The sequence below is a fragment of the Mangifera indica genome, chromosome 17, assembly GCF_011075055.1.
Source record: "Mangifera indica cultivar Alphonso chromosome 17, CATAS_Mindica_2.1, whole genome shotgun sequence".
Lineage (NCBI taxonomy): Eukaryota > Viridiplantae > Streptophyta > Magnoliopsida > Sapindales > Anacardiaceae > Mangifera > Mangifera indica.
Genome location: NC_058153.1, coordinates 3,180,078 through 3,321,376, shown reverse-complemented (window position 1 = coordinate 3,321,376; position 141,299 = coordinate 3,180,078). Strand labels below are relative to the sequence as shown.

General features: G+C 33.5%; 17 protein-coding genes and 2 pseudogenes across 23 annotated transcripts in view; 7 read left to right on the top strand and 12 right to left on the bottom strand.

Moving 5' to 3' along the window:
- LOC123200417 (serine/threonine-protein kinase VPS15-like) overlaps positions 1–990 on the top strand; it is a 10,315-nt gene extending 9,325 nt beyond the window's left edge. The window contains exon 11 of the mRNA XM_044615582.1: positions 569–990. Within this exon, the coding sequence (XP_044471517.1) occupies positions 569–745 (177 nt within the window). The 3' untranslated portion in view covers positions 746–990. The remainder of the gene's footprint in view (positions 1–568) is intronic.
- Positions 991–3,533: 2,543 nt separating this feature from the next.
- LOC123200983 (probable pectinesterase 53) lies at positions 3,534–7,086 on the top strand. The gene is made up of 5 exons (XM_044616414.1): positions 3,534–4,114; positions 4,397–4,586; positions 4,671–4,877; positions 5,981–6,216; positions 6,750–7,086. Exons 1-5 carry the CDS (start codon positions 3,756–3,758, stop codon positions 6,895–6,897), a joined length of 1,140 nt encoding a protein of 379 aa, XP_044472349.1. The 5' UTR covers positions 3,534–3,755; the 3' UTR covers positions 6,898–7,086.
- A 1,667-nt stretch (positions 7,087–8,753) lies between these two features.
- LOC123200867 (protein IQ-domain 26-like) lies at positions 8,754–10,853 on the bottom strand. Its single transcript, XM_044616253.1, has 4 exons — positions 10,449–10,853; positions 9,738–9,821; positions 9,472–9,599; positions 8,754–9,240 (listed from the first exon to the last, which is right to left on the bottom strand). Exons 1-4 carry the CDS (start codon positions 10,512–10,514, stop codon positions 8,940–8,942), a joined length of 579 nt encoding a protein of 192 aa, XP_044472188.1. The 5' UTR covers positions 10,515–10,853; the 3' UTR covers positions 8,754–8,939.
- Positions 10,854–16,286: 5,433 nt separating this feature from the next.
- Positions 16,287–18,043, bottom strand: LOC123201032 (protein DETOXIFICATION 51-like). Its single transcript, XM_044616478.1, has one exon. The coding sequence runs from the start codon at positions 17,900–17,902 to the stop codon at positions 16,418–16,420; it is 1,485 nt and encodes a 494-aa protein (XP_044472413.1). The 5' UTR covers positions 17,903–18,043; the 3' UTR covers positions 16,287–16,417.
- An 11,765-nt stretch (positions 18,044–29,808) lies between these two features.
- On the bottom strand, positions 29,809–31,700 carry LOC123201030 (annotated as a pseudogene).
- Positions 31,701–36,707: 5,007 nt separating this feature from the next.
- Positions 36,708–49,265, top strand: LOC123200119 (hexokinase-1-like). Of its 2 annotated transcripts, XM_044615250.1 has the most exons (9): positions 36,708–37,191; positions 38,981–39,131; positions 39,216–39,398; positions 40,754–40,828; positions 40,953–41,108; positions 41,214–41,312; positions 41,406–41,536; positions 47,810–47,891; positions 48,553–49,265. In XM_044615250.1, the coding sequence occupies exons 1-9, from the start codon at positions 36,920–36,922 to the stop codon at positions 48,910–48,912; spliced, it is 1,509 nt and encodes a 502-aa protein (XP_044471185.1). In that variant the 5' UTR covers positions 36,708–36,919; the 3' UTR covers positions 48,913–49,265. The 2 variants fall into 2 exon arrangements, with proteins under 2 accessions (XP_044471185.1, XP_044471186.1); XM_044615251.1 differs by lacking the exons at positions 47,810–47,891; positions 48,553–49,265 and adding an exon at positions 44,237–44,541.
- Positions 49,266–50,757: 1,492 nt separating this feature from the next.
- Positions 50,758–52,055, bottom strand: LOC123200978 (annotated as a pseudogene).
- A 1,309-nt stretch (positions 52,056–53,364) lies between these two features.
- LOC123200048 (mitochondrial import inner membrane translocase subunit TIM17-2-like) lies at positions 53,365–54,444 on the bottom strand. Its single transcript, XM_044615134.1, has one exon. The coding sequence runs from the start codon at positions 54,254–54,256 to the stop codon at positions 53,591–53,593; it is 666 nt and encodes a 221-aa protein (XP_044471069.1). The 5' UTR covers positions 54,257–54,444; the 3' UTR covers positions 53,365–53,590.
- An 808-nt stretch (positions 54,445–55,252) lies between these two features.
- Positions 55,253–62,502, bottom strand: LOC123199886. Of its 2 annotated transcripts, none has more exons than XM_044614910.1 (14): positions 61,927–62,493; positions 60,386–60,441; positions 60,074–60,248; positions 59,473–59,574; positions 59,149–59,220; positions 58,696–58,812; positions 58,411–58,488; positions 57,793–57,855; positions 57,617–57,713; positions 57,406–57,484; positions 57,121–57,332; positions 56,552–56,697; positions 55,981–56,103; positions 55,253–55,712 (listed from the first exon to the last, which is right to left on the bottom strand). In XM_044614910.1, the coding sequence occupies exons 1-14, from the start codon at positions 62,011–62,013 to the stop codon at positions 55,560–55,562; spliced, it is 1,560 nt and encodes a 519-aa protein (XP_044470845.1). In that variant the 5' UTR covers positions 62,014–62,493; the 3' UTR covers positions 55,253–55,559. The 2 variants fall into 2 exon arrangements, 1 of the variants encoding a protein (XP_044470845.1); XR_006498457.1 differs by having other exon boundaries at positions 56,548–56,697; positions 61,927–62,502.
- A 4,543-nt stretch (positions 62,503–67,045) lies between these two features.
- LOC123200182 (senescence/dehydration-associated protein At4g35985, chloroplastic-like) lies at positions 67,046–72,016 on the top strand. The gene is made up of 5 exons (XM_044615329.1): positions 67,046–67,717; positions 70,595–70,728; positions 70,831–70,997; positions 71,485–71,569; positions 71,678–72,016. Exons 1-5 carry the CDS (start codon positions 67,145–67,147, stop codon positions 71,847–71,849), a joined length of 1,131 nt encoding a protein of 376 aa, XP_044471264.1. The 5' UTR covers positions 67,046–67,144; the 3' UTR covers positions 71,850–72,016.
- Positions 72,017–73,172: 1,156 nt separating this feature from the next.
- LOC123200700 (probable protein phosphatase 2C 6) lies at positions 73,173–77,029 on the bottom strand. The gene is made up of 4 exons (XM_044616039.1): positions 76,495–77,029; positions 74,937–75,224; positions 74,582–74,687; positions 73,173–73,840 (listed from the first exon to the last, which is right to left on the bottom strand). Exons 1-4 carry the CDS (start codon positions 76,963–76,965, stop codon positions 73,533–73,535), a joined length of 1,173 nt encoding a protein of 390 aa, XP_044471974.1. The 5' UTR covers positions 76,966–77,029; the 3' UTR covers positions 73,173–73,532.
- Positions 77,030–79,313: 2,284 nt separating this feature from the next.
- LOC123200771 (NADP-dependent malic enzyme-like) lies at positions 79,314–83,877 on the bottom strand. Its single transcript, XM_044616141.1, has 19 exons — positions 83,569–83,877; positions 83,150–83,270; positions 82,979–83,053; positions 82,730–82,881; positions 82,549–82,654; positions 82,359–82,424; positions 82,077–82,172; positions 81,903–81,974; positions 81,736–81,819; positions 81,568–81,666; positions 81,293–81,340; positions 81,114–81,167; positions 80,932–81,030; positions 80,761–80,850; positions 80,563–80,640; positions 80,352–80,426; positions 80,150–80,240; positions 79,703–79,831; positions 79,314–79,613 (listed from the first exon to the last, which is right to left on the bottom strand). The coding sequence occupies exons 1-19, from the start codon at positions 83,718–83,720 to the stop codon at positions 79,525–79,527; spliced, it is 1,776 nt and encodes a 591-aa protein (XP_044472076.1). The 5' UTR covers positions 83,721–83,877; the 3' UTR covers positions 79,314–79,524.
- A 3,280-nt stretch (positions 83,878–87,157) lies between these two features.
- On the bottom strand, positions 87,158–88,085 carry LOC123200354. The gene has a single exon (XM_044615523.1). It carries the CDS (start codon positions 87,968–87,970, stop codon positions 87,389–87,391), a length of 582 nt encoding a protein of 193 aa, XP_044471458.1. The 5' UTR covers positions 87,971–88,085; the 3' UTR covers positions 87,158–87,388.
- An 8,151-nt stretch (positions 88,086–96,236) lies between these two features.
- LOC123200356 (lachrymatory-factor synthase-like) lies at positions 96,237–97,015 on the top strand. Its single transcript, XM_044615526.1, has one exon. It carries the CDS (start codon positions 96,328–96,330, stop codon positions 96,874–96,876), a length of 549 nt encoding a protein of 182 aa, XP_044471461.1. The 5' UTR covers positions 96,237–96,327; the 3' UTR covers positions 96,877–97,015.
- A 1,641-nt stretch (positions 97,016–98,656) lies between these two features.
- On the bottom strand, positions 98,657–108,168 carry LOC123201101 (cell division cycle protein 27 homolog B-like). Of its 3 annotated transcripts, XM_044616560.1 has the most exons (16): positions 107,975–108,168; positions 107,330–107,402; positions 107,080–107,189; positions 106,799–106,845; positions 106,243–106,340; positions 104,803–105,116; positions 104,225–104,380; positions 103,436–103,652; positions 102,553–102,779; positions 102,401–102,466; positions 101,092–101,211; positions 100,584–100,660; positions 99,883–100,002; positions 99,549–99,768; positions 99,172–99,453; positions 98,657–99,079 (listed from the first exon to the last, which is right to left on the bottom strand). In XM_044616560.1, the coding sequence occupies exons 1-16, from the start codon at positions 108,077–108,079 to the stop codon at positions 99,029–99,031; spliced, it is 2,283 nt and encodes a 760-aa protein (XP_044472495.1). In that variant the 5' UTR covers positions 108,080–108,168; the 3' UTR covers positions 98,657–99,028. The 3 variants fall into 3 exon arrangements, with proteins under 3 accessions (XP_044472495.1, XP_044472496.1, XP_044472497.1); XM_044616561.1 differs by lacking the exon at positions 107,330–107,402 and having other exon boundaries at positions 107,080–107,139; XM_044616562.1 differs by lacking the exon at positions 107,975–108,168 and having other exon boundaries at positions 107,080–107,139; positions 107,330–107,386.
- A 1,956-nt stretch (positions 108,169–110,124) lies between these two features.
- Positions 110,125–113,422, top strand: LOC123200931 (protein phosphatase 1 regulatory inhibitor subunit PPP1R7 homolog). 2 transcript variants are annotated; one of them, XR_006498678.1, is made up of 7 exons: positions 110,125–110,527; positions 110,639–110,869; positions 110,970–111,116; positions 111,421–111,563; positions 111,650–111,764; positions 112,927–113,085; positions 113,175–113,422. XR_006498678.1 is itself a non-coding variant. In XM_044616318.1 (6 exons), exons 1-6 carry the CDS (start codon positions 110,240–110,242, stop codon positions 113,005–113,007), a joined length of 1,005 nt encoding a protein of 334 aa, XP_044472253.1. In that variant the 5' UTR covers positions 110,126–110,239; the 3' UTR covers positions 113,008–113,422. The 2 variants fall into 2 exon arrangements, 1 of the variants encoding a protein (XP_044472253.1); XM_044616318.1 differs by having other exon boundaries at positions 110,126–110,527; positions 112,927–113,422.
- Positions 113,423–114,307: 885 nt separating this feature from the next.
- On the bottom strand, positions 114,308–116,873 carry LOC123200741 (SNW/SKI-interacting protein-like). Of its 2 annotated transcripts, none has more exons than XM_044616103.1 (2): positions 116,736–116,873; positions 114,308–116,348 (listed from the first exon to the last, which is right to left on the bottom strand). In XM_044616103.1, exon 2 carries the CDS (start codon positions 116,282–116,284, stop codon positions 114,476–114,478), a length of 1,809 nt encoding a protein of 602 aa, XP_044472038.1. In that variant the 5' UTR covers positions 116,285–116,348; positions 116,736–116,873; the 3' UTR covers positions 114,308–114,475. The 2 variants fall into 2 exon arrangements, with proteins under 2 accessions (XP_044472038.1, XP_044472037.1); XM_044616102.1 differs by lacking the exon at positions 116,736–116,873 and adding an exon at positions 116,693–116,728.
- Positions 116,874–119,426: 2,553 nt separating this feature from the next.
- On the top strand, positions 119,427–127,948 carry LOC123200955 (dolichyl-diphosphooligosaccharide--protein glycosyltransferase subunit STT3A-like). Its single transcript, XM_044616378.1, has 23 exons — positions 119,427–119,651; positions 120,007–120,069; positions 120,168–120,223; positions 120,337–120,408; positions 120,581–120,686; positions 120,776–120,826; positions 121,577–121,672; positions 121,863–121,922; positions 122,010–122,123; positions 122,968–123,054; positions 123,366–123,469; positions 123,603–123,698; positions 123,978–124,098; positions 124,188–124,268; positions 124,354–124,485; positions 124,597–124,842; positions 125,352–125,495; positions 126,278–126,464; positions 126,538–126,635; positions 126,806–126,885; positions 126,969–127,056; positions 127,366–127,455; positions 127,552–127,948. The coding sequence occupies exons 1-23, from the start codon at positions 119,523–119,525 to the stop codon at positions 127,612–127,614; spliced, it is 2,364 nt and encodes a 787-aa protein (XP_044472313.1). The 5' UTR covers positions 119,427–119,522; the 3' UTR covers positions 127,615–127,948.
- A 1,327-nt stretch (positions 127,949–129,275) lies between these two features.
- LOC123200638 (protein unc-13 homolog) lies at positions 129,276–133,681 on the bottom strand. The gene is made up of 5 exons (XM_044615934.1): positions 133,048–133,681; positions 131,825–132,679; positions 131,276–131,731; positions 130,790–130,979; positions 129,276–130,715 (listed from the first exon to the last, which is right to left on the bottom strand). The coding sequence occupies exons 1-5, from the start codon at positions 133,450–133,452 to the stop codon at positions 129,784–129,786; spliced, it is 2,838 nt and encodes a 945-aa protein (XP_044471869.1). The 5' UTR covers positions 133,453–133,681; the 3' UTR covers positions 129,276–129,783.
- Positions 133,682–141,299: the final 7,618 nt, after the last annotated feature.

The following is a 141,299-nucleotide window of genomic DNA, read 5'->3' as shown; positions in this document are numbered from 1 at the left end:
GTCCGTTTGTCAATGGGAAAGAAAACTAAGCTTTCATAATAATTAGCTCAATTAAATGGGACTGCAAGGAATCACGTTATGCCCGTTTCAATATTATACTTCCCTCATAACTATATCTTGTGTCCTTTACATAAATTTCTCAATCTCTGTTTTTTCTCACTCGGTAGAATGAGCACAATAAAAGGGAAAGTGGGGTATCCTGGAGTATGACTGGAGAAGACGGGATTTCAAATTAGTTTTACCTTGTAAATTATAAGTGATTCCTCTGACAGATTCTTTAAAGTCTGTTTTTCTTTCCAAATTTTTGCAGCTTTTCCTGATGTTTATAATTTGATGGCTTAAAAATTTTAATAGACAACCATTTATAATCAAGTTCATGCAAGCGAGAAATCCCTATTTACTCTGATGGTTGAAAGGTTTAAACAGACAACCGTTAAAAATGAAGATAATGCAAAAGTTTAAATCGACAACCATCAACCATTAAGTTAAAACAGAAGTTTATATTGACAACCATTAGCAGTCACTACAATCTGTAATGTTAACATTTGATCACTTCTCTTGCAAACAGGAGAGGAGGAGGCAGCCGTCAACAACCAAGTTGACAGCAAAGGCAGTTCTTGCGGCTGCTGCCGCCGACTCTGCCGGTTGTCACCACGACTCCATTCTTTCTTTGGCTTCTGTCAAGTTGAACCAGAGACTCCTCATATCAAGTAGTAGAGATGGGGCTATCAAGGTTTGGAAGTAAATTTTCTAAGCATACTATTCCCTTATTGTAGATGTTTGATAGTGTATATAATATATCAAGATTAAAAGGTTGAATATTTATTGTCCATATCCAGAACCCTAACCACTTATAGTTTTCCTATTGTATTTCAGCTTAATTTGTACAGCATGCAAGCACTTAGGAACAGCTTGACTTTGTTTTAATAATATATGTATTAAAAATGTTTTGATACTTGAAATTTAGTAGCATAAATGATTTCTCATGAACCATGGTGTATAAGTACTCATTCATGCAGAATTTTGGAACTGTTTTTGTAGTAATTCAGAGCTGCTTACTTTTTCCCTGTAATTCTTAGCAAGAATGGTACTTGGAGGCAGTGTATTTTAGCTTTTGCCTAACCCTTGGAATTCATATCTACCTTCTAACGTGTTAGCTGAGTCTGATCTGAAGACTGCATGACTTACTGAGCTTATTTCTAGAATGCAGCTTTTATATGTGGGTTAGGTTAAAGAGACCCATTTTTGTGCACAAGTTGTGACAGAATTTTTTTGAGTCATTGGATTAAAGTAGGGTTGGATTCGAATTGAACTTATTCGAGTTTGAGTTCGAGCTCGATTCAAATAAGCTCGAAACGAGTTAACCTCCAACAAACTTGAGCTTGCAATTTTAACATTTTCGAGCTCGAGCTTTGGAGCTTTTAGTTTATTAAGCTCGCGCGTTAAAAATTTTGATACAAAAAATGTCGTTTTAATAGATATGTATTAAAACAATCTCATTTTACTAACGAGATAGTTAAAAGTTCGAGTTTGAGCTTATTTAAAGTGAGTTTGATGAATCCAAACTCGAGTTTAAGCTTAATTACATGTAAATCAAATCTAGTTTGAGTTTGGTTCGATTCGAAACTAACTTTGGATCTTGGTTTGATTCGAATCTAACCTTGGATTAAAGTATTTGAACTATTGGGAATCCGTCCCAAAGAAAAAAGGAGCAAACCTCTTGATTAAAGAGTAAACGAAGTTTACATATTAAGAAATTGAAGTTATTTAAGACCCAGCAAAATTTAAAATTTAACACTTAGTACAGATGTGATTTTAGACTCAATCAACTTTCAAGCTCAATATGGGTATGGTTGCGGGTTTAGTTATTGTATTCTGAATTATGAAATTTGGATTTACTTTATATAGTGGTTGTAAATTTGATAATTATCATTTAAGTTTATCCATCTCTCTAAAACCCGCGGTCCTGATTATCAAAAAAAAAAAGTTAAGCTCAGAAAAGTTGGAAACAAAATGTTGGCTACAAGGGCCAACCAGTAGTTTTACAAGTTGATTATATGCATTTTCAAGAGGCTTCCTGTATTTGCTTAAAGGGTTCTTAATCAGCACCCAAAAGTTGAGGGGCTACAAAAATTGGCATTTTTCAAAAAACTATTCAATCCATCCAGATAATAGCCAATATACCCTTGCCCCTCACCCTTGACTATACCAATTTCTCTATATTCAGTCCAAAAAAAAAACCTCAAAATTGGATAAATTTGTCCCATTTGAAACATGTGAACACTATGCTCAAGTAAGATCGTCAAATTAAATAATTTCTTTTATGTCAAAATGGTTGTTACTGAGTACAATTTTAGCTTAAATCTTTTAAGTTATAATAATATCAATTAATGAGAATTTATGGTAAGCTAATCATCTTCTCTTATGCGGTTTTGAGAGATGTACTCTATGGATGATAATTGGACCCAACTCCTCCCCATGGATTCTAAGAAATAAGTGGAGATCGATAATGAAATAAGGACAAAGATGAAATAGATGACATGACAAAAACAATCTCTACAAATAGAGATGGGGTAGGGATAGAGATATATATATCTCTGCCTCGTATAGTCTTTATTTTGTATTCATATTTAAAATATAATTTATAAAAAATTTATTGCATTCTCAATTATTTATCATAATGACAATACTATAATAATACTTAAGTAGAAGCCTAAAAAGAATAAAATAAAGATAAAAAAAAAGAAAAGACATATATTTCTTGTAATTCTTATATTAAGAATAGAGAGATGATACAAATATGTTGCACCCTATAGAGACAAGGACGAGGATACCCATCCTCACATTGTCTTGCCCTGCCCCTTTGCCAGCCCTAATGTAGTGGAATGGTAATGGCAGTCCTTTTTTTCCCAAGAAAAAGCTGCACCTTATATGTATTGTGGCTAGGGAAGAAGAGCAGAGTAATTCTTATTTGCTCTAACAAAAGCCAAAAGGAGATGCCATGCCATGGAAACTTTGGTAATTACAAAATACTAATAATGGAATTCCTTGTAACTTCATCTGATTCACTCCACTCAAGAAATTAAATGTTAAATTAACTTAGCTTTTAGTCTCGTGTTGTGTTCTGTCCATTCCAGGCCAGCTACTCAAGTGGGCCTCCCATTCGCATTAATTTCTCTATGATTTGCATACCCAGATCATCTCCACCCTTCAATTTGCTCAAACAAAGACAAGAATCTAACCTAATCTTTACTCACAAATAAGGTACGATTCCAACTGAATTTTTTCTAATTAAAAAACGAGTTAAGTTACTATGAACAGGACAGAAAGGTAGTTTTAAGTTATTGGATGGCCAAGATTAAGAAATTGGGTGATCTATGAACAGGACGGAAAGGTAGTTTTAAGTTATGGTTGTTGAATAATGTACAGCCCATTATCCCATTAAGAATAATATTCACATTCATACAAACACAAACTCACGGGCGCTACCGAACATCAGCATAAACCTCTAACAAATTTCACAAACAGACGTTTTTATAAGCAAATAGTGAAACCTGTCTTGTGGCCAGGATCTCTTTTAGTTCCATGGATGTCAGCAAGAGCACCCGTGACCTCCCAATGTCTGTCAGCGATTCCTCTATTTCACTTTCTGACTAAACACCTGCTAACTTTCTTGTATATAAACCTTAACACCAGCTGGGTTTCTTTGTATAGAGCTTCTTCTTCATTAATTCTTCCTCTCATTCTACCAGCCAATGACAAAGTTTCAACAGACTTTGCTCATTTTTCTTCTTCTTCTTCTACTCAGTGTAAGCCAAACACTGTGCCATACCAAAGGACTCAGACCGGGAAAATCTGGCTGGAACCATCCGACGACAAATGTGACTAGAGCCCAATTCTCCGAAATGCAATTCATGAAGTGGGTAAAATTTGTTGGCAATCTAAAGCACTCGGTTTTCAAGACAGCAAACAACAAGCTTTTCACTTCGTATACTATAACCGTGGCAAAGAACCCGGCGGCCGGAGACTTCACCAAAGTTCAAGATGCTATTGATTCCCTTCCTTTCATCAATCTTGTCAGAGTGGTTATCAAAGTCCATGCAGGTGTTTACACGTGAGTACTCTACAGTGGTTTCACTAGACTTCTGCCTTTTTGTTATTGTCCTCATTGTTTCTCTGTATTGCTTTTTGGCTGTGTCAAATTTGTCTATATTAACTTATATGTTTTCTGTATGAATGCTGAGTAGGAATGTGGTTCTAGTTTTGTTTCTCATTGTGTCTTTTTCTTTATAATCAACATTATCAGTCAATTGGTCTTTTGACTAAGTTTAATTTGTTTTTGGATCAATGGATAAACTTTGAGTTGAATTTATTGAAAATGCACAATAATTTTCAGGGAGAAGGTCAATATACCTCCATTGAAATCTTTTATAACCATAGAAGGGGCAGGAGCTGATAAAACAATAGTTCAATGGGGAGACACAGCTCAAACTCCATGCCCAAATGGGAAACCTATGGGGACATACAGCTCTGCAACTTTTGCCGTAAATTCTCCATATTTCATTGCTAAGAACATCACATTCAAGGTAATTAACCAACATACATGGCTAGCAAGCTGTGCCTGTCTTTGTTTCACTCTTTCTGATTGTACAAAATCAAACATTGTGCAGAATACAACGCCAGTTCCAGCCCCAGGAGCAGTGGGAAAACAAGCAGTAGCATTCAGAATATCAGCAGATACAGCAAGTTTTTGGGGTTGTAAATTCTTAGGGGCTCAAGATACACTGTATGATCAACTGGGTAGGCACTATTATAAGGACTGTTACATTGAAGGATCGGTTGATTTCATCTTTGGCAATGGGCTTTCCCTGTTTGAGGTTAGTTTCTTCCTCACATTTCAATAAAATTATTCTGTGTCATCATCAGTAGAAATATTAATTTCTTTCTCTAACTGGAAGCGTCAGTCCTGAACTTTGTTATATCTAGACACTGCTGACTGACACTTTTCCACCCACCCCCACTTCCGGAGGTCTGGTCTTATTCCATTTAGTCCTTGTCAGCAATGCTGACTAGATAATTAGCTGCGGCATCAGCTGATCTATTTTTTTTATAAGAATATGGTAAGATCTTATTGAAACTGAGACTTCCCGTAGAAACAATAAACTGACATCATACCATAAGATTTGGTTGGCTTTGTTAGAAATTATTTGGCCCAATAACTATGTCCCATCCAAGGTTTGATGAAACAACAAGTCCTATATGTTAAGTTTGAAAAATCTAATTTTTCACCCATCAGAGTTAAAGGGTATTTTATATAATGTTTTCAAATATTGTAATAGAGATGTATTGTGGGATGTGGATATTATTTTTTAAAAATTTACTAAGCATAAATAAATATTTTTTTTTATCTTATTTAAAAATTTATTATATTCACCTCATATATTTTGAAAATGTAATATAGTGTTATTAGTTTGTGATATGACATTTATATCATTTATTTATTTTATATTTTGAGGATATAATTGTCAATTTTAAAACTATTAATAGACATATTAAAATTTTAAAACTTTTAGAAACACCCTTGAAATTTTTTAAAATTTCAAATAAAGTTTTCATTTACACCCATAGTATTTTTAAAATTTTAATTTTCCTTTCAAATATATGATTATACTTTATTAATACTTTTATCTCTATTTGTATTAATAATTTTTTTATTTTTTTAATTGAAATTAATTAAGGTATAAAATTATATAATAAAATTTCTGGAGTAAAATGTTATTTAACTTAGGGATTTTTTGTTTTTTAATAATTTTATAAAAAAGTTAACATAATTTGTTAAAAATTTTAACAAATAGAAGGAAAATTGATTTTTTTTCAAACTAAGAGACCAACATGTCATTGCATCAAACCTTGGGTGTAATTAGTTATACGGCCAATATTTTAAATATGTTGTATAACCGAGAAATGACTTCACTCGCAGGGATGTCACGTGCATGCAATAGCACAGCTCACAGGGGCCCTAACGGCACAAGGAAGAAGCAGTCTATTAGAAGACACAGGCTTCTCTTTTGTTAACTGTAAAGTCACGGGCTCTGGAGCTCTGTATTTGGGGAGAGCTTGGGGCCCCTTCTCTCGAGTAGTCTTTGCTTACACTTACATGGACAACATCATTATTCCCCAAGGCTGGTACAACTGGGGAGACCCCAATCGCGAAATGTATGTTTTTGTTCTTTCAAAATTTATTCTTAAAATGTCATCGGTAGGATTTGAATACTTATCCTCATACTTGAATCTATTTTTTATGTTACTCAAACTATCCATTCCGGAGGGGAAAGTGTCGTTACCGCTTTGTCAAAAAAGTCTGTGTGCGAATGGCTACATGGGTTTAGGAAGATTCGTCGGCTTACCATTGTCAGCAGAAGCCCTAAATAATTTTTTCTTGCTTTCAAAATAGGGCGGTTGTATTTGGGAAACCTTGCCCACGTAAATATGTGCCTTGTTAGGTTTAGGCCCTGTCTTTCTACTGCAAAATCTACGTGTAATGCACCTCTCTCTGTCTTTCAACTTGTTCATAAAAAACCTTAGCCACCTACTAACATGTGTTGGGCTACCACATTATCTATATATATATATATATATATATATATATATATATATAAAAGAAGGCTACTCAGCAATATCGTGCATGATTGTGGTAGTTCAGATGTTTTGTATTGATAGGGTTGATTGTTTCTGGTTTTGGGTGGCAGGACTGTATTTTATGGGCAGTACAAATGCACAGGGCCAGGAGCTAATTTTGCCGGGAGGGTGTCATGGTCAAGGGAGCTCACTGATGAGGAGGCCAAGCCTTTTATTTCTCTTAGTTACATTGATGGATCTGAATGGATTAACTTATAATTATATATCCAATTTTTGTTCAATGAAGCTGCACAGATTCAATACAGTACGCAGTACATCTCTGCAAACAGCATATGCGCATGACATATGCCAAGGTTTGATGGCCATATTGAAATTTTTGTAACGTACGATAAATGAATAAATTCTTTTCAAAAAGGGGCCCGTGCAGATTAAATTTAAGATTGCTAATCTCATAGAGTTGATGTTGATCCCTCTGTTTGAAAATGTATTGGCTCAGAAATCATCTTTGGAGAAGACAAGTCCCTATTGTTTCTAAAGACAGACATCTTCTATACCCTTTTTGACTGAAAATTCATCAGGCATTGGCCTATTTTTGACCTGAACTCAAATGCAAAACTTTATGGTAGGACCAAATGGGTAGAAAATTTTCTCATCGATTTTTCATTAGGATAAGATGATTTTCAAAACCCACTATTATATTGTTTCTAAGAGATAGTTTGAATAATAAAGAAAGGAATTCATAAACACAAAAATATAGATTTATGATCCATTGACGACATATTAAAATCAAACTTTTCACTTTTTTACAGCTGAACCAGTTATATCGGATAAATAAAACTTCAAGTCTAATGACTTATTTTCACTGATGGATAATTGAAAGGTCTGATCTAACTATACCAATCAAACTTCAGGTCCAATGACCTATCATTATTGTACTAATAGTTCAAGGATCTGATCCCGGTAACACTATTTACTCTGGAACACAAACTCTCACCCTTGGGATTCCATGTCTTTTGCCATTCAACTTATCCCTTGAGTTCAGTCCCTAATGTTCTATATTATACTATTTGAAAGATTATATGATTCTTTTCAGATTATTGGGTGAGAAAAAAAGATGCTGACGGAGTTATAAATATTCGTCCCTAACTTGCCTGAAACAATTCGTGAAAGCCTCCTTATCAACACGTTTCACGAAGAGTAAATTAAACAAGTGCTTGGCAGCATACGTTGCCCCCATTTAAAGTTCAAAATGTTGCATTTGATGATAGCAGAGATGATGCAGAGGCGGCATGAGGAACTGGAGTCTTTGCAAATCACAACATTAAAAATTTAGTCCATTTGCCATCAATGAAATCAATAGGCTTTTAGTTGTGATAAGTTTTTTGTTTTATTGGGAAAGTGAATTTCTCTTAACACTACCATGTAGTCATGTTAATTAACCCCACATATAGAGTAACAAAAACGAGCATCCCAACAAGTTTATCGTGTACGAAAAGTATTAACCTATCAAAACTGGTCAAACTTAGAGATAGATAAACTGAAAAAATATTTAACGATTAATGATGAAATGTTAAATCACTTAAAGGTCAAATTACAAATAAAAAACGATAATTTATATGTTAAAATTAGTGTTTTAGATATAATTTTTTTGATAATATACACGTACGTTAAATCATATTTAGATAACTATTAATGTCACCCTTTGTCTATAAGTGCATTTTTGTTCTATACCTTTTTCTCTTTACTTCTTTGAAGTCAAGAAATATATGATACCACTGGCAATAACGCTAGGCAAAAGAATAAGCCCCACAGTTCAATGCTCATCAAGTTCGGAAAATGTCAACGAATTTGGAAAACTTGATAGCAGTAGATAATTTTAATCCACCAAACTTACCATAAAGCAGCTTAAATATACACTTCCATCATGTCTTCACATCACTTCACAGTGACAAAACAAATCTAATTCCACTATTTACACTTTATCATTTCATTAATAGAAAGTTTCATTTTTTGTTTATAACGGGAAAATTTTATTTGAATTATATTGTTTTTTCAGAATTAAATTAATCATATTAAATATGTGAAACTTTAGGTTTAGTAACCGACCTTCACAATCACCGGCAAGTTTGATTCTCTTGATTAACATTAACATATGAAACAAATGCAACAGAATTTTAATGATAATCACAAGTAATCCTACATACATTCTAATTTTGTTCTATCACCTACCTTATTTTTATTTAAGCACAAAATAGCATTAGTAAGCAACACATTAGAGAGGAAAACTTCTTTCTCACCAACTATTGCAGTCTGTGAATAAAATTTCTCTCTGGTTCTCTTGAGAACCCTGCAGACCTATCAAGCTTACCAATTATAGTACTCATAAAATTGAAAGCCTCTTGAAGCTGTGAGCATGATCTTTGCATCTTAACACCACGAAGACTACTCCTTGACTCCATCATTTCATCAACTGAAAGCCTTCTTTTTGGACCCCGTTCTGGCCTTTGTTTTGGTGCACTATGTGACCTCAATTTAGCCTTGAAAGTCTCTGTATTGACCATATAATATGGAATGTTTGAACATTGCCTCTTTGCGGCGAGGCTGGAACTTTAGACCCATCAAGATTGAGAAGCCTTGGTGTGCTTTGAGCCATAGAGACTCTGCATTCATCACCAGTTAGTCCCTAATCAGATTCTTGAAATTTCCTGGTGTCTGGTTTTGATAAAAGGGCTGGGAACTCTTGATGGTAGTGGAGGAGAGAGTTTTTGATAATGTGGGTCGTCACTGAAATCTGAAACGGAATTATTTGTTCTTCGAGATCTTGATTTAGGCCTCCCTGTATCAACCTCCACAATTTTAGGACTCCAATCAATGGTGTTAAACATGGTGTCTAGAGAAGCAGACTGTCTTCTGCTATGGAAAGATACTGCCCGTTCACTTCTTGTTTCATCAAACCTCTCCTACAGAGAAACACAATTTGTGGCAACTGTAAATGCTATTCAAATGACATTAATCTTCTTGCCTAGTAATTTTGGAATTTGGGTTCTCACCATAGATTTTTGTGCTCTTATATGTGCTTGCATACTTTGAAGTCATGCAGTGGCTTGTTTCCGCACTAAATAACATCTAACATGTGCCTGCGACTTCACCAAACTTTTAAGAGCTCGTAGGGCTTTTCTGGCCTGTTTCCATTCAAAATTTTACAAAAATTTATCAGATTATTCATATCCACATAGATTGAAAAAACTCCCATTCTTGCCTTCACGAAGCTAAGCAATTATAATAGAATAACATGTTAGAAATTTTTCTAGACGTGGGCAAATATTGATGTTCTTTTAATTCAATAAAACTTGGGTAAATGTATACTTCAGCAAATTGTGTTTTATGAGTATATTGTAATCAATTTTGTTGAATGTCCGTATATCTCATAAATAAAATTTGAGTTATAACAATGAAAGTGTGGATTATTAAGTTTATTGAAGCTTTGATGATAGGGTTTAATAAATTAATATAAAAAGAGGTTAGATCCATTGAAATATGGTTATTTTGAGAGCATACAGGAAAAAAAGACCAGTTTCACCAAATCAATCGATAATCGATATGATTTAGATAAATTCTGCATAAATTGTAATATATCAAATTTATCTAATTCTAAGTCATTATGAATCAATATTATTATTGAATTTAGAATTGATTGAATACATGTACAAATTTGTGATAACCTGTGTAGTTAATCTTACGAAGGACACTGCACAATTTACAGGGTTCTTTACTAACATGAAAAGAGTAGTAGTTGCCGTTTTAGTTACCAGATAGCCTCTAAAAATGGTCTGAATCTTGACAGCAGCCCACCTCCGTTGGCCCCCTTCAAACATGGTACCCCTATCATGACTAGTCAGCCTCACCACCGCCACCGCAGCCTGGGCTGCAGCCACTGCAATTGCGTGCTTGTTCTGTTCTTTCTCTGTCTCAGAATAATATGATCTTACTACAGATATGTTTGGCGGTATTGTAGTTGGATTAAGACACAGGCCATCAATGTCTCTTCCTGATTGGCCAAATCAACTTGCTTTCTTGTCTCTCCCGTCACCGGAATTTGAATTGGCCTTGTTGCTTCGTATCCCAAATAAGCCCTTTAACCAACTTGTTGCTCTGCCCATTATTCACTATAGAAAGATGCTGTCGTGGCCGCGTGAAAAACTTCATTACCTGGCAAAAAGATGCCGCTAAGAGATTCAGAGGATTTTGCAAATAAAAATTATTATAAAATACTAGTGAACTAATAAAGAAGGATTAAAAAAGAATAAAAAGAAGGCCACCGTAAAAAATCAAGCCGTTGGTAGAAAGTAATTTCCAAAGAGAAAAAGTAACATAAAGAAGTTTTACTGGTCCTCAAATAGGATAACATTAGATGGGTTGGAAAGTTTAGGTAACAAAAGACGTAGAATTTTCAATTAAAGAGGTTTGGATCTGAGACTCATTAGCGTAATATCAAAATCAAATCTTTGATTTATTTAACATAATAATTATATGATTCATTTACCTTTAAAAATGATCCGATTTAAGTAAGGTCAAATTAATAAAAACATCCATCAATTACCAAAAAGGGTATTGCAATGCCAATGCATTGCTAGAATTGGATGTCCTGAGCCAATCACTGTCTTACTTACCAGTAAAAAACGCCCTTGTACCTCTTAAGCTACTACTCTTCCAGGAACCTACCATCATATTTATACCCTTCAATTTTATGGACATTCAGCTGGCAGACACCATACCATACCATACCATACCATATCCTTGTTTGGTTTTATTTTGCACCTTTAGGAAAATGTCACATCTTCATATATTTTTAGCGCATCCTATAATTTACTCATGTCTATACTGAGACTAAAGCTATTCTACTATAAGTTCTATCGCTAACTTAACTGGTGTACCATTTGCCTGTCTATGTTAGCAACGTGGGCTTTTAAGGATCCAAATATTCATTGGGCCTTGAATTTGGACCGATCATAACCAGTAACCATGAACCATAGAACAAGCTAAACATATATAAATATTGAAGAATATTATATTTATATATATTTTTTATATTATATGTATATTTATTTATATATTTAAAATTATATATGCATAATTTGAGTTCATAGTTGTTCAAGCCTAGTGAGCAATAGTGTGATAATAAGATATTACTATTGATAATAAGTTTTAAAAAGCAACAATTTTCCTTAGAGTTTATTTTTCATTCCCTGAACGTTCTTTCTAGTGGTCTCTCTTTCTTGACGGTTTCTCTCCCTCTGGCCAACCGTCCAGACTTCTGAGACGAAATCAAGATCTCGTCTTCTATTTCCTAAGCAATTCGATAATGTGTACATAAAAAATCCATGATAATATAATAGACCAATAGATATAAGGTAATCAACAATACGATTAGTCTTATCAGGAAGTTGAGTCTGTCTACCATACACTTTTGTTTTTATGTTATTTAGGAAATTTTCAAAGTCGATCCATGTGTGCTTCTCTCTACGCTAGCTCCATTAGGCTTTTCTTCCAGAGCCGGCTCTTTCAATTACCTTATATATAATATCAGCCTTGGAATATAAAAGCAGAGAGATTCGAAACACAGGAGGATATCTTATATTTAATGTTATAGTCGTGGGGCCAATTGTCAAGGTGAGAGGGGGTAGAGAATGATGGGTGAGCTAATAAAGAGCAGCATGCTATTGCAGTCTAGAAATGAAGATGCTAAACGCAGAGTCATGTGTTAAGGAAATCAGCAGCTCCTCACAAGGGAGACATACCATGTCAACTTGAGAAATAAAGAAAACAATTAACCCTACTCATGCAACAAGATATATTGAAAATGCTATTTATTTTGTGTGCCAGTTGTTGCTTATAAGGAAGACACAAAAAGCCAGCTAGCTAGCTAACCCCTTCTGCCCTATAACATTGCCTACAAGGGTTTTTTTTTTTTTTCCCTCTCTCTCTCTCTCTTTTTTCATAGAGGAATCTGGTGTAGGGGTTTTATTCCATAGGGGCAGCAGGCAAAGGCATGATGGAGTGGTTTGGGTGATGATGTTGTTGTTGGGGAGGACTTTGAAGGAATGGTAAGAAGGGTTGAAAAGTGGAGATGTAGATAAGGAGACAAGAGAGATGCGTTAATAGAAGGAATGGGGGTGGTTGCTTAAAGGGTAGCCATGTGAGAAGCATGATGCTCTAGAATGATGTTGTCTTCCTCCTTTCTATTAAATCTTCTGTTTGATCTTATATTTTACTATAAAAGGAATGGTAGCCATTACCCTTTCTGCTTTTCGTTGAGGCATCTGTGGGGACTTCATGGCTGGATCCAATCTTGGCTCTCGCTTAGTTTGAGTTTGCTGACTATAATATTGACAACGGACTCCAAAAAATCTATGGGTATAACAATTGTTAATAACATAGGACAAGCTAGAGCTGTATATATATTTGGAACTTGTAAATAATGATTGGATGGAGGAGCTTTGAGTTGAAAACAATTATCCTTCTTAAAATTCTGATCAACCCTTTTGCATCTTTTCATGTATTGTACCCTAGCTAGGAGCTAGATTGTTAATATTTTCCAACCAACTACGATAATTTGAGGTATTCTTTGGTGCCTGTCCTGAGAGAAGGCCATGAAAAGAAGAGACACTTGAATATGCATGTATTATATATATATTTCCACCCATTCTGCAACAAATGGTACTCAAACTGTCCTCTACAAATCATGAAGAGAAGAGGGCTATGCCATAGAGCTTTAGCTCTAACATGGAAAGTGGAAACCATAACGAACGGTATTCATATATATATATATATATATATGAATCATGATAAGCCTTTACTTACTAATTCACAATTACTATATTGGACTATATTGGGTAAGTCAAGATTTTACAAACATTATAGAGATTTGAATTCAAATTTCTCTTTGAAACTTTTTATGTTTTATCAACTTTATTAACCTCTAAAGTCTTATTTATATATTTTTAACGCTAGCACTTTCAAATAATTTTCAAAATCTAGAAGAAATATTCGAATTTAATTAGTTGTATGTGAAATTAAAGAGTGATACCTATGAATCATGAAGAGAGGAGGGTTAAGATTATTCAGCTGGATTTGCAGATGCTTTTATGACAAATTTCAAAAACTAATAGATTGTTCTGGGGCTTCAACATATGTGAATTACAGACATCTAATTTTGTGATGGAATCAACTAAAGTACCCCATTCTATCATATACTATTTAAAATCAAAGTTCATCAAATCAAAGATATACAGAACTTGAAGACGACATAGTCCATAGCCACTGTTGACAACACCACCTTCACCCCTTAGCATCATCGACAACTGTAGCACAACCTCTTGCCCACCATCACAACCCCTTGCTATTATCGACAATACCACTTTCAAATTGATAGATAAAGATTTTTCGTTTTTCAACTTTAAGAGTGATAACTTGTCATTTTAACGTAATTCTGATGAGAAATGGTTGTTTTCCCCTTTGTAAAAGGTGAAATCCAAGAATGACATGCTATAAACAATAATGTTACAATTGAGCGAGGATCAATAAAGATAGGTTTTAAGAGTTAACTAATTTGTGAGGCTTAGTGGAGATTCATCTAATTTTTTTTCTTCACAGTTATATGATGCCATTGGCAAAGTGAATGTAACTCCAACACTGGAGTGAACCATTATAAATATTTTAATTGTGTGTGTGATTATTTTCGAGGAAGTAAAACTAATAGTTTCAGTAGTTCAAATCACATTTAAAAAAAAAAAAAAATCACCAGGAAGTAAACATTTTAGAGTGGATGTCTTCACCCTTGGGTTGGATTCGAGTTAGACTTATTCAAGCTCAAGCTTGAGTTTTAGATGTGTTCATTTCGTCAAGCTCCCTAGCCTTGAAAATTCAATACAAAACGACGAGATTTTGATTAATATATATTAAAACGATATAGTTTTAGTAACAAATTGAATATAAAACTTAAATTCGAGTATAACTTGTTTGAAATGAATCAAGTTTTAACTCATTTAAAACAAGTTTAACAAGCTTAAATCCAAGTTTGTTTTCATATAAATTAAGTTAAATTCAAATTTAGATAAATTTGATTTGAATTGGGTTTGAATTGTACTCTTTTTTATACCTATTGCAGCTATATTAATAACAGTGCATGCATACAGTTTGGTAACGTCCAAAAATATGTAGCAGTTGGCTGAAAACTTGACGGATGTGATCTTATAGACAGTACACGGTGGGACAGGAGAGAGGTTTTGCTATAATAAAGATGAAAGGCAGAGAAAAGGGGAAGTGAATTTTGTGTTCCACGTGAGAAAACAACAAATAAAATTATAGAAGTGGTACCCCTTCGTGCGCTCAATGCACAAAGATAAATGTGCCAGTGCCAACAGACCACACCCTTCTTTATAACCTTTTAGAACTGCCAATAGCCATGGTACTGTGTTCTCTCTTCTCTTTTGTTGCCTTGCTTCTTTTATCCATATCATGAGGTCGGATGCCCTTGAGATAATGTTAACTTGTTAAGAGAGCCAGTGATCATTTAAGTCTAAAGACGATACCTCTCAATGGACAACGACCATTCATAGATGATAGATGCTTAGATTGGGACCAGACCCATAAGTTGTAAAGAGATAAGATTGAAATTAACTAGCTTAAGTCCAATCAGAGAGCACAGTTTAGCCACTACCTTTCCTCCAAACCACTAACTTTGCCCCGTGTAGGGAAGGCTGGCGTTCATAATTCGCTAGGGATATATTAAGATAATTCTTAACATATTAAATTAAATTTAAAATTTTATATATGTGATAGGATCATAATTATTAATATTTTATAATATATAATATAAATTTTATAATATAATACGATATAATAGATTTATCATACTATACAATACTTATCATATAATATAATATATATTATTAATATAAATTAATATATTTTTAAAAAATGATGATATAATACAAATATATATGAAAATTTTTAATTTTTAATAATATGCATAATATTTTTTAAATAAATATATGTTAATTATATTTTTTATTATTTTATTATTTATATATATATATATATAAATATGTAAAAAATTAAATTTTTGATATATAATATAATAAATAATTTGGTTTCTACGCGTATAATTAATTTGACCCTGAAAAGAGATCTCGACATGGGTTGGGCTCTGTTAAAAAAAAGAACAACAATTGAATTTCATTTCCAAAAACATTCAACGTGTCAGTTGATGATTCGAAGTTACTTCAGTTCTTAAAAAAGATCAAACATGTCCGAATATCTGAAACACTTACTGTCCCGACACATATTGCTTTGATTGCTAAAGGGGTAACGTTACATCACTTACTTCAACGCTTCTCTTTCATGCTCTACCGTATCAAACCCATAAGAAGGCTGCCACTGAAAATTTAATGAAAAAACAAGAAATTTATCCGTATAATTTATACTTAAATTATAATATATTATTTTATTTTTAATTTTTAATTATTCAATTATATAATAATATATTATTTTTTTATATAATACTATTCATAAAAAATAAAAATTAACAAATATGACATAGACAAAAGAATATATAGAATCCATAACAGCAGAAAAAATATTCTTCTTTATCCTCGTTATGCAACACCCCCAACTGTTCTAACCAAAAACATAATAATTCACAGCCATAAAAAAAACTAAGGCGACGTCACTGTAATAGACATCAACGGCTGCTGTTCTTCGCCTTTAGGGTCACAAACTAATACAGTACTACACATTCTGCGCATGTTAGCATCTGAGCTCTATCGGCTTGAAAATCCCAGTCGGTAGTACCTACAACGTACAACATGAGTCCAGCGCAACAAACCTGGGCCGACAATAGACCAAGCCAGAGACCACAAAACCCGACCTGAAGATAAAACCCGAGTCCAATAGCCACTGGCATTCCTACAAAATAGAATGCACCGAGGTTCACGTTAGCTGCTGTGGATGGGCGTGCACTGCCTCTCAGGACCCCACATCCTACTGTTTGTGGACAGTTACCGAGCTCGCACAGCCCTAGGATCGGCAAAGCGGATGATGTCAACCGTAGGATCTCAACATCGTTAGTGAACATCCTGCCCCACCTATTTCTCATCCCGGATGCAAAAACCGTAGCTGATAGGCCCATCATTGCAGCTAAAAACACCGCCACTGCAGCGGATAATTTCGCGGTTTTAGGACGGTTAGCACCAAGTTCGTTACCCACACGTGTGGATACCGCAAAGCCGAGGGAGGACGGGATCACGTAGAGCAACGACGTCGTTTGGATGAGAATACCCATGGAAGCCACCGTGGCTTGGGGGTCCACTAAAATTCCACACAGAACGATCATGATCTCGTACCACCACCACTCTAAACAAACTGAAACACAGCTTGGAGCTGCCAGCCTAAGCAGCGGCTTCCAGCCTCTCAAGCAGTCGAGAGTCGGCTTTGTCCACGTAAGCTCGTGCAAACGAGAAATCCAAATGCAGAGAACTAAAGATAAAAGCACAAAGAAGTTGGAGATGGCAGCTGCGGCTGCGACTCCAGCAACGCCGAGACGTAAATGACCGACGAGAAAAAGGTTAATCGGCAAGTGAAAAACAGTGCCGGCTAAGGATGCTAAAGTTACTGGTTGGGTGATGCCTTGAGCGCGAAGGTAAATGCGGATTGGGTGAATGAAGGAATTGGTTAAAAGATCAGGGAGGGAGAAGATGAGATAAGAGTGAGCCATACGGGTTATATTAGGATCTTGTTGAAGATATAAGAGGATCTTGGACATGTTGAGCCAGAGAAGAGAAATGGGTATTGAAGAGACTAGAAGGAAAATTACTGAGCGCTGAAGGGTTAAAGATAGAAGCTTTAGACGTTGACCACCGAAGGCTTGTGAACACAGAGGCTCCATGCCTAGAGCCAGCCCTGAAAGGACTGAATATCCAGTTATATTAGCGAAGGCAATAGCCAGAGAGCCAGCGGCAAGCTCAAGGTCACCAAGATGACCAAGAAACAGCATGGAGAGGATAGACCGAGAGTATAAAATAAGAGCCGTTAGAGCAGTAGGAAAAGCCAGATTGAAGAGAGATTTCATCTCTGGGATGATCTCGGTAATGGAGGGTGCTGATTCTGGTTCTGTTTTGGGCTTTTCTGGGTCTTTTATGCCGTTTAAAAGATCAACATCAAGCTGGCTTTGCTGCGTTTGTGTGGAAGCATTTGGATTACACATGATGGATAATTGATGATGATCAACTGCAGCTTCTATTGTTCTCTCTCTCAGTGATGTATGGATGGTAAGTTTCTCTTGAAGGCTAGATGGACGGATTGTTTGCCGCTGTAGATGAGGAGGACTGTATTAATAGAGAAGCTATGGTGGGGTTTCTCCTTTTGAATCCAATTATTTTATTTATTTTACAGTTAATTTTACATTAACATGGGCAGATATTATATATTTGTGTGTGTATTTTCTTTTTCGTGCGTGTAATAATTTTGTTACTTTATGTGGTTTAAGAAAGAGACTGTCAGGTTGTCAGATTCTCAGCGAAGGCTTCAATTTCCGATGAGTTAAAATTCCATATATGTATATATTTATATATTTTCCTTTTTGGTGTATTCTTCCACTCCGGCAGCCGAGCTCTGCTCTGCAACACATTTCTGCCACACTTGGCATACGTAAATAGCTTCTAGCACTATCACCGGTACTACTGTGTCTGAGAAATGAACGGAGATAGATGTTTCGATTAGAGCACCCTCTGTTAAACTATTAATCACGCCATTAAGGGACTCCGTTTAAGTGAATCCGTTGTTAATAATTGATTGAATAGTAAAAAATATCAATTTTTTTTAGGTTTATTGGTGTTATATCAAAATTAAGATTTTTTTTAATAGTATTTTCAATTTGAATGGTATTTTTTTAACAAATAAAAATAATTATGAAGATTAAAAATAAGATTATATTTATTTTAAAAAATTAATAAATAAAATTATAATTATAATAAAATTAATTTTATTTTAATAATTTTTTAATATTTAAAATAAAATTGATAATAAAATTATCAATTATATTATTTATTATATCATCATTGACAATAAAAAATTACTAGAATATTTTATTATTTATCAATTGAATAAAGTTATATAAATAATAAATTATATATTAATAAAACCTCCCCTTGTATTATTAAAAATGATAAAATTGTGATTTTACAAATTAAATAAATTTATTGGTAACATTAATCACCACCCCTTGTCATGATCGACGACATACCTTTATAACAATGTTCTCTTATCAGTTGATTATTATTAATTCAAATTGCTACAATCAGTCTCTCTTTGTTACAAGGTTCCCAAGTACCTTTTTTCATTGCACCTTCCCTTTTTATAGTAAAGTAAGGTGTTTGGTTGAGCAACGCCGCCCTTGATTTTGTAAATGAGGCTTGGAGAAGGAGAAGGAGAAGAAGATAGGGTTAGGGTGTGTTGAGAAGTGGGGTAAGATGAAGAAGGAAGAAGAAAACAAAAAGAAACAGATGAAGAAAGAAGAGTTGCAGTGGTATCATGGAAAAATAGTGGTAGACAAAAAAGAATGAATGAATGAATTAAAAAAGTTTTTACTCTTATTTTTTATTATAATTAAAATTTAAATTTAATGAAAACATTTTGTTTGAATAGAAAACATTAGACCAATGTAATTTGTCGTTTTTCAATTTTAAAAGTAGGGATATCTCATTCAAATAAAAAGTATTGTTCTTCCCTTCACAAATTAATTAAAAATTCTTTATATATATAGAATATATGTTAATAAAGCAGTAAAAATAGTATTTTACCAAATTAAGAAGAGCAAAATTACATTTGAACTCGTTTAAAAGGTGTTTGAATTTAGTTAATTTAAAAATAGTTAAGCTCGTGTTTAGTTTAAATTCAAATTCAATTAAGCTTGAAGTTTGACTCAATATTAAAACGATATCATTTTTATATTAATTAAAATAATATCGTTTTAGTCGATTTGTATTAAAATTTTCAAACCTATAAGTTTTATGAGTCAAATATTTGTAAGCTTTAAACTTGAGTTTGAATTTAAAAATATTAAACACTTAAATTGGAGCTCACTTTAATTAAATTTAATTCAAATTAATTTAAATAGAATTTATGTTTAAACTTAAATAAGCTTGAGTTAAATTTAACCTTCAAGGGAAGTACAGAGTAAAATCTTAATTTTAATTTAATTTTGTGATCTTTTTTGTAATCAAAATGCATCGCATGGCCAGAGAAAAAGAGTGGATGATGTCTTTGTGGTATCAAAATGTCTACACATTAGACCCCACCACCACCTCAGCAAACGTAACCCTAAATTACAACTTGAAAATATTAATTTACTGCCCATTTGGCTTTTGCCCTTTAAAGTCTTTACCCACAAAAGTATCACACAAGTATAATAATTTAAATTATAACATTATATGATTTAGACTGTGATATTCCATACAAGTACATGTAGCAATAGGAAAAGAGTACGTAAAAGGGAGCTTGAAGAAAGGAGACACAGTGTTTAGCTTCATATGGCACCAAGTTTACTCCAGAATGCAGGCATCAATCTCATTCAAGTTGAGTTGGGCTGAATTGACTGGTGTTGTCGTTTCTTATAAATATAATTTGTTTGAGAGAGGACGGTTTGGTTTATGCAGACATAGAGAAGAGAGCGAGAGAGAGGGTTGCAGTGAAAGTGACCCACACATGCATTTTCCAATTGTGTTTCTATTACGGGAGCGTCTTTCATTTTCTCTGTTAATTCCAATTCCAATTCTGCTTCACTACACTTGTGATAGAATTTTGTCATCTTTCCTTCCTTCATTTTTGACCATTTGATTCAGATTTCAACTCCAACTTGCTTTCCTTGTATTTTTGTGAGACTTTATATAAATCTCACATCAATGAAGAAGATATTGAATATAAATGTGTACCTTACATTGTTTAGAGAATTTAAAATGATACTTATCAAAATGCACTTTAAGTTATAAAGTTCTAAAACAAAATTAGGATGAATTTATAAATATACTATTCATTGTTTTCCTCAAATTATCTCCATCACTAATTCACATCAGTTACCACTTGGATGGATGATGGGCAACTAGCTAGCTAATAGACTTAGTACCTAGCCTTTGATGGATGCACATGATCATCAGTTTCCAATTTCCAATATCCTGCTTGCATGAGTTGGTCAGTGCCTTTTGTGTAAGATTTATTTTACAAACACTAGATAAAACAAATCAATCCTAGGATATAAAAGTATATGTAATATCATGTAGTATAAAATCATAAAACTCTCAAAATTATCTGTATCAGAGTGATTAGTCTTTCGGTCCTGAAACCTTTCTAAATGAAAATTTTTAACCAATAAAACTATATTGTATTTGTTTTGGAATGAAGATTTAATCAGTATATAGTATGTTATTAGTTTTTGTTTAATAAATCTTAAGACTCATACTAATATTGTCTATTTAGATTATAACTTTTAAGTATATTAAACTTACTTTTTGTAAACATTATTAAACTATTCAATTATCTGATTTTATTAAACTAAAATCATAATTAAAGTTAACCACATCAGATAATTTTCTAACATGTTGATGTCCTTGCTTCCATTAATTAATGCAGCAATTTCATTTTATAGCTAAAGTTTATGTTAGTGATGAACATCTGAATTGAACCACAATCAATCCACTTAAATAAAACTAAAGCTAGCTACTTGCTGCTATTTAGTGCATTGTTGACCTATGTAAAGTCGCCTTCTTCTAAATTGTTGCAAAGTATGAGAAATTATTGAATTCGTATGTACATATACAAAATATTAAAATTTCTTCTCCCAACTGGTGTGCCTGGCTGGGCTCCATTATGCATTATTTGCGACATGATTTTGTAGATAACTTAAAAAATTTCTTGGAAAAAACTTCTACTTGACTTTCTATTCTCATGGGTTCGATCGAGTGAAATGTAGTATAACTTAAGTCGTCAAGATTTAAGATTATCAAATAATAATAATAACTATTGAAATTTCATGCATGGCTCGAAATTTATTCTTCATTTGTAATATATATGAACCCTCGAAGGGGACACGCGGCAGAACCCCAGATGTATTTAGAAAGGAGGATCCCTCACCTTTTCTGAAAAAAGCCTTTCCTGGGAGAGCTAAAAGGTATGAGCATAAAGCATAAATCTCACCAATACAAACTCTAATAACTTGTTTTTATTAATACCTTCTTTCTCTTTCTGTATCATGTCTTGATCTTGTTGCCTTCTACAAGATCTTCAGTCGAGAATACATATAGCATTTCCCCCACCTGAGGGCGGCTTAATGGAATCCGATAGTGCAACCTTCGTCAGTCTTTTAATTAAGTACTGTAGTTCCTTATTTGTTTTGAATACTTATATTTTAGTTTCAGCCTTTTGAACATCAAAGTCAGTGACTTTCTGAGTTCTATTTGCATGAAAAAGTAAGGAAAAAATATTAGCATGTGAGATATGAGAAGAATATTGCAGGATGGTGGATCTCTAGTGACTCTTTTACTCTTTACAAGGCCAGCTACTTGCCTCACTCGCACAGCTCATCTCCACCTTCACATTCGTGGCTCCCAATCAGCAACAAATTAATCAATGAAAAAATTCTAGTTATGTTTAAAGTAATATATATATAAATATATATATAGAAGTAAAATAACTAATGTCTTGTAATAATATGGTTTGTGTATTGGACTCTTCCATGTATTAGAGGGTTTGCGATAGAAGAATGGAGCTGTACCTTTCCGAAACCAGTAAAAATAAAGGGAAGAAAAACAGAAAGGGATATTGATAGAGTTGGAAGAAGAGACCCACACGCATGCCATATCCCTCGTGGGCCGCATTTCTGCACATGGTGTTGTGTAAACCATTCTTGTCCAATCCACGCCATAGCTGATTAGATCACCCATGCGTCCTTAGCTCATCAACCTTCACTTATTGTTATTTATAAACCAACTTAATGTCTTAGGAAATTTGCTAACTACGTTAACATTAATTATAATTTTGGTTTAATAAAATCAATTAATTGAATAGTCGATTCTAATGATAGTTTATAGATAGACTTAAGTAATTAATAAAGATAAATTTCACACACTTAAATGTTAAAATTTAGATAGACAATATTAATGTGTGTCTTAAAGGTTTATTAGCATTTGATGAAATTCATTAATCTACTATAAATTGGTTAAGTTTCTCTCCGAAACTCATAAAATATAGTTTTACCGATTAAAAATTGTCATTCTCGAAAGGTTTCAAGAGTGAAAGACTAATCCTCTAATGTAGGTAATCTTAACAACATTACAAATTCAGACTATATAACATTTTAGATTTTCATATAATTCTAAAGAATTTTAATTAAGTGTTTTATAACCTATATGTAGATCCTAAAATTAAGATTGATCGATTAATTTTATTTAATTTATACATAATAAAACTTACGTAATGAATCGAGACCTGCCTCACTCATAGCCAATTAAAATTATCATAATTGATATATTTATCAATTGTCAACAATGACCAGTAGGGATGGCAACGGAGAGGGGCGGGGAGGGGATCTCAATCCCCGTCCTCGTCCCCGTAGGGGATATCAATCCTCGTCTCTGACCCGTCCCCGCTATGGGGATGAAAATGATTCCCCGTCCTCTCTCCACAAAAAAAAATCCTCTTCTCATCCCCTCCCCGTCCCCGGGGGGAAAAATCTCCTCTCCGTACCCGCAAAAAAAATATATTCTTTTTACCTTGTAAATACAATATAAATATATTAAATAACAAAATTAAGCAAAATTAATTAATCTAATATTTCAAATATCATAAATATAATATATTAACTCCTTTAATATGCATAACAAAAACCTAAATAAATTTTAAAAACATAAATAATTTAAAACTATAAAAATATATTAGTATTTTAAATAAATATATTAATATAAAGGGACGGGGATAGGGGCGGGGAGGGGATACATGTATCCTCATCACCGGCCTGTCCCCGATTGCGGGGATTGTTTTCATCCCCTTCCCCATTTCTATCGGGAAATCCTCTCCCCGTTAAGGTCAGGGCCCCTAAAGTCGGGTCCAAATTGTCATCCCTAATGACCAGCAATAAAGTGGTTTCAAGCAAATTAGAATGTCTTTGGTTAATTATGTATATTAATTAATTGTGATTAGTTTCTTATATTATGTATAATACAAAGTGCATGGACTTACCCCACAGAAGATTTGCAGTCCTAAATGGGTGATCGAAATTGTTGTGGAGAAGTGGTCCAATATTAACGAGTAAAACATAACAGATTTTTCATCATTCCAAGTTTAGATTATCCATTTATATTTTAATGTAGGATTAAAGTTAAACTTCCCTTACCAAATTATAAGTCATCAATCATCAATATTGATGCCACCATTGAACGAAGAAAGAAATTAAAGAGTTGATTGCGTTGACATTTGTGATTGATAGAAGAAATCACGGAATCTGTGGAAGATTTTCAAAGGTTGTTCTTCTCATTAATCCTGAAAAGAATTTATGGAATGATGAGTGTTAGATATGATAGGATTTGAGGGGTCAACTTGGATTGCACCAGCAACATTGGAAACAAACTAATTGCTTGGTTAATGGGAAAAGAGATTATAGCTTATATACGAAAGAAAAAGAGCACATCATATCTTTTCATTTACAGATTTAATCTAAAGCGAGATTAAAGTGCTTATCACATCATTCTAATTGAATATAAAGATACAATCTTCAACTGTAATAAAATTTTCAAAGATAAATTAATTGTGATTTTGGTTTAATAATAAAGAACAATATTATATTTACACATTTTTTGTATACAAATATTACACACATAAATGTATCATTATGTAATTGGGTATTACTTTTCATTAATTCAAAATCACCTAATCACATATGACACATCAATATGTATATACATTTGTATATCAAAAGTAGGTACACATAGTTTTATTAAATAATAAAATCGTGTATTTGAATAATCGAATAACAGTTTGTAGAATGACTTAAATAAGCAATATAGATAAACCGATATACTTAATAGTTGTAATTTAGATAAACAATACTAATATGGGTTTTAAAGTTGTTAAATATTTGACGGAGGTCTAATAATCTACTATATATTAGTTAGGTGTTCTCTCTCCAAAACTCATATAATATAATTTTACTTATTAAAAGTCGTCATTCAGAGAAATGTTATAGCAGAACAGCAATTACTTTAACACAAGTAATTTCAAAAGCTTTATAGATGCAAATTGCATGGTGACATTTCAAGTATTCTGATAATCATAAAGTTTTAATTCAATATTATATACTTTATGCATAAATCCTATGAAATTGTAATTGCTTGATTTTATTTAGTTTAATCAAAATAAATCTTAGGTCAACTTCACTAGCTACTACATTTCGACCAAAACAACCTAATCAGTCAAGCAAATATTATGCCAACTCAAAGACATGCTGCTTCACTTTATGATCAACTCAAAACATTATTAAAAAAAAAAAGAGGAATTAGGTAAATATTGAAGGTGGGTGTGTGTTGAAAATAATAGCAAAGATCCTCAAAAGTTAGATTAGTTTAGAGCATCTCAATCGTATGGTTTAAGAATGATTTACTTCAAAATTTTCAAAGAAAAAGAAATGGTTGGTGGGGTTTAATTTGGAATGAAAGATTTTATGGAGAATCTCATGATGTTAAATCTAAGCTGAGGGTGTTCTTTTCTTAAAATGAGTATTAAAACAAAATCTTAAGTGGGGTAATAGGGAATCTTGAGGTGTTAAATCCTGATTTAGTGAAGAGAAAACACAATTATAGCTATGCGTCTCTAAGTCAAGGGGAAGCTTCTTTTCTTTCACTTTCTCAAACTCTTCTCTGTCGGACACTATACTTATGTTTAGGGTTAACTACATATAAAACAATTTGTACAAACATATTTCTATAAGTTGAGCGGATAATATTTGATTGAATGATTTTAAAATGAGAAAAAAATTAAATAATCACATTGTTTAATCACAAACTTTATTTATTTTACATTCTCAAACTCTTCTTTATCATACACTGTGTTTATAATCATACTAATATTACATATATAAATAAATTATAGAAATTTATCTGTACAAATTGGGATAATAGTTTTTAATTAAATGATTTTGAAATGAAAAAAAAAGTAAACAATCATTTTAGCTAATCATAAACTAACATTTTAATTTTTATATATAAATTTGTATAAATTATTTATACAAATTTATATATACGTATAATTTTATTTTTCTTTATAATTTTTATAGGAAATTAATTAATCAACTCTCATTTTATTTCCCATGTGATCAAACAAGACCAGGCCCTTTTTATTACATGATATGGGCAGAAGCTCTAAATGAACCTTTCTATGATAAAGAGACCCACGATCTGACTGATCCACCCATATATATAAACAACTAAGCAGATAAATTTGGGCTTTGTTGGATGGGAATGTAGAAAATGGCGCCTGAACTAAAGAGGAGATAGATAAAGCAGCCACCCTCTTGCATGTAATCTCCTACGCCTTGGATTTCTCATGCAAATTGTTTAATTAAGCAAAGCATATAAGGACTAAAGTCGCTCAGCAATTTAGGATAAGGGGTTATGTTAGAGAAGTGAGTGAGGTGGGCGTGTATAGTTAAGAAAAATTTAGCGCTCCAAGTCAGAATCTCGTTGCTTTTAAACTTCACATTATATTCAGTTTATTGCATTAGCCATGTTCAAAATTGCTCAAAATTCTGGTTTTTTTTTTTTCCTGGGTGACGAATAATGAAATAATGAAATTTCGATATAGGTCGCTTGCATCAATCCCTCAAACTAGTTAAGTTCATCTTAATCCCCAAATTAATTTTGTTGTACCTTCAAAGTTTCTGTTGGCCGACGTAATCACATAACTATTCAGAGATATTACGTCAGAGGTATAATATGAGTGCTATGGAAAGTGTTACGGAAAGTATCCAGTAATTAGCCCAAATAATAAAGCAGTAAAGGCAAAAGAAAGAGAGTTTTTTCGTTGGTTCGATTGTTTGAGCAAAGCCAATGTTCATTGTAATGTTATATATTCTTTTTTACAATGTCTCAACAGGGAACAACCATAAAGAATGATCGAATTTCCTTTGAAGAGAAATTGGAAAATGTAATTTAGACTATGAACGACATCGATAACACTTGTGTTCTATGGACAATGAAAAATGACATTACATTATTTTCAATGTGATGTCACAATTACAAGCTCGTCATAGTGATGATTGTAATCTGACGTTCATTCCAATGGTAGCGAATATGTTCCCCCTTAACAAGATACATGTGGCTTATCCGGGGGATGGTTGAACAATCTTTACACATGAGACGATCTTACTCCACCCAGCAATACAAGGATGGGATCATGAAAATGTGGTATAGCGAGCCTGGTACATTATGCAGACAATGAAACTCTTGATACTGCTTTCTTCTTACTGCAGGCCTAGTTCTTCACCTACTGCAGAAATATCCAAAGATGCAAACTTAAGAATTTTTAATCCACCATTCGGGAATTTTCTTGTGCCTGTCATTCAAACCTGTAAAGAACTGGCTGGTTGATTTGTTCTTGCCTAATAGTTTGTAAGTAATCAGACCATGCTCTTGAATCTTTATTCATAGTAGTAGAAGATTGGATATTTCCTTCTGTTCATGCTTCCAAGTGTCTGCATTCAAGTAATTATGCATTTTGAGGCAGTCTTTTGTGTTATCATTGCTTGATAAGGACTCCAAAATCATGCTCAATATTAATAAAAATTCCACGCTATCTGAAATAGTTCTTTAAGATAGAGATGAGGTGTATGCCTTAACCTTTTTGTGAGGCATATATGGAGAGTCAGATTTGCAATAAAATGACTGGAAAAGTTGGTGCGATTCCAAAGTAAAGAAGCATAAACATGGAGATGAGATTATAGTAGTCAAAGAGCCGGGTGACACATAAATAAGTTAAATATGAATGAAAATTTTATAATTTAATAGGTTGGATCGCAAAAATACGTGGATGAGTCTACTAAGGGTCTATGAGAACACGACCTCGGTTCATGGGTCATGTTCTGGCTCTGAATTTTTGTTAAACCAAACCGGTATAAAGATTTAACAAATGATGGATTCTAATCAAATATGATTCATAATCATATCTAGATAAGATGCGTGTGTGTATAATAAAAGTTGTGTTATTCACAAAGGATTTGAAGAAAGAAGCATGGTGGGTGCGCGGACCAGGGTGGATGGACATGACAGTTAAGTTAAAAAATGTAAGAACAAGGGCAACGTGTTCATGTCAAACAGTTTGATGTTGATTTGGCTTGTGATCTAATGTACTTTTATATAGTAGAGAACAAATGGGTTATGATATTTTTGATTCCTTCGTTCATGGAACAGAAACCGAACCGTCCAAGGAACGACAAGTAGCTATTTGTATTAGAGGTGGTGGACCATTTTGCCGACTTGATGCAGACCACTCTCTTTAGCTAACCTTCCCACTTCAGACCAGAACATCCTTCTTTATTGGAAGCTTTATCTGTTTTGTTTTTTAACATGAATTGAGAGTATTAACATTTTAAATTAAATTATTCGTATAAACCGATTTAATAATATATAATTAAATAGTTTTAAAATGACAGAAAAAACAATAATAATAATAATAGTGAAGACCATTGTTTTCCCTTCAAAATTTGTCTTATCAAAACTTTTTTTTTTTTTTGAATAACTAAATTAAATAAGTTAATATTTCATAAATATGATAGAGATTCGAATTCAGACTTTTTTCATAAAAATTCTAATGTTTCATAAATTTTGGTAACCTTGTGTCCTTATCAACACTTTTCCTTTAAGTTTAAAGTACATTTTCCATCCATCCACAAACTTTTATGTATAAATACTAAAAGATAAAAAGAGTCTTAACTCAAAAAAAATCCCCAAAACTTTATATTAATTTGAAGATTGATAATTATAGAAAATAAAATTATAAATTATAAACAACGCCAAGGGCAAATCTATTAACAAATTGAGTAGCTTTAATTATAACTAAATTATATTCAAGATAGTATGATTTGATCGAAATCACACTCAAGATGATACAATTCAATTGAAATATGATAAAATTGGCTAAATCTATTCAAGATAATATGATTTGATCAGAATTACACTTGAAATGATACAATTCAATTGAAATATGATACAATTCTAATTGTAATTATATCACGTGGGTTGCAATTTTGGCCAGAATTAAACCTTTCCATGCCATTCCAACTCAAAGCCCCCACCCCTCTCATTCCACTCAATTAGACTGCAATTCCAACAACATAAATCTCGAACTAGAACTCTAGATTAGCTCTTTATCACTTTAACCATATCTTAAGAAAATGAAAAACGCCCTCATTTCTTCTCAATCAAATCAAATAATCAAAATTCAAACGTAAAAACTAAGGCAATTTAGTTAACAAAACTCAACCATCATAATATCAGAAGAGAGTAAAGAGATGAGAATAGAAGAAAAGAGACAATGACTATAGGGAGTGAGAGAGGGAGAGACGTATGTTAATGGAATAATTTTTTTGTGATGGGTTATTTTCCTGGAAGAGATAGACGTGAATATAGGTTTGGATGTTTTAGAAAGAAGAAAGAAAGTGAGGGGAATGGGTGGTAACTACAACTCTACAAGGGAAGAGGGTGATAAAAAAGAAGAATAATTAAAGTAAAAAAAGGAAAAGAAATTTAAAAAAAGGAATGCAGAAAACAAAAACAAAAACCGAATGTACACATTTGTGGAACCATTGATGAGTCACAGGTTAATGGACTTGAAAGTCCTATACGACCAAAAGCAACACATTTCATCGGCTATTTGGAAGGGTCAAGACCATGGTACACAACATTGTCACGAACACATATTGAAAATCAATGACATGAAAGTTAGTGACTAAAGTAGGATTCAAACATTTCACATTGATCGGACAAATTAGTTCGAACAATTTATTAATATCTATTCTAGATGACGATGTTGTAGAAAAACCATCTCTTTTTATCTTAAATATTTTTGGAATTGTTGTTTTTTTATAACCTATACAAAATGGTTTTCATAAAATGAAAATAGTAGGCAGACAAATGATCGTCAGAAAGGAGGAAAGCAGAACTCTAGAATACAAAGAAGCAAACCTAATTATATGTCTAGTACTTTAACAATTCCAAAATTAACAATACCCAGACAAGTTAGAACCCAAAGTCTCTACTGCACATGTCCAGATTAACCCCAACCAAGCCAGACACCAAAAACACATAAACAGCAAAAGGAAGCAACTAAAATACGAAGCAAAAAGGCCCCAAGGGAGACCAGCAACCAAAGCACGAACCCAGAAGAAATTACGCCATGTATTACACTGGAGCACTGAGCAGCACACCAGGACAACCAGAAGCAGAAAAACCCACGCCGAAGCAAGACTTAAGGCCTTAAGGCGTGCCATTTGTTTGCATGTTAAAAATTCACAGCCAAAAATTAAACTAAGGCGACGTCACTGAAATAGAAATCAATGGCTGCTGTTCTTCGTCGTTAAGATCACAAACTAACCCAGTATCTACACACCCTGCACATGTTAGCATCTGAGCTCTCCAAGCCAGAGCCCACAAAACCCGACCCGAAGATAAAACCTGAGTCTAACAGCCACAGGCATTACGAGAAAGAATGCGCCAAGGTTCACATTAACTGCCGGGGACGGGCGTGCAATGCCTTTCAGGACCCAACAACCTACAGTTTGTGTACACTTACCGAGCTCACACAGCCCTAGGATCGGCAAGGCAGCTGATGTCAACCGTAGGATCTCCACGTCGTTGGTGAACATTCGACCCCAAGTATTTCTCATCCCGGATGCAAAAACCGTTGCTGATAGGCCCATCATGGCAGCTAAATACACCGCGACTACAAAGGATAATTTCGCGGTTTTAGGATGATTAGCACCGAGTTCGTTACCCACACGTGTGGAAACCGCAAAGCCGAGGGAGGACGGGAACACGCAGAGCAACGACTTCGTTTGGATGAGAATACCCATAGAGGCCACTGTTGCTTTGGGGTCCACTAAAATTCCACACAAGACGATCATAATCCCGTACCACCACCACTCTACACAAACTGATACACAGCTTGGCGCAGCCAGCTTAAGCAGCGGCTTCCAGCCTCTCAAGCAGTCGAGAGTGGGCTTTGTCCACGTAGGCTCGTGCAAACGAAAAATCCAAACGTAGAAAACCAAAGATAAAAGCACAAAGAAGTTGGAGATGGCAGCTACGGCCGCAACTCCAGCAACGCCGAGACGTATATGACTGACGAGAAAAAGGTTAATCGGCAAGTGAAGAATGGTGCCGGCTAAGGATGCTAAAGTTACTGGTTGGGTGACGCCTTGAGCGCGAAGGTAAATGCGGATTGGTTGAATGAAGGAATTGGTTAAAAGATCAGGAAGAGAGAAGAGGAAATAAAAGTGAGCCATACGGGTTATATTGGGATCTTGATGAAGATATAAGTGGATCTTGGACATGTTAAGCCAGAGAAGAGAAATGGGTATTGAAGAGACTAAAAGGAAAATTATTGAGCGGTGAAGGGTTAAAGATAAAAGCTTTCGATGTTGACCACCGAAGGCTTGTGAACACAGAGGCTCCATGCCTAGAGCCAGCCCTGAAAGTACTGAATATCCAGTGATATTAGCGAAGGCAATAGCCAGAGAGCCAGCGCCAAGCTGAAGGTCGCCAAGATGACCAAGAAACAGCATGGAGAGGATAGACCGACGGTACAAAATAAGAGCCGCTACAGCAATAGTAAAAGCCAGGTTGAAGAGTGATTTCACCTCAGCGATGATCTCAGAGATGGAGGGTGCTGATTCTGGTCCTGTTTTTGGCTTGTCTGGGTCTTTTTATGCCATTCAAAGGATCAAAATAAAGCTGGCTTTGCTGCGTTTGTTGGTAGTATTTGGATTACACATGATGGATGATTGATGATGATCAACTGCAGCTTCTATTGTTCTCTCTCTCAGTGATGTATGGATGCTAAGTTTCTCTTGAAGGATAGATGGATGGATTGCCTGTCGCCGTAGATGAGGAGGAGTGCATTAATAGAGAAGCTGTGGTGGGGTTTCTCATTCAATTATTATTTTATTTATTGTACAGTTATTTTTACATTAAGCTGATATTATATATTTATGTGTGTATTTTCTTTTTCGTGCGTGTAATGATTTTGTTACTTTATCTTCAATTTCCGATGAGTTAAAATTCTATATATGTATATATGTATATATTTATATATTTTCCTGTGGTGAATTCTTGTTCTCCGGCAGTCGAGCTCTGCTCTAGTAAATAACTTCTAGGATTGTCACCGGTACCACTGTGTCTGAGAAATGAACGGAGATAGATGTTTCGATTAGAGCACTCTCTGTTAAACTATTAATCACGCCATTAAAGGACAGCTTGGCCCTAACTGAATTTAGGTCTAATGGGCGAAGAGGATGGTTTGAACGGTAAACAGTGCGAAATCTTCAAAACAGCGGGTTGGGTCCCAAATTTGTTAGTGTTATATTAATATCAAAATTTTTAAATTATCCCTTGCAATAGATGTGAGATCAATAATTAAAAGTGAAATTTTTACTGTTTAGTATAATTGGTTTAATTATGACTGATCAATTTGATTTGAATAAATTAAAAAAAAATTAAGTCTAGTGATAATATGTAATTAAAGATTTACATGCTTATGGTCCACTACAAAACACAAATTATTGAACATCTAAAATGCTACATCAATGAGCCCCAGGATTGACTTAAGGGGGCGTTTGGTTTGAGTAATGTTTGATTACTAAAATAGAAAGATTACCTTGAAGATAGATTACTTAGAAGATTACTGGGTATAAATGATTACTATGTTTAATAAAATTTTATAGGTATAAATAATTATTGTGTTTGGTTAAAGGTAATAAAAGATTACTAGTAAATTATTTTACTTAAATGCCCTTGAATATAATTATTTTTAAATATTTTTTATATTATTTGTCATATTAATTAAAAATAAATTTATTTTTATCTCAAAAAATTAATAAATAATAATTTTTCTATAATAAACTAAAGATTACCTCAGTAATCTTTAAATACCTAAGGTGAAGGTGGTAATCAAATTACCACCTATATTACCTGCCACATCAGCATTGATAATAGAAGATTACTGTAATATTTTATTACTAACAAACCAAACAAAGGAATAAAAGATAGATTACCAAGGTAATCTTACATACCCGTAACCAAACGCACCCTAAATGGTGAAAAGAAAGACTTTCTATGTAAAAGACTAAGATTCAAATAGTATGACCTTTCACATGTGAAAGGCTAGGGGATGAATAGTTTGGGGCTTTCACAAGGATTCGAATAACATAACCTCCCACATGTGAAAGGTCATGTATAAATAGTTTGAGATTAACTAATGATATAAAGATTCGAATAACATGACTTCTCACATGTAAGAGGTCAGAACACGAATAACTTGGAGCTGACAATGATGTATTATAATAAATCACCTCTGACTTACTTAGTGTAGTAAACGGTATATCAATAAATACAAATCAAAATAGAAATTGCAGTATGTATAGTTAATCTTAAAATAATGTATAGTTGCAATATAAATATCTTTATATATATGAAATTAAAATGAATTGTATATTCTTAATTGTATGAAAAGTAACAATTTTCAAATTAAAAAAGGTTTTTATTAATAAATATTATACTTCCTCTCGTGATCAATGACTCAAAAGCAGAAGAGAAAGTGATTACGCCAACAAAAGTTATAAAGATTAGTGTTTCTTGAAAAATTTACATGTTTTTGTATCAAAAGTGAAAAACAAAATTTAATTAAAGTAATTGAAAGATAAAGAGATTACTCCTATAATATATTTTTTATTATTAGTATTATTTTATTGAATTTGTCAAATAATAAAACATTTTAATAATATTTTATTAACTATAGTATGTAATATTTTAGAAAATGAAATAATCATATACAAACTACAATGATAATCTTTGCAATGGCTTTTAACATATGTGATATTCCACCTTCTGGGCTATTTGTTAAGTGCATCCAAACTTCCTTTCGCAGTTGAATATCATCCTAAAGTTTCTATGTACTCGAGCTTGTACATTGTATTGGAAAATTGCGTTTGCCACCTGTGCATTATGCAGACAACGGAAACTCTTGGCACTGCTTTCTTCTTACCGCAGGCCTTGTTCTTCACCCGCTGTAGAAATGTCCAAAGATGCAAACTTTAGAATTTTTAATCCACTATTTGGGAATTTTCTTGTGCCCCTAATTCAGACCCGTGAAGAACTGACTGGTGGTTGATTTGTTCTTACCTAATAGTTTGTAAGTAAGCAGACCATGCTCTTGAAGCTTTCTTTATTCATAGTAGTAGAAGATTGGACATTTCCTTCTGTTCATGCTTCCAAGTGTCTGCATTAAAGTAATTACGCATTTTGAGGCAGTCATTTGTGTTATACTTGCTTGATAAGGACTCCAAAACCATGGTCAGTATTAAGCTTAGTGCACCCACAAGTCTCATAGTGTTTCAAAGAATAGAGTCACATATGTCGTTGTATTTATCTGTGCTATGGAAGTTGACTGGAAGGGAATCATCAGAATGAACTAATAATCTGTCCTCCTGTCAGTCATGCTCTTCTACCTTCTCAGACTGATTACTAAATGCATCTAGATTTAGTCTTTTAATGCATGCCTGCTTGAGCTTTGTGACTTGGTTTATAGTTCAATAATGCAGAAAGCAATTGAATGATGACACATGTATCATGTATCAAACTCAAGACATTGAGAAAAATTCCGCGCTATCTGAAATGGGTCTTCAAGATATGGAGATGATGTTAAGTGCCAGATTTTACGAGCCTTAGCTCGGCCTCAACCCTGTCGCGGAATTCTTGCAGACAAGTGAAGCTCACAACGCTTCCAGCAAACTTATAGGCACGTAATAGATGAGGTGTATGCCTTAAACTTTTACTGAGGCATACATGTAGAGTGAGCTTCGCAATGAAAGTGACTAGGAAAGTTGGTCTGATTCCAAAGTAAAAAAGCACAAACATGGAGATGAGATGAAGATGTACATATATATATATATATATTGAAGAAAGAAGCATGGTGGGTCTACGAACCAAACTGGATTGACATAACAGTTAAGTTAAAAAAATGTAAGAATGAGGACAGCGTGTTCATGTCAAACAGTTTGATGTTGATTTGGCTTGAGAACAAAGGTAAGTTTGTTTAATGGAGAACAAATGGGTAATGGTATTTTTTGATTCCTTCGTTCATGGAAAACGACAAGTAGCAATTAGTGTCAACGGTGGTGGGCCATTTGGCCGACTTACTTGACCCAGACGACTCTTCTTGGCTAGCCTTTCAATTGAAGAGCAAAACATCACTTTGTTCGGAACCCATTTTTTTGCCATCGTGTATTATATTTTATATTAAAATTTTAATTTTTTATTATATCTCAAATATTACACCATATTATATTATATGATATAATTTGTAAAAAATAAAATAATATTAATAAAATAATAAAAAACCTAATTAATATATCATCAATTTAAAAAATATTACAAACACTTTTAAAATTTTTTATATACACTTTTATTATATTATTATTTTCTTTAAAAAGTATATCGATCTATATTAATAATATATATCATACAGTATAATATATTTACTATATTGTATTAATTCAATACAGTTTATAATACATATCGTTTTACGATTATATTATATCGTATTATAAAATATATATAATTCATCATAAAATACTAATAACTATATTGAAACTTTAAAAGCATTATTTTTTAATTGTCTAATGTCAACTTAAAATAATAATAATGATTAGAACAATCATACCTTACTAAATTATTCATTTAAATTGATATTATAGTATGCGATTTCGAAATATCAAGAAAAGTAAATTATCATATTATTTAATCATATGTTATCAATTTAGTTTGTATGAGTAAATTAATAAGATATATTTGTATATATAATTTTATCCCTTACAAGTAATAAACACAACGAAAACTTCTTTTCACTATACCTTTGGTGAGTTCTTCATAGATAATCATTTTTGTAAATTTGATTTTCAATTATCCTATAATTATTATAAAATATAGATCTCGTGGAACCATTGATAAATCACATGTTAAATAGACTTGAAAGTCCAAGACGACCAAAAGCAATATGTTTCATCAACTATTTGGGAGGGCCAACACCTTGGCATGCAATATTGTCACATCGAAAATCAATGACATAAAAGGTTATGAAAAAACATATCAAGTTAAGTAATATAAATAAGATTCAAACATCTTATATTAATTCTATTTTTTTACGTAACCATTTTAATTAATAGAAATAATACGTAAAAAATAAAATTTTCAAATTTAAAATACCAAAAATTCTTGTTTTATCAAATTTTAGATGAGAAATAATTACGCGATCTTATATAATTAAACATCTTCATAAACTTGGCCAAACCCAAAATAATTAGAGGTTCAAAGTTTTAGATTTGATTTGACTTTTACAATTCAAAATCAAAGTCAAATAATGTGCATTTGCTTAATTTGTTATCAATTTGACAATTTGGACAATTATGTCATGAAATTTCAAGCATCTTCCCACTTCCATTCAATTCAAAGCCCATCGAAGAATCTTCAGTTCCAGCAACACACGTGCTATGCCAATAAAAAATTCTTGCACGTGCCCTGCAACAAATAAAAAAACAAAAGCACAAAATTTCATGTCCGTAGATAAATAATAATTTAATTAGATAATTAGATAATAATAATAATATCCGACACTTGACAGGTCATTATCGTAATTTCATCTAAAGTACAGACCCTATTATGAATGTTAGAAGGTTTATTTGATCTCTTGCAGCTAATAAATGTCTTTCTCTCTTGCATAAAATTGGACAAAAGACCAAACAGAAATTTTGTATTAGGAGTATTTTTTAAAACACTCTTCTTTATTTTAGCTCCAATTTTGAGCTCGATCTAGGGTTTTCTCTCAGTTTGAGCCTTTAAAGTTTATCACTTTGAGTTAGGTGTGTGCAAAGAAGTTAGAACTTCCTTCGTTTTTCGTGTTTGTGTGACTAGTGATGGGGAAAGTGGCGGTTGGGGCGGCGGTGATATGTGCGGCTGCTGTGTGTGCGGCGGCGGCGCTGGTGGTGCGGCATAGGATGAAGTGTTCGGGGAGGTGGGCCAGGGCCATGGCTATATTGAAAGATATGGAGGAGAAATGTGGGACCCCAACTGGGAAGCTGAGACAGGTGGTTGATGCGATGACCGTTGAGATGCACGCTGGCCTTGCATCAGAGGGTGGTAGTAAGCTCAAGATGCTTATCAGCTATGTTGACAATCTTCCCACTGGGTGGGTACCGCAAACAAACACAATCAATTTTTAGTTTTCTTTTCAATGATAGTTCCAATTTTTCTGAGTTTTAAATGTTTCGGACCTTTCGGTAGTTTAGTTACTGGAAATCGTTTATTTAGTTATAATATAATCTTACCACTAAACCAATTACGCCAACAATTAAAAAAAAAAAAAGGTAAAACAAGATTTTTCAATACTGTTGGATTCCTCAAAAAAATTGGGTATTTTAGTTCGTTGTTAACTTTATTGGTATTTATAAGAGATTTTTAAGATGGATAATTAAACATTTATGGACTTATTTTGTATGGTTTTAATTAGTCATGTTATTTTTATGTTTTGGCTTCATGTTTTGATTATCTCTCTTTCTTCTAAATTTCTTGATGTTACCCTCTGTTGGCAGTGTTTGCTTCTTATTATTATTGTTGGTATTATTATTTCTTTTACCTCTACAAAATTTTTTGGAATTTGCTACTTGTACCCTTATATTAATTAAAGATTCTAATAATTGTCATGTTGTTTCACAATTCTATCATGAAAAGCATCTGAAATGAAATCTTTTTTATGTGGTGGTTTCTCCAAAAATTCAATGTAAACAGCTTGAGTTACATGGTTCAAATGAAAATTTTCATTGGAAAAACATATTCCTTGTCAATTTCAAGCTCTACTCTCTATATGATTGGAATTTGGTGAATTTTATTTCAGATGTGTAGACGTATTATATTAAATCTAGCATTTGCATTTTGTATTACCCAACTTTCTCACTTATGTAATTACCTTAGTGTTTATTTATTATTCTTTGCTGCTTTATCCATTATTTATCCTATACCCAGTTGTTCTTTTAAATTTCTTTATTGTTTTTAGGCTACAATTTTTTTCTTAGATATTTACAATGTAAATATACATTAATTTTTTCCATTTAAGCTTATGCCTAGTCCTTCATACATAGGTTTTCTTATAATATTATTATTTTCTATATAGCTCTAGCGCAAAAAAAATTACTTGCTATGATTCTTTTTTATGCCACTTTTGTAATACTTATTGCATGTTTTAACAAAGTTACACATTTTTTAGGGAAAACTTAAGTGAAATGTTAATTCAAACTTTGGAAAATGAGTAGACTGGATTTGTTTTGGTTATCAGTTGGACAGAGCTTGTGAAATTCCATTTCTGACTCTCATGTTTGACATTATTCTCTTGTAATTTAGCCTTTTTTATAACAATTGGCTGTTATATATCCTGATAAAGACTATTTTATCATTTATCTTTATGGAATCGGCACTCATTTCCAAGTTTACTAATATTGAAGTTGTCATTCTGTTATAGCTTTCTATTATAATTTTAATTTCCCAAACCTGATTTCCTCTGATGGCAATCATTTGTCTGATTGAGAGGGATGAATGGATTCCCTTGCATTTGCAACATTTTCTCTTGCTGGTTTTGAATATAAATTCAGCGAATTAATCATGGATAATAAAGAACCTGTTTTGAGCAAGTGGTTGATGAACTGCTCTCTCCAACAGAATTCAGTTGTCAAGGGAATAGGGTGTTTCCCTCCTTAACCATCACTGTTTTTGTGGAAAAAAATTTTCAAGTAATAGAAGAGGTGAAATAAAAATGGAAATTTTTGAAAAAGAGAAGTGATAGTTATTTCTTGAGTGTCAGAATAAAATTGTTTATGTGTGCATCAATTTTTCCTGCTGTAGTGGTACTTTTAACTTTTCTGCATCTTTTGTGCTGATGAAGATTTAGTTTAACATGCATGCCACTTACTACCTTAATCTTAAAGGGATGAGAAAGGGTTATTCTATGCATTGGACCTTGGTGGCACTAACTTCCGTGTCATACGTGTGCTGTTGGGTGGGAAAGAAGGCCGTGTTGTTAAGCAAGAATTTGAGGAAGTTTCAATTCCTCCACATTTGATGACTGGGAGTTCAGATGTGAGTGTTTTGGAGCACTCCAATTAATAAAAATTGACCTAGCTTGGTTCTTTCTCTGAAATCTGTTAATAATGGTAATTTCAGGATTTGTTTGACTATATTGCTGCAGCCCTTGCAAAATTTGTAGCTACAGAGGGTGAAGGACTTCATGTTTCACCTGGTAGACAAAGAGAGTTGGGATTTACTTTCTCATTTCCAGTTAGACAAACATCAATTTCATCAGGGAATCTTATTAAATGGACGAAGGGCTTCTCTATAGAAGATTCGGTAAATCCCAATTGTCTTTGACTCCTGCATTCTATTTCTTTTGTATTGATCCTTCATGGCATCTCTAGTTACAAGTAGTGTTCCTCAACTCGTCTTGCCTCATTACCCTAATTAAGTATCAAATTTTAGAGAATTATTTTATAATAAAAAAAGTTTAATAACTGTTCTTGTTTTGTGAAATTTGGCTGTACTATGGATATGCTTTAGTCTTATTATCTCTATTGTGTGTTTATCTGGTTAACTCTTATTAGCTCAACTCATGCTTTGCTTTTATTAACAATGATCTTGTGATTGATGCCTGTAGTTATTTTTATTAATTTTGTCCTTTGTTAATTTTGCAGATTAATTAATGTCAGAACTAAAGGATATTCTTGTAGAAATTGTTTAACTGATAGTTTATTTTACAGAACTGTTTGATACTGTATATATGGTATGTCCTTTATTTGTTTATGTTACCGACTACCTGTTGATTATCAGGTATAAGAGTTACTTAAGTAGAGATTTTGTGCAGTAGTGCTGGCTTTTTAAAGAATTTTATGCAGTCTAGGTAAACGTTATGATCTTGAAACATAATACTAAGGGCAATGTGGAGTACTTTGAAACTCCCATTGCTACAACTGGCGTCTTCCTTTGATGTTCCAAATTGTTGCAGAGTGTTTATTTCTTCTTATGTGCCCTATAAACCATGTTGTTGCCATGGTAGTTGTTTTCTAATGTCCTCTCAATCCCTTCTCACGGTCAACTTATTCAGTGATTTCTGATTGATAATGGCCTATTCATCTTTGTAGTGAAAGGAGTTGTGTGCATGATGGTGATAATTCTTTTGGAGCAGACTCCTATATGATTTTAGCAGGATGTTATTATACAGTGCTACTGGAACTGCTCTTACATGTGTCATCTTGTGGATATGATGTGTTAGTCACTGGGAACTCATTCCACTACAATTGCTATTAAATATTTTTGTTCATTCAAATCTTCTATTTGTGAGGGTCAAGTTTTGGACCCTTATGCAAGTAGTAGATAGTGGGCCTCACATGGACGTGTTTGTTAGTGGCCATGCTATTAATGCGTTAATTTCAGCAAGAGATTTTGGGTATGGTGGTAATCATGACTGCATGGCTGATTGCTTTATTTCTAATACATATTCTCTGAATGTTTGTAATAAGTTCAGGTTTTGTAGGCAGGCAATTTCTTCACAATATCTGTGCAATGATAATCCTGATATTGTTGGTTTGAAATGCATCAGTCAAATTTCAACATAATATAATATGCTATTGCTGTATTAAATAATTTAGCTAATTTTCAAATTTGTCCAATATTTGAACTTATTTTGTGGTCCATCTTGGCTATCGTAGGTCGGACAAGATGTAGTTGCGGAATTGACTAAAGCCATGGAAAGAGCTGGTCTTGATATGCGTGTTGCGGCTTTGGTAAGTTCGGTTTCAGTCTTTGTTTCTTCTCTGAGTAATGTTCTTCAGACTATTGCTTGTAGATATTTCTTATTTCAAATGTCTTCTTGGTCTTGTGGGTTTCTTTACATGCTGCGAGATGCAGGTGAATGATACTATTGGAACATTAGCTGGAGGTAGATACTCAAATCAGGATGTGATTGCTGCTGTAATATTGGGTACTGGAACTAATGCAGCATATGTAGAACGAGCATATGCTATTCCCAAGTGGCACGGTCTCCTACCTAAATCAGGGGAAATGGTTGGTAGTTCTTAAATGTTGGTTGTACATTTTAATGTGTTTTGAACTAATATCATCATTACCTGGTGAACTATTTTCTTTCTTAAAGAATGTTGATTATTATAGGTTATCAACATGGAGTGGGGTAACTTCCGGTCATCACACCTGCCACTAACAGAATATGATCAAGCATTGGATGCTGAAAGTTTGAACCCTGGAGAACAGGTAGCTATATTTTCTTCCCTTCTCTCTTTATGGTTATCATGCTTATATAGTGGTTTAATGGACACTCATAACATCAGTGACTATAACTTGCAGATTTTTGAAAAAGTAATCTCAGGTATGTATTTAGGAGAAATTGTGCGCCGAGTTTTATGCCATATGGCTGAAGAAGCTGCTTTTTTTGGTGATACTGTTCCACCGAAACTGAAAATTCCATTCATATTGAGGTGTGCCATTTGTTTGTGGGCTATCTGCTATCATATCTCTATCTTTTTAAGTTTAAATACCCTTTTTTGGGTCGTGTATTTCCTCTTTAGATTTACTTGAGTTTTTGTGTGCTAGGATCTACATGATGAGTCCATTTTTCAAATTAAGTTCTGCACATGGAATAACTTGATCAGGCTTAGATACAACTGTTGGCATTTCTTATAAGCTTAATACTTTAGAATTAAAGGTACTTAACAGTCAAACAAGTCATTTCATCTTCATAATTGGTTGTTAATTATGAAGAGAAAGTCCACTGCAATATGTTAGGTACCCATCAACGATCCCATTCTCAACCATAGTAAACCAAGTAATTGACAGAGAAATGAAGACAATAGTTGCAGTGTGTATTGAATGTTGGCTGTGTTTACAAGAATAACACAACTCTTACATAGAATTTCCCTCGTAAACAGAAAAAGAAAACTATGACACTCCCACTTTCGGCAAATCGAGAAGCCGAAGTCTCTCCCTAGAATTGACTAGCTTTTGAGAGGCTAGACACTCCTTAAATCAGCCGGAGCTGCACATAATTTTAGAAAATGTTCCTCCCCTCTTTATCTCCTGAACTCTCTCTTATCTATTCTCTTTTTCTTCTAACTGTTTGCCATGGTTTCCCAATACTCAGAAGCCACATGGCCACCCTAGGTGCTTATTAGAATCTTCCTGAATCATCTCTTGTCTATCACACTTTGTTGGCTGGATGCCTCTGCTCTCAATCCTAATTATCAGGGGTCTATCACAATATATGTAAGAAACAGATTACTACATTGATATGTAACCTCTGGCTGCAAACTTACTGGTTCTATGGCCTCTTGGCATCTGGAATTTTCTAGATTAAACATATTATTCTTACGATTAAATAGCTTACAATGTGTTGAGTTGTAAATGAGCTGTAAATAGATTAGGAAGTAATAAGCTGTAAATAGATTAGGAAGTTTAATTTGAAATCCTTTAAATGGAGGGATTAAGTTAGATTAGGAAGTTTAATTTAAAATCCCTTGAATGGAGGGATTAGACAATTTTCTAGATTTATGAGTGATTTAGTTTCCTATTTTTCTGTTATAATCTACTATATAATATTGTGTAATATCAATTCAAAAATCAGAAAAAAAAATTCAGAATTCTTTTTATCTCATATTTTATTACATGGTATCAGAGCTCTAGGGTTTTTTGGAGATTTTCTCTTTTTCTTCTTCAAGCAGCCTTCATTGTTGTTATTCCTCATGATTTTTCTTCTCTAATTCCTGTTTGGGGAGCCTTAATTGCTGTGAATTTTTTTTTCACCATGTCAGCCTCCGAAATCACTGTCTCTAGCAAGTCTAACCCATCCGAAGAATCTAAGTATGTTTAGAAAATTGGAGATTTACAGAATATTCGGGCCTCCTATAGGCTTAATGGAAGAACTACCTTAAATGGTCTCAATTTGTCCGCACATATCTAAAGGGCAAAGGAAGACTTAACCGTCTTCTTGGAACAGGAGCAACAAAGGATGACCCATGTTTGAAGCATGGGATGAGGAGGATTCCATGATTATGTCCTGGCTATGGGATTCCATGGATCCCATGATTAGTGTCACATGTATGTTTTTTGCTACAACAAAGGAGATTTGGGACTTCATTCATTTCACATATTCGAAGGCTCGTGATGCTGCTCAAGTGTACGATATCAAGGTCAAAACTACAGCTACTAAGTAAGGAGACAAATCTGTTCCAGAGTATGCAAGCCTATTACAAAATCTGTGGCAAGTACTCGACCATTACCGAGTTTTCGAAATGAAATGCCCTGAGGATGTTGCCATCTTGAAGAGCTTCATTGAAAAAGACCGTGTCTATGATTCTTTGGCTGGATTGAATCTTGAATTTGATCAAGTCAGGTTACAAATCCTTGGCAAGGAGGACACACCATCTCTAGAAGAGACAATTTCATTGATTCGAGCAGAAGAAAGCCGAAGGAGTGTTATGCTTGAACCACAAACTGTGGAAGGGTCAGCCCTAGTAGCAAAAACAGATCATCAGGAGAAAGGAAAGAGTGATCTGCCTAAATACCCGAGGAGAGAAAACCAGTGGAAGGAGAACAAGGACAATCTCTGGTGCACCCATTACAAGAAACCAAGGCACACAAAAGAGAAATGTTGGAAGTTGAATGGTAAGCCACCAAGCCGACAGTGGGGAAATCGTGTGGGGCAGCAGAGACCTTAAGCACACATGGCAGAGTAGCCAAAAACTGAAGAAAATTCTACAACAGGGGGGTTCAACAGTGAAGAAATTGAGAAGCTAAGAAGTTTGTTAGGGTCTTTTGAGAAGCCTTCTGGAGCTTGTTCTTTGGCTCTTTCAAGTAAACCTTTGTTTCCTCTTTGCATGAATGCCTCAGATAAATTTTATACCAACTCTTGGATAATAGACTCTAGTGCCATAGACCATATGACCCCCACATCTCAACTCTACGACACCTATACCCCATGCCCAAGTAATAGAAAAATTGTAATGGCCAATGGTTTTTTAACTACTGTTGCAAGGTTCGGAGATATACATATCACACCTACCCCTATCCTTAAAGATGTCCTTCATGTACCAAAATTGTCGATTAGCCTTGTTTCTGTTCAAAAGCTTACTCATGATTTTAAATGTTATGCTATTTTTTTCCCTTCTTATTGTGTTTTTCAGGATCAGGGCTTAGGGAGGAGGATTGGACTTGCTAAGGAAAGAAGTGGCCTTTACTACCTTGAATCATCTCAAATGGATAGGAGTAATTTGTCTGTCTTTTCTCAATTCCTCAAATAAAAATACCGTTTGGCTGTATCACCTACGCCTAGGTCATCCATCTTTTAGGGTTTTAAAAGTTATGTTTCCTCATTTGTTCCAAGGATTAGATATTTTTGAGTTTCATTGTAACATTTGTGAATTGGCAAAACACACCCGTGTATCTTTTCCTATTAGCAATAAAAGAAGTTCTCATCCTTTCCATTTAATTCATAGTGACATATGGGGCCTTTCTACTATACCTAATATTTCTGGAGCTCGTTGGTTTGTATCCTTAATTGATGATTGCACTCGGGTTACATGACTTTTTCTTCTTAAACAAAAATCTGATGTTAGCATTGTTATACCTAATTTTCACTCAATGGTTCAAAACCAATTTGGGGTTAAAATAAAAGGCTTTAGAACAAACAATGCTAAAGACTACTTCAACCAGATTTTGTCACCCTACTTTCGTTCACAGGGCATTATCCATGATTCATCATGTGTTAACACACCTCAACAAAATGAGGTAGCTAAAAGGAAAAATGGGCATTTACTTAATACGACTCGAGCTTTACTCTTTCAAAGAAATGTTCCTAAGTCCTATTGGGGAGAGGTCATTTTTACTGCCACATACATGATAAATAGACTTCCCTCACGTGTGTTAGACAACAAAAGTCCTATAGAGATCCTTAATAGTTTCTATCCTCACTTTAGAACCTCTAATGGCCTCACACTTAGGGTATTTGGGTGCATTGCCTTTGTTCATGTCCATGACCAACATAGAGGCAAACTAGACCCTCGAGCCATCAAATGTGTCTTCCTTGGTTACTCATCCACTAAAAAGGGATACAAGTGTTACAATCCTTCATCCAAAAAATTTTACATCTCTGTAGATGTCACTTTCACAAAAAATACACTTTTTTTCTCTAAGTCCTCTCTTCAGGGGGAGATTTCAATGATAGATGACGATACTTGTGAGTCATTTGAACCTCTTAAAACCCTTGACCTTCCTCATGTTCCAACCAGTGTTGTTGAACTCGAGTCCTCTAGGCCAATCACATTTGAGTCACCTAATTCTGCCTCTGAGTCAATCACATCTAAGTTACCCAATTTTGTCACTGAACCCAAGTCATCTCTTGTCCCAAGCAGTGTTCCTCACAATTTTCCAAGGTTTTCTCAGGTTTATTCAAGGAGAAAGGTCATTCCAGAATTGACACAGGTCCAAGAATCCAACTCAGACTCTGGGAATGAAATCATGGTAAGATCTGACCCACCTTTACACACACAATCTGTTGAAAATATCTACTGACCCAACAGACGACCTAGACCTTCCCATTGCTATTAGAAAAGGTACCAAAGAGTGCACTAAACGACCACTTTATCCACTATCTCATTATGTCTCTCTTAAGCGTCTGACACAAGCCCACAAAAAGTTCATTATAAGCTTAAATACCATATCTATCCCTAACACTGTTTGTGAGGCATTGTCAAAAAGGGAATGGAGGGATGCTATGAGAGAGGAGATGAGTGCATTAGAAAATAATAAAACATGGAAGATTGTTGATAAACCGAAAGGGAAAAACATTGTTGATTGTAAGTGGATTTTCACACTAAAATAAAAGGTGATGGATCACTTGAGAGATATAAAGCACGATTGGTGGTCAAAGGGTACACTCAGACTTATGGTGTTAATTATCAGGAGACCTTTGCTCCAGTTGCAAAAATGAATACTGTGAGAATTCTGTTATCATTGGTTGTCCATTTCAATAGGCAACTCTTACAGTATGACATTAAGAATGCATTTCTCCATGGTAACTTAGATGAAGAAATCTACATGAACATCCCACCAGGATTTGAGGGGGACACAGGTAACAAGGTGTGCAAGCTAAGAAAGGCCCTTTATGGATTAAAACAATCTCCTAAAGCATGGTTTGGGAGATTTGCAAAAGTCATGAAGGATTCTGGGTATAAACAAAGCCAAGGTGACCACACTCTCTTTATTAAGCATTCAACTGTAGGGGGAGTGACTGTTCTTCTAGTGTATGTGGATGACATCATAATAACTGGGAATAATGAAAAAGAGAAGCATGAATTGAAACAAAGACTAGTAAGAGAGTTTGAGATAAAAGAATTGGGGAAACTAAAATACTTCCTTGGTATTGAGGTGGCATGTTCCACACAAGGGATCTTCATATCTCAGCAAAAGTACGTGACTGATTTATTAACAGAAACAAGGAAGATTGGGTGTAAGCGAGTCTCTACCCCAATGGATCCCAACCATAACTTGGGAGAAGCTAAAGGAGAACCAACTGTTGATAAAAGAATGTACCAGAGGTTGGTCAGTAAACTCATATACCTTTCTCACACTCAGCCAGACCTAAGATACTCGGTGAGTGTGATTAGTCAATGCATGATCCAAGAGAACATCATCTTCAAGCTGCTTACAGGGTGTTGCATTACTTGAAAGGCAATCCAGGGAAAGGAATCTTGTTCAAGAAGAATGATACACTTGCTTTAGAAGCTTACATTGATGCTGACTATACAGGTTCTCTAGTGGATAGAAAATCAACTACAGGGTATTGTACTTTCCTTGGAGGTAATCTGGTAACTTGGAGGAGTAAGAAGCAAAATGTGGTGGCAAGATCATCTGTAGAATCAGAATTCAGGGCTATTGCTCAAGGATTATGTGAATTGCTCTGGCTGAAGATTATCTTAGATGATTGAGAGTCAAATGGGAAGGTCCTATGAAACTCTATTGTGACAAGAAGTCAGCTATCAATATTGCTCATAATCCTATACAACATGATAGGACAAAGCAAATTGAAATTGATAGACATTTCATTAAAGAGAAATTGGAGGAAGGATTAGTGTGTATGTCCTATGTTCCATCAGAATATCAATTAGTTGATGTTCTAACAAAGGGGTTGAACAGTTCGAGATTCTATGATCTTGTATTCAAGCTGGAAATGGAAGACATTTATTCCTCAGCTTGAGGGGGAGTGTTGAGTTGTAAATAGATTAAGAAGTAATGAGCTGTAAATAGATTAGGAAGTTTAATTTGAAATCCCTTAAATGGAGGGATTAAGTTAGATTAGGAAGTTTAATTTAAAATTCCTTGAATGGAGGGATTAGACAATTTTCCAGATTTAGGAGTGATTTAGTTTCCTATTTTTCTGTTGTAATCTACTATATAATACTGTGTAATATCAATTCAAAAATCAGGAGAAAAAATTCAAAATTCTTTTTATCTCATATTCATTACACAATGTATTATAATGATGCATTTATACTCAAAATTTGTGGCTGTTAATGAATGTATTTATAGCTATATGTTTATTCATGTTGGTTGTGGATGTGTGCTCATTAACATATCTTTTCTTCAGTTAATTGTATAATAGAATTAAGGTGTTCCAGTTAGAAATAGCATTGACTCATTGATTTGTCAATGATATGTGTGCCTCTGGAGCTGTTACATTGTAATTGTGCAACATGCAGGACACCAGACATGTCTGCAATGCATCATGATACATCTTCAGATTTGAGAGTGGTTGGGAACAAATTAAAGGATATATTAGAGGTATTATACCTAGTCAATAATGTTGGATAAAAGCACAGAAAAATTATTTTCTAGCCTATTTGTTATTTTTATATTCAATAAAGAGCAATGTTATGTGTACCCACTTTTGGTACACAATTCGTGTACACAAATGATGTGTTATCATGTGATTGAGTGTTATTTTATCGTAAATTTAAAATGACCCAATTACATGATGACATATTATTTGTATACACGAATTGTGTACCAAAAGTGGGTACACATAGTTTTATTGTTCAATGAAACCATGTATACACAAAATGGGTACACAGATGGTGTGTAATTATGTGATTAGGTGATTTTGAATTAAAGGTAAAATAATACTCAATCACATAATTATACATCATTTGTATACTCATTTTGTATACTCAAAGTGTATACATATCTGTAGCATTGGTCTTTTATATTTCTCTTCTCTGGAATAGCTAATTATTTGGATCTGAATAGATAATTAAGCCAAGAACTGAAAAACTCTCAGTTTCAAGTGAAAGCTTCCCACTGTTTTTATTGTTATATTTTTATGTAAGAAACTTATTGCTTCAATCAAGATTCACCCAAGAGCCTGTGATCAGCATTTAGAATTTAACTATAAGGAAATTATGGTTTTCTTATTTGTTACTTTCTGTTTTCTTCTGTATGTCAGATACCCAATACCTCCCTGAAAATGAGAGAAGTTATTGTGGAGCTTTGTGACATTGTTGCAACTCGGGGCGCCCGCTTATCTGCTGCAGGGATTGTGGGCATCCTGAAGAAATTAGGCAGAGACACTGTAAAAGACGTGGAAAAGCAGAAGTCAGTAATAGCTTTAGATGGCGGGCTGTATGAGCACTACACAAAATTCAGTACTTGCATGGAGAACACGGTCAAGGAGATTCTGGGAGAGGAGGTATCTGAGAACATCGTAATTGAGCACTCGAATGATGGTTCTGGCATTGGAGCTGCACTCCTTGCAGCCTCTCACTCCCAATACCTTGGGATAGACGAGTCATTTTCAACATTTTGACTCTGTACATTTGACGTTTATTTCATCTCCCCTTGGCTGTATTTTTGAGCTTTTTCACATTCCATCACGCTAGACATCCTAATTTATGGTCATATGGCGTGTATAATGAGTAACGGATCAAATGTGCAATCAGGGTACCCAGTGGTTGGCTGCTAACTTGAGGGTGTGGCCTGTCATTTTGCTTTGATGGCCATCATTTTTGGTCCAAATGCTGGGAACTATGGTGGTACAAAAATGTATAAGATGATAAGCTCCTCTAAAAAAGGAATAAAATGGGAGATGTAAACTCGTTTTTGAGTTGCTGCTTTCGGCGAAACATTCTCTCTTGACAATAAAACGGGATTCTTTGGGCAGGTGCAACGTGTTTTGTACAGTCTTTGAATTAATTTTTATTCTCTTTTCATTTGGGGCATGGCCTTTTTCGGTAGAATTAAAGCTATTTGGAGATTGCGGCACTTTCTGATTTTGAGTTACCCACCCCACCTGGGTTGTGGCTAGAGTCGTAATTACAACTTTGGAGGTGCTAATTCTAGGATGGTTGAAGTCTGAATATATCTATCTACGAAGAATCCAACCACCTAAGATTAGTGACATGACGTTGAGCATGGTTGTCAATAAGTTATGCCTTTATTCTTCATTTAGAAAAAGAGTTTACCATCAAAAAAGGGTAGTTCGAATGGTAAAAATAAGATATCAGACGAGAGTATAGTCTTAATTCTACTGATGGTTGATGGAAAAATCTTGATCCAATAGAGCCTAGCCCGGGAGAGAGGTTCTCCACTTCTTGTGCGGAGGATTCCTGTTTCTAGTCCATTCTGTTAAAATCTCAAGTGCAAGGTATGAGACTTAGATCCCTCGTTGGAAAGTATGAGCAACTAGTGTGGGATTTATATGACCTTAGACTTTCTCATCTTAATAGCTAACTTTTGAGGTGTGGTTCTTCTAAGGTTCGTATCATGTTAGGATTTCAAGTACAAGGTATGAGATTTGGATCTCATATTGGAAAGTATGAACAACTAGTATGGGGTTTATATAGTATTGGGCTCTCCCATCTCAATAGTTAGCTTTTGAGGTGTGGTTCTCCTAAAATTCGTATCGTTTGGTATCAGAGTCATCACCATGTCTCCTAGTTGCAATCGTGTGACACGGGTGGTGATGTCGACATTGTAGTGTTCGCCTGGGGTTAATAGGGAGCTAGTGCACAACCAGTCCATGTAGACGTTGGGGCTGCGGAACATGATGGTATGTTAGGATCCCAAGTATAAGGTATGAGAGTTGGATCCTATCTTAGAAAGTATGAGCAACTAGTGTGAGGTTTATATGGTTTTGGGTTCTCCTATCTCAATAGCTAATTTTAGAGGTGTGGTTCTCCTAAGGGTCGCATCACATTCACCCTAACTAAATATGATGTAATGCTTTCGGAAAGGCTTAATTGATCCTTAAATCTGCTCTTTCTTGACTTCATTATGGAGGTCTAAGCTTCTTGTAAGATGCAGTCACCTTTTCCGCTGTATTATATAGGGTTTTCCAGCACGGAATTGTAAAGGATCCAGTCATAATCTAATACACTTTCACCTAGATAAGCCAATGAAACTCGCTGGAGCAATACTTCAAAAGTGCCTGAGTCCTTATTTGATGTCATCTCACAAACATCCTTAAACAGAAAACTGTCACATACCAGTTCTGATTCTTAGCATGCAGGTAATCTGAAGCCACTCATCTGGTAACAAAAAGACATCACATACAAAGAACGAATCATATAAAATAGCATCACAATCTTTGTTATCAGTAACAGAACTTGCAAGTGTAATTATTACCAAAAAAAAAACTTGTTGCCAAGATAAATAAACAGTAACCTCCGCATATACTAGAGTAAGCGCTTGGCCTCACAACGAGGAAGCAATTCATCAACCAACATATGACACTAGGGCTTGATACATCAAGCATCCTTCAATACTTTCACATAGACCATGCAATAATTCCATTCATGTTTAAGGATTTCTTCAGCATTCATAACACAAAATAATTCAAAGGGAATTTGACACAAACAGTAGTAAAACGTTGATACCATTAATGAAAATACAAAGCTCATACATATGAAACATTTACCGATTTAAGCACCTGGCTTGGAAAAAGCTGCAGATTGAAGAGAAACGTTATTAAGCCTTTCGAGAGAGAGTATTAATGCTTGAGTACCCAGATTGCCTTCTCCGTAAGCTTTGAGAGACAAAATAAAGCTGCTGCGCCAGAGCCAGCCCAGGCAAAGCAAGCCCCATATTTTGACACTTGTTCAAACAAATCCCCAAATCTTTCACAAAATGACTCACAGAAAACCAGCTCAAAATCTCTCTTTAATATTCTACTACCGTACAAGTCCAACGACTTGGTCCCTGCGGCTCCCGTGGATATCGCGCTTAAGAACAATTCCACGTTTGGCCCTGCTTTGTGAGCGGAAATTATTCCCTCTACTAATCCCACCATTGCAGAAGCAATCGTAATTTGATTAGCTAGCTTAGCGAATTGTCCTTTCCCACTGTCACGCATGTAATTAACATTCCCCAATAGGGCAAAAAGGGGATTCACTTTGCTTATAACAGACTCGTCCCCTCCCGTGAACATCGCAAGTGTTCCGTTTCTGGCTCCGCGGTCTCCACCAGAGACCAGAGCGTCGATGAGGAAGCTGCAGTGGATATCTAGCTAGCAAGAGAAGGTTCAGATATGGTCATGCCCACAATGATTCCTCCAGGACGAAGGAGGTGGGTTGAAGGATAACGTGGTGAACGATGGAGAAAACAACGTTAGTTTGGAGGCAACGGAATGGGGAGGAGGTGAGCTCCAATGTTGTATAGCCGGCTTTGAGTAAGTGACCACACATGGAACGCCTCATGACGCCTGTGCCAATCCAGCCCACACGAGTGTTGGATGGACTTATAAGCTCGGTGATCAGTGCGTTGATCATCGACCAGCGGAGGGTGCTCAGTAAGAGTGAATCAGTGGCAGTGGCATGGTTTTATCAACATCGAAATTACCCAGATTAGACAGATGTAATTTTACTACAATTATTGTGACTTTTAGACACAACACTCACATACGAAAGGCTGTCGATATCCTGTTTTACGTTTCCAGTTTCCTTGATTCAAAGTTAAACAAAAACCATGACATTATCCATAGGGGCATAAAAAATAATCAATCCCCGGAGATGTCAAGGCAAAATAAGAATCTTTACAACCACTAAACATTGTTACAAATCATAAAATTGATGATTCTACAAGTTGCAATGCATGATCCTGATGCTATGTATTAAATTGGAATCCATAAATGATTCTGTGGAACAGAATGAAATCTAGAAGCGAAACTATGCAAACTTGTGATCAAACAAGCCATAAAAGAGACTGCTTGGATACTGTTCCGTAAAGAGTCGATTGTGAATGTCCACAAAAATCTGTGCAATACATTAAACATATAATACAATTCATTTGTTCCACTTCCCTAATATCTTCTCCAAAGCTTTAAAATGTTAACACAGCAAAAAAAATTGCAGATATTCATATACACCCACACAAAGAAGAGTACTAGTCAGGTGTACAATTTTGTGACAAATATTAGTAATAAGTCAAAAATCCTTTCAGTTTTATTGCCACAATATAGTTGAAGGAGGGATAAACTTATGAAGAATACATTTACTTAAATTCTCACCTAATATGACAAAGTGAAGAACATTAAAGTATTTCCAAATATGGTTAAAGGTAACATATACATCATCAAAAGAACATAATTAAGTTGTAATCTAGATTAAAACACAAATCATTAAGTCTGAAAGAAAAAAGCCAGAAAAAGAACAATTATGGACATTAAAAAGCAGAACAATGCCCATTCACATGTAAATGAGGTCTTATGCTACTGTCCAAGCAGAAGGGATGCAACTTGGAGATGACAGGAGGAAGTTATTAAAAACTGATAAAGAAAACAACATGAGAACGCACACAGATGGATGAACACTACAGAGGGCATAAAAACCATCCCAGTTGACACAATACATAAGAGACACATTGATTTTAGTTGCATTAATTTGTTTACAAAACGTACCAGCCAGAAACATGGTCATATAAGCCATTATCTAAGAACAAGAGCTTCCTATAATTAATACTCAATTTCAACAACTCTTCATTTCCTACATTTTCTGGACAACCAGATTAAGTTTCATTGATTAAGCATTACCAATTACCACCATAATCTTCACAAATCCAGCAAGAGCTAAAATAAATAAACAGCACCAATTGATGAACCAAGTAAAGAGAGAAACTACATTAGTAGAATCTTTAGGGGAAAAGAACAGCTTAAGTGATGCTGACATTATTTGCAAATGATATACTGAACAAGAATTTAATGTCAGGATCTGAAACCCCAGCTGATGTAACTTTAAAAAACTAAATATATTGAAACTAGATTATCTAAACAAAATATATATAATTCATATTCATTGAATTTCGGATTCCATCCGAATTATTATGCAATGCTAGCTACAAATTAATAAATCATTAAAGAACGAAAAAAAATAAAGAAAGAAAGAAAAACACAGCTTTCGCACACAAACATTCGTTATGGCATAAATCAAGATCACAAAACAAGCTGCAGTTCAAATGGATAGTTCAATCTCTTTAATTGAAGACCTAAATTTTTACTTGTACTCAAAATTGGGCACCGGAGGCGCATCGAAACTCTCCAATATCTCGGTCTTACTCCCAGAGGTCGCCGGGGTCTCTTTCTTCTTTCCTCCACTAAAGATCCCTCCAAACCAACCTGAATCCGACTGAGAAGAACTTGATTCCAATCCTTGATCGAGCTGGCTCGGTAAGCCTGGAGGAAACCCTGGCCCACCAGCCATGCTAGGAACCGGCTCCTCCATTATAATCGGCATGTTTTGCGGGCCACTGAGGACTTTATTAAGCATGATCCCAGCTCCTTCAATTAGCGCCAGTAGGACGCCGCCGAAAAGAGCGGACCGAGCCGACGCGCCGAGCCCCTGGCGCATGGAGAGGAAACCGCCAGTGGCGGCGCCAGCAAAGATGGAATTCCAGGGGTCCTCTTTCTGGCGGAGGTAGACCATGGAACAATCGAAAGTCGAAAAAAGCCCGCCCCACACGGCGAAGCTTCCGCCTACGCGGGGCGCATTCATGCGAACGGCTTGGGTGCCACCGATGAGACGGGAGCCACTAGGGGAATTATAGACGCCTTTGAGAAAATGGAAGGCGGAGCCCCCAACAGCGCCCATCCCGAAAGCTCCACCGATGTCGTCCAGGATGCGATCTGGGCACGGCTCTCTGGACGTCTCTGGAGTTCCCATCCCAACTGTTTGTTTTTGGTTTCTCGCTACCGAGAAGGGTCAAGATTTTTATGGAGTTCTAATTAAATTTGTACTTCCACTTAAGGAATTTTGGTACATGAAAATGAGTACAACGCTCCCTATATTTTGTCAAGGAACGTTTTGGGCTTGTCTTGTGCCAAGTTGTCTCCAATTTCCATAATTTAGCGTTGGATTGGAAAACAATAAATTAAAGACAATTTCTTTCTTACATAATAAAACCGACCGCAATTTTTACTTGGTTATCCTTTTTGAGTAATTTTCTTTTACAATAATTTATTTTCAAAAGATCCCAAGTTTGACAATTCTCAAACTTTCATCATTAAACTTTCAAAAATTAAAATACTCATTTTTTTATTCAAATTTTATATCAAAATTAAAAATAAAATTATTATTTAAAAAAAATTAATTAAAATTTTATCTCATTTCTCTTTTGGTTTAACAAACTAATAATTTTTTTTATTAATAGTTTAAAAAAATTACATTTTCTCTTTTTAAGTTTGATTATTTTATCAAAATTTTTAAACAGATTTCGCTATCACTACTCAACTTCTTTTTTCCTTCTTGGTCTCATCTTTGTTTTAGACAAAGGCATCAGTTCTTTGATACGATTGAATTACCCCTTTGTTAATTACTTTTTTAAGTTCAAAATGACTGGCCACAGCATGCCACCCGAGTTTTTGACATGATTGAAGACTTCTACATTGGAGACCTGGAGCAGTAATTTGTGATAGCCAGTGGCTTATAAAACAACCAACAAATGCATCTAGAAAACTTTATTTCTCTTCTCTTGGCTTGGGTCCCCCACCCGGGGGAAAAGTATGAGATCTTTGGACGGTTGTGCAAGCAATTGTTTGTTTGACTGTCACTTCAGTTTTTATATATATATATATATCTACAATTTATCAGAATTTGAACAAAACATCTTATCGCACAACAAATCAATGTCAGATTTCAGAAATCGGGAATTCACGACAGTGTCTAAGATTTTGAGTTTCAGCTTTATAACAATATGTAGAATTACAGAACAAGAATCAATACAAATTACAAGATCAACCCAGACTACAGTGGGTTGATTCTCAAGAATCAAATCGATTGAATAAGGGATAAAAATGAATGACCCAAAACTTCCTAATGCCTAAATCACTAACACCAACCAATTTGAATTTGCCTAGAGATACAATAGAACCTGATAATAAAACAAAGATAATTTACTTCTAACGCCCAATCAGACGTCTGACCTGCAAGAAGAGTGATAACAATATTTTGCATGAGGAAGCTTACTCTAGATATCATATTTCTTAGGCTGACGCCGCTGTGCCAAACTTCTGGCCAAGGAGCTGAGAAATGACATCTTTTGTGGAGCTGCTTTCCTATCATACAAATGCTTTCCTCCCAAATCGGTAAAAGTTGGACCCATATCCCTACTTCGTTCAATCTGCACAATGCGTAAATACTGCCATTAACGAAATGACATCGACTCATAGACATCAAAAAAAAAAAAAAAAAAATCATTAGTTCAATCCTTCTCTAAAAGATGCAGAGATATTAAAGAGCTTTGTCAAAGCAACAGATTGTTACTCTCTGAGCCTTAGAATATATTGTTTTAAATCATATCTCAAGCACCAGTAATATTCCTGAAATTTAGCTTTGAAGAAGAACTCACATGCAGAGAAAAATAACACTTTGGCCTTAAAAGGGCATACCTTGCTTATTTTCCCATTCCTCAAGTGATATCTGATACCAGACCAATTGATAGACTGAGAAAAATGAGAACGAAATGCTGATAGAGGGTATAAAAAGTTATCCACCAGCAGCGCAATGAATACCTGCTCAGTAGTAAGTCATGTCATTTACGTTAGACTATACTCATCAATCATCTTTATGATGCCCCAGCTCCTAATAAAACAATGCTCAGATTTCAGTTTAAAAATCAAGCATTTTGTGTTTTTTTTCAAATCCAATATAATCAAGGTCATTTTTGGAGTTTATCACCAGTTGTTTAGTAAAATGCATTCTCTGTTTATAAATTCCTACTCTCCAGTAGTGTTCTTTTATGTCTTTTTAGATTTAAGAAACAGACAATTATTTTCAAAACAAAAAATCAACCACCAAGTAAAGACTCATCCACTAATTCATATAAAGCTTAGGGTGGGTTATTGGGTTTGAGGCGAATTAGCACAAAGGGTTTATAAAAAAAAATCATATAGAGGCAATTGAAAACTTTTGAACACTAGGAAGAAAGTCCACCAAGTGAAAAGAGCTAAACATACTTACAAGGCCCCAGTTATACGTAGCAAGTGAAAGTTTTGGTGCCTCTGGGGATAGCATGTTGCACAGATGGACTTCTATCCTTGTCAAGTTCCACATTGATAGAAGTTCTGTGAAGGTGCAAATAGCTAGGCAGCTTACCAGTAACAACCCTGTTTGAAAAAGCAGTTGGACCAGCAATAAGAATGTAGAATTATTACATGCAAACAAACTGCAGTGCTCCATCTTAAGCTTCTCACTCATAACATATAAAACATCAGCAGATAAATTGCAACCTACAAATGTGAAAAGTGTGGGGATAATATACTCAACAGGACGTGACTGTTTCTGACATTTCTAGTGGAGAGAGATTAAAAAACACCAACCTAGATATCAATATATAATAGAACATATTACATGAAGCAGAGGGAGGGAGGGACTGTAATCCTATAAATCTATAACAAATATCCCTTGTTCAGATACAAAAGCTGTATCATTACATAATAGGTTAAAACACAACTTCATCCAGCATCAGCATAATAAATTTCATGTGAATTAGCACTAACCTACCTAACAAGGATAATTAGTGTGCTCACCACCAGAAGTACTGTTTGTTTCCTCAGGTGAATACCCTTTGATATAGGTCTGCAGGGCAGCTGCTACATGTATCACAGCCATAAAGTATGGTGCCACAAATCCCCATGATAGATAACAGTGAGAAGAAAACAATGCACGATTCATTATCCAATTAACATTTGATGTGTATGATTCCAAAACAAATGTTTGCTTCCTCAAGTAATTCCAGTACCTACACAACAAGACAAAAGTTAACACAGAATAAGTGCTATAGAGTCAAGTTCAAATGAATAAATATCTCAAACCTTCCAAAATTAAGATCACTTGCAAGGGGATGAGGAAAAACAGCAACTGAAGGTGATGTAATCAGCCTCTTGTGAGCCCCTGAGAGATAAAACAAAATAAAAAGGTTGACAGCCCATGTTAATATAAACTTGTGATTTGTGACCATCAGTAGACAGATTGCTTCCCAGTCTACTCTAGCCAGCTTGTAGAAACTATTGATGAGTATGTTACCAGCAATAGCTGCAAGAGTCATATCATCAGAGTAACCACCATCTCTAAGTTCAGAGACCACACCATATTTGTCAAGCCTAAAATCATCAGCATGCATCTGGAAACAATACAGAAAAATTAGAATAAAATTTTTAAATGGTACTTGTAGCACCAGAAAATATGGTATAGCTACTTGCCATCATGCACCCTCCCCATAGAAAGAATGTTCTCCCACCAGTAGCAAAGCCCATTGAACAAGGCTGCAAGAAAATTCAGCAGGTAGTGAGTGATGGAGAAATCTTAAAATAACAGACATGGCAGGCAATGGCATATAACAAAATCAGCCCACTAATGCATAGTTCTACATTCATTTACAGAAATTTTTGCAACTAAATCAACTGACTCCAGGGAAAAAGCTTATCCAAATCACTTGGGATCAGCTCTTGGCAAACAAATTCAGAATAACAACACAGAGATACCATCACCTATTAAACGATAGGCTCCTTTGACATTAAATAGGACTTGATGCTCACAATGATAGCATATCATGCCATTCTCTTACTTTAAAACAAGACAGAATACCTTCTTTCTGACACAATACTTGGCATTTATTAAAAATAAAAAAATTTGCTTCCCTCTTATCTAATTCATACAAACTAAGGGTGTGAGTTTATCATCTGCAGTCTTGTAACTGCACATATATTGAGATCAATGAAACAATTACATTAGTCATAATACAGGGCGATATTAGCATTATACATACAACCTGTAAGCATGAGAAAAAAGATGAAAGGAAGTTATAGATTGCACCATACCATATGATATTCATAGATACAGTAACTTCCTAAGCTTCCAGAAGGTAGATCAAGAGGGTATCCTGTTTGAATAAAAATCTGCACGCCATTGCAAAGAAAGTTTACAATCATAAGAAATTACTGAAAAAAAGATTTACAATAATAAGAGGATCTCATTTTGAACCAAAGCTCATAACCATAAAATAAGGATACACCTGAAGAAAAAAATGCACAGGAAAAGATAATTATCCTGAAACAAAGACAATTTCCTTGATGTTAGGCATATAGGTGATTGTGATGTGGTACCTCGGGATTCTTTTCCATCTCAGCAGTGAGCGCTCCTATTGTCCCAGGGTGAAGCCTAACATCATCATCCAAAAACAATACATACTTGCTGTCTTTATGCATGTTCTCTACCCCAACCTTCACAAATGAAGCATATCTATGATTAAGCAGTGACTGAAACCATGCTTCTAACAGAGACATATTAGCAAAATATTCTAGGTGAAAAATCTAAATGAGCTTTGATTTCCAGACAAGCTTGTACATTCAACACATCTCTTAGGCTTTCTAGAAGTAATAGCATAGAAAGGGCAATGTTCATGAGCCATCTAATCTCAGTAAGAAGTGAAGTTTCAGATAGCCATTTCTTAACACAACCTGACTTCTTACAAAAGAATATGAATACACAGTTATAAGATATCATCAATATCTTTTATATACAGTGGACATGTAATAGATTCTTCACTTGTTACATACCAGTTGGTTGTGGATTTTCTGACTACAAGTTGTTGACAAACCAGCTATAACAATTTTAGCATCAATGTCATCCTGTGGACACATATAATGCAAATAAGTCAGGAAGGGAAGCCATGGTACAGAAGTCCAAAATGATTCCTCACGCTGCCACATCCATGAAGCATAGCTAAAGAAAAGCACTCAGGTTTAACAGCCATAATTCCACAGCATCAAGGATGGAGAAAGCAAAAAAGAAAATAATTATCCTCCCAATCATAACATGCATAACTTACAAAGAATATGCGATGACAAGAGCAAATCACATTCAGTGGATTAGATGTGTACCTTAAAATCTGACAATAACCTACATACAGCATGGTAAGCAGGGTCTTCTGTACTTTCCAACACAAAAAGAAATTCTAAAGGACCACCATAAAGTGACATAATCTGCATAGAGTAACAAATGGAAGTCAAACCATCTCAAAAACATTATTGTTTCTGGCAACTAAGAGAAAAAGGCTTGCAAATGAAACTTGAAATTCTCTACTATAACAATAGCTATTATAATAAAAACAATCTGCCCAGGTATTAGCTTCAAGCTGTTGAAAGCCCTCATCTGGTTAGATCTAGTACTGGGGAGATGAAGTATCGTCAATTTTATTAACTTCTTGTTGGGAATAAATGTTTTTGAAACTAAATCAAGCAAACTTGGGCATCTAACAGATACAGACTAGACTTGTTCAAGCCTTTGCCTCATAAATAAGTTGTGCATCTGCTTATGCGAGGAGGTAACATGTATGTGCCTTAATACACATAGTGACGAACGCAGTCATGACTACCCAAAAAAAATCAGAACAAAAAAGGTTAACAGATTTCTCAAGAGCAAGCAGGAAAAAAATTGAAAGCACTCAGTGCTGCACAGAACTTCTATACTAAAAAGACTCACCTGAGTTCTCCAATTGTGTAAATTGTGTTCTCCAAAACCTTTTAGAGGCATGACCACAGTCACCCTTGGCAAATTGACCTGATTGGAGTGCTCAAGTTCATTAATATCATGACAAAGAAATGCAAAGCTATTGCCATGTCTCATGCTATCTTTCATTTGCTTGATCTCCCTATTCCTGAGAGACAAAAGAAGAAGAAGAAGAAAGAAAAGAAAGAAGTCATACATCGCATAAGCAGTGCCTCAAATTTTAGTACAGAGTGATAGCAGGTGATAAGCCTTGGAGGCCTGTCACCATTGGATTATAGAAAGTACCTGACATAGGCAGCAAAAGCCCATCCAATTGCAAGAGTTAAGCAGATTACACACCCCTACACCATATGTAAGAGATTCAGATTGATACCAATGAAATAAAGAAAAAATTAATTGACCAAAGTTTCAAACAAAAAAGTTGGAAGATAAAACGGCAAGCAAGCAGTGTAGGGCAATGATAACAAATATATAATGGCCACAAAGCAAGGGTCAGCTCATATAATTCTTCAGATTCTCTTCAACACCAAATGATGGTAAATAACAAAGTCAATACACAAAGGAAAGCTAGAATGGCCATTCATGTACAAAAATGGGATTCTGAAGCCATTTACAGTTCCTAAGGTATGGTATAAACTATTGAAACCATTATAATAACTATAAAGCTTGCTCTCTGGTAACTTCTGAAACATCAACAGACGTGACAAGTCAATTATCCCATTAGGTATAATTCTTCTGCCTCACACTTCAATTAGAATGTGCAACCATGCACTATTAATAACATTTTTAAGGCCAGTAAAAAACTGAGAAATCTCAATCTTGTTACAAAAGGAAAATTAAAAAGGCTACACAGGGAAACAATTTTAGGATTCTGTCACAGTTCACTTCATTCCTAGACTCTCCCTCCTTTTTCCCTTGACAAGTAACAGAAACTTGTGTATTAATGTTTAAGTGATAAGCAAAATTGTCAACAAGTTGTCCACAAAAAGAGAAAAAAATAAATCCCTTTAAAATTGAAAAACATGTTACTAAATTCTCACATAATCATTTTCTGAACTCAATTCTCTTATTTCAGAACCCAATTATAGCAGCAGAACGACACCTTCTGCCAACCTAAGTAACATTTTACTTACAAGATCACTCATTAGACTAAGATAAGCAGAACAGCATCTCCGCAATAACAAAAAACAATGTGCTTATCAGTTTTGGAGTGTTAGGTACTATCCTTCATCCGGAACTTCTGAAAATTACAGTAGTTTGAAGCATTTTAGAGCTTAAAAATCGTCATTGGGCCATTTTCTATTACATAATATATTTTATACTAGTAGTAGTTAAACAATCACGTAGGATGATCATAACTAATAGCAAAACTTCGAAAAAATGAAGAAAGTGTTCTTATGACATAAATTTCCATTCCATGCCAAGGCAAAATAATTGTGGCCAAAATTCAAAACCTCCATTATGCAGCAGAAAATGCCAATATCACACCTTACATTAAAAGTAACTATTCAGAAAAAATTTCTACAGTGATGTTCATGTATAGCCACTTGATATAAAAACTGTTCGATCTAAAAGAGTCAATTGGAGAGCTTAACTGGGTCTGCTATGACAGGAAAATCGGGAATTGAAACTTCAAAAGGAAGATTCACAATAAAGAAAAAGAAAAGACACGAAAACACATTTAACCAAATCAAAATTTGGAAGCTTATGAAATTCAAATTCCAGAAACTAAAAATTCTTCTGAAGAAATAAAAAAATTATGGAGTACAAACAGAACTGGATCTAAATTACAGTAAAAGAAAACAAAAACGAAGCAAGTGACTAACCTGGATCTGAATGAAAATAGCAAGAGGACTACAAAAAGCTTTGGCGAGAGAGAAGAGAAGAGAATCGATAGAGTCCAATGCAGGCATTGTTCCCCTTGCTCTCTCCTCCCCCGGTATCAAATCTAATCTATCACCTCTAGCTAGCAACAGACCAAATAATAATAATAAGCAGAATGTGCGCCTTATTAACAGATCGCCATCAACGGTGAAGTAGAGCAACCGAAAAACCAGATGCAGAGAGGCAGGATGAGAGAGAAAGACAAAGAGGGCAGGTGCCAGAGACAGCGTAATTATATCTATTAATATTAATATTTTTTTTATTATTTTGTTCTTTTTCGGGAAATTGACCTGTTGAGGGTGGTGGTACTGTGTGTATTGAAGAAAGATAGAAGAGGGAGAGACCGTTGGATGGCTTGTTACAGAGAAGTGAGAAGGAAACGGAGTGGATTTTGGAGTCGTGTGAGTTGGCAGGCACGTGCGGATGTTTTACCCATCGATCTCTCTTTTCTTCATAAGAGCCCAGGGAGAAAGAGGATGCTCCCTACAAACCGAATCTTCTTCGTTGGCTGTCGCATCGCGTTTAAAGCGTTTCTAAGTGCACATTGTTTGTTTTTGCTACGCCAATTGCATTTTAGGAATACAGTTGCATGTGCCTGCAGCCTTAACCTACTTAGATCGTCGGAACGGGGCCATCTGACATCACTTTTAGGGGTGGATAGGAGGGCTAGTCCGAATATCCTTTGCTCGACACCAATTTAAATGAAAAATTATTTGATTCCATTTCGTTAAATCAAAATGAATGATAATTTAAGATTAATTCAAGGGAAAACTAATTTAATTTGATTTAATTTAAATTTAATTTAAATTTATAATTTTAATCAATGGTTTTAAAGTGTAATTTAGTTTGATTTAAATTTTTAGTTTGAATCAATAATTGAAATTCATGATTTTATTTCGTAACTCATTGATAAAATAATATTGTTTTATTCAAATAATACGTAAAATTTTTAATTTAAATTTAATTGAGTCATAAATTAGAATAATCAATTCAAATTATAAATTTAAATTGATTCAAACTATAAATTTAAATTATCGATTTGAACTATGAATTTGAATTAAACTTGAATCAAATTAAATTAAACATCTTATTGTTTGAATTTAATTTGATTTTAAAAAATAAGTTAAATCTTTTAGATCGAATTCAAATTAAACAAATTTAAATTATCTTAAATTTAGTCGAACTAACTTTTAAAGATTGAAGTGATTCGTTTGAGATTCAACCCTGATCAGGACTCCTGTAATATGGAAACCAAATTTAATTATAATATTTAATTATAAATAAAAAATATCAGATCTGTGTATATATTGGATGAATAAATAATTTTAATTTGCCTGGTTGTATTCTTGTTTTGGTGTGGTGAAGATAGTTGTCAACTTTTCCTCTGTATGAAATTAATTAGGCCAAAACGCAAAGTTAAGTGAAATGACAAATTTTCGCCCACCAATTTTTTTAAATCTAAATATTCACTATTTTATTAAAATTATTTGTTACAATTAAAAATAAAAATATTATTTAACTAAAAATATTAAAAAACTAAAATTTTATCATTTTTTTAAATATTTAAAAAACTAACTATTTTTTCTATCTAAAATTTGAAAAGTGATCATTTTTTTTTATTAGGGTTTACTCAAAACGTAATAGCGATTTCGACAACCTTCTCTGCTCTAGCCACCTTCTTTCTCCCAAGATCTCTCATTGAAGATGAAGATGAAGATGGAGATCTTCGGCTCTATTGTGCAAATTCACCAACAATAAAGATGGGCAACAATCATGCGACCTTCGTTCTATGGTTTGAATCGATGACTATCAAATACAAGGACAGAGGCAACTATCGAAGATGAAGATAGAGGCGACTGTTGATTCGAATCTTAGAGTTTGAGGGTTTAGGGTCATCAGGAGATTTGATGACTTTAGTCGATTTTGCCAATCTAGCATTGTTGGGAGTGACAGATCTTAGACGAAAGAAGGTTATTGGCAGAGAAAGCGACTAGAGAGGAGAAGATCGTTGGAATCATTGTTGCGTTTTGAGTATACCCTAACAGAGGAAAAAATGTCATTTTTTAAATTTTGGGTAGAAGAAATTTATTAGTTTTTTTAATATTTGATGAGTCCGAGGGAAAAAAATGTGATAAAATTTTGGTTTTTTAAATATTTTACCTAAATAATATTTTTACTCTTACTTCTAATAAAGAATTTTAATAAAAAGATAAGTATTTGGTTGACGAATGAAAATTTGTCATTTCACTAAACTTTGGGTGAGAATAAATTTTTTGGGTGAGCATAACAAAGCTCGAGCTCAGCTTGACTTAATAATAATATAGCTCGAGCTCGGGCTTATTGAGCTCGTTATGCTTGAGCTCAAGTTCAGCTCGATTCGTTTCAAATTTGAGTATTCGTTATTACAACGACGTCGTTTTAATACATATTAATCAAAACGACATCATTTTGTATCAAAAATTTTAATTTTCAAACTTTGACAATTAAGCTCGAGCTCGAAAACATTGACTCGAGCTCGCTCAAGCTGACTTAGGGCTGGCTCATTTTCAGCTTGTTTAAACCAAGCTCGAGCTCGAATGGGGTCGGCTCAAATCTAGCCCTGCATGTGAAATATAGTCCATTCCTTTGGAAGTTCTGTATGAAGGCATGTGGGATGCTCTATTTCAAAATCATTTAGCATTCTGACTACTGGCCTTTGATCTTTGTCTGCCCCTTTCTAAATAATTGATTGGCCTCTGTTTTCCATTTTCAATTTGAGACAAATTTTACATGAATTGAGGATTATCCAGCATTGGATTCTGATTTCTCGCACCTACTCCACTGTGGCACAATGGTAACTTTCTCAGACAACATTTTTTTTTTTTAATTTGTAATCCCCGTTAATTATTGGCTAAAAGATTTATTTCAACCCAAGGTTTAATCTATTCCTATATCCACCCATGAGCTTTTACAGTTAATAAAATCTATTAATTTTAAGGATAAAATCATTGTTTAATTAATAATATTAAAAAATATAAAAATTTACATCATTCCCCTGCCCCTTTGTTTAAAAAACTAATTATTTTTATTCGGGATTAAGTTTTGAAAAGTTGTATTTTTCTATAGGGTTTCAATTTTTCTAACAAAATCTCTCCCTTTCCAACAACACCCTCCAATCCTTTCTTTCCCTTCTTTCGAAGTCATTTTTGCTAGAGAAGATGAGTCTTCATCTAGACGAATCAATGAAGATGTTTATCATTATCAATTTTAGATAAATGATGTCAAAAGAGACAACTTTCAAATTGTTGTAAAGGGAGGGACAATCACTGGGAGAGATAGAGAGTGTTGGAGAAGCCTACCATTTGTTGGAAAATTCTCCTAGAAAAATTGAAATTCTAAAGAAGAAAATACAATTTTTCAAAGTTTAATATAGAAAAAAACTATTAATTTTTTAAATTTAAAAGAGAAAAAAATAAAGTTTTATTTTTTATAGTATTATTGGTAAAATAATTATTTTATTTATAAAACTAATAAATTATATTAATTTTAATGACTTATAAATAAATATTTAAATTTTTAAAACTTAAAAAAATAGGAGTTTGAGGATCAACTAAGCTTTGGGTTGGAATTACTCCTTTGGCGATAATTATTTGACGGGATCTTCTACGCTATACCATACTGGTTGCCTGAAATAGGACAGCTCCCTGGTTTTAATTTTTACTTTAGTTTATTGGTGATCAGTCTTTAGACTTTGGAGCTTAATTTAATTAATTAATTAATTATTTTTTAAAAGTTGAATAAAGAATATTTGCAATTTGATCAAAATCAATCTAGTACAAGCTATCCGGTCCAGGAATTTAGCCCAAATTGTATCGGTTGCTGTGCTCTTCAACATGTCTCTCATAACACCCTTACAATCAAGAGGAATGAATTGGGTTGGGTCGCCTCTTTTAAACATCTACACTCATTTTTTAAGGACACGGGCCAGCCAGTATTAACCTTTTGAGCAGCTACCCAAAGTTGATCCAATAACACATCCTGACCTTGTTTCCCTAGGCGACAACAACCCACCTTAAGATTTTAATTACGCCGAAAGACTTGTCCTCACCAAGGTTTAGTCTTACACCCTTCTAAAATTTTTTATTGGAAACGAAAGTAAAAATATTATTCAAAAAATTAAAATTTTATTATATTTATTTTTTTAGTTTTAAAAATTAATAATTTTTTTAAAGTAAAAATTTAAAAAGTGACTATTTTCTCTCTATTAAAATTTACTTAAAAGGTAACAATAATTCTAATGATACTCTCCTCTCCGATTGTCTTCTCTGCCAACGATCTTTTTTCTCTAGAGATCTATGTCACTTCCAATGATATACGAACTGACAAAATCAGACAAAATCCATCAAATCTTGTTTGAATGTATATACCTCAAACTCCAAATTTTCGAATCAATAGTCATCTTCATTTTAGTCTTTGGCTTTGACATCCATCAATTCAAACCATAGAATTTTTTTGTATTACTAAAAATATAAGAGATATTAACCCTATTTTATAGTATACAATGACATAAATATATCTTTTGAGTATTGAAACTAACTTTTAAGCTGAATGAGTGGATGGAAAAGTAAACTTTCAAAACTTAAAAAAAATTTAGAAATTATCCCTGTTGAAGTGAGACTGGCAATCGGCCTTATTTTGGCAGACTGCATCATATGCAGATTTCGATACAGGGAAAAGAAGCAGAAATTTCACATAAGCTAGTAAGTGCATCCTGTCAATCTCATCCCTTGGTTCCATCTATGATATCATACATTAATAGTATACAGGTTAATTTTTTAATATATATAATATTATTATATAATTAAATATTATTTTATTTTTAATTTAAAATTATTTAATAATATATATTTATATATATTAATTTATATATTTAAAATAAACACACGTTATTTTATGGATAGTTAATAGGATTGATTTTACTTACCCTTCCACTTGCACCGAAAGCAAAAGCGACTTTGGGCGGGATATATTCACTAGGAATAGAATAAAGCTACCTAAAAAAACGAATCCATCACAAGACTTTTTTTGTAAGCCAGTTTCCTTTTTCCACCATTCTATTCCCTGTCCTTTTAACATCACAATCACTCGTCTTCCTAACAAAAATCCTACTCATAACTGAAAATGGGTTGTTTCAGACCTCGTTCCAAGGCCCCCTACGCCATGAAAACTTCTTCTTTTCCATCACAACAAGAAAACCCAGCACCCAGAAACCTCAAGCAAGAGGTTTTACTCACAATTCCAGGATGCACAGTTCACCTCATGGATGAAGGAGAAGCCATAGAACTTGGCAAGGGTGACTTCACTCTCATCAAAATCCTGGATGAAAACGTTTCTCTGGCTACCATCATTCAAGTTGGCGATGATCTAAAGTGGCCTTTGACGAAAGATGAGCCGGTGGTGAAGCTTGATGTGTTTCACTACTTGTTCTCATTGCCAATGAAAGATGGTGTGCCACTGAGCTATGGAGTGACGTTTATGGAGCAGTATGGTGGCAGTTTGGGCTTGCTGGATTCATTCTTGCGTGAGCACTCTTGCTTTTCTAGCTCAGCCTCTACCAGGAAAAGTGGTGTTGACTGGAAGGAGTTTGCTCCCAGAATTGATGACTATAATAATTTCTTGGCCAAGGCGATTGCGGGAGGGACCGGACAGATTATTAAGGGGATTTTCAAATGCAGCAATGCTTACACTAACCAGGTTTGTTTTCAATTTACTGAAATTTCAAACCACTAAACCTGCGTTAATATTCAGGTTAATAATTATAATCGTGATTTCCTGTCCATTACTATATGACTAATACTATCTATACAACTTTTATGTATAAATAATAACGTATCATCGTATAATTAGATAGTTATATATATTACAACAGGGTGATTAACTTTTTTCAACTTAAGTTTTGATTTAAAAATGGGCCAAAGGACTATTTCCCACCCAAAGTATGCGTTTTTCTCAAGTTTCCCTTCATTAACTTTGAAAATACCATTTACCCATTCATGGGCTGTTAAATTTAACGGAACTCTAACCCCTAAAAAATTTATCTCATTTTCACCTTTAAAATTTCAAAAACTAACAATTTTCTTCAACCCAAGTTTTAAAAAACAGTGCTTTTCCCCTTAGTGTTTTCAATTTTTCAAAGTTAGTTTTCCGGTGCTGTTTTTTTTCTTTCCGACGACCTCCAGGCCACTCCTCTTTCTCTTTAGCGTGACCTTCTTCCGGTGATTATGCTAGGCACGGTCGTCTTCGTCGACGACAGTTCCCAAGACAACCGTTGGAAAGAGGCCGCATCGGAGAGGAAAAAACAGCTCCAGAAAACTAACTCAGAAAATTGAAAACCCTAGGAGGGAAAATGTAGTTTTTTAAAACTTGGGTTGGGAGAAATTGTTAGTTTTTAGGGTTTAGAGAGAAAAATAAAATCTAATTTAAGTTTATTTTTAATAATACAGATAAAATAACGATTTTACCCTTGAAACCATTAATTTTAACCGATTATGAGTGGATAAATGATATTTTCAAAGTTAATAAGGGGAAACTTGAGAAAAGCACATACTTTGGGTGGAAAATAGTCTTTTGTCCTTAAAAATGCTATTTCATCCATTGCATACATAAATTATATTTTTTTACCCAAAATCTACGAGGGGCAAAGATAGCTTATGAAGGTAGAGTCAAAGTTGGAGTACAGCTGAAGCCGAGTTTGCCCAGATAGGGTTATAGTGAAAGATCCTAAATCTTATTCTTGCTTGGCCAACTCTTAGTTTTCTGCTACTTGGAAGTTGACAATGAGCAAATGGTGAAGATTGAGTATTTTTAACATAATTTACAAAATTAATATGAAAGTTTATTAAGACAGTACATGTTTTGATTAAGGGACACTTGCACCGTGTTAGTTAAGCCAACACGGACGCGAAGGTTAAAAAAAGAAGAAAAAAGCGTTAATTAAATTTAATTTTTAAAATAGTATTTGTAAATTTTGTTAAAGTGAGAGATAATAAAATTTTTTGATTAAAATCACTTAATTTTATATTTTCCTACCAAATGAATTGAACTTATAGATTATTTTTTTTATTAAATTTACTAAACTTTTATATTTTTTAAATAAAATAATCAAATTTTATGATTTCCTAATAAATGTACCAAACTAATATTTTGTTTTAAAGATAAAATAAAGCAACAATTATGGTACGTTTAATATGAAATAATTAAAATTTGGCTTTTTAAACAAAGAAAATGTGAAATTTCAATCTTTTTAATAAAAACATCTAAAAGTTTGGTCCATTTAACAGAGAAAAATAAAGTTCAATTTTATTAGGCCAAAGGACTATTTCCACCTAAGTTTAAGTATGTTCTCAAAGTCATACTTATGGGATTTGAAAAACCTGAAATCTCACTTATGACATTACTCTCGTTAAAATTCTCAGTTAAAAATAGGGATAAAATCATTATTTTATTAATAATATTAAAAAATATAAAATTTATTATAGATTTCTTTTTAAGTTTTAAAAACTAACAACTTCACCTCTAACTAAAGTTTTTTAACTTTGAAAAGACACATTTTTTCCTCAAATTTTTTCTTCACCTCTCCGGCATCGACGACCTCCACTCTCCACCCTAATCTGTTGGCCAACTCACATAGACAAATCTAAAATGGATCTCTTTGTCGAAGACAAAGAGATCGGTGAGATCTAGGCAAAGAGATATGGACTCTTCGTCGACAAAGAAATCTGGATCTCTTCGTGGACGAAGGATTCAGATCTCTTCGTCGACGAAGAGATGACGAAACGTCCAGATCTCCTTGTCGACGAAGAGATCCAAATCTCTTCATTGGCGAACAAGCTTTATCGTCGTCCTTTCCAAATCACCGAAGAAAGTGGTTGAAGGGAAAAAAAATTCAAAGGTTTTGGGGGGGAGGGGGGGAATATGATTTTTCAAAGTTTAAAAACTTTTGGGGGGATAAAATGTTAATCTTTAAAACTTAGGAGAGAAAAATGTAATAAATTTTATATTTTTAAATATTATTAATAAAATAACGATTTTACTCCTATATTTAACTGAAATTTTTAACTCTAGTTAATCAATAGGTGGGATTCAGGTTTTTCAAACCTCATGGGTATAATTTGGAATCGCACATAAACTTGGGTGGAAAATAATCTTTTGGCCATTTTATTAATAGAAAAAATATAATAGTTTGATAATTTTGGGTATTATCATCTCTTAAAGATGATATAATAATTTTTAAAAATAATATAATAATTAAATTTTTGATACTGTATCAAGATTTTTTTCTATTAACAAAATTAATTTCCTTTTAATAAATGAGTGACCACTCAAGATATAAACTATACCAATGGATGATACAGTCTAATTTATAAATATTTTTTCATCTGATAAAATATAAACCATATTTGCATTCATTATAAAGCAAACAAATTATATTTGATATTTAAATTCAAATTTTTATCACATTTATGAATTATTTAAAAAAAAAAATCTGTCCATGATAATTTTCGAAAGGTAAAAGGTCCAAATGTTAAGATTGCTTTGGTTATTGAGCCTAAAGAGTAACGACAAAAGCAGGTTCAGAAAGGGGGAGAAATAATTCTAACTTCTGCTTCAGAGGGGAGAAAAGGGGCCACAGCTAGAGAAAGTAGCAGTAGTAGCAGAAGCAATGGGCCCAAAAACAAGAATGGAGTCAACAAAAGCTTAAAACGGTATCCTGAGATAAGAACAATGTGATTAAAATGCCATGTGAAGAGCACCAATTTTTCAAACAAAATGATTGATTTTTGCTTGGTGTTTGGTTTCTTGTATAGTGTGAGAAAGCTGTCCAAGATGACAGAAAAGTTAAGCAAATCTATGCTGGATGTTGTCGGGGTGGCCACTGGATCAGTGATGACACCTTTGGTAAAATCCCAAGCGGGCAAGGCAATTTTAGCCTCAATTCCAGGAGAGGTCATCCTGGCTTCACTTGATGCTGTCAGTAAGTAAAACCTGAATTGTTAAACTTAATTTTGATCTATCATAACTAGGCATATCATATAAAATATCAAATTATATGTTTAATCTATATACGAAATCAAAATTAGAGAGGTAAAATATTTTGTATGAGTCATGCCTCCAAATTTATCGAGCTTTTGAGAATCATATGAAAATTGTAGGTTTGTAATGACTAATTTTCTGCTCCTCAAACCTTCTTATTTTTAATGAGAAAAACTATAACTTTCGGTGAGAGAATTTAGCCAATTTATAGGAAGACTCTCTCATCAAAGCTCTAACAACCCAAAAACTCAGAGTAAATCATCAACCCAAATCAGAATATTTGAAGTGTATTAGACAAACCCTTAATTTCCTGGTTTGAATGAATGTTATCTCGTATATAGGAAAATTTCTAACATGAATTTTAGATGTAAGTGCTTAATGACATTTATAATGTGGTAACTAAATATGCCTTCTCTGAATAAATACAGACAAGGTTCTAGATGCAGCTGAAGTTGCAGAAAAACAAGCTGCGTCTGCGGCCACCCAGGCTGCGACCAGGGCAGTCAGTGAGAGGTAAAATTAACCAAAGTGTGCCATGTTTGATTACTTTGGCCTATTTAAAAGCCGCTTTTGCCGTTTGCCAACTTCCTTAATTTGTTGACGTCTTTGATTTCTCTGCAGGTACGGTGAAAGTGCAGGGGAAGCGACTGCAGATGTGCTGGCAGCTGCCGGGCATTGTGCTTGCACTGCTTGGAATGTTTTCAAGATAAGAAAAGCCATCAATCCAGCATCCTCAGTTTCCACAGGAGTACTCAAGAGTACAGAGCAAATCAGAAGAAATGGGCGATACTGAGAGGATTTCTTTATTTCAAGTTAAAAACAATGCCTCTATGTTATCAAGATGTATGCATTCCAGAAAACAAACAAAATGCAACCCACTTGTGTGTTGCAAATTGAAGCAGTTCATTTGCTAAGCAGAAAATCCTTTACCGTAATGGGCAATTAATTAAAATAGTCATATTTGAGGGGTGCAAAAAAATTAGCCAACACTTTTGGGTGCGGTTAGTTTGGATAATATTTTGTTATTAAAATTACAAAATTATCTTGAAGATAAATTTTCTAAAAGATTACTGAATATAAATGATCACTATATATGATGAAATTTATTAAATATAAATAATTATTGTATTTAATTAAAGGTAATAAAAGAATACTAATATTTTTTTATTTAAATGTTATTAAATATAATTATTTTATATTATTTATTATATTTATTAAAAATAAGACTAATTTTATCCTAAAAAATTAATAAATAAAAATATAATTATAATAAAATCAAGATTACTTTTTAATACCTAAGATAGAAATGATAACTAAATTATCTCTTATATTATCTGTCACATCACCACCGGTAATAAAAAATTATCAAATTTTTTTATTATTTATAAATCAAACAAAACAATATAAATAATAAAAAATAACTTATCATAATAATTTTTATGCACCTCCAACCAGACAACCCCGAGAGTAATACCGATGTAACCGACATGGGGTTGGACAAATTTGTCCTAATATATAAATAATGTTGTGACCAAATTTGACCATATTTTGAATAAAATGGAATCAAATGTTAGTAAAAAGTGGTTTATCCTTTTTTTTAACATGATGGATTTGTGTTTTCCATTTCAGGTTGGGGTTCAGGATTTTTTTTTAATTTTGAATGTCATATATTTTGAGTTAAAATTGGCTTTTAACTGAGAGAAAAATTGTTTTAGAAAAGTTTACATTGTTTCATTTGGCTTAGAATTGAAAATTTGGTCAGTTGATAGGCGTGAATTGCCTTGAGACTTTCGGAGAAGTACTTGGACATCATACATGCAATTGCCCTCTTATTGACCTTTTTACATACACAAGACTCATTTTTCACAACCACCCATCTTGAAAAATGAATTTATAAAACTATTTATATATACAATAAAATTATATATACTCACTCTACATACACAAATAAATACATACATATATGTGTCATCGTATGATTGGATAATTTTTAATTAAAGATAAAATAACACTCAATTACATGATGACATCGTATTACTCCTATATATAAATATTAAGAAACAAATAATTAATAAATCCCTTCAAGCTTGAGCTAAAGGAAGAATTGGAGCTGAAATTGGAGAAAGAACAAAAGACAAGGATTAGGAGAAAGATACGTTTTCATCCTGACACCTTGTCTTCATTATCATATTCATGTATATACTGAGGAACAACTTCAATTTATTTTAAATACTTCATATTTGATTTGCCTTGGCCAAACCAATTAAAATAGAGGATTGTTCTACCACTTTGTAGTAACAATCTGGAGGAGGAAGAAAATGTCATATGGGAATCTGTTTTCATTCATAGAATTAGTGTATCATCACTATGTCATCCTGCAAATCTCATCTCTGAATTAACTTTAATGGGTCAAAGAGAACTGGATTTGAAGGAAAATTTAGGCACAGAGAGAAATTGGTTGCATTACCCCCTTTTTTCATTGTCCTTGCTGGCGCCTTCTCCGGAGCTTTAGATCAACAACAATGATGGAGATGTTATCAGAACTGTTTTTTCCATAAGCTATATCCTTGAGATTATTGGCCACGGCTTGCGCCGGAGAAACATCATCATTTATCATCCTGCGTCGCCGTCTTAGAAGGCGACGAGCAACCCCTCCGACTTCTTCGTTTGTCATAACATCCCACAGCCCATCACTTGCTAAAATCAAACACTCATCCTCATCACTTCTTGTCATGAAAGTTGTCTCTGGCACTGGTATTATCCAAGGCCTTAAGTACCAGTCACCTGACCACATCATTAAGTAATAAGTACACTATAAATAACAACCCAATAATCTCATGTTCGAAAGTCTCATTTTTATAATGAATAAAACTAAATCTACAAACAAATTTTATTAAACTTATCTATATAAATTAAAGGGCATCATATGATTGGATGATGAGAGTATTTGCTAATTTCTTTTTACTTCAAAATCATTCAATCAGAACTAGAATAGAAAGTAATAGCATCATAATGCAAATGCTCACATCAAATTCTTGGTACCGACAAACAATCAAGCATATCATGAACAGATTAATTGCTTCCCCCCTTTTTAAAATCACTTTATCACATACTATCATATCATATTAAATACATAAATTTATAAGATTTGTTTATACATGTAGTATTACTCTTCTTTTAAACTAGAATAGAATTTAATAGCATCATATAGTAAATGCTCACATCAAATTCTTAGTACCAATGAACAATCAAGCAAATCATGAACACATGTTTCAGTTTCCTATGGTAAATTATGGTTCACATCTGAATTGATAAACCTAAGCAGATATTATCAGAGGCTTCAAGTAATGGTGAACCAGCTAATTAAATCCCTATTACACCATTTGGTCACCCTTATTATAATGGTGGTGGTTGAGAGAGCAAAATGTTAAAAGCCTTTGATCAATAATACAATGGAAGCTAAAGCTTCCACAATTGCAAAGCAAGAAATCTGAAAAAAGTGGAGGAATAGAGTTAAAAGGAAACCTATAGCTCTGGACATGGCAAGAACTCCAAAGACCCTGGCACCATTCCAGTTTATGACTTTCCCTCCCTCCCTTTCGATTCTCAAGAGTTCGTCCTGTCTATCGGGCTGTAAAACCAACGAGAACAATGTCTTCTCAGCTCTATACATTAATGAAACATAGTTCCCAGAAAACCATAACTTGCCTATAATTACTAAAGTGGCTTTTTACATTCTTTTAGACCCGAATATGTTTTAGGGGATAAAATTGTTTTTTTTTTTCAGTATGAACATACAACAGTTACAAGAAGTGTGTCAATAAATTAAATCCACCAAAAACAAATAAATGAGCATGGAATTTAAGACTGGCGAAATGACCTTCTGATCGACGGTCAAAGGTATTGTTTCAGTCCCACGACATAGCACAGCCCTTGAGTCGCCACAATTAGAAGTAATAATCTGGCAGCCTGATAGAACCGTAACTACAGCAGTTGATCCAACCATTTCTGGTGCTACAGCCTCTGTAAGGATCTCATTGTCAGCCCTCTTGAACCCATTACAAAATGCCATTTCCCATCTCTTCTGCCACTCACAACCATCACCGGCTGCCCGATCCCACTCTTCAGCTATCACCTCATGCATCCGCTCAGCACAAAATTTAGCCACCTAATAGTTACCGCCAAAATTGAAAGGGTAGCATCAGATGTAAATAAAAATTTTCCAATAGTCACGTTTCCTGTTCATAACCCAAACGGATGAGTTCACTTATACTTCAACAGACAAATTCTGCTATGACACATGAATAATGTTGTCTATGCAAACAAATTGTAAAAATTTATTGATATTGATATGATAATATTTAAGTGATAGATTCTAAAAATAAACAATCACTCTAATAAATCATAAATTGACATTTCAATTTGTATGTAAATTTGTTCAATTTATTTATAAACATACTTTTATTCAGATATGCATAATCATTAGTAAGTATACCGTTTTGTAACCAAAAGTGATATAATAAATTATAAAAAAATCAAAATCAAAACAGATGAAACCTCATTTACAATGAGTAACATTTGTACAAAAATAATACTATATATATATATATATCTATTTTAAAAATATAAATAATTATATATTTATATATTATTATATAATTAAATTCGCACAGCTTTGTTGTTGGTGGAATGATAATGGTATTTTTGCCTTCTACTCAGATATTTTGGTGAAAGACCAATGGGTATTGACACCTTTCAACACCATTACCTAATACTTTGCCGTATGAATAATGACTTCTTATTAGACTTTTAAATCTAATAAACTTAAAGAAAGAAAAAGAACTTCAACTTGCTTATATCTGATGCGAGCCAGGTGGCATACAGACGTGCCGTGATCCCATCATATCATAAGTCATATCATAGTTTTCAGAATGAAACCTGAAAGTTGTCGCAGGATCGAAGATCTAAACCCCCACTAGACTTTATTTCCAAGAGAAAAGGAAAGAACAAGAACTTGTCCGATGACATTTATTTCTACATTTTTTTATGATAAGATGGACGGTGATGATTCGTCTGTGACGACAATTATCATGCGCACAGTAGTGACGTTACAAATACCTCACAGACACAGGTTTTCTTAAGGTCACTGCACTGGCGTTTGAACTCATAATAATATCCGGACGGCTACAAAAGAAACGTGTCTTCCCTGTACAACCACTGTTACTATCACACGTGTCTTCTATCCTCGGAATAAAAATTGCATCTTATTTAATAGAATAATTTGATATAAATATATACAATCGAGACATAGAGTAATAATGCTATCTCCAAGAATCCAGGTCCTATAGTTTTAAACGATTTATTTAATTTAATTGAAAGGGAAAAGTAAATAGAAGAGGTTAAATTTTGTATTTACCAAACATGAGGAAAGTGTGTACCTGTGAGCCACCATGGCCATCATAGACGCCGAAGAAATGGACGGGAGAGATGTCAGAGGATGTTCTAGAACCGACAGACGTACAACCACCAACGTGATCGCACGTGCAAGACATGAAAGCAGGTCTAACGGCGACGGCGTCTTCCATCTCTTTCCGTCTCCCAATCACCGAAGAAAACCCCCAATTAAGTCGTTGATTATTCCTTCCCACACACTTCCGTCTCGTAGTTATCATCGTCGTTAGCCCATGAACGGGGTCCACCAGCTTAGGGACTACCGCTTCCTCCACCACAATAACCGGAATCTCACCGGAACTAGTGGAGATGTCACCAGAGCTAGAGGTGCTTCTACAATCTTCGGTAGTGAGTGTGAATGAGAGGCCTGAACTAGTAGAAGCGAGCTCGGTGTCTGGCAATGAGTTGACTCGGTCAAGTTGAAGCTCTTCTTCTTCTTCCTCTGATAAAGGTTCCATGTAGTAAGCGTTGTGAGAGAGAGATAGAGAAACAGGAGGAGAAAATGTGAGAGAATCGAATGAGATAAAAGAAGAAAGAAGGGAGTGATGATAGATTGACACGTAGTATACAGATATGACTCAATGACACACCATCAGAAAATGAGAAAAAGAGGCATTGATTGTAAGTCGTACTCTTTCGCTTTTTGAAGCACGCCACGTGTCCTTCCTGATCTGGCGCTGCCACGCTGGTGTTGTACGAAGGTTGGGACACCGATTTATTATTATTCAATCAGGTAAAGTTTCTCTGGTAGACTGTATTCATTTAACAGAATGCACCCGCAATCAACGCCACGACAATAATTTGTGTGATCCAGTTGTCTAGCACTAACTGTTTTAGCGGTGAGTATGATGTACTAGATTATAACCCACACGGGACTTTGTTAACTTGCACGTTGCCAGGGAGTGGGTCCCAGGTTAGGTAGAATTAGATTATCTGTGTAAAACTGGAACAGTACTACCTACTGTGAAGTGCCACGTTGAAATATTCTGTATGATTACAGCATTGAAAAAGAAGACGGACGGCCACTATTAGCCGATCATTTGGTGACACTTCATCACAGATTAAGAGATGGATGGTGATCCACGGCAAGCAAGTGGGACCGTTGAAAGACACAGAATGGGAAATCCGGTGGAAGGGTCCCACTGATTACATCAAATCAGTAGGCTCCGATTGGATGCTATCAGATGAAGTGGCACTCTATAAAAAAGGCTAAAAACGGAGATTGGATCTTCCAAAAAACCTGGACAAATGTCATGAATGGAGATATTCCTTGAAGCGCCTTAATTCCTGCCTTATCCTCTCCTTATGATTCAACTCAACAAGGTATTTTCATTTACGCATCAAATTATTAAATTAAATTCATATCAAACAATTAATTCATTTTAAATTATTAATTATTAATGATTTAGATACTGTGTTCAGATTTCTGTTCCTTTTTTTTTTTTCTCTGTTGTTTGTCAAAGATTCGGGGAAATGGGAATAAGTTTATTTAATTACCAATTAAAAAATAAATAAATGTTAAATTACATTATTCACCTCGCGATCTAACTTCCTAGACAGCTGTTTAGGGGAGAACTGTTGATAACTTAGTTGTAATGAAAGTTATATATGTTTGGACTTGGGAGGAGTTGGTAGAAGAGCAACATATGTAATTGTAACCCACAATTAATTAGTATTTTTGATAAAACTATAATTTTTCAACTTTCAAGTTTAGAATGACTATTTACCCACCCATCCCTCAAAGTTTATCAATCAGGTCGAATATTTATTATTCATTGGTGTTGATATCGAATGTTACACCAATAAAAAGTATACTAAATCATTGAGATTTGAGTGTAAGTATATGAATAGTTGAATTTAAGTAAGATGAGATGAATGATTTTTTCATTATCTAACCTAAGCAAATTTTGTATGTGTTTATGTTTATGGTTACTATTGACATGTGAAAAGAGAAATTACAAGAGAACTTCTTCTTTCCCCCCCTCCCTTAATATAATTGTCCTATATTGATTGGAAAAGAAAACATAGGAAACTTACATATTTGTGGAAACTGTGTTGTCAAATACTTCAACATGACTTTTAGTTTATCTTAATGTGACTTTCAATATATCTTAATCCATTGAACTTGAAGTAATTTCTTGTAGGCCACTAGTCATTGGATGTTACTAGGCACAAGAATTCTATCTGCTAAAATGATTCTCAAAAGTTGTCTTCGAATAGAATATTTTGACCACTCAACAAATGCCCCAAGTTTTAAGAGGACGAATACTAATGCTCAAATGTTTATTATATTCTACATAGATATTTAAGATCGTGGCTTCTGAATCAACGGTAGGTGGTAAGAATTATATGCGTCACATTATAAATCGTGTTAATCAAGTTGCTTTAGAAGTCGTGATGTCTTAAAAGTCATGTTTCTCCACTTAAAATTGATGATTGACTTGTGCTTGGAAGATATTTTAAAATGGGCATTAAAGACAAAAAAGAAAGCTCTTGTACTTCAATATTTCACATCATATATACAAGGGCATCAACCCAGTGAATACGAGTAATTGTCAAAATATGGGGGTGAAATTTACAATAAGATAGAATAAAACATAAGATAAGAATAATATTAAATGTATAAACAAGTTGTACAGATAACATTGAGTGATTTTGAAATTAAAAAAAATGTAAATAATAATATCACAAAACAAGTTACCACCTGAGTTTGACAATTTGTATAAATAAATTTGTACAATTTATTTGTACGCATAGTTTTATTTATAAACTTATTTGTTAGGAGAGCCATTTGAGACAAGGAGGGTGTGAAAACACCTTCATCTTGGTACTTTACTAATTAAGCACAGATAATACGCTATGTAAAAATACATGAGAATTACAAGCATCTTCAGAGCACACTCCATACAGCACAACTTATTACATTTTTATGACACATTACTTATGATTAAAAGCAATATAAAAGACACTCTGCAAACACAGCTTCAAAACATAGGTCACAAGTCCAGATAACGATTTTACCTGTAACTTCTGTAGATGGGAGTATACATGCAACTTTCAGCATACTTTAAAAGATTATGTGGACGTGGGAGTCGAGTAGCCAGCCCTACAAATTATTAAAAGAAAGGAAAATACCGGTTTCAGAAATAAGTTATTAAGCATTTACATAAACTATCGACAACATGAGTCACTTACCCAGTTCATATGCCTTTGCAGCTAAGTTAGCAGCTATGTTGGCTGAGATTTTTCTGATATTAGAAAATGGTGGGTAGATAAGTCCCTTCTCATAGTTCTCATCTGTAACTTGCTTTGCCAAAGCTTCCGCTGACAGTGGGGATAACATGTTAGAATTAGTTTTTTGCCAAGTTCACAACCTCTAAAAGTTCTGTTTCTCCAAGTAAAACACACTTTATTCAAATAATGATCAATAGATTTAGCTGTTGCATTTATGTATACTGTGAGGGAAATAATAAAATTCCATGTCGATGATGCGATTTATTTCAATTTTTGTTCTATTTGATCACATCTGATACCATGAACCTGTTATAATCTAAATATTGAAAGGAAGCAGAAAGAGAGAAAAACGAAAAAAGAGCAAGGCTAATTTACTCCAAATATCATTCTTATATGAAGCCTACTTACAGGCTGCCAAAAGCATGTCATCATGCACACGAATTGCTCCAGATATGACCAAGCCCAGACCAAATCCAGGGAAAATGTAGGCATTGTTGGCCTGGATTCACAAGGAAAGAAAAAAATGTCAGTCCCTGAAAAGTGATCAGGACTAAATAAAGTCAGGATTATAGAAAATTGCTCCAGATGCAAAACAATTAAGATTATAAACCTGGCCAGGCACAAAAACTTTGCCATTGTATTCAAAAGGGTCAAATGGACTTCCACTGGCAAAAATGGTACGGCCCTTCAAATTGACAACGGTGATAACACAAATCAAGAGTCAGTGTACTTGCATAAAATAAAAGCAAACATATTCACCAAGTTGTATCCTCAAATAGTTGTAACCTACAAAACATTGAGGAAATTATTGTTAGTTTTACCTTGGTCCATGTGTAAGCTTCTTCAGCAGTACACTCAGACTGTGAGGTTGGGTTGGAGAGAGCCAGAATGAGAGGTTTCTGCCAGTCATTTATCCACGGCAATGTCAATTTGTTCAAGTGAAAATATACTTCTGGAAAGAGAGCAAAGACGAAAATGTTGTGCAAGTCCAAGGAAAGAAAGCAAGCATGATAGAGTACCTCATTGAAAGAGGCCATGGCCTCAATGATCTCCTTTGTAAAAGTTCTTCCAACTCCAGATGATCCAATCAAAACAGTTGGTTTAATTGCCTGGGAACATAGTAAAGTTAAACTAGGGACCCAGAAGCACTCAGAGAATTGGAAATCAAACAAAGAAACAGCTTTCCATACCTTGACAGCATCTAAGAGACTGCCAACAGGTTCATGTTCATGAGCCCAAGGCTTTTTAAAATGTTGAAGTGAATTTTTACGAGAGCTGACAATTAATCCCTGAATAGAAAACAACAAATGACATTGAAGTAAAAGGGATAATGATTTATTTGGCAATGATGCTTGATCAAGCTCTTTACTACCTTTGAGTCAACAAGCCAGATCTTCTTGCGGGTCTCCTCCAAAGGAGCTTTTACCTGCAAAAGACATGAAACTTATCAACAAAAAATATCACTCATTAAAATGTCAAGGATTACTATAATTCCAAACCAGGCAGTACCAAAATTTAATAATATATGGACATGATAACAATAAGTTGTACCTGCTTGGACATCTCAAGTGCTATAAGTTCTGCTATGCCAGTCCCAGCCTACAATAATGACATAGAGGCAAGATAAAGTAACTTAATAGATAGAAAGGACGGCTGGAGACCAAAGGAATCAGGAAATAGATAACACTGGCAAAAATGCTGGAGTATAAAACAATATAAATCAGAAGGAATACTGGAAAACAACAATTGCACGTTGTTCATGAAAGCAAAACAAAGTTTCATTCAAAGTTAGTTAGAGTGCATCTTTTCAGTGAACTGTTTCTTACTTCCCCAGCACCAAGGAACAAGAATGTATGCTCCGCTAGAGTGCCACCAAGCAACTTCAGAGCAGCAACTACTCCAGCAAGAACAACAGATGCTGTTCCCTGAAACAAAAGAGAAAATAGTTGAGAAAAGTCCATAAGCTTCACAGTTGCGCAACTGCTACATCTTACCTGTATGTCATCATTGAAGACAAGATGAGTTGTGCCATACTTTGCTAGCAACTCAAACGCATTGTGGTTTGCAAAGTCCTCAAACTGCAGTATTCGGTTTCAAGAACTAAAATCAGAAACATGCAATGAATTTTTTAACCCCTAAAAAGGTATAATTCATATCTAACCTGTATAAGAACTTTTTCTCCATAGTTCTGCTTGACAGCACTCATGAACTCATGTAGAAATTGAGCATATTCCTGAACAATAGGCAAAACTGCCTCAGTACTCAAGTTAAATCATAATTCCCCGATTCCAATTTATGAACCTGACTTAAGTTAGGCACAAAGGCATTGTAAAACCTCTCCAGTCGCCCTCCTTTGTCTGAGACCAATATAGAACTCATCCTTCAACAATTTCTCATTGTTCGTACCAACGTCAATAGTTATAGGCAAACACTACAAAAGAAAAAACAGAACAGAATTGATTATGACAGGAACAGGGTATGACGGCAACACAAGCATACCTTATATCTAATCTAAGATGTAGACTCAATTTTATTTAGGCCAATCAAAGTAGAGAAAGAATTTCATGAAAAGTGACAACAGAAATAAGCATAGATATCTTATCCCAGAAATGCTTACTGCAGAAGGACGAACTCCTCCAAGTGCCGTGTACAAAGACAATTTCCCAACAGGAATCCCCATTCCCTAAAACATTTCCAGAGTGGTCACGATAAATATAGTTCACCTTTACATCCTCATTAACTTCAATTACAAAACTGTTTCAATGAGTGTAATTCCAATAAAGAAAAATGATTATTGATGTAATTACCTGGCAGCCAAGGTCCCCAAGTCCCAAAATCCTCTCACCATCTGTCACAACAATAACCTGAATACTCCTTTCAGGCCAGTTCTTTAAAACCTCAAGAATTTTTCCCCTGCATAATTGATATATTTTAGCAAAATCTAATTAATTAACATCAATGAACTACCAAAGAAAAAGAAAGTCGTACTTCTCTTTCAAACTTATATATAGGCCCTGTGGGCGCCTGAAGATGCTTCCATATTTCTGGCAAGCTTCACCAACAGTTGGCGTGTAAACAACTGGGAGTAATTCCTCGACATTATCAATCAGTAGCTTGTAGAACAATCTTTCATTCCTCTCCTGTTAACCCCGAAAGAAGTATGGAATTTAGTCATGAAAAAATATACCATCATCAACCCCGAATCTAGATTATCAATAATGTGGGTAATTCAAGTACCTGAAGTTCCATCATGGCCATATATTTTTGCAGTGCAACTTGATATTGTCGAATACTGTTCATCAATTTCTTCTCCTGAAATGTAGAATCTTAAAAACGTTAGCAATAAAACTAAAATTTATACAGTCGATATCCCAAATAAAAAAGGTCTAGTGAAGTGATGAACATAACCTGAAGCTGTTGATCCAGAACTACTGGAGGCAAAAGGCCACGCAAATAGTGGGCATCTCTTTCTTTCTCGGTGAAAGCAAGCCCTTTGTTGTGATGTGGATCCCTCAGCAAATTGTATCCACTGCATCACATTCAAATTTTCAACAAAACATCAATTTTATTATCTTTAAAATAAAAAAAAACCATTTCTAATTTGGAAACCAACAATAACCATTAAGCATCAATAATAATACTGATAAATTATGAAATAAAAAATACATTAATTTTACAAAACTTTCGAAATATAGAAGCAAGACCAAAAACATAACGTTAATGGTAGAGAAAAGGCTTCAGATTTAAACTTACTACTAAATCATGAAAGAGCTAAAAAATAAACTAACATAAATGTAAAAACGAAGTTAGAAATCGAAGTAGGTAACCTGGCGACAGAGATAGTCCAGGGAGTGACAAGTTGATCTTCGGTAGCGCGATCCTCACCGTAGACGTCTTCAACGCCTCCACCGACGGTGGATTTGGGGTCCATGTCAAGAACCGAAGCGCCATCTCTCATCGCCTTCATTGTGCTCTCCATTTTCAAGTCACAAAGTCTACTACTGCTACACTCAGTCGCTCTTCTCTCCTGCTTTAACAAAGAAAAACAGATAACTATATATATAGCAAAAAGTACGTCAGTTTGCTCAGTATTGAGTTTCGTAGAAGACGAACTGACTGCCTACTGGCATAAAAAACGACAACGTTCCTGTCAATTTTCCGTTTAGTCAAATAGAAAAGTGTAACTCTGTAAAAGTAAATTTAGATTATTTATCTAAGCTAAAAATACAAACTCCAGGATATACCAGTTGTGTTAAGAATATTATCTGATTGCCTATAATAGTGGATAAGTCATCTGTGGGGACGGCCATTTTGAATTTTTTACAACGGAGGAAGAAAAAGACACAGCACAGGCGAGGATCGCTTAGCTGGCTGGCTTTCCTTTACGAAGAGGGCTTTTATTCGGTGTGATAATCGCAGAGTTTGTGCTTCTACTTTAGTTAGGTGGGCAGGGCACAGCGCAAAAACGAGTTTTTTTTTTTTTTCTTTTATTATTAACTTACTCCCACTAAAGGGTTATTACATTTTAAATTATATCCATCAAATATTAAAAATTTAAACTTTTTTTTATAGATCATTAAAATTAAAAGAATTAGATAATTATAAAAGTAATATTAAAAATAATAAAATATTATTCATTTTTTCCTTAGATTTATAAAACTAACAATTTTTTCTTAAAATTAAATTTTAAAATATTACTTTTTTTTTTCACTAGAGTTTCTTTTTTTTTCTTTCTCCCCTATTTCGGCGTTATCTCTAGCCAAGCACTCTCTCTCCCTTTTTTTAGTGTCATCTTCGAACAAAAACGATGTTTTCATCCAAAAGCAACTCTAAAAAGAAAAAAACCTTAGAAAAGAAAATATAATATTTTAAAGTTTAATCACAGGAAATTGTTAATTTTCTAAATTTAAAAAAAATAAATAATATTTTATTATTTATAATATATTACTGATTAAATAATAATTTTATCCTTGAAATTAATTGATTTTGTTAATTATAGCCATTCACACGTGAAAGTTTAAGTTTTTAATATTTAACCTATACTAATTTAAGATTACAATAAACCTTAGGTGAAAATATGTCTTTCGGTCTTATTATTATTATTATTTTTTTTAGGGATATAGATTAAAAAGACCGTAATCGTTATTCAAAATTAAATATAATTCAATATTATCAATAAGTTTTATATTGTAAATATAATTTTTTAAAATAATATTTAATATATTTTTATATATAAATAATAATATATTATTATTTTTTTAATATATAAAATCGAATAAATAACATTATGTGCATTGATTGAAGCAATCATCATCAATAATTAAGGGTGACTGAGGCCTCAGTCTCTTTATTATGCAAATTCAAAAGCAATTATAGCGACAAGCCATATTTAGCGACTCAAAGGTCATGTCGGACAGATCCTGACGCAATCCATCAAATCCATGTGTCGGGCTGATTCAAATACAGTCCATCGGATCCACGTGCTAGACCAGATCAAGGCTCGTGATCGGATAGATTTAACTTTTCCAACTGGGCTAAGGCCTGCTAAAAACATAAAGTCTTGTCATAGGTGTGATAATGAATAGTGGGCGTCATGTTCTGTTTTATTAAAAAGGCCGAAAAACTTGTTCAAACCCGAGATTTAGTACAAACCTAAATTTACATATATTAATTTTTAAAAATTTAAATAATTATTTATTTGTCAAATTAGATTGTTATTTAAAGAATTTATTTAAAAAATATAAAAATTATCTTTTTTTTCTAATTTAATTTTAAAAACTAATAATTCTCTTCTAATTTAATTTTAAAAGTTATTTTTTCAGGTTATAAAATTCACATTTACCCCCCCATTTTTAGGGTTTCATTTTTTATTTTTGAAACATTCACTAACCCCCCATTTTTTTTACTCTTATACTTATCATCTCATAGTTTGAAACCTTCACTTTCTCTTTACTTTCTCTTCTCTTTCTCTTCTCTTCTCTAGTTGCCCTTCACTTTTTGGCGCCATTCTTCGTTTTAGTGACACACCCTAAACTCCATAATCAATGGACGAATGATTAAAGCCAAACAATCATCAATTGAACCAATGTAAAATACTCTTAGAGGTTTAGCTTCTTCTTGGATTTATTGACAAATACGTGTCATCATCAACCTCTCCTTCAATAGTCAACGATGGCACAACATCTCCTTTCTTTGATTCATCAAACTGAAGGGAGATAGAGTACCGATTCAATCTAGCTCAAATGTCGATGGTCAATGTCGATGGTCAAAGTCGAGCGAGATCTCTTGCTCGATTTCGATCAAAATTTTATGTCGAATGAGATATAAATAGGAAGAAAGTAAAAGAGATGTCACGATGATTTAGTTTTGGATGTCAAAAATGGAAAGAGAAAGAGCGAATAGTAATTTGGAAGTTGAAACTGAAAAGAGGGTGAAATTAAAATTTCTGAACCCATATTTGAAACCGAAAACACAATCTCAATTCCCAAACCATAAACATTTTAACAATCACAGAAAAAAATAACAAAACTCTAAAATAAAATCAATTAACACTTTATACAGAACTTTCAACCCGTTTAAATCAAGTTTTAGTCTAAAAATGCTGATTTATTGTCCAAATTTTTTTAGTTTAAATATGAGTCAAATTAAATAAAAATAATTCTTTTATATATTAAAACAAATTTGTTCAGCTCAATTTGTTTAGACCATATTTGTATAATTCCACAGAACCCTCATACTGCTATTTTAATTATTTTTTTTCTAATGTAAATCAAAATTAATTTTTCTAACATAAATAAAACGTATGGATTGCTGCTATTAAAATATTGGCATCTAACAATAATTTATGGACATCTACGAGGACAGGGGCCATGCCAGCTAGTAGAACTTGATCATGTTTTCATTTTTATTATTAAATTAAAAAGGATTGTTCTTTTTGTTTTTTTTTTTTTCTAATAATACAACCGAAATCTCATTAAGTTATGTCTTCAAAATTAAATCAATTATATTAAATAAATAAAATTACAAATTTAATGATTATTGTTATAATTATTATATTAAATAATACAAAATTTTGATTTTATTTTTATATTTACGGATCTTAAACCTTAACCCTTGGAGACTCTCTTACGAGATTTTATTATACACAATCAAATACAATAATTATTTATATCTATTAATTTTTATCAAATATAATAATATTTTATAATCACTAATATTTGAGATACTCTATTTTTATGATAATTTTTTTAATTTTATAATAAAATATTGTTCAAAATAAACGTGCATCGTTATACCATTTAATTGAACTTCACCTATCCTCGTTAGAAGAGTTCATTATTTTTCATATATTATTTTTCATATAAAAGTTTCTGTAATTTATAAATTAATTTTTATTTAATCTTTGCGAAAATCTTCTGCACGGATACTAACTTAGAATTTTATTTTGTAAAAAGAATAATAACATTTATAAACCTGAAAATCCAAAAATAAATTAATATATAGCAAATTCGAAAGGTAAAACTCCATTGCAGGCGTAACTTCAATTCGTCCAAAGGATGCTAAATTGCTGCCTTCCGGTAGTTACTCACAACCAACGGAGTTGACTCATCCCCATAACTGATGGTACGGTGACTCGAGCGCTGACATTCACTTCTGCGACTTAAGGTCTTTGTAGAACTTTTTAATGAACTCCTCTGCAGCTTTGTCTACTTGACTGTCTCCGTCGTCTTTTAACGGAAACGGCGAGTCCGTTATTCTCAACTGTCTCACCATTGGACTCCGTCCGAACCCCGGCAACGAGGTCAACGGCGAGGCCTCCTCAGCCGCCGCCTCGTTATTTAACAGCTCGAGAACCTTTTGCACGGCGTGAACCCTGGTAACATCGTCATAACGGTAGGTTTTGGCGAGACGGTTAAGACTGTGGTGGTGGTATTTGCGTTTGTGGGTGTAAAAAGGGTAAAAAGTGGGGCTGTTGCTGCAACTAAATTCGTACTCTCTGGGAGAAACGAACGAGAGGGCGTCGTTGGAACGACAACTGAAGGAAGAAGTATGGTGGAATATGAGGTCGCCTATTGCCTTTCCTGCAATCTTATTGCCTCGCTTCAGCATCAAATGAAGGTCAAGCATTATTTTGCTCTTTGATATGCCTGCCTTTATCATGAAAAAAACTATGCGTATTACTCTCCATAGCTTCTTTGCTACCACTGGTGGGCTTGGTTCCATTTCCATGTCTGTTTTCTCTGAGAGAGATAATTTAGTTTCTTCTTTTGTTTTGGAAAGTGAGAGCGAGAGTGACTTACAGGAGAGTAAAGGGGTTATTGGATCATTTGGACCGGGAGAGAGAGAGGTATTTATACAAAAGACCAGAAAAATTAACTGAATTTTGAAAGGTTTAGACATGGCTGAATATTTTTTATACGAAAATCAATTAGCGTTGAAGACTTTTTATTTAAACCCGAAATTGATATGTTACAAATATAATTAAATAATATTAACAAAATTGTCAATTAAGAGTGTATATAATTAGATTTAAACTATAAAATTGAATTAAATTATTTAAAAATTATAGTTTAATTTAAATTAATAAATTTTTAAAAAATAATTTTATGATTTAAACAATTTTTAAATCCAATAAAATCATAAACCGTATTATTTTAAAAACATATATATAATTATATTTAATAGATTTTTTAACAAATAATTAGTTATATAATTTGTTTTTATATTTATTTTAATTTTTATAATATTATATATTATATATTATGATATAAAAATTATAATTTAATTAATTTTATCAAATAATATATATTTAAAAATAAATAATTTTAATATATTTAAATTATAATTTAAATCAAATTAAATTATATTCTTTTAATCTAGTTGATTTAAAATTTAAAATAATTTTAAATCATTCCTTTCAATTTAATTTAATAATATTCAACCGGTACCAAATTGATCCCTACATATCCCTGTTGCCAGCCCGCCAAAGCTGACAGAAATGAATAGAAGCAACTACCTTAACACGTGGCAATCTAATTGGGTCTTTGCGATTCAAGTTTGGCGTGTGACGTACGAACAATACTACCAAAAAAACTTTAATAGATGTTTTTATGTTACAGGTTTTGAAGGAATAAAAATTGTACGACAGCAATTATTTATGGATTTACAAAAAAATAAAGTAAATTAAAAAATTTACGAAATTACATTTTGACCAGGTGCGGCGAGTTGAACTTAAGTTAAATTCAAATCGAATTAAATTTAAATTTAAGTTTAATTCAATTTGTGTATAATAAAGTTTAAATTGGAATTTGTTAAAGCTAAACTTGAATTTAGTTTGAATTCAGTTTGACTCGTTTTAAACTTTAATTTTTAATTAACTTATTATTAAGACGATGTTGTTTTAATATATATTAGTTAAAACAATATTGTTTTGTATTAAAATTTTTAATTTATAAATTTGATGAATAGTTCGAGTTCAAAAATATTGGTTCAAACTCGAGTTCAAACTTATTTGAGCTTATATAAGATTGATTTATTTTAAATTTATTCAAATTAAATTTAAATTCAAATTTTGATAAATTTGATTCGAATCCAACCCAAATACTGACAATGATGGAAGAAAATTAGGTTGCCTTTCAACTAATAAATAAATCCTGATAACGACGTGGCAAGCCAATGCTTCTAGAGTGAAATAATAAATCATCATAGGGGAAGATGATCCACCGTTTATTGGCTTTATTATTTATATCTAGAGTAGTATTATAAGAATAATTTATATATATAAATAATAATATTTTATTAATTAAAAATTAAAAATTAAAAATTAAAAATAAAATAACGTTGGTAATAGTATCATTAAATTTACTTTTTAATTTCTTGAAAACTATGTTTAGTATAATATATAAATAATAATATATTATTATATTATCGAATAATTTTAAATTAAAAATAAATTAATATCTAATTATATAATAATATATTATTATTTATATATATAATTATTTAAATAATTTTATTATAAAAAAATAACGAGAAAAATGCTTTGATTACGACAAATGTAGTATCAAAATTTACCTTTAATCAGTTGATGCACATGCTGGAACAGAAATCATAATAATAATACAAAAAAGAGGTTGGGTAGGTAACCCTATAATGAGTGCCCTTAAAAGGTAGTTGAATTATAAAAATGTAAAATTTTTAAAAAAATAAGATTTTATTTTATTGACTTTATATCAAGATTAGTGTTTTGAATTATTTAATTTATTGATTAAATAAAAGCTTTTTATTTATTTAATATAATTAATTCAATTTTTAAAAGAAATCAGATTTTTTTACGTTCGTGTATGGGTAAACAGAAATCAAAATAAATAAAGCTCCACTTTTCTTTTTATTACTTTTATATTATTCAATTACAAACCCTTTGCTTGCTGGGCCTTCTCTGTTTGTTTTCTTTGTTCTTCTTTGGTTTCTCCATAAACGAGGCTAGCCTGATTGCTGTTCGGATTGGAGATCCTTGGATAATAATGGTTAATTTATTGTATTTAGACAGACAAATGGGGTTAGATTAGTGTCATTTGTAATAATATTTTACATTTCGATCAACCTATTAAAAAGTTTAGATAGTATAAATCATTGTAACATTAATCGTATCGTAGACTTATATACTTTTGCGAACTGATTCAATACGAAGGTCATTGATTTTACCAGTCTTGAGTTTGATACAACTCGCAGACATGATAAATCATATCAAAGCTATTCTGATATAACTCATTATCGTTTCTAATTACACTAATATCTCCTTTAAAACAAAAACTATATATTAAATTTAGCGATTCTATAGATATTTCACAGCAAGTTGTTCGAGGTGGTCGAAAATGGTCAGCACACACGACATAAGCACATCAATAATAAGTGTCAAGCTGGAAACCTTTGGAACAAAGAAAAACAAGAAAAGAACTAAACGAAGCTAAGAAAATTGATTGAACAGAAGAAGTTAATTGATTAGAGGTTAATATATATTTGCTGAGGATACCAGATAAAAGAGTTTACAATATTTGTGTTATTATATAAGTATATATTATTTAATTTTTAATTTAAAATTATCTAATAATATGATAACATATATTAAATATATATTTATTTATTTATTCAAAATAAATACATATAATAATTTTATTGTATAAGAAAATCAAAAGATATTTGGAGCCCTAAATTATTGGTGGTCCACCCCAAACCAAACGGCATCTAGTTAAAGGCTGTAATTTTCCAAGTCATTTTCTGTAGTTATACCCAGTTAGTGCCAAAGTCTTCTTACCAAATCACGTTGAAGCATGAGTGAAACATATTCCCCCACAAAAAGTTCGTCAAGCTTATTAATGATGGTGGGTTCCTCTCGCTTTATTGGCGTGTAATGTTGCTACCGTGTTACATCCACACAGGCAGTCACCGAGGCCAATTGCTTGATCTTATCTCTCAACACACACACACACACACACACACACACACACACATATATATATATATATATATATATATATATATATATATATATATATATATATATATATATATATATATATATATATATATATATATTATAAATTTATTTATATGTGTTAAAATGATAGCATCTACACATGCAAAGGGGCCGGGCTGACATGTGCGAGCTCAACACATACGGTAGCAACCAATGGGCTGACCCACAAGCCATGCAGCTTGTGTTGTAGGCCATGGAGTTTGACTTACGAGCTAGTGCGACCCAACACAATACTGTACATAATTTTTTAAAAATTTATTATTACATAGAAAATTCAAATAATTTACATGTGAAATTTAAAAATATTCATGAATGTTATGAAAAAAATTAAAATGTAATAATAAATTTATTATTAATTATAGGGGAAAAGCAGAATATAATGTGGGGAATATAAAATTTAATAAAATTATATTTTTTTTATATACAATTTAGTATACAGATAATATGTCATTATGTGATTATATAACTTTTAATTAAAAATAAAATAACACTCAATCACATGATGATATATCATTTATATTGTATACCAAAAGTGTGTAAACATAACATTACTGTTTAAATTTTGTTAATTATTTGCATTACTTTTATACAGAAAACTAAAATATTAGTATGAAAAATCCAAAAAAATAACTATATATATATATATATGTGTGTGTGTGTGTCTGTGTGTATAAAATTACCAGGTTGGCTCATGCAAAAGCCCATGGGTTTACCTCTTGTAGTATTGGCTGTTATATTTTTGCCGGCCAACCTGGCAAGAAAGCCCATGACTGTGTGGGCCTTGGGCCTGATAGAGGTTGCAAGCTTAGTGGCCATACCATGGTCTCTCCAATATGGTCTATTGTGATGTCTAGGAGCATTATAGCATCTAATTGACTAATTTTGGAATTAAAAAAAAATTAAAAAATCATATAACCCAATCATCAATTACCATCTCAGTTTTATGAATAAATTTATATAAATTATTTGTATATATAATTTTATTCATATACACATTTATACGAGTATTTGTAGTGTGTTCAATTTCAGGGGGAGAAAAAATATTCATTAAAGTTTTTTTGAATAAAAATCAAAATTATTGATGAAAGCAAAATGCATTTATATATGCCGATGTGTGAAGTCTATGTATAACAGAATGAGAAGAAAATAAGGGAAGTTTATTGGTGGGATTATTTAATAAGATTTGGATTCGAACCTCTGTCACATTTATAAAATCTTAATTTACCTCGGGTTTACTCATTTAATTAATCGGATATAGTTCCCAATTAACAAAAAAAACAAAAGATTGAATTTTTACATCCTTGCGAATATTATCTACAAGAAATAAATTCATATACCCTACCAATTAACCTACGTTTTAAATAAATTTTGATTTTAAAAAAAATGCATTCTAACAATTCTTGTAAATTTTTGAAAACCAAATCGATGGTTGGTAATAAATTGTTCATTCAAATTTAGTTATAAATTAATTCATGATTCCTATGAGAGAAATTGCTATTTAGAGAATCAAAGGAAGAGACTCTTAAATTAATATATTATTGAAAGTAGATACACTCATAACATAATTTTAAGTTTGTTAATCATGTTATCTCGATCGTAAAATATGAAATAGAGATAAAATATTGTTTTTATAAAAACAGTTTGAACTGTTAAGACTTATTTTTGCAATTATTTTTGGATAAAAGAAATCTTACATGCATTTTATGAGTCAACTTGCATGTAAATAACATATTTAATCGCTACATATCACTTGTATAATTAGTTATTCACTATATAATGGCTAGACGCTTGTTTGGTGTAATTCTTGTGTATTTTCCTACAAGAAAGTTTAATTACACAACAATTACCCCCAAGTTTTAAAGTTCGAGCAGATTTTCAGAAACTTTTTACCTATTTACATATATATGAATGATATATAAAAAATTAGAACTCATCGTATTGAAACTTTTCAGAAACTCATCGTATGTTGCTAAAGCAACATTTTCACTTTTCATTTAATGTGTTGTATATTGTTTTTGGGTACTTTGCTAGATGGATGGGATGTGTCACCATCTTAATATGAACAACTAGAACATTTTCTTGTTCAATCTCTACTTGTCTATAAATATTTCTTAAGAATCTTTTCTCCAGTTCAATCCCTACTTGTCTACAAATACCTCTCAAGAATTCGTTCTCTGATTTATTTACTCTCAATTTTTCACCAATCTTTCAATATTTTTTGAACCCTCTAGCTTTTCCAGAGGTGTCCTCAGTTTTCAAATGAAGCCAAATAAAAGTTTTTTTTTTTTTATGTACAACTCACATGGTATATATATTCTTAAACATGTATTTTTTAAATATTCTTGCTTGATTCACTTCGGGGTGTTTCTCTTACTAAATTTTGGATTAGTCACTAATTTTAGGTAGATTCATTAACAATAAAATTATGTATATAATTTTTATATATAACTAGTGTATGTTATTTTGTGACTGAATATTATTTTTTATTTAATTTTTAATTATTTAATTATATGATAATATATTATTATTTATATATAAAATTATGTATATACTATTACTCGTATGTTAAATTTCAAATTGAGTTAGTACCAATGAATCGAGAATAGGCCTCTTATAGTCTAACTTATATGATGACGGTCACATGAAGCTCACTTTGGCATATCAAGAAAAACAAAATCACTAGGGCCCAATACATATGTATGCAAGTTTTGTGTATTTTTCCTTTTTAATATTCATATGATTTCTCTTGCACAAGTTTACAAAGTGGCAGCTGAATTGGACTTCTAATTTATTCATAGGCCAAAGGGTTTATTTTTACCGAAAATTTACTCTTTACCAAATTTTTTATTTATTATTTTAAAATTTTAAATATCGATTTTAGATTATTAAAATTAATTAAATTCGTTATTATAAAAATAAAATTATCTTTTAATCAATTATATTAAAATTTTAAGTTAAGGTTTGGGAAATTATATTTTTATTTTTAGAATTTTAATTTTTTAATAATTTTTTTTAACAAATGGGGCCACGATCTCCGACTCTCTTCGAACAAAGTCTCTCCCTCTCCAACGCCTTTCTCTCTTTTCCAATCATCCACCGTCCCCCTCTCCAACTTATCTTTGTCAGGACAATTAGTCACTGTCCAACTTCAGGACAAAGACAAGACTCTGTTTAAACATAGCCATTGCTATTTATGGTGACAGCTCGCTTCCTGTAGACCGTTTATATATTTATTAGGACTTAACATGTCAGAACCCTAATTCTAAACGACAAATTGATCTGAAAAAGACGCGCGAATTTCAACTGGACGAAATTTATAGAGTGTACCACCTGCTGTGTATCACGTGGAGGCAGAATTACTCTTCTTTTTTTATTTTCTTTTCAAATTAAATGAATTTTAGCAAAAATATCTATGTCAATATCCATAGTCTTAATCAGATTAAATTAGCATTAATCATGATTGTCAAATAACATTACACATCAAAACTATGGTTTTTTATATTATTTATCAAATATTATATTGTATGATATAATTTTTAAGAAATAAATTAATAAAAAATCTAATTAATACATTATTATTTTAAAAAATATCATAAAAATTTTTAAAAATTAAAATTTGTTTTTATATATATCTCTATTACATTTTTTTTTTTAAATATACATCAATCTATATCGATAACATATATTATATTATATTATATTTTATATTTATTATATTATATTAATTTGATACATCTTTCACAATATATATTAGCAGACACTACTTCTGAAATCACATGTGTACAAAATCTGTTGTATAAACTTGGTTATAAAATTAAACATTTCTAAGTTGTGGTGTGATAATCTCAAAGCAACTTATTTAAGTGTTATTTTATACCGTGTTATTAAAATTGAACTGGACCGATCAATTCAATTACGAATCAGTTCTTGATTTGATTTAGTTCACCTAAAAATAGTTTGGTTTTTATCTTTTATATATATTTATAAAAAAATGAAAAATTAAAGTGGTAATAAATAACATTGAAAGAGTATAATTGATTAATTGGTTGAAAATTAAATAATTATCACTAAAAATAAATAAATATTAATTAGAGAGAATAACTGAATTGAATTGATTTTGGTGGGTTAAAATAAATTAATTTATTATACCTATGTTTTTAATATAAGAAAACTAGACGAGTGATATTATATCATTTTGTTTAAATATATATTATTTATATTTAAAAATATGATAAATATTCGATAGTATTAATAAATATATTATAATTTAAGAACTGACTGAATCATTCAGTTGAATTGATTGAATTATAAATCAGTAAGATATCCAGTTTGATTATCGATCTGATTTTAAAAACATTAATTTTATGTTTCACACAAGGATTGAAATATCTAGAAATTAACGTTTATTTTATGTGTGACGAAGACTCTCAAAAGCAACACGTTCTCTATTTTTCTATGCTAGATCAAATCAGTGATGTAGTCACAAAAACTTTATCATAAGATCTTTCAAAAGCAACGACAAAATCTTTATTTTTCTACACTAGATCAAATCGTTAATGTAATCGCAAAAACTTTGTCAATATACCGATTTAATTACTCACAAGCTAAATTTTTTTAATAAAAATATCTCAACTTGATTGTGTGGTGCGGATAAAATCAAGATAAGGTAGGGACAGAATTAAGATTTGATTAATTAAAATAAGATTAATATCATTAATGCAGATAGATAAGATAAGATTAATTATTTTCTCTTTGTCTAAAGGGAAAATTACATGACCCATATGGGCGTTACTTTGTCAATATATTATGGAAATCCAAAGTTTGTCTTGCATGAGTGATTCCGGCCGAATGTGGCAGCCCAACTAAAAAAACTTACATCGAATTCAATTCATTCGTCGACCTCTGTATATTGATTAACTGATGATGAGATCGTTAAAAGTAGGATTACAGTTGAAAAAATTCACAGTTAATGTGGGCAACCACGCCTATAAATAATAAGGAAGAGGTGGTAAGAATGTCAGCAAGTTATTTCCATTGAATAATCACATCCATGGCTTCCTCTCAGCTAATGGCTGATGACGTTGTGTTGGAGGCTCAAGATCAAGTTAAACAGCAAGAGCCAAAATGGAAAGGCAAAGCCAGTGAAGAAATGGCAGGAGTAAAAGCAGAACTAATATGGCCCTTCTTAGAGGATTTCTTCGGGCTACACAAATGGTTCCCAACGCTAACCACATGCATGCCGGTTGAAGACAGCTCTGTGCAGCCGGGCTGCGTGCGTTATTGTGCAGGATTCAGAACCCCAGTTGACAAAGACGACGATGGAAAAGAAACTGTAAACTGGACGAAGCAGAAGCTACTGTCTATTGATCCAGCAAAAATGACACTTACTTATTCCATTATAGATGGAAATGTTGGGTTCAACCAGTATGTATCTACAGTGACAGTGGTGAAAAAGGAAGAAGAAGGGTGTAGGATTGAGTGGGAGTATGAAGTTGAACCAGTGAAAGTAAAAGGGTGGACACTTGAGCATTTGGATTACTTCATTAGCACTGGTTTGAAAGTCATGGCTGAGAGGATGAAAGAAGCCCTTCAAGTTTGAGTTTAAAGTGTCCTTCAACATTCTTGCCACCGTTGTTGCAAGTAATTGTTGATTTGTTGTTGTTTCGTTTTATGATTCCTAATATGCTGTTAACTTTATTAAGCCTATTGTTTTGAGTGAATCAGTGTGTTTTCTTTTTTCTTAGTAATTCAAATCAAGCTTTTACAGATATAATAAAAATTCAAATCTAATTTTTTTCTTTTGTAAGTTCTAATATTTCATCGGTAATTCAAACCAATGTTGACTGTTGGGAATTAAAATATAAACTATAAAAATGGCTTCTGGGGAAATTGTTCTATAGTCCATTTAATTTCTGTCAAGCATTTTTTGTTTTTTTAAAATTTTGGCCTTCATCTCCTACTCTTTTAAGTCTCAACAAACGTAAAGTAAATACACTTACTTCAAATGCCTCTGCACAAGCAGTCCATCCAATATTTTGTTCACGAACTCACCCTCACAAACCATCAAACCATAAATATTTACGTTCTTTTACTATCTATATATTTGTTACATATCAATTAGGCCAAAAGACTATTCCCCATCTAAGGTTTAATATAAAAACAAATACATATTCATAAGATTTCAGAAATTCAAACACTCATTTGTTACGTAATTTCTATTAAATCTTGTTGTTAATTATAAAGGTAAAATTGTTATTTAACTAATAATATTAAAAAACTCAAACTTTATCACAGTCTCCCCCAGAGTTTAGAAAATTAACAATTCCTCTTACCTAAAAATTTGAAAAGTTATATTTTCCTTCTTAGGGTTTCATTCCTTCCCTTCTTTTTTTAGCGACATTCTTCAACCAACCTCCTATCTACCAGCACTCCCTCCCGCATCTTAGATGATGAGGCGACCACCATTCTCCAGCCATGAACGTAACAAATTATCAAGATTTGTCAATTGATGAATGCGCTCCTTCTCACCATCTTCATTGCATTCATGGTCAGAGAATGATCCAGATTTGGATGAATCGACATCAAAAGATTAGTTTGATGTTGATTAGTCAACTGAATAAAGACGATTCATCTTCATTCAACTGAAGAGACAAAGATGACGAATCGTTTTCGTCTCTTCGTTAGACAGGAGAAGAAGATAATGGAAAGGTTAGTCAACGATGGAAATTGCATCTGGTTGTCAGAGAAGGAAGATAAAACCCTAAAAGAAAAAGTAAATTTTTTAAAACTTAATCTTGAGAAAAATTGTTAGTTTTTCAAACTAAAAGGAGAAATTATATAATTTTTTTTGGGTTTTAAGGTTTAATAGTAAAATAATGATTTTACCTTTGTCTCTAATAAAAAAGCCTAACAAAAGTTAGTTCATAGGTTAGAGTTGGAATTTTTGAAACTCTGAAGGTGTATATTTGTCCTCACAATAAACCTTGGGTGTGAAATAGCCGTTGGCCTATCAATTATTAGACTTGTGAACATTATTTAAGCAAAACGGTGCGTGTTGTTGGAGCGAATAAAGCAGCAAAACCGGTTTGAGACTTGGACGACGCCGTGCAGCGTGTTAGCACATTTCCTCCTCTATAAGGAAGAGAACCCATCCCTGGCCATTCGACTACTCTTAACTGTTCCATTGCTATAACACTGTCAAAATTTTTATTATCAGAAGTTAAAATTTGGGTGGAATAATATGATTTATGCCTTCAAAAGGTAGAAAAATGTTTTAAGACCCTACTTTGGGTAAGTAAATGTGATTTACCCTAAAATTAATTCATTTCCCCCTTACCCCCAGGAGTTGGGTCAAATACAGAATATGGTCAGAACAATACTCAAATACGAAGCCTCAACCAACATAAATTTCAACTTAAATGACGTGCGTTGTTCACGAATCAGGATGGTTACAAAATACAATTACAAACAAATGACAAGCCTTTTCCTGTACCCCCAACAAGAGACGCAAGTACTATAACCATGCAAACAAGTGTGGCAGCTTTACTGCAATTATTGTGCCAATTGCCTACAAAAACTCAGGTTTCTCTCACAGAATCCTCTAGTTAGAAGGTCCCTGCAGGAATACGCTTTAAGAAATTTCTAGCCGATTTATCCTCTATTCGTCGAAAGCACAAGCAGGCCAATTCCCTGGGGCCAGCGGTCTGAGCCGGACAATTTACAACGTGTTCTTTCTCTGCACAATTTACAATTTACAGGTTGTCTTCTATTTCATCTGGTACATGCAACTTTTCAATAGCAGCCTGTTCAACAATTTCAAGGAAGATTAGCATGAACAGAGATGATGATAAAAACGTGTAATTAACTGAGATGTATAAGCATTCAAGTTGATCACCTTAATGCTAGCAACATCGGTTGCGGAAGGTTTCAGATCCAAAGCAAGACCAAAGTGAAGCAGGGCTTTGTCGTGCATATTGTGCCGCTTATAGATCTTACCCATCAAAGCATACACACTACTTTCACGAGGGGCATACTCTTTAAGTTCCTCTAGGACTTCTAGGGCTTCTTCGAAATTTTCCAAGCTTGCAAGTATATTAGCCTTCTGATACATGGGAAGAGGATTCTTCTTGTCTGCTAATATAGCCTTCTCCATCACCTCAATAGCCTCTTTGCTTCTCTGTAACATAACACAAAATAAATTATCAAAACTTGTAGTAAGGTGATATAAGCTTCCTCCTGCCAAGATGTAGCCAATATAGCAAGTTACCAAACCTTTAAGGCATGCAAAGCGGTTCCAAGATAAGACATTATGACAGAAGAACGTGGATTTATTTGGAAAGCCATCCGAAAGTGATGCTCTGAAAACTCAAACTTCTCTTGGCGAAGAAAGATCATCCCAAGCCCATACCATGAATTATAATGTCTAGCATCAACCCGAAGGGCACTCTGGTAGCTCCTGATTCCATTTTCAAAATCCTCCAAAGCCACATATCTGTGGGTAAAAATATGATTTCAAAATTCAAATGAACAGCTTAAGTTTTACAAAGATTTAATTAACAATCGACTTGAGATGTTTATTATAATGAAGATTATCATTGTGCCATACTCATGACCGCAAAGCGTGTGCCCATATGCAAATCTTTGATTCAGTTGTACAGCTCGCTGAAAATTTTTAAGAGCTGTTTCATGATCTTTCTGCAAGCTATAACAGTTTCCCATTGCACACCTGCATCCCCATCCAATCAATAAAATGTAAGGAACAATGATATTTACAACAGCAAGAAATCCTAAAAAGATTCAGCAGACTAGTAAAGGTTTTACAGCTTTTGAATTATTAAAATTATTCAAAAGCATATTCCATGTGATATTGGAGTTGATTAGACCCAGAATGATCAATTAACTTTTACTTAGCAAGATATTTTCACAAGGACGACCATTTTACGGCAGCTCTAAACTGAGCAGAGATTATTTGAGGCAAATAAGCAGCCAAATTGAATAGCACGACTTTGCTAAACTTTTATGGTGGGAAGGTTTACAAATTTTTAGTTGCAAGGGTGAGGAAACAACTGAACATCTTTTTAAAAAATGAAAAAAAAAAAAAAGAGACAATTCTATTTCCTTTTTATCTAATTAAAAACAGATGCAAAATTAACCAAAGATATTATGTGACGGACATAAAGCTCGGGAGATCAGGATTCTGTAAATGAAAATAGCAATTTCACTGGTGAAAGCTAAAGTTTAAACAGCTTTATAACAATAATCAAGTTGAGAATAGTTGTTTATTTAACAAGGTTTCATAAAGCTAACCATGATTGAGGAGCTAAGCGGTCAGTTGTAATCAACTCCTGTGCGAGGTAACTCAGTTTCATGTCTTCCTTCAAATGCTGAAACGACAAGAGAGTAACTTTGGGTGAAGCAGTGAAGAACATCAGCACAAAAAAGATTTTCAATTGCAAACAACAAATTTGATGAACCCAATTAAGAGAGATATTATAAAGATTAATAGTTCTACGTAATCTCAAATTTAGGAGGTAGTCCCCAAAGAAAGGGGCTCTCCTTTCCATATTTGATTTTGAAAAATAAAAAGATATTTACCAATGGCTTTTAGGCAAGCAGATGATGAGTTGGCAAACTATAGTTCAAAATGACAGTTTATCTTTTATCGAAACCTGAACATATTTATGAGATAGATTAAATATATAGAAGGTGAACACCTAATATGAGTTTTCTTAAATTAGTGTAGATTATAGATCATTAATCACCGAAGAAATAATTCAATTCCAATATATAAAACTTCAAGAATAAAGCAACTCACATATAGAACTGTTGAATGAATATCCATTCCTTCTAAACTATATGGTGATGCCCGACGAGCTTGACAGAAGGCCCGATCAGCTTCTAAATAATCTACCAATTCAAAATATGCTTTTCCAACCTGCACATGAAATGCTCAATTCAGATGCAAGACACTAGAGACATACAGATGTTTTAATGTAACCTTGAAGTTATTTTATGGAAAATTGGCCACCAAAAAGGATTAATGCACTAAGAATCCACTTTTCTACAATGACTTTCACGTATAGCTATAATGTATGATTATATTGGAGAAAAAAGATTCACAAATTTTTTGTCACTTTCACCAGTCACTATTCCAAGGTTAATGGGCCTGACAAAATTAATCTCCTATATTTTACTACTTTTTCATCTTACAGCTTCCTTTTTCTGAAGGAAACTTGGAAGATGGATTGTCATGCACAAACTTTTACGATCTTAAATCCAAAATGGGAATGATTAACATCTACAACCTAGCTTGAGGGAGAGTGTGGAAAATAGAGATTAGGATATTGTTTATTTCTTTTTTCTTTTCATGTGAATATTTTCTTTAGTAATTAGCCTTAACTGTCTGAGATTGTCCTCATCAAATCAAGGATCACTTTCATTGTGTTGGGATTTAATTTCTTGATTTTGAGCTTGGTGTAAAATATTTATGTCGTTGAGTTTTATACAGTAGAACATACAATAATAAAAATCGCAAAATTATTAAAAAATCTACACAATTAAAATTCCATACATGAAAACAAAATAAAGCTTAATATATTGAATTAAAAAATAAAGGATCCGATTTCTAAACACCAGGAAGTTGTATAATAATTTCCCACAATAGAAATGATACAATGTATACAATTAATCAAGCTCATGGAAATTTACAAAAGACTAGGGAGACGATTCATTAAGTTTGACTACATTTCTGACTTTTGGAGGAATATGTTTTAAAATTTCACAATAAAAAGACTTTTATCATGAGAACGTAAACAATAAAATTAAAAGGTAACTGTAATTAGCTCCTGAACAGTATCTAGTTGAGTAAGTTAAAAACTAACAGCCAATCATATAGGAATATACATGCAGATAAAATATTTGTTTATTTTCTTCAGCTTTTACAGCAGGACAAATTGTTCATCTAGTTCCCATCTTAAGTAAATGGCATACATTCTTCAAATAACCTGACTGGCAACCAGACTAAAATGCAGATAATTATCAACTAGACAGTGTGTGAAACGTGTCTTCTACATCTAATATTAATGCATTTGTAATAAACTCAATAAAAAAACTACCAAAATTACCTGAGAAAGCACCCAACCAGTATTATAATGCTTATGTGGTAGTTTGAGATACATATCCAGTGCATCCTGTAATACCCAGAAGCAGTATTCAGAAAATCCAGTGCAATAGATGAATTTATTTTTCTGTTTCTTCAGTGGTACCCAAACAATACCTGGCACCTGAACATGCTGGAAAGTCTGTAGCCTTCTCCAAGAATTCTCAAGAGGCCCAATATTTCTGATGTACCACTTATTACTCTAGAATCACTCAAGGAAACCCCACTAGTAGGCACAGTTGTTCCTTGTTGTGCAACAGTTCTGTTATCACCACAGGGAAGAGAACTAGAAACTGTTGAGGAAATACTTGCCCGGGAATCATTAAAAGCCTCATTACGCATCCCTAAAAGAGATTTTTAATAAAAAGAAAATAACGGTTTAATAATTAGCAAGCCACAGAGAGCAAGAAAGGGAGCAGGATAACAGAAGCAAAATTAAGCAATCACTTGTAGCTAACTGGAACCATATTACTGGTATTGAATGCAAGCAGAGAGGTCATTTTTATTGGCCAAAACAATTTCAATGAAATGATAATAGAAGCCAACAGAAATTTATAGACCAATACAAATATAAAGAGCACCAGACTATGTTTCTTCACCATCTTCTGCATTTTGAAGATAAAACAACTCAATTCTGGACTACCCTTTCCAGTGTGTTTTTGATAGTGATAATACATTTCTGAAATGCCACATTGTTAGAAGAATGGAGAATGAAAAACCAAAATGGCATTAGAAACCAAGAAACTATAATGAGGTTTTCTCATATATGGATTGAAATGAAAGATCATAATTTTTTTTTTTTAACAAGTACAATATGCAGAGTATAAATTAGTTAAGTAAATAAAATAGCATTAAATTACCACTCTATCAACCAGCAATGAATCAAAGAATAGTAACGTGGTAAAAGGGAATGTAACTGAATTACAGCCATCCTCACCAACATCAATCTTAATTTCATGATATAGCTCCCACAATTATAACACATACAATGATGCATCACCTTCATCAATATTTTCATTGGCCCAAGACTGTCCTTTTCGAACTGTCACAGAGCGAAGCGCAACAGAACTCAACTTGGAACCTCCAAGATATTTAGAAGAGTTGCTAGTTCCATTTCCAGCTACTATTGTGACACTTGCATTTATGTTGTTTCCAGCTTCTCCAGAGAGTCTTGTATTGCGTCGTGGGCCAGAATCAGAAAATAACCTCCCAGAAATCTAAGACAGAGGAGAGAAACTCAATACAAGGGAGATTCTAATTTATACACGAGCAGACTAACATGTATTTAAAAATCTCTAGTTTCGGAAAGAATACACAGATGTATCAAATTGGAAGGGAAAGAATTCACATTCAACTAGTCCCAAAAATGCAGTTAAACAAAATTATTTGTCACTTAAATTATGTTTATCCCCAAGCATACCGTGTTACCTAATCAAGCAAGAAGATGAAAATAACAATTACAACTAAGGTCAACTAACAAAAAAGAGTGAAGTCCAACCACCATGCAATGACCTGAATGCTACATAAGTGCATAGTGCAAAGTAATCCACCAAGTGCAAACACATCATCTCTATTCTACAACATGACAACAACCAGATAATGCAGGACAAAGATACGAAATGATGTCAGAGGATGAACCATGTTTTAAGTAAAACACTGATTAAGGATAACCAAAACAAGCAAAGATACACAAACTTAAGAGGCAAGATCACAATGGTCATAGTTGGCATTAAGGATACATAAAAAAGGAATAAAATAAATGAAAAATCGGACAAAGATCATTTATAACCTTTCTTAATTTCCCTTCATCCACAAACTTTCTTCGAGGGGCCTGTATAGTAGAGTTCACAGTTGACCTCGGGGAGCTATCTACAGCAAGTGTGTTCAGGTTTGGACCATTAAGTTGCACATTTCTACACAAAGGCGGAGGAGCCACACCTGACAACTGCAAAATATAGAGGAACTCACACTGAATGTCTATCTTTAAATCATGAAGGAGAAAAGAGGCTAAAAAAGATAATATGCTCTCCATATACACTCACTAAAACAAAATGTAATTAAATCAAAATAATGATGCAAACTTATACTAACAGTGGCACAAAGAAAAGAGATCAAGAATTGCACATTGACTATTAATTGGTCAACATCACAAACCCAAAGAGAAACACAGCACCATCAAACCACGTTTTTGAAATTTTAAATAGAAGCATTTGAACTAACATCTATTTTTAACACAGATGTGCAAGGGATAGTCACTGGAGAAAATCCACTAGGTTACCATTACGATCTTTCAACATATTATTTACAAAAGACAATTAAGAAATTTCCATAGCTATGGCTAAACAAATTAAATTTACATTATTGTACCTGTGCGGCCACTGGTGAAGGTGTATTATAAAATGACATATTTGAAGGACCACTGTTTAAAGGTTGATTAGAAGCTCCAGCCAACACAGATGCTCCATTATAATTTCCAGGGATATCTCTCAGGTTATTAGTTTGCATGTTTTTCAATTGCCTTGGACTCGCATCTTCTGAACCAAAATTTTTTGAAGAAACTAAGTTGCAATCCTCATTGGATGAGTACAAGTCTTGGGATGTTGATCCATGATGTAAATACTGCTTCTGAATACAAAGAGAAGCTGCTTCACCAAAAACAGCAGTTGCTTCTTCAGCAGCACCTAAAACATTCAAAGACAGAGGGCATGACTCAACCATAAAGGTACAAATAAAGATAAAATCTCCAAATAGCAATAGATAATCAGTACTACTCAACTAAAGGAGCCGTATTTGATCAAAGCAGAAATGTGAGAGATATCAATCAAGAAGGACAAGTAGCTCATGGCAATTAATTGCATGGCAAGAATTTTTTTTCCCATGAAACTGAAATTAAGAAGAAAACTAAATAAGTTTTATGACTATTACAAGTACTCTTAAGATAATACACATTCAGAAATCAAAGAGACTTAAAAAAAAAGAGTACAAAATTGAATCACAAGCACACGTGTAACAACTTGATTCATTCACTAAACTAAAGTCTATTCACCTGTAATTACTAAAATTGAGAGAGAGTCCAAAGAGACCTTTACAAATGCATCAGGGGAAACAAGGTAACACATTTATACAATTGCGAAAAAAAAAAAAAAAAACTAGGTTCCATTACATCAAATTCTGGCTAATTTCATTTGAATCACATCAACAGAAACTACAGTCATATTCCTCACCTTCAAAAATCTATGAAAAACCAAATTTAACAAGCACCTAAAGTTGAATTGCAAAGCCATGATTAGTACAATGCACATGACATAATAATTTGACAATATGTAATTTGTTAGGATCCCAAGTATAAGGTATAAGATTTGATCTCACATCAGAAATTATGGAATTTTAGTATGGGGTTTATATGGCTTTAGACTCTCTAACCTCAATAACTAGCTTTTGAGGTATGGTTCTCCCAATGTTCATTTCATAATCGCATTTTCTTGTTGACATGCCACTATAAATAAAGCAAAGTCACATATAAAAGCTTAGGTCAGATTCACTATCGGTTTCGTTTTCTTTGTTTTCTTTCCCTATTTTATCTTTTGAAATGCGTAACACTTGTTCACTTTATCATTTCATTCTCTTAGACAAAAAGGGAGCGAGAGAGAAGAAACAAACATAAAAAAGTCACATTATATGTTTTCATCCTCTATCACAATAGTCAGGTTTATCTTAAGAAAATGATAATAAATGCATTTTCATTATTTCCATTATCAAATACACCAAGGAAAAATACAGAACCACAAGGGATTTCTTCGTACAGACCTAGTTTACACAATTCTTCATATGCAGCCCACATTAAAGGATCCAGAGACAAGGCCTGCTTAAAGTGGTGAATGGCACTTTTCCTTCTATCAGTGTACCTGAATAGAGATAATCCCAATCAGCTTTTGAAATAAAAGTCAGATATTTCTGAAAGCACACGTTTATATTTTCAATGACTACCAGTTCTAGGAAATTAAAATTCAGTTCTGTAACCAACTTGTAAAACTAACAACAAAACCATTAAAAAGAAAAAATTAAATGCACTGAGCATTATGATTATGCTCCTTATTTCATTATGTCTGCATGATAAATTTCCATGTTCAACACTTATGCCTGGATAAGCCACAAAAAGATCGTCCATATAGCAGGAACAACCTAAGGAAAAGATGTTAACCGCATGAATATTCAAGCCAACTTCAATAGTAATTACTCCAGACATCTCAGGAAATGCAGAACCTTTTAACAGTATCTTCCACACCATTTAGTGATATCAAAAGCAAAGCAAAATACATCTTGGGATATCAAATGATACAATATTTGTGAAAGTGAAGGCAACCTGTAAATAAGCCCAAGAAGGTAATGACCAGCTGCTCCATTTGGAATCTGCATAGAATACACTATAACAGTGAGCAACTCACTCAGAAACCAAGAGAAATGAAACCTGCAAATATCCTTACCAAAAACAGGGAGGGGGAAAGAAATACCAGATATACACTAATTTCATTCATTGGATTATAAATTACTGTGATGATTAATTTATTTTATTTAGCAATAACAAAATCTTTAATCAACTACATTGCAGATACATAAACAAATATACAATAAAACAATCAAAACCTCTGCAGCAGGCTCATTAGCAGGAATTAATGCAGCTTCAGCTTCACTAAGAATATCCATCTGAAAGCAAGATATTGCAAACAAGTAGCGAGATTGAGCCATTTGTGTTCCTTGAGACAATAATGAAAACAAAAACAAATAAAAAAATCAACAACAATGCAGAAAATCAATTACAAGGAACAGGCAACAAATTACAGAAATGATAAATCATATATTGACAAGATGAAATATTATAACCATGCATGCATACCCTTTAAAATCCTATATGCGGCATACGCTTGTTTGTTTTGCAAGTAGCAGGCAGCTAATAATTGCAAATTCATCTGCATATTAGAAAGTACCTGAGAATTTATGTAAAACCTCACAAAACAAAGCAAGCAAAGCAGTGACTTGCACACAAAACATAGCTAACAAATGCCAGTATACTTCACCGAAATTAAGTGTTTATATCATCAAATCAAATGATTAAAATAGATTAGAGAACATATTAAGAAAAGAAAAAAAAAGTAGAATCACAAACAGTTCCACTGAAACTCAGCCAAATTTGAATCAATGAACTCTAACAAGGATCATCTAAACCAGAATTGGAGCGACATAATTCCGTCTAATGCAACATTATCAATGACGTGTCCCTAAACCTTACACACCAACGAAATGGCATGAACATAAAATTTTATAATCTTAATTTTGATTTAAAGGTTAGACCTAAAAAGTGAAAACTTAAATCAGGCAGCATCAATGTTGGTGATTAAGAATAAAGTTTAATTTGGTCGCCAAGAAATATATAAAAATTGTAAAATACTCTAAAAATCGAAGCTCTAAAAGAGTAAGTTTCTTCCTGTTTCTCAACGAACAAACACACACAAAAAAGAGGTTTTGCATAAATGTGTAGGACCTCAGAAGGGAACTCTGCACAGAGACGTTCGCATAGGAAAATGGCGTTTGGGTATATGAAATGTCGGAGACTGCTCTGTACACAGTCTGTTAGTATAGCTTCCATGGCTGCTTTTGATTTTGAGTTGTGAGAAAAGAGAGAAGGGGTTTTCTCTTCTGGTTTTGGGGGCTTCTTTAGCTTCAAATTGGGGAGGCACGTGTTCTGTTTTGCTGTTTCAATTTCAAATTAAACGTCACGTGACTAGTGAAATTGAAGTTAGGTGGATGCTATTATAAGAACAGTTAATAATTATTTCATTAGAAAATATAAATAACAATAAAAATATATGTATAATTTGATATTCAATTTTATAAATAAATAATAATATATTATCATACAATTGAGTATTATTTTATTTTTAATTTCAACTATCTAATCATATAATGATATATTATTATTTATATATAAAATTATGCATAAAAATTATATACATAGCACTACTCTATAAATAAGTCTTACTGGTTGATAAAAAAATAATGTCTTTCATGCAACTGAAAACTATGTCCTTGGCACAGAAGCTAGTGCCCAATCAAGGGAGGAGTTGAATCACATTGAGCTGGAATATCGTCTACTTTAAATTTAATTCAAATGAAAAATAATTTAGTTTGAGTTTATTAAACCAAAATTAAAAATTATTCAAGTTCAATTCAAATAAAATATTATTCAACTCAGTTTAGCTTAAATTTGATTCAAATTTATGGCTCGAAGCAATTGTTCAAATTTATTATTTGATTTAGCTTAAATTCATAATTTGAATCGATGATTCGAATTCATATATTAAATTTGTGATTTATTAACAAAATAACATTATAACTCAAATAGAGATAATAATTTCGATCTAACTTTAAGGGTTTCAACCCTCCCCATAAGGATCAGGGAGGGGATTCCTGAACAGAAACAAAAATTGTGATAAAAAAAATCTTAACAATTGGGGATGCATATGTGTTCCCTCTTCACCCATCCCCTTCCCCGACATACTCGTGTCTTTATTATCATCCTTTTATATTAATATATTTACTTAAAACATTAACATATCTTTATAATTTTAGATTATTTATGTTTTTCAAATTTATTTAAGTTTTTGTTGTACATATTAAAACGGTTATTATTTTATATTTGTGATATTTAAAATAGTATAATTGTTTTAATTTTACTTTATTTTGTTATTTAATATATCAATATTTTGTTAAAATAAAGTATAAAAAATAGATTTTTCTCTTGTAAGTAAAGGGAAGAGATTTTTTCTCTTGAGAATGGGAAGAGATTTTTCTTTGCAGAGAGGAGACAATAAATCATTTTTGTTCTCGTAACTAAGACGGAAAATTGATATCTCCTATAAGAACAGAGATTGAGATTAAGATTGAGATTCCTTTCTTATCCCTCTCCGTTATCATTCCTAAACTCAAGTGGTATATGTTACATTAACTTCTATTATTACATTATACACAATAAAAAGAATACAAATACCCAAAGAGATACCCATAACAATTTCACTGTATAATTATTATAATTATGTGATTTTAATAATAATCCTTGTAGGTATAAATTCTTCGGTGTACCTCTCATAAGTGTAAATTTCTACACCAACAATTATAATCTCAAAGTTGGCTAACTTTTTCAAGTTAAGCTACACAAAATTCACACTCACAGTATGATGTACTTTTCATTAGTGTAATTTTTACACAACTAAATGTTGTTACATTGTTAAAATTGGGTTGGTATGATCTTGGTCAAGTTTCGAGAACCAAGACGTATGCATCTTGTAGGGAGAATTTGATTGAGATGATAAAATATGATTAGGTGTTTTGATTTGGGTGTTCGAAATTTGAAAATTTGAGCAAATGATGATGAAATAAGGTTGAGAGAAAAAATGAAACACGGATAAGTAAACTAGACATGTAGCATTCTAACATGTTCGAATTTGTTTTTTTAATATAAAAAGATGGATAATTATATAACTTAATTATAAACTAACAGCTTATAACTTTTTTTTCTTTTTAGGGATAAAATCACAGGGTTTTGCAAATAGTTAAGAGTTCGAAAGCACAGTAGCACCATTTCGATTGCTTGGGCCTTTTAAAGGTGTGACCGAGCCCACGTTAGCTACGGCCTACAACAGTTCTTTCGCGCAATCTCTGAAAAACAAAACGACAATTCGTCGCACAAGTATTCCCATGCTACTACTCCTTTAACGGAAGAGTTCTCAATCTCTGAAACGATCTATCAATGGAGGACAAAAACCAACCGATGTCGGACGAGAATCTCGATCACACGGTGGAGATTGACTTATCAAGTACTGTTCTCGATCTCACCAGCTTCCAGCTCCACGATCTGAACTCAGTCGAGCTACCTCCCAGTTTAACCGAGTTGGACCTGACTACGAATAGATTATCTATCTTGGACCCAAGACTTTCGCATCTTTCGAACCTCAAAAAACTTTCTCTACGCCAAAACCTCTTCGACGATGCTGGTGTCGAGCCAATCTCTCACTGGGACGCGTTATCTGGTCTCGAGGTATTTATTTCTGAACGGTTGTTTGGTTGCTTGGAAAATATTGGATAAAACGTTTTAGACGCTTTACATTGCTGTTTATCAAAATTATTATTATTTTTGTTTTAATTACAGGAGCTGATATTGAGGGATAATAAACTAACGAAAATACCCGATGTCAGCATATTCAAGGGGCTTTTGATCTTTGATGTCTCTTTTAATGAGATCACTTCTTTAAATGGACTGTCAAAGGTCTCCAACACGCTCAGGGAACTCTATGTGTCCAAAAATGAAGTTCCTAAGATTGAGGAGATTGACCACTTCTGTGATTTGCAGATTCTTGAACTTGGTTCCAATAGATTACGGGTTAGAGTTATTTCTCATTCCTGTTATCGTAGTAATTAGGTTTCAATGAGGCGCATGCAGTATTGTGTTGATTTGTTGAGTCGTTACATGTGTTTTGTAGGTCATGGAGAATTTGGAAAATCTGATAAACTTACAGGAGCTGTGGCTTGGAAGGAATCGGATCAAAGTAGTAAACCTGTGTGGACTAAATTGCATAAAGAAGATTAGCTTGCAAAGTAACCGTTTAACTTCCATGAAAGGTTTTGAGGTTGGTGATTGTTAAAAAATTGCCTTGTTTGAAACCCCAAGGTTGGGTTTGAGTGGTTAAGACTTTTGATTTCAACCAAGACCTTGGGATTTTGAGGCCAAATAGTCTTAGTTGTTATGTTTCACAAGTTTCTGGCTACCAAGATTATAATCAATTTAGTGTTCTGTGAAATCCTTGGATAGATAGTGGAAATTTTTTGTATTAAAAGGAAATTTTGCTGTTTGGAAGCCTGGAAACCTTAACATGTTGTGTTGCATTTCATTGAACTAAGTAGTCATTTTTATTACTTTTTTTTAATTTGTAGGAGTGTGTTGCTCTAGAAGAACTATATCTGAGCCATAATGGCATTTCAAAAATGGAAGGATTATCGAAATTAGTAAACCTTCGTGTGTTGGACGTGTCATCAAATAAGCTAACATCAATAGATGACATTCAAGATCTTAATCGGTATGTCTATTCCATTCTTCTACATTGGGTACCATGTGGACTCATCTTATTATTGTTGTCATCTCTTGCGGAAACTATGCTTGCAGGTTAGAAGACTTGTGGCTTAATGACAACCAAATAGAATCACTTGAAAGCATTGCTGAGGCTGTTGCCGGTTCAAGAGAGACCCTTGCAACTATTTACCTTGGGAACAATCCCTGTGTATGATTGTTTAGTCTCATTGTTTTTTCATGCTTAGCTATGGCCACTGCATAAAACTCATGATTATATATATATTTTAAATTTTTTTGTTATTTATTGTCTGATTCTAAGGTATATTAATATATATATATATATATATTGTAATTGCTTATATCCCAACATTCTCCATAATGAGCTGTATAGGGGGTCAAATTTATTGTTATACCGACTCTGACTCTTCCTGCTGTCTTTGTCAGCTTTTTGTTCAACACCATAAGTTGATTTTATATTGAAGTGCATCTTGTTGGTTTACTTCTGTTTTTTCCTTCATTGGTCTCTCCATTGTCCTTTTTCACAAAAAATTCATGATATAACCTACCAAAGACTAGTGGGAGCATAGTATTCCTTCTCATTTTAATTTTCATTCAGATTATGTGCTTTCACTATGGTGTCTTGTGATTCAATATTTAACAGTGTATCTCATCTTTCAATTCACTTTTTAGACTGTTGAATTCTTGGTTTACATTGCTAATAGGATTAAAAAAAAAGGCGTAAGTCATCACTGATTGATGTTACCTTAAGGCTAGTATTGTGAAAGAAATTCCAACGAAATCTATTTTTAATAAATACCTTTTGGATTCCTTCTGAAAGTTTTATACTTTATGGGTATGAACACCTCTGTGGGCTATATGTTTGTAAATGTTTATTTTTCTTATGCTTCTTATCATTGCATTTTATTCTGATTTTATATATACTGGGATATGTCTGGAGACATTGGATGAGTTGAACTTGCATGTTGTTTGTTTTCTTGATAGTCATTTTGTATGGCATGCATGATAGCCAGCAGAAAGGAAACTGTTCTCTTGTGTTATCTTCATTAAAACTGATACAGTATGTTAATCTCAGTGGAAGGGAAATAATTATGCAACATGATTTTCTTTTTTAACTTGTCTGCATGCATTGGACATGCTTGTAGAATGCAGTTATGTGTTTGAGGTGATACCAAAATCTTTTCTGTGTAAATGATTAATACATAATAATGGGCCATGGTAATCCAATTAATTTAATAAAATTGCCTTTCATTCGTCCATGTCCTTTTGGTGATTGATGACCTGCATTAATTATTTTGGTATATTATAGCAATGTCATTTTCATCACCTCTTTTTTTGTTCTTTCATTGCAGTCAAAATCTTCAAATTACTCTGCTGTTCTGAAAGAAATTTTTCCAAAAATCCAGCAGATTGATTCTGATCTATTTGCTTAGAAGTCAAAGTGGCCTTGGTTTCTCTTTTGCTTTGGACCTTGGTCATTGAAAGCCTCAGAAACCACAATCTTGATGCGGGTAATAAATCCTGACTGCATTAACTTTTCTTCAGTTTTTGTATGGTCACCTACAGAGTGATGAGTATTGATTGATCTGATTGCGGGCAGTTTGTTGTTCATGAGATTAATAAGGAGCCAGAACAACTAGTTTTAAAAGGACAACATTGAGGCAACACATTTTGTATTGCTAGTGGTGGACAATTGCACTTGACCTAAACTTTCAGGCATTTTAATGTGCTTTTTGCTGTTGTTTCTGGCCCCTGGCTGTTTGAATCTTTGTCATATTTATTTCGTACTGTTTCCCTGAATTCTTAATGTGCCTATCCTTTCAAGTTTTATAAGTAATTTTGTCAGCATCTCCTGTAAATATAGGGCTTTATAAATCTTTGTGATGTGACCTATTTGGATAATGTATTTGGCAATTTAAGCTGAGGGAATTGAAGAGAAATTGAACTGGAAGTTGATCAGTGTGTTTGAAAATTACCAAACCAATTTAAGTAATTACTGGGTTGCTTTGTTAATAATACTGTAAGAGCCAAACAGTAAATCTGCACAACTGCTGTACATAACGCATGGTAGGCCTGGATATGTTTTGAGCAGACTCGATTTGATTCAGTTTAATTTAAATTTGTTTGTTTTGAATTCAAATTAAATTCGAACAAGAAGACTTGGCTTTTATTTAAAACTATGCGTACCACAAGTTAGGAGGTATTTAATTTGATTCGAATTTATAGTTTGAAACAGTAATTCAAATTTTTAGATTGATTTGGTTCGAATATATGGCTAGTTTGGTTCGAATTTGTGGTTCGAATCAATAATTTTGAATATTATTTGAGTAAAATGATATCGTTTTATCAGTGAACTATAAACTCAAACTATAAACTTAATCATAAATTCAAGTTATAAATTTGAATCGAATCAAATTACGAATTTAAAACATTGATTTAAGTTACAAAATCGAGTTAGACTCAAACTGAATTAAACAATTTTTTATTTGAACCAAACTCGAATTAAAGTTAGTTTTGACTCGATAAACTCAAGTTAAACTCGAACTAGATCATTTCCTATTCGAGCCAAACCCGGTTTGTATCCACCCGTAGCTTACTTGAGCCAAATTTTTACTCTTTGATTAATAAAAATCACATTTACCAACATCCACTTCTGTGAAGAAACTCTTTAAGGATCTAAAGTCTACCAAGCATTGAACTGATGTTGGCACTCTCTTTTCTCAACTTCCTATCCATCTGAAGACCACATCAAGTTCATTACATGCTCTCAGAAATTATGTCACATGGAAAACATTGATTAGTACAATCAAAGCAACAGAAGGATAAAGTTACTTGGAGGAAATTCAAGTAACCAAAGATTAAAATAAAAGTACAGAACAATTTATGAGTATATTTAACAGCTTAGCAGCCTCTTTCAAACCCTATGCGAGTTCTACCAGAACCTCCGTAATCATCTCGCATCGATCCAGCACTAGCTCTAAGTGTACCTCCACTACCAACTTTGTCCATTGTCTTCTTCCCCTTCTTTACCTCTGTCAAGAACTGATCCAGACCAAATGGATCAGCTTCTTCAGCTTCCTTTTCAAATTCAACTGGCCTGTCTCTTGGACCAGACCTCTCAGAGCTGCCTGCAAAACCTTTATCAGCTTTAAAGCGATCAGTTTTCATAATCTTCTCTAGCTGGTCATCCGCATTACCATACATTTCAGAATCAGCATCTTTCTTTGGCCTATACAGGGTTGAAAGTGTAGGCTGAGCAGTAAACAAGCCCTTGTCATACACATTGTACTGATCGTCAGTGGCAAAACCAGAGTCCATTCCTTTCTCTTGGTTGAACAGCCTTTGGTCATACATAACCTCACCTCCTCTTGCTGTACCAGCAGAGGCCATACCAAGAGCAACTTTCTCACTAATATCACGATCTCTGTCTCTAGTAATCTTACTCTTCTTTCCCATGGCAGCATCCTTAGCTTCCAACCTTCTCTCCCTCTCCCTCTCTCGACGTCTCTCCTCACGAATTTTCTCTCTCTGTAATCGCTGCTCCCTTTCTTCCCTTGTCTCTTTTGGCAAATCCCTTTCTTTTTCTCTCACATGATCATACTCCCCTCCCACATCATCAGTATCCACTGCGTTCTTCTCTGATGGGACTGAAACAGATGCTGGGGGTGCTGCCCCAGTCCTCTCTGACCGAGCTTTCTGAGCCAAGGCCCGCAGTTCCTGCTCTTTCCTTTCCTTCTCCTTCATGAGCATCTCCTTCTGCACCTTCGATCTCATTGCAACAGCTTCTCTAGCCTTTTGCTCAGCAACATAAAGAGCTTCAGATAGTTTAGCAAAGTTGTCATTAATCTGAACTTCTTGAAGACCTCTTCCATCAGCTGCAAGTCGCTTATCTAGGGGGATTGTATAACCCTTTGGGTTCTTCCAATTCGATATACAAGGTGGAATCTTCCAATCTTGCTGATCTTTTACGGTTACAGGCCGAGGCGGGGAATGCATGACAGGTACAGGTGGAGAACCAGAAGCCTTTGGAACTCGCTTGTGCTTGAACTTTGGTGGCTCAAGTGGATCAACAGGCTTCTCAACCATTCTAATAATCCTCTCCTTAGCACCAGAATTAAAGGCCACTGACTGCTGTGATGGCTTGTACTTAATATACTTTGATTCAGATGACTGATGAGGTACATTCTTGGGCTGCGCTGCACTCAATTTCACATTCACAATCTTTTCAAGTGCAGCTTTAGTTTCCTGTGTAGTTTCATCAATCTCCCGCTGCAGCTCCTCCTCATCATCTTCAACCTCTTCATCATTTCTCAAAATCTTTGGAACAATATCTTTATGTTGTGAGTACACAATCTTCTTGGCGTTCTCATTTAACTTGACGATCGCATCATAGGCTACATTACCATGAGCATCAACAGTCACAGGCAGAACCTTTGATCCAGGCTTACCAGCTCTACTTCTACCCATGTCCAAAGGGTACTGAGCAATATGGATCTCTGGAAAGGCACCCCCATCACCAAAATCCTCAATCTTTCGCGGAACAAAACCTTGACGCTTCAGGTAGGGAGGTACAGGTTTGAGCTTGATGTCATGGGATCGTTCCTCCTCAGATGAACTATATCGATTCATAAACCATGGATCACTAGCATGGTCATAAAAAGTGGAATTATTTTGTTTCACCGGGGGTAAAATATCCTTTAACATCGCCATGTTCAACAGATGTACACAGATAGCTAATCAAGCACCCAAAAAAAAAAAATCCAGTATTCCACACCTGCTAAAAGCAGCCCACCAGAAACACAATCAGTGAGAACAACTCTACATAGATCTACGTACAGGAAAACCCCAATCAAACAACAATCTAAGTGTAAAGAATTTCAAACTCACAAACAAATATTAGAATATAAAATAAAATTATAGTATGTTTGCACAAAGATATTTCTCAAGATCCTCGATTTCGAAGTTGCATTCATACACAAATCCAAATACACGACGAACAAAATCAACAGACCGACTGATGCCCGAATTATTAGCAAAAAAATGCAACTAATAAAATACCAATAGCCTAATTTAAATCCATTAAATAAGAGAACGAAGTAATAAAGTAAAAACCCTAACCCTAAATCAAAAAGCCATAACAGAGGGGAAATGATAAGTTAACCTTAATAGCAGTGGCGAACCACGTTAAGCAATTGATGGTATGGCGTGGATGAATCAGGCGATTCTTAAGAAAAAGGAAGAAATATTAACAATGGTTTTTACATATACAGTGACGTAGGAAGAGGCGGCCAGTGGACAGCGGGTCTCCGGATTTCAGCAGGGTTCGGGTAGGGGGTGTTTTGGGCCTATACGGATTCTAAATATCAAAGGCCTTAAATTTTTATAGGAAAGAATTGTATAATTCAATCAAATGAGACGATCAAAGATTCGTACCATTAAAAATATAATTCCAAATAACTCTCATTATAATTTGACTTCACAGAAAAAATAATGCGATGGTATTAAAAACCTCAATAGACATGAATGTTACTTCGAGATGAAAATTTAAAAAAAAAAACGTGTCCTCTAAATGATTTCTTCGTAAAAATATTTTTGTCAAAAGAGAAACGAAAATATAATTACTATTATCACATATGTGAAAACGAGTTTGATCAATTTGATCTAACTATAATAATTTGGCTAGACTTATGTCATCCTATTATGAAAAACGTAGGTTGTTTCAAATTTACAAAGTTTAATAGGTCATGTTTTGGGTCGTAAAGTAAAATTGATATATCGGTTTGGTACAGCCAAGTAAAAAATATTAAATTTAAAATGATTTATTATTTTATAGAGCATCCCACTAAGAGTTGTGAGAGCTCTTGCTTAATTGAGTCTAACTCGTTTGGGTTCATTACGATTTATTGATATTAACAAAGTACTTCCATATTATTTGTTTTGAGAATTACGGTGGGAGGCCGAATTCATTGCAGTTAGTCCCCAAAAACATTAAATATAAATGATATTTTCTTCCTCGTCATTAATGTGAGGAAATGCTCACATTAACTGATCTTGGAAATGATTAAGAAAACTTTGAAAATCTTTACTTCTTTTTATTTATTTTTTAACAAAAATGATTAGTGCAGGAACCAACAGCTTGTTTTTGCCTTTTCAAAACTCAACTTGGGTTAGGGTTATTTTATTTTCTAAGTTTGAGCTTAACAAAAACATATAGTGTTCGGATTCATTCAAATTAAACCATTTAATAAATTTAAATCGATTTAATTGATATTCAATCTGAAACATGATATTCTATTAAATGAGGATACTAATTATATAGTTTAAATTTTGGGTGCAGATAAATGTTTGACTTAAACAAAATTCAATTAAAACAACACAAATCTTATTGGATTTGACTTGAAGATTAAAAAATTTACAGTCTTAAATTGAATACAAATTAGAGTGAATTATTTTTCCATCCAAAGTTTAGCCCATGACACTTTACCACCTATTTCTGGCATAACTCACATTTTGCCATCTTACACTTCCAATTCTATGGCATCTCAAGCGATAAAATCTTCAAGTCTACAACCATGACAACATTTGAATCAAGCTTCAAGTCAATGACGATGATGAGTTGGTTTACATCATTGCCACATAAGACAAATTTATTGAATATTTTGATCATTACATAATAACGATAAATCTCTCCGTTGTTTTCTCCATCAAATACAAAGACTAAAACAATGTAGAAAAAAACCAAATCTACAACAAATTGACAATGTCATTTATCGACATATTATATATTTGCTTAATTGTGATGGTGATAATAATGCAAAAGTGGTGGAAAGATTTTACTCAAAAGGGTGACTAAGATTTTAAGAATTAAAATACAAGTTAAATGTTTAAATTGTTATATTAAAAAGTTTGTGAGATTTTTTTTAAAATAATAATTATAATATTTAAAATATTAAGTTAAGGTGATTTCTTTATAATGATAATTTTTAGAAGTAGATGAAAAAATATACACATGTAGACCCGACAAAATAGATAAGTTACCCATTTAACCCGTGGATAATTTACATAAAATCAGATACAAATTTTAGATTTTTGAACCCGTAGCTATAGGTAATGTATTTTTGTGGGGAAGCTGAATATGTTCGTCGGTCATTTGTTGTTATTTCTTTTTCATTTTCTTTTTCCTATTTAACATCAAATTTACAATATATTCAATACAAATTTCACATATAATCTCTAATTTTGATATAAAATAAACTAAAATTTATCATAAAATTAAAAAAATTACTGTATTGAAAACAAATTAAAAAAATATGAGTATTAAACACTTTGTGATAGATATTTATTCCGTGTTCAATATTAAAATTCTTTAAATGTATAGAAAACATTTTTATAATTTAAATTAAATTTTTATTCTTTTATAAAATACTTATATACTTAGAGAGAAAATTATTAAAAATTATAAAATAAATATGTTAAAATAATAAAAGAAATAAATTAATATTAACAAATAACCAATAAATTAACCCATATCTATAAAAACAGTAACCGTTTTTCGGAATCATTATCTACATAATTTGACCCCTTTTTAAATCCACATTTCTTTCATCTATGCCCATATCGGCCCTGATCGGTCTGTCCGTTTGCCTAGTCTATACGCTTACCATCGATAAGCGTTCAAGTGAATGGTCTCGACAAATCACAGAAAGCCACGTGGCATATCGCGTAGTACATAACCAATCGTGTGCATTTTCAGCATAACCAACAAGGATATTGTTGTCATATTTTGAGTTTCAGTGCCTACTATCGTCATTTCAAAATTCCCGCAAATCTTCTCTCTCATTACAAAGTCTCCTCAGGCTCGAAGACCTGCAGCTGAAAAAATACTAACCACCCTGCTCACTACCTCTCTCAATATTTATCTCAAACTCTCAACCGAAATCAGTAGTCGATGTGGCCGTCAATGGCGGCCGGTGAGAAGGCCAGCGGAACGACCTTGCGAAACGCATTTGGAAATGTTCTCTCATTCTTCATCCTCCTTTTGATAGGAGTTCTTGCTTTCTCGATCCGCCTCTTTTCTGTAAGATATCTAGTCATTCAGTTTTATAGATCCGACATTCACCGTATGAATTTCTGTGTTTTAGAAGTTAGAACGAAAAGAAGTAGACAGAAATTGATGCGTTATGGGAATTCATTATTTTGATCAAAATTTGTCCAAAGTCGCCTCATCGTAATTGGATAAAACCTGAGGAAAAAAACAGAATTAAAAAGAAATTCGTTACTTTTAGAGTTTCAAATTTTGAACAAATTTATATATAGTTTGTTGTTGCAATTATTGATACTGTTTCAGAGCGATTTGTTTGTGAATTACATTTGATTTATTCTGATATACTGTAGTGGCATTTTAGTCTCATGGCTCTTTAATTAATTTCCAGGTTATAAAGTATGAGAGTGTCATTCACGAGTTTGATCCTTACTTCAATTACAGGGTCACTCAGGTTCTATTTTTACTCTCTTAAATTTTTTTCTGTTTAATGATATTTATATAGAGGATAGTTATATGGAGGATGAAGGACGCGAATGTTTGTGGTTTCAGTTTCTTACAAAGAATGGAATATACGATTTTTGGAATTGGTTTGATGATAGAACCTGGTAAGTGTAACTAATGTATTATCCTGCCAATTTCCTTTTTACTTTGTATTACTTGGGCTTTAAATCTTGGTATAGTTTCTAAGTGACTGGATTGGTTTTCTATGTATGTAAAGGTACCCTCTGGGTCGTGTGATTGGTGGAACTGTTTACCCTGGATTGACCTTGACAGCAGGCACCATATGGTGGTATGTATCCTGGAGTTAATAGTAAGGAATTGCTTGCTTGTTTTTTATTGTTTGATTTGCCGCCAATACTCACATACGTGCACTTAGAGTTTTCTTATTGTTTAAAACACCAAGCTGTCAGTATTTTGTCTAAACGTTGCAAATTTAATAAGTAATTCCTGTTTTGTTTCAGGCTATTGAATTCCTTGAATATCCCTCTTTCTGTGGAGACTGTTTGTGTCTTCACTGCACCTATATTCTCTGCTTTTGCTTCATGGGCAACTTATCTTCTAACTAAGGTTAGATTTCTGTTCTTATCTGTGTTTTCTGCTATGTAGCTTTGTAATGGCCTCAGATCTAGTGCTGACATTTGATTGATGTTTAATAGGAAGTTAAAGGTACTGGTGCAGGGCTGACAGCAGCAGCTCTTTTGGCCATGGTAAATTTTTACATGTGGTAGTTTTTCCATTTATTGCAATTATTATCAGACTTTGAGTGGTAGCAACAGAACGTCTTATATTATAACAAGTCTTTGAAAAATTTTAAGTATAAAGAATGTTGTCCTGTTTCTATTAGTTGTTAGTGGGATTAAATTTATGAGTACACTATCATATTCCATTTCTCTTTTCCTTATAATATTCTAATCAAATATTGCATGATCACCAGAAAAAAAAAATGGCGCATTTGTAATGTGTATTCCTAAATGTGTATATTTTGTTTGATTAATGCATTGAGTGCTTTGGATTCTTAGTAGCTCAGTGAAATACTTTCAAACATACATGTTTACGGTTCATTTTCAGAATATGGTTTGGAGATCTTCTCTGTCTTATAGGAAAGACCATTAGCTGATAACATACCCTCACAATTGGTCCTTTTTAAGTGAGACTTTGAATCTGTGTGTAACATCTTATTGGACTCTTAATATTGTAGTGTTTACTACTATGGATAGCTCCGTAAGTAGAAGTTCTAATGGTTTGATGCGTTTTTTGGTAAATACCTCCTTGTTTTAAAAACATTTTCTGATCTGACACATGCAGTAAATTTTATATGTTAGGGGCAGTTCTTTTGTTTTAGATATGTTGTTTTACCTTTATAAATTTGCTGAATTTATAGTGGCTTATATGGATACAGTGCTTAACAATCCATACAATGAAGTGATTGCTGTTTTGCTTAATGATCTTGTTTGCAGGTTCCATCATACATATCTCGATCTGTGGCTGGAAGCTATGACAATGAAGCTGTAGCAATATTTGCCTTGATTTTCACTTTCTATCTTTATATAAAGGTTAGATTTTATTTAAAGAGAAAAAAAATATTTCATTCATCGTAGTTTTTATGTTTATTTTATTTGAGGAACAAGCAGATCAAGGAGAAGCGCTGATATCTTGTCCATTTTAACTGATATCAAATGGTATTTATTTGGTTTTTCTACATGATTTGATTATTTTCTGATCTAAACTATGTATTCTGCGCAGACATTGAATACTGGATCTCTGTTTTATGCTACCTTAAATGCAATAGCATACTTTTACATGGTAAGATTTGTGTGCATAGCTTGTTTAAGTGTTTTCTTTCCCCGATTTATCATTTTTATTTTTTATTTTTTATTTTTTGTCATCCAGGTTTGCTCTTGGGGAGGATATACCTTTATTATTAACCTTATTCCAATGCATGTGCTTTTGTGCATTGTAACTGGTCGATACTCTTCTCGATTGTACATCGCATATGCTCCTCTTGTAAGTATTCCCAGCACTTATAAAGTTTTTTGTGGTGAAGAAAAACAAAATGAATTGTAGTTATGGAAGATTGTTTTTTGCGTTTTTATCTATCCAGAGAAGAATAGAAACTATCAAAAATAGTCATTTTGATCTCCTGTTATGTCTTTTTAAGGTTAAAAACACTGAGGGGAAACAGTTAAGGCCTTGGATTATTTTAATTTTTTGAGGGCCGTAGTGCCTCATATTCTTCATCTTATTAATGTATTCAATGAAGGGTATCTATTAAGAATTCACTCTGTATCACACTTATTAGCTCTTTGGGACTGGGCCACTAGTTCACGTTAATTATTTTCATTGCTATCATTGCCTTAGTTTCTGTAAATCATATCTCAGAAGTGAATAGTAGCTGCTATATGACTAGTCTTAGAAAAGCTAGATGACTAGTATGTCACTTGTATTGACTTTATGGGGTTGAGATTATAAAAGGATTCATGCAGGGGCTAAGATGTTTTGTTGTATGCTGAGTATTGATAGCTTTTTTACAAGCTCTGCCAGTGATTTTTATAAAAAAAAAAATATTGCTATTTATCTGGACCTAGATTTGACGTCACAATTTTCAATTTCTTGGGTATTTTTCGTCATAAGTTGTATGCTTGAGGATTTTATTTTGAAAAGGGTGCATACTGTGGTTGTTGAAAACTTAAGAGGATTAATTATGCAACAATATTCTTAATGTAATGCACATTTGAGAGCTCTGCTGGTTGCCCTGGAAATGCTAATATCTTGTGAGGTTGATGACTTTTTTAAAAGATAATTTCCTTGAAACTTTTGGCTTCAGCTAATTATAACTTTCTAAGTGCAGGTTGTCCTGGGAACGTTGCTTGCTGCATTGGTGCCTGTTGTTGGATTTAATGCAGTTATGACTTCAGAACATTTCGCATCATTTTTGGTGTGTGTTGATTTTCTTCTTACTGTTAGTTTACCTGATAAACTTTAAGTTTGTATGGTTGTGATACCTATTTATGGGAATTCTTGTTACAAAGTTGTATTTAATGGTGTTACTGGTCTCATAAACTTGAAAAACAAGAACTTAAATGAAAGTAAGAACTGTTTGAATCTTCTGAACACAAGATATGTCTGCCTCAAATTGGCTAGATATCCATCACATTATTTGCAAGATATGACTTTTCAGCTTCCATTGTTGCCATATTACGTTACCTTCTGACTCTCAATATTTTTCCATTCTTCATTTATCTATAGGTTTTCATTGTTATCCACGTGGTGGCTCTTGTGTATTATATCAAAGGGATTCTCTCTGCCAAAATGTTTAAAGTAGCTGTAACTCTTGTTGTATCAGTTGGCCTGTAAGTTTCACTTCTCTTCTGTTTCTCTACTTTCAATGAATTGTTAGTGAATCAGAATATTTCTCATTAATATTGTGTACCCGTACATGGAACAAAATATGATCTCCATACTTTTGTATTATTTCCTCTTCAGGGTAGTCTGTGTTGCTGCGCTAGCAGTTCTTGTAGCATTGGTAGCTTCCAGCCCAACAAAGGGATGGAGTGGAAGAAGTTTGAGTCTTCTTGATCCGTAAGTACTAACTCATTCTTATTTACCTAGTCCTCTATTGATGGAACCTGAGCATAGTCTACCTTTAATCTGGAGTGGTTGTGTTTATGGCGATGATTTGGTTCCTTTGTTTGATAAATATGGAGAACCTACTCTCTTTTTTTCTTTGTTTATTTCTTTTGTTGCCCTTCTAAAGTCATATAGGGCAGTTATTCTGCCAGCTATGATGATAATATATTTGTATCATTATGGAATTTTGATTAGCTAACTCAAATTTTATATTTCACTTTGTTCTGACAGAACATATGCAAGCAAGTATATACCAATTATTGCCAGTGTTAGTGAACATCAGCCCCCTACTTGGCCATCCTACTTCACGGACATCAATGTTTTGGCATTCTTGGTTCCAGCTGGCATTATTGTAAGATTCAAATCTCAATAGAATATGGATTATCATCTAGAAGTTTTGTGCTTATAAATTTTATCATCGTGTCATTTATTCGTTTGCAGTCATGCTTCTTGCCTTTATCTGATGCAAGCTCCTTTGTGGTTCTTTATATTGTGACATCTGTATATTTTTCTGGAGTTATGGTAAGGAGAATATTGGAAAAAGATTATCTTTGTTTTTATTTCTCCTCCCATTCTTCATGTGATCACTGTTGGGCTAATATTACAGGTGCGCCTTATGCTTGTACTTGCTCCAGCAGCATGCATCATGTCTGGAATTGCTTTATCTCAATCTTTTGACGTTTTTACACGGTCAATTAAATTTCAGCTATTTGGTGTACCGGGAGGCTTCAAAGTTGATGTAAGCATGCTTCCTTTGTTTGTTCTGCAACTGGACATTTTCCAGTCATTTAATGAAGTAATTCTGCTTCATTTCTAATATTCAGCTACCTGTAATGCTTTGACCATTAAGGCAGGGGAAACTAGTTCTGATAGTAGTGTCACAGAGAATGATGGAGCAAAACGTGATAAAAGTGAAGACATATTAAAGGAACGTCCCTCAAGAAAAAACAAGAAGAAGGAGAAGGAGCAAGCTGAAAAGAATCCTGTTGAGAAGACCTCAATTAAATCCAAAAAAGAAAAGAAGCTTCTGGTTTTACCACTGGAAGTATCTTTGATCGCTCTTATCTTGCTTGTTTTTCTGGGTGCTTTCTATGTGGTATTTAGACTTTTTCTTCCTCTATGCATTAGTTTAATTGGGTGTCCATGCTGTTACAGTTATATCCATTTCTTAAGGCATGCAGTGTGATATCATGTTCATCTGTTGGAAGTTGAGAATAAAATAACTGACTTTTTTCTTTCCATGGCATATTTTATTGGCAGTAGGCATATAACAATCCTACTTGGTTATGAGATCAAAACCAATATTTCAAAAGCATTTCTTGCTTGAAATCTTCAGCTTTCTTCTGGTTTTGACTTTTACTGGCCAAGAGAAATGGGTATATTCTATTGGCAGTAGACATAGAACAATCCTAATTGGTTTATGAGATCAAAACTAATATTTCAAAAGCATTTCTTGCTTGAAATCTTGAGCTTTCTTCTGGTTTGACTTTTACTGGCCAAGAGAAATTTATTGTTTTCTGCTTCTTTTGGCCTTCTATCTCCTTGTTTAATGGTTTACTGCCTGATGAATAAAGGTGCCTAACCATAATGGTTCATACCTTGTAGGTTCATTGCGTTTGGGCAGCAGCAGAAGCTTATTCAGCTCCTTCGATAGTTTTAACATCTTATTCACCTAGTGGTCTGCATGTTTTTGATGATTTTAGAGAGGCTTATGGATGGTTGAGTCACAATACTGATGTCGATGACAAAGTGAGTTCTCCACCATCACTGTCCCATTTGTTCTTTGGCTTTCGTAGAATTAACTGTTTTATAATTTTAATTTTTAAATCTTCTTGGCGGCAATCTTTCAGTTCTTTCGTTTATATTTACCTGGTATCATGGCTTTTGGATGTCATTGTATTACAATTTTTATTCTAAATCTGGGTGTTCTGGGCTATACTGCAATAATCAAATGGTTTTGCCTTTCCCTTTGTACTGACACTGGAATATTTGCATCTATGCTGTTACTGCTACTACTTTGATGTGCTTGTTCCAGTTTCTTAGAGGAGATACAACATAAATAAACCTTGGACATAATTGCATCAATTACAAAGATTTAGCAGAAAGCTGGAAGTTGCTTTAAATGTGATTGAAAATTTTTCATTGTTTTGTATTGCTAGCTGAGAGCTCTAACTGAATCTTATGATAATACTTTTGTTTTCTTTTGCTTGTCTGAAATACATATAAACATTGAATCAGTATTTCTTTGAAGTGTGAAGGAACAAAGAGATGATGTATATATTCAGTGTGTTGTTTGCTGCAACTTGTGGCCAGAAAATTTCTTTTATGGATTTTGTGACCCTAATTTTTGTGATAGAGAGCTCCAAAAGATATATCATAATAAAGAGGATTTTATGACCTAAATTGCAGCCTTCTCCTGTATTGAAACAAATTTCAACCTGCCAACATGATTTTTCTTTCTTATATAGCATGGCATCTTTTCACCCAGATGATATTAAGTGGCATTGATGTTTTATAGAAACCTTCTGCAGGTTGCATCATGGTGGGACTATGGTTACCAAACAACTGCCATGGCGAACCGGACAGTAATTGTTGACAACAATACCTGGAATAACACTCATATTGCAACTGTTGGTACTGCGATGTCTTCACCTGAAAAGGAAGCATGGGAAATATTCAATTCTTTGGATGTAAAATATGTTCTCGTTGTCTTTGGAGGTTTGCTCCCTTCTTTTATGCTTAGATCATCTTTCCTAATAATCACTGTCCTCATTAGTTCTTTACTCGTTAGGTCTTGTTGGCTACCCCAGTGATGATATCAATAAGTTCCTATGGATGGTTCGTATAGGAGGGGGTGTGTTCCCTCATATAAAGGAACCTGATTACCTGGTAGGTTCCTTTTTCTAGCAATATCACCTGAATAGAAACTGAATTTTTCTTCATGATAGTTTCGATGCACTTTCTTAAATATTCTCCATAGCAGGTGTTATTTTATTTCTGCATAGGCCTTTGCATATAAATGTGACTAATGATTTTGTACCTTTACTTTCTGTTTACAGAGAGATGGTCAATACCGGATTGATTCTATGGCCACTCCAACCATGCTAAATTGTCTCATGTACAAACTCTCATATTACAGGTCTGTCTTTGCTATGAACTGAATTTACTTGTGTTAGATTTGTTGTTCTATTAGTTTTTTCATTCTGTAAATCTTTCCTGCAGGTTTGTGGAGACTGATGGCAAGGGCTTTGATAGAGTGAGAGGGACAGAGATTGGGAAGAAAAATTTCAAACTTACACATTTCGAGGAGGTTAGAAAACTTAATCTTCTTTTAATTATAAGCGCTCTATGTACACATATTTAGATCACAAATTCTTGTGTAAGAACATAAAAGCTTTTCGAAAATACATGTGAATATTTCATTGAAAGTCCTTGAAGGGAAATTTTAAAACAATGCGCAGACGGTTTCCCTATAGTTCATTTTGGGTTTGCTGGAGCTTTTTTATCCATCTTTCAATTTGCCTTGGTGTCTGTTAAAAAATGTCCCACACTTGGATGGTTCAGAAAAAGCACCAGAGGTTTTATTGAGATTAAATCTGTCATGTCTTTTTCAATTCAGGTATTCACAACTCACCATTGGATGGTTCGGATATACAAATTGAAACCTCGAAAGAACAGGATCCGTGGAAAGACAAAGAAATCAAAGACGGTATGTATAACTGTCAAATCTTGTTTGTACTGCATGAGCATGGCCTGAATTTTGTTCTCTCATAACCTAAACCGTTAAAACTGCTTTCTGTGGCAGAAATCGAGCTCAACGACTAGCTCAAAAAGAAGTGTAGTAAGCAAGAAGAATCCATGGAATTAGGAAGCATTAATTGTAGGCAAGTGCTTTTAGATTACTTTGAGGCTTTTGATTGAGAAAGACCACAGGCATGCATGGCTGGTGATTTTCTTCATAGAAATCAAAATTTTAAATCAAAAGATTTTGCAGTCTTTTCAGGCAATCTTTGTTATAGACATCCACACACACATGCACGCCTGCCGGCCCGCCTGTATTGGCATTCTACTTTGATTAGGATCTACAATATTTGCTTTTCTTTTTTTTTTAAATGAACTTAATTTATAAAAGAATTAATACACCTTAGAAATTTTGAAATGACAGTTTTACCCATATTGTGATATATGTTTTTTGGTTTGTACGGATTGGATTAACTGTGTCTTGTTTTAGCATGCAGTCTTGTTTACGGTGTCGTATTGCTATAATTTTGACCAAAATAATTTAACTCAAATCAAAGGCCCTATGTCTAAATGTTGCACTTGGTTTCTAAAGGCACGCATTGAAGGTCTTTTAGTAACAGAACTCAAGAGGAAAGATGAACTGAGGTATGAATGAAAACTAGTAATTCAGAATACCATATTTCAAGTAAAATTATTGAAAAGAGTTCCCCTGGTTATTATTTTTAGAAAATAATGAACCTTACAAATTGCGATAATATTGAATATTATTAGAGCAGTATTATATGTATATTGTTTTAATATACAATTTATGTATATAGATATGTATCATTATGTGATTTAGTGTTATTTTATTTTTAATTTAAAATTATTCAATCATATAATAATATATTATTTATATACTTAAATTATGTATAATATATATATATAGAGTTTTATTAATACTATTAATTGAATTACACTATCGCCTATTTTATATATTTAATTTATTTTTATAATTTTCACTAAATACTATTGATGGTAACAGCATCATAAAGCCAAATATTCAAAAATTAAGAACAGCCACACCTAAGTAGAGACCTTCGGTTTCAAATTATTATTTTTCATTCTTATAATTGTTATCAGACATACAAATCAACTCGCGTGAGTCCTGCTTTATTTCAACTGTAGAGGTACGAGGGGGTTAGATCAGCCCGCGGCAACTCTGGTCTATTGTTTTGGCATAGTCTACAAAATTACAGGCTGCCATGCCAAAACCATGGAGTAAAATTAAAAATATAAAATGGACAGTTAAAACCAGTAAAGACACGCTTTGGAGGCTTTGGATTATACCACGGGTTTTTCTATGTTTACGGGCTAGTTTGGCCACCAATTGGCAGGCTTAGACATGGCACGACCTATAAACACAACAGGCCACATTGAATTCAGCTGAACATAGTGCACTGCAATGTCTGGGTACGAGCCTAGGATAACAAATCATTGATGTATTCAAACTGCAATTTTGCCTGCTTTAACGGGCAAAGGCATTTCATTATATTTCCAGCAAAGATCATTATACACAACAGGCCACATGGAATTCAGCTCAACATAGTGCACTGCGATGTCTGGGTACAAGCCTAGGATAACAAATCATTGATGTAATCAAACTGCAATTTTGCCTGCTTTAACGGGCAAAGGCATTTCATTATATTTCCTGCAAAGATCATTATACACAACAGGCCACATTGAATTCAGCTCAACATAGTGCACTGCGATGTCTGGGTACAAGCCTAGGATAACAAATCACTGATGTATTCAAACTGCAATTTTGCCTGCTTTAACGGGCAAAGGCATTTCATTATATTTCCAGCAAAGATCATTATACACAACAGATCTGTAAATATTTAACAAACATAAATTAATAATGTACCTACAGAACCGAAACAAATTTCTTCAAATTACATACCCTGCATGTTAGCAACCTGTAGTTCATCACTTTCCTCAGTGGAAAACTCAGGAAAAAAATTTAAGAAGCCAAAGAGCCTCACCTTGCTCTTCAATATTTTCAAGTCCTCAAGTCTTATTGCAATTGGTACCGTACACCAAGCGCCAATTCCATGATTTTCTTCTTTGATAACTGGCAAAGAAAGGCTTCTAAGATAAAAAATATCCAGTCAATTAAGCTAGCTTATAAAAGCTGTATATTTTGTCTACATAGTGCAATCCTTAACCAATGCCTCCCTGTAGGAACTTTTGATTTATGGTGATGTAAAGAATATTGTACAGCTGCTAGAAATGCTCCACTGTGATTATCTTATCATCATAATTTCTTAGGCAAATTGTAGGTCTTTTTCAGGAATTTTGCAGCTATCTCATCACTCCGATAACATAAAACTCGCAGGATAGTGTTGGGTTCTGTGGGACTCCATTGCCCTGAGGTTGGAGGCAATGGAAGTCCAGATTTACCATAAGGACCATAACTTTCCAAAGTCAAATGTTTGAATTGCTCAATTAGTGTCTCGGTGTCATTATGGTATAATGGGAGAACACGTTTGACTGAGACTGAAAACTTATCTATCAATTCAGCCGGCAATCCATCCCCATTGGACCAGAACAGATCCGTAAGAAACTTAAAATCCTCCTCTATTAGTTCAGAATCTTGAAGAGTGAAGGCTCGAGAAGGACCTCCAGCAAGCAAAACCAACACGAACCCTTCAAAAGAAGCTTTCATTATATCAGTAATTGCACGTGTCCTGACTCTGTCGTGCATTGTTGATGAAATAATTTCCAAATAGTGCTCCAGCTCCTGAAGAAATGGTTCTATCCGAGATGATGAAACTTCCCCCACATACAAGCCATCCCAAAGAACATGACTTAGATCATGAAAGATGACCTTGTACGCTGTTGCCTTACAGAGTTGTTGAATCCCTTCTACACAGGCAGAAGCTGAAAGCTGAAACTTTTTCTCCATTTCATTAACAATGTTGTCTGCATGAGTGGATCTGGAATTCCTTATATGGTTAACTATCCTCTTCTCCAAGACCCCCAACTCTGTTCGAATATGCTGGAAAGTGTTAATGCGACAACATAATTGTGGTATCCCAAAAGAGTTGTCCACATTTACTGTCCCAACCTGGTGTTTCCTATTCTGTGTTGATTGCAACTTTTCCTTTCTTTTGAACATACCAAATTTCGATCCTGTTCCACACCTAGTCAGAGCAGGCAAAGTGGGAATAAAAGTATTTCGGCTCCCTGCAAAATGAGAAAGAATTTGCTGTCACTTTCGAAATCTACAACTAAGCAATTTGCAGGCTAGTTAAACTTACCACAGCCAGCTTTCGCTTTCAATACGTATTGTTGAAGACATGCATCAACACCAGCCAATAATTCAGGAAGCAAGATCAAATGTGAAGGTATTGGCAACATAAAGAATGCTTCCAAAGTTTCTTCTACAGTCCGGAGGACTTCAACAGCAGAGGGAGCAATTCGCTCTTTATTTGCCCCTGGATTCCAAACCTGCAGAAAAATGGTCGACAAGTTAGAAGTAATTAGTCTAAAAATACATTTTCCATAAATAGTTTGGGAAGAACAGAAAAAAGCAAAAGATACAAGAAAGTAATGATAAAAGTTTGCTAATCAATGTTAAACAAAATTCGTTGATAATATTAGCAGTTGAAGACAATGTTTAGAGGCAGAAACTTCAACTGAAACGCAAGAAATTAACATAAAAAAAATAGTGTTCTAAATTATTGTTCTTCAATCATTCCATTCCATTAATCCTGAACTTAGATACTCAAAGAAAACCAAAATACCTCTTTCTGCAGATTCCTGTAAGCCCATTCCTTCAGTCTATCCACTCTAATGCTTATCCACGACTTCACCAGATTGGCAATTACAGCTTCAGCCTCATAAGGAAGCATCTCCTGAATGATTGACTTCCCGCCATCCTCACTGTCTACCGAATCTTCAACTGCAATTTGCACAAGATTTTTCTCCAATTTGTCAGCAGCTAACAGCACTTGAATTGTATCAGGTGTCAACTCAGAAATTCCTGAGACAAATTGCTTCAACTCGTTTCCATAGCAAGAATGAAGGGTGGCAACTGCGATGCCTGCTGCAAGAGGGTGCCATCTCTTCAGTATAGGGCTAAATATCGCTTTCTCATCAAAAGCCAGTTCACTAGCATCCTGTGCTAGGATGGAAAGAAGAGGTAGATTATTTTGCTGACTTTTAGATGAACGCTTGCTAGATTTCACTTCCTTCAACTTCTGCCATATGAAATCAAAAATAAATTCAGTGCAAAATAACTATGTAAGCCTTCATGAAACTTGAGGGAATATTCTAAAATGAAGGAAGCTTGCCTGAGCAAAAGCAATCCGTAAAGAAGATCTTATGTAACTCTCAACCCTTGTACGAGCCACATTAACTTCTTTTTTCTTTCTATGAGACTCTTGTGAGATATCTTCTACTAATATCTTGGCTGTTAGAACCCCCATAGAAACAACAGTTTGCATGGAATTGATATTATTAGTCTGGAATGTATCATGGTAAGAAAGAAGCCTTTCTTCAGCCCAACGCAATATTGTACTCAATATTGAACTCAATATCTCGGAATAATCTGCATCCTTGGTTGCCTTGACATCTTTTTCAACTTCCACCAGCAGATTATTGGAAGCAAATAAAAGGTCACTTTCCACTTGGCCAGTTGCAACATATCTGTGAAATAAAATCCAGCAGAAACAAATATTGTGCAGCATTTGGTCAATTCCAAGGATCCCCCATGTCTTCTTTATGAGTTCTAGAACCTCATCAACCTCTTCAATAACAGAAGTTTCTTCATTAACATCAAAACAAGCTTCTAAAAGCATTTGGTAAATTCTGAGATTTAGTGGCAATCCGTCTGCCCAGTGGCATTTCTCAGAAACAGACCCATCTACTGACCTGCAAGCAAGAGATGTAACAACACTTCTCAGAACCTGCATTGATTCATTGTTCTTTCCAGTATCTAGTGCTCTATCTATGATTTGCCGAAGTTGCTGTGGAGCAGAATTGGTGTTATCTAATGGGAGGTGAGGATGCAAAAGGAGTCCAGCTTCAAGAAGCTTCAATTGTCGCCTCCTCCAAGCTTCATATTCTTGCTGATTGGGAAAATCCGAAGACTTGAGCTGCTGCAGCAGCTCCAGCGGAATAACCATTGACTCGATGCGTTTCCCAAGCTGACAAAAAGCACACAGTAAGAAGCCAAGTCCATGGGCCTCTAAGAGTCACTCAAAATTAAGCCTCGAAAATATAAAAGATAACGAATCCCAACATGGTTATCAAAAACGACATTTACATAGCGTACAAAATACCCACACAAGAAAGCCTCACCCAACTGAATTTGAATACTAACAGCGAATCAATAAATTTTAGTATTATCAAAATATGCCATGATATGCATATCTTAAAGCAAAAATCTCTGCAGTATTTGTTTTCTTTTCTTCCCATCAATCGAAACAAACTAAAAATTAGAAAAGTGATCTAAAAAAGCATTCAATTTTCCTTTCGCTGTCTCAGCAACCAAACAGAAATATTTCAGACTCACCTGACCAGAAGCAATTCTCAGTAACGCCCTCCTGATCCTGGAATCAGTCTGCTCGGTGACGCGCATCTGCAGCCTCACCAGCTCCCCAGTCGTGACGGCACGCTTAACTCGCCCTTGACTCACCGACTCACCATCTCTCTTCTTCACCGATTTCATCCCCAGCGCCTTCTTAACTTTGCTGGCAGCAGTCGAAGTCAGAGATCGCTGCAGGGAGGGCGCCAAAGCCGGAGCAGCTTGCCGTTGAGTCCTCTCTGACTGCGGGATGTACGTCAACGGCTTTAATCCGGAACTCCGACACGCGGCAACAAGAATTTCGTAAGCAGTTTCTCGAAGGTCCGAATCGGATAAACTCGGAGCCGCCTCAGCAAAAGGCGAATCAAAATCATGGTCGGGGTGAAGGGGCATTATCGTGTGGGCGTTATTGTTGAAGAGTAGTAATAATTTGTCTTTGGAGAGATGAAGAAAAAGGCTAAGCAGCAGCAAGAATGAGTAAATATGAAAATGATTCTTGCCTCATCAGAAAGGCAGTGAAAAAAGAGAACAAAGAATTGTGGAGAGCGACTGAGTTTGGTGGACTCAAACTGAGTGAAGGCGCGTGAAGTGAGTTACATTTTTACGTGTGGAAGTTGGATTAGGCTTTTATTTTATAATACCTTTAATGGAAGGTGGGACATGTTATTTTTCAATTTTATGGGTGGAACTTAGTCTTTTGGCATTGTTCGGTCTCTTTTGGAAGAGATAAGGACATTATTGTAAAAGTAAATAGGCCAAAGGACTTATTTCCACCCAAGGTTTGATGTAGTTTAGGTTCCACCTATCAACTTTAAAAAATCCAAATTCGTACCCATAAATCAAATTCTGTTAAAATTTTCAATTAAAGTTAGCGATAAAACTGTTATTTTAACAAATATATTAAAAATATATACAATTAATTATTTTTCTCTCTTAAGTTTTAAAAACTAATAATTTTATTTATATTTAAAGTTTTCTAATTTTGAAAAATCATATTCTCCTCCATCTAGAGTTTCTATCTTTTTCCCATTTTAGTCCCCTCAAAACTTTTAAAAATTTCATTTCACCCTCTTTTAAACTTCAATTTTCAGCATACTTTCTGTCCATCTCCAGCCTCTTCCTTTGTCTAAGTCAAGTTGATGTCAACCTTATCTTGTCTAAGCTATCCTCCAATGATATCAGTGATAGAAAACTATGATGTGATAAAGAGATTTTCATCTCCCGTCACACTTTTTTGTGGGTTTGGTTAAGAATCATGGGAATAATTTGTTTCCCTTGACCAAGACTAGTCATCTAGATGACGATTTTGGGTGGAGAAAGGATTACAATTGGCTTTGCTGATGGTTTAAGGTGGAAATAAGAAATTGCTAATATCAAAGATGGTGATCAAAAGTGAAAAAAAAAAAAAAAAACCTCAGCTCTTAGGGAGGAGAATATGACCTTTTTAAATTAAAAAAATTTAGAAAAAAGTAAATTTTTAATTTTTAAAACCTGAAGAGAAATAATAAATTATATATTTTTTAATAATATTATTAAAATAATATTTTATCTTTAATTTTAATTAAAATTTTTAATCAAATTTGACTTATGATAAGTAAGAATTTAAATTTTAAAGAATTACCCAATGAGAAATAATATTATGACACTGCAGCATATTTCGTTTTGCAGTTTTTAATTAGTAGCAACCATGGCGTTGATTTGGCATCACAAAGCAGGGTTCAGTCGACATTTGGTCTCTAAAGATGGAACGGAGACTTGCTCAAAAATATTCTGGTGTCATCTATGGCCCGCTTTAAGTTTATTTAAACTTGAATTTTATTCAAGTTTAAATTTAAATTAAGTTTTAATAAGTCTAATAAGTCTAATATTATAGACAAGCAAAATAATTAAAATAATATTATTTTTATGTATATTAATTAAAATAATATTATTTTATTTAATTCATATAAAAAAATTTTAAGTTTGTAAACTTAACTAATTAAATATTTATAAAACTTGAATTAAAAAATATTTAATTTTTAAATTCAAACTCAAACTTAAAATCGTTTAAACTAAACTTATTTCGAGCTTAACTTATTTAAAGAGAATCGATCTTAATTAGGTTCAAATCCAGGCATAATTTATTGCAACTTTACAATAACGTTAATTTTTGGTTTATATAAACAATATTATTTGGCAAAGCAAACTTGAAGAATCTGAGAAAATCAAGAATATGAGAAAATCAATTAAAAGTTGGAAAATGTCGTCGCTAATACTTAACATTTAGTTGGTGAGCTATAGTTATCACTATTCAATTCAATCAAATCTATTTAATTCATATCAAACGCCATACGTTCTGTTTTTGAGGCTTTCAATGATAAAATATGAATTTGAATGGTTCAAATTCAATTTTATATAACTTCACCCCACGTAACAGAAAACTGTAGTTCAAATTTCACGACCGCACACAGTAATCAAAGCCAACCGCCAACTCCGTGCTCCCGCCTCGTGCTGGTGATGTTGAAGAGGCAAAGAGTAGGGGTGATGATGGGCTGGGCCGGCCCATTAGGATTGAAAGGTCTGCAAACAGCCTAAAGCTCTTTGAACGGTGTTTTCCTATGTCTTTAATGGGTTGATTCATGTGTTTTTATAGATTGATTCATCAACTTATAATTTTTAAAATTTTTTGATTTTCAATTGATGGTAATTATTTTTAATGTTTTTTAACAGATTGCTCTGAACTAATCCATTGGCTTTACTTCAAGGTTCCCTTTTTCAACTTCTTTGTCCTCAGGGAAAAATATAGAAATCTTATGTTAGAATTCATCATCGAACTTTCTAATGGTTGATTCTCTTGGCTCCCCTTGCTATTGTACCAGTAATTGAATTGTAGGAGCACTCCCCCTTTTAACTAATTGTAAACCCCTTCTTCAGACAAGTACCTTTCAAGGAAAATATACATTTGGAAAAAAATATGTTGACTTCTTTAAATCATACACATAACAATTTTATATTTATACTTAGCTTTCCCTCTTTCTCTTAGTTCACAATTTCTTTTTTACATAACTTTTTAACATAATATGCGAAGCATGCTAAAAGCATTTAAAACTTCGGAAAACAATTATAAAACATTTTTGAAAATTTTGCTATGTTAATGGGATTAAGTTAAAATAGAGATTCAACACTGTAACTACATCAGTAGATCATTATAACACTCTACTGCAAGCGTGTGCATGAAGAATTCGACAACTACCCTCTTATAATAATCCTCATGAAAATATATCATACACTCATGAAAAAACATAATTTTGTGGGTGTCGAAAATTATAAAACTCGAGGGATAGAGTCCCACACACATGGCTACAAGAACAAATCCTTTATAAAATCAAACATCCTAAATTTTCTAGAAAACATGTTAAATGTACACAACTAACTCATCTCCTGCTTAAAAACTAGAGTAGATATGCTCTTATGCATCATGTATGCTAATGATAGTATTCTCATCTGGTTTGCACATGCCTTCACACCATATAACTTTAGTTATAGATCACAAAATATTTGTCATATAACACAACATCTTATGTCATAAATCACACAATATGTAACTTTCTTAAATATCATGCCTAAACATCTCTTCCCATCTCCCCAAACACAATGTTTTATCAAACAACACAAACTTCGAATATAAATCCACAAATGTTATAAACAAGTATAAAAAATTCATTTTAGGGATTTTAGTAACTTTGTTTAGCCATTCATTCTTCAATTTGATAGTTGAACCACGGTTTGACACTATTCATATTATTTTAACCCCGAGTTAATTCAATCCAATGGTTAAAACAAATTTCACTAATCAACGGACTAGATTTGGGACCGGTACAATCAAATTTCAAAATAATGGCTTTTGGTTTAACTTGAGGACTCATGCGAGGGCCATTGGTTTGTGGGTCTAGCCATGAAGCCCAAAAGGACACAATGGACTGGATTGTGCAGAGTGACTGATTTGATTCAATGGATTTGGTGTGTTGTGTGTATAACTAGTGCTTTCGTTTGACCCCCTTTCATAGTTCTTTTTTTTTTTTTTTTTGTTGGGTAAGCTTGAGAAAGATGAAGAAGTTGGATCCATGATATTGGATTGAATTGTTTTCTTTTCAAAGTAGTAGCTGTAAATTATCTTCCTCCTATTTAATAAATAAATGAACCCAACATATTTATCGTTTTCAACATTACTCTGTTTCTTGTTTTGGGATTGGGTTTCTAACATCTAATCCTAACGCTGGGTAATTTTATCACTTGAGGGTAGAAGTGGCAGTGAACTGGGCCCACATGCTGGGCCTAGCCGGAAAAATATTAAGGCCTAGGGTATGGCTCAGGGCTCCGGCTGACCCATAGGCCCTTGATGGACTGGATTGTGAATTTTATGCTAGCTGGTTGAAAAATAATTTTATTAAAATAAATTTTTTTATTTTAGGCTACTACAAAAGTAGGTCATATCAGATGGGCTGACCTACCTAGTAAAATTAAAAAAAATAATAATCCAAGAGTGTCCAGCCACCCTATGAGCCTTATCTCATGACGTGAGACACGACCTGTTCAGCCCACAAGCTTGGAACAGTCCAAGGAATTCTGTGCTGGGCCACAGATGGCTCAAACCATTTGCCATCTCTATTTGAGAGTGCCTAGGATTTGGTGGTTGGAGGTTGCCGGTTAGTCTGATATTCTTTGGATTTGAGACTCTGTTTGACACCCAACAACCCATAACGGGACCTGTTAAAATCGTTGTAAATTTCCAAGCCGTGAACAAATGCCTTATTCATCATTTAAAAAAGCAGAAAAGAGAAATTAATTTTAATCTAACAAGATCAAACACAATCTGTCAGTGCCTGCATTTAACCCCAAAAAAAAAAAAACCTTAAAATGTATTACAATATACGACATCGTACCAGTTAAATTGATGAAATTATATTTATTTATTTATTATATAATTGAATACTTTTCCATATGGATCATTATTGTGTTTACACGAACCAAGAAAAAATACACTCGACCGAACGCAACTTTATAAAAGTTAGACATCATGACAGCCTTTTGAAGATCGCCAGTGGACTCACTGTGTCAGAAGAAATCCGAAAACGACACCGTTTCCTTTCCAGCTACTTTTGTTTGATTCTAATGGACACGTGCTTGACCTTACTATGCCAGTAAACAAATTTCTACTTACACGTGTGACCCTACATGATCCTGTCGGAGACTCTATGGATGCCGCATTTCTAGCGGCCCCACAACTGGCCCTCAGCACCACTCCGTCTGTGTTTGACCATATCGTTTGTAGGTCGGCAAATCCGTATGGGGCGGACGGAGTCATGACCGTGTATTTCGAATCTTCTTTTGCGTCAAAATTTTATTTGACAAGGAAATGGATGGGCCCGTCTGCGGTTGGTGGTATAGCCCATCCTATTGAAGTGATATTTTTTTGTGGGTCTAATCTATCATAGCCAGACATCACAAATTAATAATTTAGAATGATGTTATCTGTCTATCATTTTTTAAATATATAAATATAAATTATTATATAATTTAGTATTATTTTATTTTTAATTTAAAATATTTAATTATAAATAATATAATATTTATATATTAAATTATATATTTAAAAATATATACATATATATTTGAATAATTAAATTATAAGAACATGAATTTTAACTTAAATTTGCATCCATGATCCATCTATTCATCTTTTAAATCAAAAGTGATACATGAAGTGTTGAAAACTTATCAACTCTTTACACAATTAAGAATTCAAGTTATTTTTTAATTATAAAATAATCCCCGATAATAATGAAAAATATATACTTAAAAATTAATAAAATTAATAAAATTAAAATTTTTAAAAAAATGTTTAGATTTAAATATCAGTTATATTTGTGAAACTTTAATTTTTAGATTTAAATCTCTGTTATGATTGTACAGTAAAACTCTAATTGTAGATCTACTCATTACACTCGAGCTTTTTTCATCTAATGTGGGCATTTGTTTAGTCAATTCAATATCAGCTTTAATTTTTTCATCAGAAAAGATTTTATGTTTTTTGATATGATATAATCCCATAAAAGTAGACAATGATATCTTGAATAATGAAAAAGATAAAAGCAGGAAAAGTTTCTATAGAATTTCCGTCCATTCCTCGCTCAAGTTTGCCTTTTGATTTCTACCCACAAAGCTTTAAAAAAAAAAAAAAAACAATTCTCCAGATATCATAAAAAATCAGATGCTTGAATTAATAGTAAAAGGGTATTTTTGTCATCTTGGGGAGTATATATTATAAGGTTAATATACTTGCACCGCTAAAATACGACCGTGTGTATTTTCTTCACTAACTTGGGAACTAATCAATTAAACCTCAATTTGTAACTGGAGCGAAAAATAAAAAAAGAAAAAACGAGATAGATGTAATAATGTTGGCCAAGCACTACCTCAGCCAAATCATGCATGAGGTGAAGCAATTTGATCAGAATTGTTGTGGGATGATGCACTATAGCCAAATCGCACTAGAATAGTGTAATTTAGTTGTAACTGCACAACATACAATATGATACCTGAGATGATATATTATAGTCAAATCTTCCACTGTTCAGAGAGGAAGACGTGTCTTGATCTTTGATATAGATGTTGGTGGGGAGAGAAATGACTGACATTGAAGGGAAAGGGAAGCACGATCCTAAGTAAAAGAGTCAATCAAAGAAAGTTGTTGAAATGTGTAGAAACTTGAAAATAAAAGGAGGTTGAAACTGAGATTTTTTAAAAGATTAGGGGCAGTTGTGAATGTAAAAAATATAGAGGTTTCAAACCCTAGACTTAGGGGGAAAATGTCAGTTTTTAAACTTGAAAAATATGTGACTGAGGGGGATTGTTATTTAGCTCCCCAAACCATGGGTGGGAATAAGTCATTTGGCCAAAGTTGTATCAAATATTTGGAGAAATTGCAATTTAGCTCCAGTATTAGATCAATGAAGAGTTTTTTTAATCTTTAGAACTACTGTAGTATAGCAATTAACAAATCCCATTAATGGAAATGGCTTTTTTCTAGGGAAAAAAACTTTATGGTTTGAAAAATATGAACAGGCAAATCTTTTATGGGACATTATAGATCTCAATTTTATCTATTGGGACTTGTCCACTCATGACATATCAATCTGATTCGTTTTTATCAATCTGATCCTTTTTTATTAACTGTTTTAGTGGCAATTGGACATATTTAAATGTCTCAAAACTATCACAGGAAAAAGATACGCATTTTTGCCCTTTTGCTGTATTTGGATTTGCATAATTGATATGTTTTTTCAAATTAACTTATATAATGTTTTTCACATTAGCTAAATGGGTGTAGGACATACTGATTCCATTACTACCTAATTCAATCCAGAGAGTTCAATCCTTAGCTGAAGGTCAAAACTAATATTGAATGCAAACAAAAGTGCGAACATATATATATATATAAAATATTTGATAAGATACAAAATAATTTTAATAAATAAATTATGTCGGGAAGAGAGATATGTAAAATGAATTTAGTCATATGTTGAGAAGGTGCCGCCGTTGGAGTTTAGCTTTTTTTTTTTTTTTTTTTAGATGAGTAATATGATAACATGCATATGTTAAATAGTAAAGTATTGGATTTAGTTCAATATGACGGGTCGATTTGACTCGATTATATAAATTATGATGGACAATTAGAGACTAAAAATTGAAAGGTAGTTAGACATATATATAATGTCTCAAAATTGTCACATTCATTCTCCTCTACGTAAAAATTACAAAACATCAAATACAGTAGAAAACAATTTTTGTAGAGCCTCCAATAACACAAAAGGAAGTCACAAAATCCAAAAACAAAATACTATTGCAAGCGTGTGTTGTGGAAACTAATAACAACATTACGGATCATCCAATGATTCGACAGATTCTAAGTATGTTTAGAGTATATCAAATTTATAAAATTGATCAATTTTTGCAACAAAAAGGTTATAAAATTGAGTACACAGATGAAATTTATTCTAGATTTCTATCACTCATTATATTATATTTTCTATTTTTTTTATTAAATTATTCATATAAAATTAATGTATTTTAATGTGATTGAATCTTTTTTAATTAGGGAGAAATTAAAAATTAGATTATTTAATAATATTAATAAACATCAATTTAATATAATATAATATAATTAAAGTATCAATAATGGTTATATAATTTTATTGTTT

Coding starts and splice junctions, on each gene's coding strand:
- LOC123200983 (XM_044616414.1), top strand. CDS start 3,756: ATGACAAAGTTTCAACAGACTTTGCTCATTTTTCTTCTTCTTCTTCTA. Junction 4,587..4,670: donor CTAAGAACATCACATTCAAG/GTAATTAACCAA, acceptor AACATTGTGCAG/AATACAACGCCAGTTCCAGC. Junction 6,217..6,749: donor GGAGACCCCAATCGCGAAAT/GTATGTTTTTGT, acceptor TTTGGGTGGCAG/GACTGTATTTTATGGGCAGT.
- LOC123200867 (XM_044616253.1), bottom strand. CDS start 10,514: ATGTTTGAAGGGGGCCAACGGAGGTGGGCTGCTGTCAAGATTCAGACC. Junction 9,822..10,448: donor CCATTTTTAGAGGCTATCTG/GTAACTAAAACG, acceptor GAATGGAAACAG/GCCAGAAAAGCCCTACGAGC. Junction 9,241..9,471: donor GTGGAGGTTGATACAGGGAG/GCCTAAATCAAG, acceptor CTAAAGTTCCAG/CCTCGCCGCAAAGAGGCAAT.
- LOC123201032 (XM_044616478.1), bottom strand. CDS start 17,902: ATGTGTAATCCAAATGCTTCCACACAAACGCAGCAAAGCCAGCTTGAT.
- LOC123200119 (XM_044615250.1), top strand. CDS start 36,920: ATGGGGAAAGTGGCGGTTGGGGCGGCGGTGATATGTGCGGCTGCTGTG. Junction 39,399..40,753: donor GCTTCTCTATAGAAGATTCG/GTAAATCCCAAT, acceptor TGGCTATCGTAG/GTCGGACAAGATGTAGTTGC. Junction 47,892..48,552: donor AATTAAAGGATATATTAGAG/GTATTATACCTA, acceptor TCTGTATGTCAG/ATACCCAATACCTCCCTGAA.
- LOC123200048 (XM_044615134.1), bottom strand. CDS start 54,256: ATGGGAACTCCAGAGACGTCCAGAGAGCCGTGCCCAGATCGCATCCTG.
- LOC123199886 (XM_044614910.1), bottom strand. CDS start 62,013: ATGCCTGCATTGGACTCTATCGATTCTCTTCTCTTCTCTCTCGCCAAA. Junction 58,489..58,695: donor AGATGGAAAAGAATCCCGAG/GTACCACATCAC, acceptor AATGGCGTGCAG/ATTTTTATTCAAACAGGATA. Junction 56,104..56,551: donor CTACGTATAACTGGGGCCTT/GTAAGTATGTTT, acceptor ACTACTGAGCAG/GTATTCATTGCGCTGCTGGT.
- LOC123200182 (XM_044615329.1), top strand. CDS start 67,145: ATGGGTTGTTTCAGACCTCGTTCCAAGGCCCCCTACGCCATGAAAACT. Junction 70,729..70,830: donor GTCAACAAAAGCTTAAAACG/GTATCCTGAGAT, acceptor TTTCTTGTATAG/TGTGAGAAAGCTGTCCAAGA. Junction 70,998..71,484: donor GGCTTCACTTGATGCTGTCA/GTAAGTAAAACC, acceptor GAATAAATACAG/ACAAGGTTCTAGATGCAGCT.
- LOC123200700 (XM_044616039.1), bottom strand. CDS start 76,965: ATGGAACCTTTATCAGAGGAAGAAGAAGAAGAGCTTCAACTTGACCGA. Junction 75,225..76,494: donor ATGGCCATGGTGGCTCACAG/GTACACACTTTC, acceptor GGTAACTATTAG/GTGGCTAAATTTTGTGCTGA. Junction 73,841..74,581: donor TGCCATGTCCAGAGCTATAG/GTTTCCTTTTAA, acceptor TGATGTGGTCAG/GTGACTGGTACTTAAGGCCT.
- LOC123200771 (XM_044616141.1), bottom strand. CDS start 83,720: ATGGAGAGCACAATGAAGGCGATGAGAGATGGCGCTTCGGTTCTTGAC. Junction 82,655..82,729: donor TATATAAGTTTGAAAGAGAA/GTACGACTTTCT, acceptor TCAATTATGCAG/GGGAAAAATTCTTGAGGTTT. Junction 79,614..79,702: donor TGCAAAGGCATATGAACTGG/GTAAGTGACTCA, acceptor AATAATTTGTAG/GGCTGGCTACTCGACTCCCA.
- LOC123200354 (XM_044615523.1), bottom strand. CDS start 87,970: ATGGAAATGGAACCAAGCCCACCAGTGGTAGCAAAGAAGCTATGGAGA.
- LOC123200356 (XM_044615526.1), top strand. CDS start 96,328: ATGGCTTCCTCTCAGCTAATGGCTGATGACGTTGTGTTGGAGGCTCAA.
- LOC123201101 (XM_044616560.1), bottom strand. CDS start 108,079: ATGGAAGCTATACTAACAGACTGTGTACAGAGCAGTCTCCGACATTTC. Junction 107,403..107,974: donor GTGCAGAGTTCCCTTCTGAG/GTCCTACACATT, acceptor TCTAATATGCAG/ATGAATTTGCAATTATTAGC. Junction 103,653..104,224: donor ATGAAGGGAAATTAAGAAAG/GTTATAAATGAT, acceptor CCTCTGTCTTAG/ATTTCTGGGAGGTTATTTTC.
- LOC123200931 (XM_044616318.1), top strand. CDS start 110,240: ATGGAGGACAAAAACCAACCGATGTCGGACGAGAATCTCGATCACACG. Junction 111,117..111,420: donor CTTCCATGAAAGGTTTTGAG/GTTGGTGATTGT, acceptor TTTAATTTGTAG/GAGTGTGTTGCTCTAGAAGA. Junction 111,765..112,926: donor ACCTTGGGAACAATCCCTGT/GTATGATTGTTT, acceptor CTTTCATTGCAG/TCAAAATCTTCAAATTACTC.
- LOC123200741 (XM_044616103.1), bottom strand. CDS start 116,284: ATGGCGATGTTAAAGGATATTTTACCCCCGGTGAAACAAAATAATTCC.
- LOC123200955 (XM_044616378.1), top strand. CDS start 119,523: ATGTGGCCGTCAATGGCGGCCGGTGAGAAGGCCAGCGGAACGACCTTG. Junction 126,465..126,537: donor TGTTCTCGTTGTCTTTGGAG/GTTTGCTCCCTT, acceptor TTTACTCGTTAG/GTCTTGTTGGCTACCCCAGT. Junction 126,636..126,805: donor TAAAGGAACCTGATTACCTG/GTAGGTTCCTTT, acceptor TTCTGTTTACAG/AGAGATGGTCAATACCGGAT.
- LOC123200638 (XM_044615934.1), bottom strand. CDS start 133,452: ATGCCCCTTCACCCCGACCATGATTTTGATTCGCCTTTTGCTGAGGCG. Junction 131,732..131,824: donor TACGGATTGCTTTTGCTCAG/GCAAGCTTCCTT, acceptor TTCATATGGCAG/AAGTTGAAGGAAGTGAAATC. Junction 130,980..131,275: donor ACAGGAATCTGCAGAAAGAG/GTATTTTGGTTT, acceptor ATTTTTCTGCAG/GTTTGGAATCCAGGGGCAAA.